This window comes from Sander vitreus, chromosome 4 (genome assembly GCF_031162955.1).
Source record: "Sander vitreus isolate 19-12246 chromosome 4, sanVit1, whole genome shotgun sequence".
Lineage (NCBI taxonomy): Eukaryota > Metazoa > Chordata > Actinopteri > Perciformes > Percidae > Sander > Sander vitreus.
The window spans coordinates 29,139,396-29,247,894 of NC_135858.1; the positions used below are offsets into that span (position 1 = coordinate 29,139,396).

At 41.2% G+C, this 108,499-nt stretch overlaps 5 protein-coding genes across 5 annotated transcripts; 1 reads left to right on the top strand and 4 right to left on the bottom strand.

The window, feature by feature from the left end:
* Nucleotides 1-2,987: 2,987 nt before the first annotated feature.
* podxl2 (podocalyxin-like 2) lies at nucleotides 2,988-31,696 on the bottom strand. The gene is made up of 13 exons (XM_078249269.1): nucleotides 31,633-31,696; nucleotides 20,311-20,654; nucleotides 18,886-19,234; nucleotides 17,542-17,633; nucleotides 14,327-14,537; nucleotides 13,608-13,781; nucleotides 11,810-12,060; nucleotides 11,656-11,730; nucleotides 9,996-10,152; nucleotides 7,506-7,567; nucleotides 6,252-6,431; nucleotides 5,213-5,374; nucleotides 2,988-4,286 (listed from the first exon to the last, which is right to left on the bottom strand). Exons 1-13 carry the CDS (start codon nucleotides 31,661-31,663, stop codon nucleotides 4,227-4,229), a joined length of 2,148 nt encoding a protein of 715 aa, XP_078105395.1. The 5' UTR covers nucleotides 31,664-31,696; the 3' UTR covers nucleotides 2,988-4,226.
* Nucleotides 31,697-33,030: 1,334 nt separating this feature from the next.
* mcm2 (minichromosome maintenance complex component 2) lies at nucleotides 33,031-47,435 on the bottom strand. The gene is made up of 20 exons (XM_078249270.1): nucleotides 47,349-47,435; nucleotides 45,112-45,305; nucleotides 44,812-44,984; nucleotides 43,670-43,800; nucleotides 43,394-43,532; nucleotides 41,579-41,676; nucleotides 41,156-41,277; nucleotides 40,227-40,434; nucleotides 39,310-39,444; nucleotides 38,879-39,070; nucleotides 37,979-38,072; nucleotides 37,793-37,871; nucleotides 37,264-37,435; nucleotides 37,030-37,156; nucleotides 36,200-36,312; nucleotides 35,794-35,958; nucleotides 35,338-35,412; nucleotides 34,947-35,129; nucleotides 34,674-34,829; nucleotides 33,031-34,140 (listed from the first exon to the last, which is right to left on the bottom strand). The coding sequence occupies exons 1-20, from the start codon at nucleotides 47,352-47,354 to the stop codon at nucleotides 34,030-34,032; spliced, it is 2,673 nt and encodes an 890-aa protein (XP_078105396.1). The 5' UTR covers nucleotides 47,355-47,435; the 3' UTR covers nucleotides 33,031-34,029.
* Nucleotides 47,436-49,057: 1,622 nt separating this feature from the next.
* pigu (phosphatidylinositol glycan anchor biosynthesis, class U) lies at nucleotides 49,058-65,778 on the bottom strand. Its single transcript, XM_078249272.1, has 12 exons — nucleotides 65,606-65,778; nucleotides 62,882-62,946; nucleotides 61,272-61,331; nucleotides 60,465-60,527; nucleotides 60,043-60,152; nucleotides 58,776-58,876; nucleotides 58,356-58,453; nucleotides 58,007-58,161; nucleotides 55,225-55,368; nucleotides 54,998-55,122; nucleotides 54,009-54,151; nucleotides 49,058-53,305 (listed from the first exon to the last, which is right to left on the bottom strand). Exons 1-12 carry the CDS (start codon nucleotides 65,733-65,735, stop codon nucleotides 53,192-53,194), a joined length of 1,308 nt encoding a protein of 435 aa, XP_078105398.1. The 5' UTR covers nucleotides 65,736-65,778; the 3' UTR covers nucleotides 49,058-53,191.
* Nucleotides 65,779-66,799: 1,021 nt separating this feature from the next.
* psmf1 (proteasome inhibitor subunit 1) lies at nucleotides 66,800-80,218 on the top strand. Its single transcript, XM_078249273.1, has 7 exons — nucleotides 66,800-67,029; nucleotides 68,455-68,607; nucleotides 70,066-70,148; nucleotides 70,537-70,725; nucleotides 76,024-76,080; nucleotides 76,854-77,015; nucleotides 79,647-80,218. The coding sequence occupies exons 1-7, from the start codon at nucleotides 66,901-66,903 to the stop codon at nucleotides 79,696-79,698; spliced, it is 825 nt and encodes a 274-aa protein (XP_078105399.1). The 5' UTR covers nucleotides 66,800-66,900; the 3' UTR covers nucleotides 79,699-80,218.
* A 13,841-nt stretch (nucleotides 80,219-94,059) lies between these two features.
* Nucleotides 94,060-99,205, bottom strand: tmem74b (transmembrane protein 74B). Its single transcript, XM_078247322.1, has 3 exons — nucleotides 99,098-99,205; nucleotides 97,136-97,369; nucleotides 94,060-94,716 (listed from the first exon to the last, which is right to left on the bottom strand). The coding sequence occupies exons 1-3, from the start codon at nucleotides 99,203-99,205 to the stop codon at nucleotides 94,060-94,062; spliced, it is 999 nt and encodes a 332-aa protein (XP_078103448.1).
* Between the last annotated feature and the right edge of the window lie 9,294 nt (nucleotides 99,206-108,499).

Sequence of the window (108,499 nt, forward strand, 5' to 3'; positions counted from 1 at the left end):
CTGACCTCTCAGGTCGGCAGTGTCTGGATTTCTGGCTGCTCCCAGAGTCCAAACTAAACATGGCCAAGCAGCCGTTAGCTTCTATGCTGCTCAAATGAAGATTTGAGACTTGACACAATGCTGACTACTTTCAAATCCAAGCTAAATACCTACTTGTTTACCATTGCGTTTTATTCATTTTCTTTTAAATCACATTTGTTAGTTTGTATTATTGTTTTTATTCTGTGTGCCTTTTTTTGTTTGTTGTACAATATTTCTCCTATTGTTTTATTCTGTGTACTTTTATTGCTTTTTATAATTTCTTTCTTGTGCGTTTACCCGTGTAATCTGTAAAGCACTTTGCGCTGCCTTTGGGTACGTACAGTATATGTATAAATACATTTGCCTTGCCTTGTAGAAGTTGATAACCTTGCACTAGGGACATGGTAAAATCGAGCACGTACCACAAAAAAGGTCAGTAAAAAATTAAAATAAAATTGACATATTTTAAAGAAAATATGAGAAAGTAATTCATAGGGATAGAAATGTTGCTGCATAACAGGAATGACTGACCTGGGATGAATGAATAAAAACTCAACAAAATGTTCGACAGAAACTGGTTAAAAATGTTGCCAGGAAACTAACTTTATTATCTTTATACAAACAAAGGGTCACTTGTTTGTTTTTTTTGCTAACCCTGACCCTAACCACAACTGAATTTGACTTGCACTAGTACGCTAACAAATTCAAACACACATGAGGCTACTGTCACATTCTGAAAAGAAGAAAGTGTTCAGTTGATTTCGGACAACAAAAAGCAACAAAATGAGTCTCCGTCAAACTCTCTAACTTGACCTTTCAGCAAATAAAAGCAACAGAAGCTGTATGTTTTCTTACATTGTCGCTCGCTGCAGTGCCATAAGCTACATGCTCACCTATTCTGTCTTCCAGTGGAGGACAAGAGGGCTAGTTGTGCTGCCTGTATCTTGTGCTGTTAGAAACACATACTCTACAATGCAGGGAGTCATTCAGGATGGACGGTTGTCAGTTCCTGCGTGTCCTGAACGCTCCATAAATCCTGCTTAGCTGACAAAGTGCATATCGATCAGCGCAGTTTATAGTGAAGCCATATACAGTATTGTTACATCGAAAAATTCAGAGTAAAAGAGCTGAAACACGGGCAACATCTTGATGAAACGCAGATGGGCAATACTACCTGTAACAGGAATGGAGAGACTGACAACTGCAGGAACAAAATCATCGTAAAAAAAACTAAATCACAATGTTGAACATCCGATAGCAATTGTCTATCTCCATTCCAGTTAACTGAAGAGTAACTTGAATCATCTTATTAAGAATCAGACAGAAACATCTCAAATGATTTCTGCCCATCTGATATTACAGTAGTCTATGTGCTGTTTGGTAACTAGCCAGTATTTTATTAATGGCGCCCTGAACTTTTCAAGTCCAGTACAAGTCCCACTTCTGACGACTTACGATTTAAATGTTGGTTAGTCAGTTATGACCACGGTGACTCTGACATGATATTAGTAACTCGGACATGATCGCAATGGCTCGTACGTGACCCGGACTGACCGTAGGCGGCATCATAGTAACTCGGACATGATCGCTATGACTATGACATGACTGAAGTGACTCGGACATGACTGTGTCGACATGACCGTAGTGATTTAAATGCGACTCGAACATGACTGCATTGATTCAGACATGAACGTAGTGACTCGGACATGACTGGATTGATCCAGACATGAACGTAGTGACTCGGACATGACTGACTTGGGTCTCAGAAATGATTGGGTGACTTGAATGTGATTCAGACATAATCATAGTGACTCGGACATGACCGTAGGGACTCTGGCATGATCATGGACATGACTGAAGTGACTCAGACATGATTGCAGTGACTTGAATGTGACTGGGACGTGATCGTAGTAAGGCTGACATGACCGTAGCGATTCAGACATGACCGTAGTGGTTTAGACTTCTAACATTTACCATTAAAACATTAAAGACTTGGGGCTCGACTTGGACTCGAGGTTCGACTCGACTTAAACACTGTAACTAGTTCTTTTTTTTAGACCTCTAAATGTTGCCCATGTGTCATCGCCTCAAGAGTTAGCCCAGAGCGTACAGCAGCCATTCCAATGCTATTCTAAAAAAAGAGCATATTAGGCTAAGTATAGCAATCATATGACTTGGTTGTAGAGTGAACAGTAAACATCAGTTACAACCATTCCTATAAGTAAAATAGAGAGATTTCAGTCACTGTATATGCAATACATTTAACATGATGCAGCATTTCAATGATGATAGTCGCCATTTCCTAGAGGAATCAATAAAGTGCCAAAACCTTCCTTTCAAAGTTGCTACAGGCTTTTTCTTCCTGTTGGGTGATTTGGAGGAGAAGCTAGGAGGAGTCGCTGTTGTCTCTGGAGTCAGACATCGGGGTGGAACCAATGAACATCTCTGAAGTTGTGGAACCTTTCAGTACAATCTTGCTTGCTGCTGTCAGCCATACTTGGCTGTGGCTTTTACCAACAAGGCTTACTTTATGTGTAATCAACAGTGGTGGAAGAAGTATTCACATCTTTTACTTAAGTACAATGAACAATACTACACTGTCAAAATACTCTATTAGAAGTAAAATCTAAAATTAGAAGTTTTTTTGGGGGGGCATTTTTAGGCCTTTATTGAAAGGACAGCAGAAGAAATGGAAGGGGAGAGAGAGGGGGGATGACATGCAGCAACGGGCCGCAGGGGGGGAGTCGAACCCAGGCCCACTGTGCCGAGGAGTAAACCTCTATATATGGGGGCCCGCTCTACCAACTGAGCTGTCTGGGTGCCCCATCAGAAGTAAAATCCTACATTCAAAATAGTGCTTAAGTGAAAGTAAAGGAGTATTGGTAGAAAAATGTACTTTCAAGTATCAAAAGTAATTGTAGTAACTTGTTATGCAAAAAAAAAAAACGGGCCAGTGAAAGTGTTATGTTATTAGATTATTCATTAAGATGCATTAATGTGTAAATAGTTTTTTAGATGGTGGAAATACTACTTTACATACTGTTGGGTAGTTTCATCAATAATACAGCATTATTTGTCATGTTTTGTTTGTAAAATATTAATTTGTACAGTAATTATAGCTTTCAGAGAAATGTAGTGAAAAATTAAAGTACCGCAAAGTTGTACCTAGGTAGAATATTTAAGTAAATGTACTAAGTTACATTCCATCACTGGTAATCAAAGTAAACAATGCCTTCTCAGGTATTACACCTCCTTTCAGCCTGGGGATTGTTTGCTATTATTTTAGTTTAGTTTTAGTTTCCTGCAACCAGTAGGAGCTATTTTGTCAAATAATTTGACTAAATGTGAAATAAAATGGCAACCGCTCCTAATGTTAAATTCAGACTTTAAAAAAATGTTTTACATTCAAATAGTGAAAGGTGGGAAAAAGTGCTTTACAGTATGATTTTGTTGCTAGTTACCTCTGACAAAGAGGTCATGTTTTTGGCTCCGTTTGTTCGTCGCTTTGTTGTACTGTATGCTGTTGTACTGGCCCGATTGTTGGGAAACTTGGTGGAAGAGTGTAGCATTGGCCGAGGAAGAAGCCATTACATTCTGGAGCGGATATGAATCACGGGTGGATACACAAATTATTTTTCTTACTCACGTTAACATTGCGAGCCTAGAGAGAGGTCTGTGCCTCTTCTAGTTTCATGTTTTATTTGTCTTGTGCAGGCACAGTGCAGGAAGCTAAACGTATAAGGCACACTTAACAGATTCGGACATTATCAAACATCAAGTCAGGATATGCAGCTCTATGAAATGCTCAACTCTTCCAATCAGAAGTCCAACTTTGTTCAAAGAGTGGACATATTATGAGATCAGCAAGATTATTGGGATTCCATGAATTCAAATTTGAAGCATACAGGCCCTGAAACATAAACCCCAGTGTCTGATATCCATGAAGATGTCAGGGACTCCTCCTGCTCACCTCCTCCGAGCCTCAATCCAACTCTGACCGGACAACACATCTATTACTCAGGCTTCATACCTTTTAACTCCCATCAACTATGTTTTCTTTTCTCTCCCTTCTGTCTTTGTTCTCTTCTTCCTCCTCTTCTGTTTTCTCTACCGTCATCTCCTTCTTCTTCTTCTTTCCTCTCAGTTTCACTTATCATCTGTCTATCAAAGACCTTCATGACCCGTCTCCTCTTTCTCTTCGTCCATCAGAGATGTGTGTCCTGCTCCTCTTCTTCCTCCTCAGTGGCTGCTTGATTGACAAACACCTGAAAAAAAAGGATGAGAGGCTTCATGCTGTTGCCGGGCAGAATATAATTAGTTTCCCAAAAGAACAAGACAGCTGACGGTGTAGCATTAAACATTCATTTATTTACTCATTCATACATCCACTTAAAGCTACATTGTGTAATAATTTCTCCCATCTAGCGGTGAAATTGTATATGACAACCAACTGAATATTACTTTCTAGCCCCTCCCATTCCAAGCGCGTTTTATCTCCTCCGGTGGCCGGAGTACAACTTTGTCCGTGAATGTTCCTTCCAGTGTAATAATGGTTTTACGTTTTAGTTATTTTGGTACCATTTCATTGCTAACATCAGCTATCAGGTTCCCAAACGAAAGCAAGCTGATGTTAGTAAAGTATCAGCGTTATCCTCCATCTTCAACAAGCTTTCAAATCTGCCGGCAGATCAAGTAATCTCTAGGGTTGGTTCCACCGGACCGGATTAGAACGCAAATTTCGGTTCCTCATTTCAGTTCGATTTAATGTGTCGACTGAAATATTTTCCCTCTGTCGCTCCGAAACAGACGCACTTTCTCTGTAGTCTACCGTTAGCTAGCTACCGGAAATGTAGGCTACTTTTAAAATGCCATATTTTAGTTTTTCAAGAATCGGTTTAGGAATCGGAATCGTTTTAAAAGTATCGGTTTGGCATCGGAATCGTAAAAATTCAAACGATACCCAACCCTAGTAATCTCCCCCTGGCATTCGGCACGGTGCCAGCGCGAAAGGCGGAGGTATGTTCTGAATGATTCTGAATGGCAGATTCTACACTTACGAGAATACTTTTGATTAGTTGGTGGAAGTAATTACACATGAATAAGCACATATTTGTGAAAGAACAAAGTTTTTTTTTGCTAGGAATCAACTCAAAACATTACACAATGGAGCTTTAATGAGTCATCCAATAACCTGCCAGCGACTGCCCTCCTCCCCGCCTCCTTCTCCTCCAGCCGCGAGCCCATTGGTGCTCGGCTTCTTGTCCTGCATCTCAGGCTGGTTGTCATTGGTCACGTCCAGCATGGGGTTATCGTGGCAACCGTTCTCCACAAAGTGAAGTTCTTCATTGCGGAACTGCGAGGTAAAAAAAAAAAAGAAGGCCTGAAGACTCACATAAAGGTGCACAAACGCTTTATGTGAGTGTTACATAACGGGGACGATGGGAGTGTGTATGTTTACCAGAGGTGGAAGAAGTATTCAGATGTTTTACTTAAGGAAAGTAGCAATACTAGAGTGAAAAAATACCAGTAAAAGTCCTACATTCAAACTATTACTTAAAGAGATATTTTGCTGATTTCAATCCAGCTCTGTGTCATGGCAGCGCAGGCAGTGTGTGCAGATGAACGCTGTGCGCCAGAATTCCTGTCTGCTGAATTCCGCCAGATGACGGTTGCTCTGAGCATGTGCACTGGCCCGCGGCCAAGTTTGGCCCATGATCCCTTTGTTTTGGCCCGCCATGGCATTTGACATGCTCATGCTTATTCTCCTCTTATTTTGAAAGTGCTGTAACATCCGAACCGTATGGACTACGAAACGTCCATTTTGTGCAGCTAACAAGTACAAAGTACTTAATCTGAGTTTTACGGCAATATAAAGCACAGTGCTGTTAAACTTCCCTATTAAATTACATTCGTAACTTGTATCTACAAAGAATTACAAGAATTATGGTATTCTTCAACATCAACGTTTATTTTTGGGCTGTGGCCTTCCATCCAGATACATTTGGGCTCTTCATATGAAAGAATTTGGGCACCACTGATCTAAACACACTGCCCACACTGCCTTGACACAGAGCTGGATTGAAATCAGCAAAATATCTTATCAAAATATAAGTACAAAAGTATCTTTTATCAGTTACTTTGCATATTCAGATTAATAACACAAATTGTACTTAAATTCAGTACTTGAGTAAATGTACTGCGTACTATTCCACCACCAGATGTTTACCAACCGTAGTCTTGGTTGCAGGCAGTCGTCTTTGCCAGCAGATGTATATTAATCCAGATGTGATGATGACCATGCAGACGGAGCCGATGATCACCAGAACCACAAACAGCTTGCCGTAGTCGCTGCGTGTTTGACTGGGACGAGACTGACAACTGCTGGCCGAACTGTAGTTCTGGATGCCCACCTGATGAAGCAAACACACACACGCAAACACACACACACACACACACAATCACACATTAGTTTGAACTCGATATGAACACAAACATATCTTTTTTAAATTGCGGTGAAAGCGATGGAAATGGATTGGACATGTAATACAGAGAGCAAGAAAACTTTCAACCCTTCACTGGACACCAGATGGCAAACGTAAAAGAGGCCGACCCAAGAATACCTGGCGCAGGACGGTGGAGGGAGAGATGAAGACCCTACATCACACCTGGGGCTCTATAAAGACACTGGCCCAAAACAGACAAGAGTGGAAATCCTTTGTTGCTGCCCTACATGCCAACAGGCATAATGGGCAGTAAGTAAGTAAGTAAGAAAGCACACGCCTGTACAAGTAGTACTTGATTTTCCATAAAATCAATAATGTTTAATATTACGTTTTTAGTCTTGGCTCTTGCAAATAGTGAAGTTCAATGATGTGAACACTGTCATCAACCAATAGATGCGCTCTCTCCAGCACCAAACAGGAAGCAGCAAACTGGGTAGATAGTAAACATGGAGAAGAATACAGGGAGGTACAAGAACATGAACTGGGCTCGGTTCTCTTGGACTGTGGAAAAGGAGGTCCTGTCCACATTCTGCGGTGTCCTCTCTTTTTGGCTTTTTTTTTTCAGAACAAATCACTGCACACACAGAAGGGCAGCTGTGGCCAAAAGCTGCTTCTGTTTCGAGCTCCTTTCTTGTAAATTTCTTGTAAAAAATTATTACAAACATTAATGTTTCTACTTTATATTTTCTGACATTTTTAATAGGCCTAGTTGGTTTTCCTTTCCCCTTACGTTTATTTGTATGCACCAAGATACGAAGGGAAATTCCTTGACGTGAAAATCTACTGTGCTTGGCAATATTCTCATTAAGCTGTAAATTCCACATTCCGCATTAACTGTTAGAAATCACAATGTGTTTATATGAGCAGAAATCTTTTAATCCCTACTTTCATTTGTTGTGACAATCGTTCAGGTTGTAACACCAACATCTGGATAAACGCATACAGTAATAAAGAATTTTGAGACGTTCTTGGAGAGTGTACCTTATTCAAACTTCTCCTGATCTCTCCCAGCATGTCCAGCACATCCTTGGCAGCAATCACTCCTGGAAGACACAACACATGTGGAACAACACAGTGCTAAAAGCCAACACCAATGTCTGTCTTTGTGTGTATTTGTAAGTGTTTGAGCGTGTGGTAAGAAGCCCTCAAAGCACTATTTAGGGTCAGAACCATTTCTTTATTATGTACTGAAGCAAAAATTCCCTTGATGTCTTGTTTTTGAGTCTCTAATTCTGTGAGTAAGTACACTTGCACTGTGTACACGATGTACTCACTTGTGTAGTGCTCAAATTTCGACAGGGTAGTGTTGTCTCAGATCGTGTACGGCCGTTACGCACTGACTCTTCTTCTTCTTCTGTTTATTGGTAAATTGCAGCAGGGCAGAACATTACCGCCACCTGTTGTCGTCCACCTGGCTTGTTTTCTCACTAACTGACAGCAGTATAGTGGTACTTATTGAAAATAAAACATGTATATAATACATTTGTGTAGTTCGCCTTTCAATAGTAACCGCTGCAGTATCCTCGCCTGCCACTTTCACAAGTTTGAAAATACATTGGTGGTCCCATAGCTTCCGCTAAGTAGCAAAGATGGCGACCGTTGAGGGCGAGTAGTGTCCGGCGTTCCCCACTCAGGGCCAGATGTACTAACGCTTTTGCGCCCACTTCAGGCGTATTTGTATCGCAACGTGCGCGTAAAAGCATGGCGAGGTGTGTACAAACAGGCCGCACTGAGGTAAAAGTGCAGACTGCCTGTCGCGGGAACTGAAACATGGCAAATTGCGCTTTTCCGTGTCATGCATATGCATTCACGGGAGGGTCAAGGGCAAAGTGGGAGTTTTCTAATTATGTATTCCGCGGTATGTACAAACACTATGAAAGCGTGCCTCTGTTTTGCGGTGAAAATTCTCCGCCTCTTAAAAGCAGGAGTAAACCAGCCGCAAGCGGGTTTCCTCTCATATGCCTCCTGGTGAAATGGCAGCAGTAATCTGAGCAAGACGAAGACATAGGCCAAGGAGACGAGCTGAAAGGATTTTTGCCACAAGGATCACACTTTTTCAGTTGAGTGAACACGAAATCATTAAGCGTTACAGATTAATGCAATATTACAGTTACTGGAAGAAATCAAAGATGACATAGAATCTTCGACTCAGCGTTCACATTCCATTCCAGCAGTTGTTAAACTCCTCGCTACATTACAAATATTGCCATCAGGATCATTTCAAACAGTCACAGCATCAGCAGTGGGAATATCGTAGTCTGCGCTCAGCCGTATCATAGCACAAGTACTTGACGCTTTGCTACAGCTCAATTTACGGTATAGTGGGCGGAGAAAGGCGCTGATTACCCGATGAACTGCAGGTTTGGTAAATACGACGTAGGCTGATGTATCACAGCGTGCGCTTTCTGCGGGTTGGCCGTGGCGCTGATAACGCTACATTCCCAAATGTACGTACATCTGGCCCTCAATGCTTTGACGGTTTTGAGTGCAGCATCTGGGTACTCGTAGTGCACTGCATTTGGCCACACTTCGTCAGTGTGAACGCACTATGTACTCAAAATAGCAAGTGTAAGTACAGAAGTTCAAGATTTGAGACACAGGAACAGAGTCAATGACTGTGCGTAACCTGTGGTCAAACTGTCAAACTGGACAGCATTGATCAAATATGAATCAGGGTTCTGTTACTGCTTTGCCTATTTCTCGCCTCAAATGCTTTCAGAAGCATATTTTAGTGTACAGATTAGCTGTAAAATGAGAAAGTTTGTGGTCAAGTCGGGCCAAAGCCAAGCCACGCCAACCGGCTGACCAGCCGGAGCAAACTCTAAACATGTTTCTGAAAACATTTGAGATGAAAATAAAAAAAGGTAATGCAGTAACAGAATCTTAATTCATATTTGATCAGCGCTTGACAGTTTGACTGTAAAAATAAGGTTTGATGGCATGTCAAAGAGGAGGAGGAGGAGGAGGAGGTGGAGATCTCTCCCATGGAGGTCCACGGCAGTGACTCCAGCGGTTACCTTAGTGACAAGCCAAGCAAAAAGAGGAGACATGAAACTGGTACAGATGTCACAAGATCCAGTTTTAGTGACGCTCCTGAACCACCAAAATCCAAGAAGAAGAGGAAAAGTGACATTGAGCAGTTTGCCTGCAGTTTGAAAAATGTATCATATCATCTGTGGTGATTGTCTTCCTAATGCCATTAGGAGCACCAGGAGGAGGAAATTGGTACGCAATTTTTCCCTTGTCGATCTGATTCATGTAGAACTGTCAGGGTATGTGTCTCTGTCTGTCTCTCTCTGTCTCTCTCTGTCTCTCTCTCTCTCTCTCTCTCTCTCTCTCTCTCTCATGAGGAGCTGCAGAAGTCTAGTGTTCTCTCAGACCACTTGAATTGCAATATGCTGAAAGAATACTATGGAATAAAGATATATGTATATATATATATATGGAATGCGTGTTTGTGCGTATGTGTACCGTGCTCAGAAGCCACGTTCATCAGCAGCTGGTGTTGGTGGTGTGTAGGCTTGCTCAGGTAGAGTACCCATGATCCCTCGGGGCTGTTCATTCTTCGAGCGAACACTCTCTCCATGACTTTCAACAACCGCACGCCCTGGTCCACACGAAACTCCTCCTGTCACACACGCACACACACACATTTTTCTACAAGTTACCACTTGATTTCTCTGCAAATATCAAAAAGTCTATTTCACACACACGCACGCACGCACGCACGCACACACACACACACACACAATTAATTCACAGACATAAAAGAACGATGTAAAGTCCACTTGTTTTAGTGAGGAGAGAAGAGGGGATACAGGAGAACAGTTCTGGCCCCATCCGTGTTGCCGTAGCAACCATCAGGTCACTGCGGTGGCGATGAGGATTTGTGTTGCTGCCATAGCGACAGACACCATGGTAAAGATCCAGAAAAACAGAGATGGCCTCCAGCAGCTCTGTCTCCAAAACTCCACTGAACCCCCTTCACTGTTTGTCTGACAGCGTGGGAGAAAGGTCTGGCTGCGCCGTCTTGTTGTCAAATATTTATTTTGCTTGATTCTTGATTTAGTTTAGACGTTTTTCAGATGATAATCTCAAGACGATGACGCAGTAGAAGAAGTAGAAGAAGTATTCAGATCCTTTACTTCAGTAAAAATACTAATACCACACTGTGAAAATACTCCACTACAAGTAAAAGGCATGTATTTAAAAAACTTACTGAAGTAAAAGTATGTAAGTATTATCAGTAAGACGTACTTAAAGTGTAACAAAGTAAAAGTACTGACTGTGCAGTAAAATGTTCCCTGTCAGAGTTTTCCTCTTCTATCTGATGTTTCTGGATTAATATTCCTGCTGCATTAATGTGTGTGTTCCATTTTACTGCTGTAGATGTTTATGGTTGTGCTCATTTTAACTCCTTTATATACAGTTGGCTAGTTTAATCTACAGCCATGCATCATATTCTATAAGATCATCATATGCTTGTAGCGTTGCTGTCCTGTGAGAACCACGTATCTCTACAGTCAACTTCTCATGGTGTCTGAAAAACAGCCCTGTTTTCAGCTTTTGGACGATGCATTTTCCAGCTGATCCAAGAGGCTTTTTAAAGACTTTGTTTAGCTTAAAGGTGCTCTAAGCGATGTTGGGTGACGGCACTTCTTGTTGACGTTCAAAGTATTTTCAAACAACATGAGGCTAGCTTGCCCCTCCCTCCTCCTCATCCCGTCCCCTCTCCCTCCCTTCTGTGCTTCGCTGCACTAATCCCCCCAACCCCCACCCCGAAATCCTTCTTGTCAGTTATTGGCTGGAACGCTGCAAGACTGTTTGTTATGTTTGGTGGTGCAGGTTGGCGCAGTTTGTTTTTGTTGCCGTGTGTGGAGCCCGGGCTGTCTACAGAGACTGCATTTTTTTACAGTGTGTTCAGGGGACAGGCAGCGCGCGCATAGTGGGGAGATGTTTGCCCTATGTGACAAAAAAATGCTGTAGCCTAAAAAACACGTGACATCCCTTAGAGCACCTTTAAGAAGGAGGAGAGTTTTCTCAACACATAAAGGAACCCTTCATCCTTCAGTTCATCACAAACATTCAACATCAACACATCTGGAGATCTAATTTGAAACCTTGTACTTACACAGTTCAAGTTTTCCGTCATGTTGAGGATGACATATCCACGTCCAGCCAGCTCGCTCCAGTCGACACACACCACCTGAAAGATTCAGAGTTAGTCAGGGTTAGAACAGTGATGTGAATATTGATCAAATAAGAAATGAAAGCTTTAAATGTACCTGCTGTGCCTCCTCCATCTCATCAAAATCCGGTAAGAAGACCTCTGTAACACCCCCTCCCCTGACTTCTGACCCCAGGGTCTGCAGGGGCCTGGTCTTCCCCAGCCAATCCCAGGACGGGTCGGTGAAGCCGATGGTGGGGGAGGGATCTGTGGTGAGCGGGACGATGTGTCGGACTCCTGTATCCTCTTCCTCCAGCTTTCGCCATTTCTCTTTCTCCACCTCTTCACTTCTGTCTTGCAGTCCACCCCCTTGAACCAATACAAAAACTATTTATGATGTATTCATTTAATTGAGTGCTTGTTAAGCGCCACCACCCTTAGTTAGTTACTGTTGCTACGCCTGTCAAGCTTTCCTATCTATCACAGCAGTTTAAAGGACAATTCCGGCGCAAAACGAACCTAGGGGTTAATAACAGATGTGTACCCACTCTGTCGTTCTCTGGGACATGTTTTCATGCTAATCGAATGTGTTTGTAGCTTGAAACAAGCTAGCGCGGACCGCTGATTAGCTTACAACGCTAGTATTTGGAGCACAGGGAAAGTAAAAACAAATAGCTATTTATACCACTAAAAAGGCTCAACATATCACCAAACTTCAACGGTAGCATAGTGAGGGTCCCTAAATGTTAACCGAAGCATTGAGAACATTTCCTTTAAAGGAATGTTGGTGGGAGATTTACCATAAAAATCCATAGTCATTTTTAAGACTTGATTTCCAAAAGACAAAATTGACACTGAAAACTCATTTCTACCAGGAGACAGGGGGATTCCAGGATTTTTTAAGTGGGGTGGAACAGGGGGGGACCAATAATCAGTTGGGGGGTGGTATAAGAACTATTGGATAGGATAGAACAACACAATGTTATTCTGCTAAATAAAACCTCACATTCATTATTAATTTCACTTGTTTTCATTTTTTTTTTTAAATTGTACATCCTAATACAATACACATTGTCTGCCACTTTTAAAAAAATGAATTCCACCTTGTCCATTTTATCAGAATTTTGGACAATCATCATGGAAACATTAATTGGTCATGTGACAAGGGCTTGGAAAATTGGCAGAATGGCCAGCCAAGTGACAGTACTCTGATCCAATGGAAATCACCGTTGTCAGGTTGACAGCACTCTAGCCCAATTGGTTGGGGGGGAGGGGAGGGGGGCACCAGTGAGGGGGCAATCATATTTGAGGGGGAGAAGGTGCCACCCCGTTTCCCCCATTTGCGCATTAATGTGTTCATCACTTTAATGTTGAATTACTTAATTTTTAACTACTTTTTATATTTTATCTGCTGGGTAGCTTGTGACTTTCCCTCCTGGAATCAATAAGGTTATATCTTAATTTATAATATTACATCTTCATTTATTTTTTGATCATATTTTGTATAATTAATCATAATCTGCAAAGTAACTTAAGTTATCAAATAAATGTAGTGGAGTAAAAAGAACAATATTTCCCTCTGAAATGTAGTGGAAAATGTCTTTTAATGCCACTCATTGTTTTGACATGCACGCTCGTTCTGTGATTTGGGCCTTGGCCCACTCCGTAGTTTGGGAAATCAGGAATCGATACAGCAGTAACGTTGGATCATAGAAATCCTCAAGTTAAGTTGAAATACCTCTGAACACCACTGAAAAAGACACCCCACAACACACACAACTTGATGAACTGAACCGAGTTACGTTTGCTAAGCTATAATTGGACAATCACTGTTTGGGGGAGGGGTTTATGAAGCAACAATCACAATTTGATTCTCTATCGTAATAGTTTAGTGTGAAAGAGTTTACACTTTTCACCTTTTAACTCCTGTTCTTCCTCTTCCTCCACACTGGGCTGCAGGGGCTCTCTGCTGGGAGCCACGCCGACCTCTGCTACAGTGGGATTCTGGGTAAACACGTCGCCTTTGTGTGCCAGGCCCGTTTCTTCCTCCTCTTCCTCCTCCCGCTCTGTCTCTTCATCCTCTGTCTCATCTGCAGAGGCAAACCAGAGGTAAAACAATAAGCAGCAGATGCTCTTCATCTCAGACATCCTCGGAACTATGCATGGCTGACAGCGTCACGCAGGAACAAGTCTCACATAGCCAGACCTTCCTCCACAGCGCTGCAGAGGACGGTCTGGCAAATCCACACAGCGTTCTGGGATGGAAGAAAAAATGAGCTCTGGTTTGTTGGCATTTCTTTAAGCGCCAGACTGAGCCACGGTGCCTCTGCAAAAAAGCCTCAGGAAGGAACTTGTTTTGGTGTAACGTGCTCGTTCAAAGGTTGTTTTAGTCGTGCGACAGAAAGCTCAGATTGGACAGATAGTCTAGCTAGCTGTCTGGATTTACCCTGCAGAGATCTGAGGAGCAGTCAACCATAGTCCTCATAAATCCACCGGAGTTTAGAACGCCAACACAAAGAAAGAGGAAGGTGACGGACATCCGGCAGAAATGAGGGACATCCGATGGAATTTCCGGCGGCACCTGAACAATCCCGGAAATGAAACGTTGTCGATATAGACTACAGAGGACACATACCTTTTGTGTAACTTCCCAGCAGCCCAAAGTCTGTGCCTGTGTCAGTCTCATGGGTGGTCGTTCCTGCAGCGTCTCCAACAGCAGCAGCAGCAGCAGTCGAAGCAGACGCAGCAGCAGATGTAGCACTAGTTGTAATGATGGAGGAGTGAAGGAGTCCATAGCCGCTGGAATGACCATTTTCCTCCCACAGCTCTCTCTCTAAAGGACCCACCTGTACGGCAGACATCAGGTTATAGGGAGACACCCGGGGTGGTGACAGTCAAAAATGTCATTTCCACTGAGGATTGGAGAAGGGGAAGTTTCCCTCACTTTCCAAAAAGCCTATTTTTGTCCACAACGTCTCGGTAAACAGTGTCCTCGGAGAGTCCAACCAACATAAATCATGAGAGAAGCTCTGAGTTGATTAGAAACATAGTTTTACTGACTAAAACTACAGTATACATCCGTCTTGAAGTGTTTGAATACTTTATTTTATTTTATTTAATTTACTTAATTTGATTTGATCAGATTTAAGGTTTCTTTTTTTGGGTAACACTTTACTTGAAGGTATCGACATAATCCTGACATGACACTGTCATAACTATGACATGACACTGTCATGAACGTGTCATAAACGTTATAAACAAGTCATAAACGTTTATGACTTCTGTCATTAAGTGTCATTCGGTTTTTGTCATGACAAGTTGACATTGTTTGGGTTGTCTTGATTATGACAACTTGACATTAATCAAAGTGACATTACCAGAAGTTGTCTTGGTCATGACAAGTTGACATTAAATTTGTTTGGGATGTCTTTGTAATGACAACTTGACATTAACAGAGGATGTCTTTATCATGACAGCTTGACGTAATGCCATCCTGTTTACAGTTTTTCACGATCGCTATGACAATCTTTTCAATACTTTTAACAACTTTCCTAAACTCTTAACGCACCAACACACGATTGGCAAAACAGCTAATTTCATACTCAAAATCACACATTGTAAACTAAACTCCAACACTGATTTTCAAAATACAATAATTCACTAACACAATACACTGTGTTTACCAAAACAATGCAATCATGTGTCTAAGTCAAATAATTCTTCTAAAACACTAACACATGTTCTCTCCCAACAGGAACATTTAGTCAATCATAGCACAATGTCATACAAAACACTAACATCCCATGGAATTACAGAAACTGCATTATTTTAAATGTGTCAGGTCTGCCCTTATATAATAGACAATAGTATATTGTATCGATCATAGATTGTGTTTTGGACTGCAGATTCTATTGAAGCCTCTCTATATTTTTGTTTTGTTGGGTTTAGTAAATGCATGCATATTTATTTTTCATTTTTATTTTTTTAAAGAGGCTTTTCCGCCTTTATTTGACAGGACAGCTAGTTGAGAAAGGGGAAAAAGAGGGGGGGGGAAGACATGCAGGAAATCGTCACAAGTCGGATTTGCGTCGAGGCATAAACCTCCAAGTATATGTGCACCTGCTCTACCCACTGAGCCAACCCAGCCACCGTTTTGTTTCTTTTGCTGCAGAGATTCAATACCAAAAATGAATGACATGACCCATCTCAGAGTAGTTTTATAGAATGTACGGTTTATGAAAAAAAGGAGACAGAGACAGAATTGTCCTGGTACTCCTCTTCCTCTCCCTCGTGAAGGCATTTTTCTTATTTTCTGTGTTCATCTACAGTATATTGTTCAAATAGGTCCTCTTTTACTGTACTACCATATGATCATGCGATTGAAAGAACCTCAACACCTGAGTGTGTTTCCTAGAAGGGAATCAGCTGTGATTGATCTATTCGCATAACTTCGATCAGCTGTTTCTCAATAAATGCATGTATAAAATGCAGGGGATATATTTGTGTTTCAATTTACAATATGATCAGCTGTTCACTTTGACTTTAGCCGTTAAGTTAGGTTAAGAACATGTTGTTATCTGTTCTGACATACAGTGTGAAAGCATTTGTAAATTGTAAAGATCAGTAAAGATCCGTTGTTTTGGTCTTGGTGGAGCTTGTGTGTAAAAGAAGTTCAAGCATTTCAAATTTGTGTTAACTGTATGCATTTTGTGTCAAAGCAACAAGAAATGTGTTAATTGTACAGTCTACACAGACAGATGTTGTGCTAACTGTGTTAAGAGTTTAGGAAAGTTGGTAAAAGTATTGAAAAAAGTGCCATAGCGATCGTAAAAAACTGTAATGTCAAGTTGTCTTAATAAGGACACTCCAAAGAAATGTAATGTCAAGTTGTCATGACAAATACATCCTCTGGTAATGTCACTTTGAGTCAATGTCAAGTTGTCATAATCAAGACAACCCAAACAATGTCAACTTGTCATGACAAAAACCGAATGACACTTAATGACAGAAGTCATAAACGTTTCTGACTTGTTCATAACGTTTATGGCACGTTCATGATAGTGTCATGTCATAGTTATGACAGTGTCATGTCAAGATTATGTCGATACCTTCAAGTAAAGTGTTACCCTTTTTTGTTTTCATTTGTAGCTTGTGGAAAGAGAGGTAATCTTATCTTTGAGTCTCAGTTCTACATCAATCAAAACAAAGTACATTTTCAGCGTTGAGTACATTAGAGATTGAGATATTTAGGCCACAATGACTCACATGTATGCTGCCATTAATATGTAGATAGGTTTAAAAAAAAAAACAGCATTTATCAACATGCTCTTTGCTGTGTCGCTTATCCCTGTTTGCCCAGTCGATAAGGGCTGACGAGACACCACTAATCCCATAAAGGAGTTGAGACTAATTAAATTATTCAGAGCAAGATTAGTAGGTGAGCCCTGGATTACATTGGATTGCCTGCGATCTAATTAAAGTCCGACTGCAGTTTTATGCTGCCTTCAAACTCAGCAGTGATCTACCTTGTAGAGAAAATATGAAAACGTCCTACTTTCTTACCGCAGGACAGAGACGCTTACATTAGCCTGAGATCTGCTAGCTTCCAGGTCACAGAGGGGAAATATTAAACAGTGGATGTTTTTTGTTTTTTCAACGTGTAACTCTACAAACTAATGTAAGTAGTTAATGATACACTTGGTACTTAACCGGACATGCTAACGGTCGTCAGACAAACACAGTTTAATTAACAAACTAATTGCTGTGGGAATTGGTTGTGTTCTGACATTTACAGTGATACATCAGAATCTCCAGAATATCCATATGAAGGAGTCTTTGATCTGTCCTCACCTCCAGGACCAGAGATGCACGATGCTCCTGTAACCCAGAACCATGCACCTCAGTTGGGGGGGAGCTAGAGGGGTGGGAAGATGGACTGTAGCCTGCGTGACACAAAAAGACATGTCAGAAACACGTGTGAGTGTGTGTGTGTGTGTGTGTGTGTGTGTGTGTGTGTGTGTGTGTGTGTGTGTGTGTGATCATAAATACACCTCTTGTCAGCTGTTCCTCTTTCTACAGGTTTTGACAGCGTGCTCGTATCAAAGACTCATAGGCGATATACAGTAGTTTACAGTAGTTGTCGAACGTTAACAAAATAATGAATGTATATCTTTGTTAAAATTACAAAATGATTATATTTTGTTAGTATAGTAGTAGATGCTCATTTAACTTTGAACACGAAAATGAAATAAAGAACTAGAATGAACCCGCCTCGCGGTTGTATGCCTCCGCCAACAAGTCAAGTTTCTATTTCATTTTGTCAACGTGCATCCATTAGCCACTGGCCTCTAACTAGCATTTACACTGAAACAGTGAAGGTTGCAAGGTAATATTATTCTGAAACATATTCAGTTTATCTTTTACCTGTTGTCCAGCATCTTCACAGGTATTTTGGTGTCTGACTGTGTCAGCCACTTCCACAGTCTGCTATATAATGTTTGTCCAGAAAAATGAAGAAGAGTAGCATAGTGTAGCATAGCATAGCATAGCACAGTCTGTAGAATTGTTGGATTTAAACTTTGGTTTTGTCCCGGGGCAAACATTTCATTACTTTGGGCAGACAGTAAACATCTGCGGCATCTCAAAGATGCTTTTGAAGATGAAACCTCCTGCTGGATACCAGCAGGTTTGTGACCGAGGCTAATACGTGGCTAATACGGCTGCCTGAGGGTGTATTATGTGATGTCAATGATGTCAGTAGGGCTGCAAAATATATATGTTTGTTTATCGTCATCGCGATATCAACTGCCGCAATAAACACATCGCGAAAGGCTGCGACATGTCTTAAAAGACACTCAGAGAATTTTTGTGTTAGTTGAAAGAAAATATCAGCAGAAAACTGCACTTTAAAATGTGACTGTGATTCTCTTTAGTGGTGCCTTTTATATCTAATTCAATGTTCAATTTGTTCAATAAAAGAATGTTGGGAAACATTTCCTTTCATTTGTTTTAAATTCAACAAGCAATTTGTTGTGTATTTTAGCAGAACTGAGTACACATTAATAGTTGTTTATTTATCGAAAGTAATATTGTTATCGCGATATTAAACATTATCGCATATTTTCCTCATATCGTTCTGCCCTAGTCAACAGCCTCTATCGGTTTGGCTCTGTAAGGAAGATCATTTCTACTAACCAATCAGAGCATCCAGATCTGGGCTTGTGTGGTTGGCATCCACTACATGGACATCTGCATCGTCTGTTCCTCCTCGCTCCTCTTCCTCTGCTCTGGCGTTTCCCCCTCTCCTCTCTCCATCCTCCCCTGTGCCTCTCTCCCACTCGTCCTCTCCCCCTCTCCTCTCTCGGTCTTCTCCTCCCTCCTCTCCCCTATCTCTGTCCTCCATGTCCGTTCCATAGAAGCCCGAGGCCTCCAGGGAGGCATCGCCAGCTCCTGGCCCCCCGAGGAGCTCCTTCTCTGGGTCGCTGGAGTCTGGGCGTCCCCTGTAGCTTTCAGCATCCTGAGGAACCACCAGATGAACCATACGCTGAAAATGGGAAACATTTGTTCAGACAGTCTGATTGATCACCAACGAGCTATAAAATAAATCATCATCTTATTACAACTGATTCAGAACTTACATATTTACAAGGAATTAAAAAAGAGAAATGTACAACATTGTGTCTTTCACATCATTCATATACTATTTATCCTCCAGACTCCAAAGTGCTCAAATGTGGGGTGTTATCAAGTGAGTGTTATCTGATTAATAGCTATGACTAGCATTTAAAAAGGAGAATAACTTTGTTCTAAAGCCGATCAAACAAATGACAGCATTATTTGATGTTAATGTTTCTGTGATCTCTGCTCGTTCATTTCAATCACTTAATGCCTCTAAAAAGTGCACAACACAAATGAAAAGGAGGAATTAGACTTTTGCACGTGCAAAATGGTCAGTTTGCAAGACATGGAGACAATAAACATGTTGCACTGAATAGATGAAGATTCCACAGCTTTGAAACATCCAGTCAGTTTTAAGGGATTTTCTTAGCAGATTAGTCAAGCTGCTCTTTCAGCCATTATCATGTCACCGTTACGTCATTTTGCCTCTATATTGCCCAGTTACCCAGAATGATGTATCAGTGACATCTTTATTTTTAAACATAATTGACTTTTAATCTACCAAATCACTTAATTGCAATTTTCAAATGTTCTGTGTGGACCAACTGGGGTCAAAGCGTCCCGTTTTCTCTGTAGTAAATTTAAATAATTGAAAACAATCTGGCCAATCTGGGGCCCCAGCACATGTGGGGCTGCTGCAGCCTTGGCCTAGTTTGGAAAAGCAGGTAGGAGTACTGACACAGAAGCTAAGCAGTGTACTGCTGTGGACAGGGACAGCAGCTAAACACATTTCAGATACCTAAAAAAAGGCCCACCTGAACAAATAGCTCATACAACCCCACCTACAAAAATCTGAACTATCAAGTTTTATTCAATAAAGTTTGGGGGTCTTTAGGCACACTGGGGACACATATTTATGTTGAAAAGACATGTTGCATAATATGTGACCTTTAAGTTTAACCCTGTACAGTTTATTACACATCACCTTGAACTCATCCTCACCTCCATCTCGTCTTCCACATCCAGGTTTTCATCCACAGCAGGGCGGGTCCTGGCTACATCCTGGCCGGCAGATGGCAGTGGGTTTAACTGAGAGGAGTTAGCAGAGTCCATCTTGGCCTGGGAACGGGATGTTTCCTGTATCTCTGGCCAGCCCATGTCGTGAACCAAATGAGGCTGGGCTCGCACTAACTCGTGGACTGAGTGCCGTTTGGTTCTGACTAATTCCTGGATGAAGTGTGGCTGGGCTGGGCCTTCATCCTGGAATAGACGGGCCACCGGAGGATTGAGGGGGATGACACGCTGGGACGAACCCAATCTGAAGGCATCGCAGCTGGCCAGGAGAGCTATGGGAAACAGAGAACACACAGAAGAAGAGGATATGTCGTATTACATAACAAAATATGTCAGTGTTTAGTCTGAAATGACATTTTACTGATCCCAGAGGAAATTAGATTGTCAGCAGAGGTTTCAGGATTCAACAGGGTAAACAAAAAAATAAGAGCAAACTCTTTAATTATTTTAATAAATAAAATCCAATATATGGTGGGAATCATAATAAATAAAGCAAAAACAATAAGATGAAAAAGACATTAATGTATGCTGCAAACACTGGAGAATAGGAAACATGAGAAAGACTACTGACAATGTTTAACCTTATTAATCTTAATTTTTTGCCTTCACATGAATTAATGGATTAATAATGAAGGAAAACACTGTAAATCTCAATACAATCCATTATATTGAAGGGATACTCCATATGTCTGAATGATCTTTGATGCCGTTAGGTTGTTGAAAGTCCTCGGTACAAATAGATTTCATTTTGTTTTGTATATGGACAACAAAACGAAGATCAAGGCAAAGATCCCTCTGAACAACAGTTGAATAAAAAGAGAATAAATCAGCAGTCATTGGTAAAACAAAATGGAAGCTTAGCATCAAAATGTGGGCAGATTTAAACAGGAACAGCTCCCTGTTTCAGTGTCGAGTGCACAATAATGCAGCCTAGAACAAGCTGGAATTAACATTTAGCAAAGCTCTTCTTTAAACTTTACAATAGAAACAGAAGGTTAGTCTAGAGTTAGCACTGTTGGAATGTCAGCTGAACATAGTCAAGACTACCTAAACTGAGACCAAGCCATCCCCAAGACCAGAGTGTATCCAAGACTTTGAGGGGTTGAGACCGAGTCAAGACCAGACCAGACCAATGTGAGTCCCACACTGCATGACATGATCAAATGTTAGAAAATGCTAACCATAGGCGCTCCTCAAATTGATCTGAAAGATCCACATTCCCATAAAAAAACCCACAGAAAACAAATTAAGATTCTTCTTGTGTATCTCTTTTATTGCCATAAGTGTATCACGAGTCACGAGCCAACCAACCCCAGCATACAAGGAGCAATGGTGAGTGAGTGCCTGAAGATTTATAATGAACCTAAATGCTCCATGCTATACAGTATCCAAGGAGTGAAGGCATTGAAAAGATGCATGTATAAAACATCAATGTAGTGGATCACAGACATTGAATAAGCAGCAACAAGTTGCCTATTTGCATCAAAGGAGAGCAAGACTTATTTCTAAAATAAAAACCAGCCTCAGTTTCAAAAACATACAGGTTTGTTACTGCTGCTTAGGAGTTTATAGTCAGGTCATTCACCCACTCATCCTTTTATCTGTTCATTCATTAGTTTACCCAACATCCATACATTTGTCTTGCCATTTAGTTGTTAATGTATCCATCAATGACAGCCAACATTCACACACTCACTCATCCATCTATGTGTCCATCCACCCATAACTAATCCCCCGTCACCACAGTCTCCCTCATGTATCCCATAGTGCTCTCTGTCTGGGACCACAGATGGCCGTCTGACCTCAGAGGCTGGCAGAGCAGATTACGATATCACAGCCAACACGTCTCCAACATGTTAAGCTCTCGGCCCGTCACCACAAAGCGTCCGGAAAGCCCCTCAGATCCACCATTTCCTTCTTTTCTCACTAGATGAATCCCAAAAAGAAGTAGCTGAGCTGACTGCTGTGTGAGAAGTTTTTTTCTCTTTCAAGTCAAGAAACTCCAAAGACGTTTTATAAGGAATAATTAATGAGCAAGACAGAGTCTACAGTAATGCTAGCTCTGTGAGGCTGCACTTAGAGCTAAATGCTAACGTCAGCCTGCTGACATGCTAACAATGACAATGGTAACATAGCATGTAAAATGCTAACCAGGTTTACTATCTTAGTTTAGCATGTTAGCATGCTAATATATGTTTAATGTTTAACACAAAGTAAAGCTGAGGCTGATGGGAATCTCTTTAGTTCTGCAGGTGTTAAGTATAGGACAAATTTAAATGTGACCTGATGATGGCGCTAGATGAAAAGTTATAGGCATTTATCCTCTGGGAACTATGAATATTATAAAGGTCTCTGCTACAACCCAGTGCACATTGTAGCTTGCTTGCAGTGTCGGTGACATTGGGATCATTGTATTTCTACATAATGTAGTTCAGCATGTACAATTAAAATGTCAAAATGTTGGATAGCGTCATGCTTGCAGCAGACACTCAAAATATCTCAACCGTCTATAAGACGGATTGCCATAAAAACAGGTCAATATTTTCACCTTTTAACACCTTGGTTCAACACAGATACCTCTAAATCCACAGTGGAAATGAATTCTAACATAACAATTTAACATTTTCATGTTTAGCTTGTTAAGCTTTTTTACGAATATCAAAGTTGTTTCCATTTTTCATCCATCTAACAATTTATTTTCCGGTTTGTGATGAACTTCACCGTCTCACCGTGACCACTGGACATGTAATAGACTTTTGTTCTCCTAATTACTTTGTGCCCCTGGTACTCTTGGGTACCTCTGTGCCCGAGACACTCGTTGGGAGGTCATTATTGCCTCTGGAACTTCCTCAAACTGCAATTATACAGCTGACGGAAAGCATGTTTAAATCAAGGCAGCAGTCATTACTTGTACTTGTACTTTGTACAGGAGCACTCAGGAGAAATATGAAGTCATAATTCTAAAGACTATGTATCATTAATATGCAGAGATTTTTGTAGCGGTGTGTGTAAACAATGTAAGCATGAACCTTTGGTCCAGGCTGAAATATCTTAACAATACTACAATATGGATTGCTATAACATTTTGTACAGACGTTCATGATCCCCAGATGATGAATCCTACTGACTTTGGTGACCCTCTGACTTTTCCTCTAGTGCCACCATGAGGTCAAAACATTTTAATTGTCCAATAAAAAAAAAAAAAACATTTATTTATATAGCACTTTACAGCAACCAGCAGGTATCCAAAGTGCTTTACATCAGGAATCAAGTATAAAACAACATACCTTACAATAAAAAGAATGAAACATATAACACAGTAAAATCAGAAAAGGTTACAAAGAAACAGGAGAGTGAAATTGTCACACCACTCCTACGTATTAAAAGCCAATCTAAACAAATTCTAAAAACAGCTGATTTGAAGAACGCATTGACCGGTTGTGCTCATTTGTCTGAAAATTTTTTTTCAGACAAATACTCCGGGGCCAGGCCATTTAAGGCCTTGAAAACAAACAATATGATCTTAAAATATATTCTAAAATGCACAGGGAGCCAATGTATGGTTTAGAGAACAGGAGTGATGTGTGCACGTCTAGATGTATTTGTTAAAAAGCGAGCAGCAGCATTTTGAACAAGTTGAAGGCGTGAGATGGAGGTCTGATTCAGACCAAAAGAGCATTACAGTAATCCAACCTTGAACTAATAAAGGCATGAATAGCCTTTTCTAGGTCGTGCCTGCTCAGGAAAGGCTTAACTTTAGCCAGGAGACGAATCTGTAAAAAAGCTCATTCTAACAACATTACTGATCTGCTTGTCAAATTTCATGCTGCAATCAAAAGTAACCCCCACATTTTTGACAGCTGACCTAGTGTATGATGCCAGAGCTCCCAAACTCAAAGTTGGACCATTTTGCGTGCCTGAAGTACTGAAAATACTACACTCAGTTTTATCTTTGTTCAAATTACACAACTTAATATCATTAATACAACTAAGCAGGGAGTTTAGTGCGACACTGTCATTTGCTTTCATAGGCAAATACATTTGCAAATCATCTGCATAACAATGAAATGACAGGTTGTGCTTGCTTATAATAGCCCCTAAAGGCAACATATATAAAGAAAACATGATTTGTTTATACCCATAAGTCTGCAAAACTAATGACATTCCAATCAGCCTCAGCTGTACCGTGCGTTGAGTGCCAATTAGCAAATGTTAGCATACTAACATGCTAAACTAACATGGTGAACGTGGTAAACATTATCCCTGCTAAACATTAACGCGACAGCATTATCATTGTACACGTGTACACGTCATTGTACAACATGTTAGCATGCTGATTTTAGCATTAACTTTTATTAGGCTTGGTGACACAGACGATGCTAGTTGGTTTGTGTCTTTTTATCCGATTGGTTGGCAATAAGAAAAATATAGAATATGCTTTAAGACACAACGAAAACTCCAGGTCACAAAAAAGCTGACCATATCTGAACGCTGATCTGAGAAGATTTTGTTCACCTTTGAAAAGTGCTTAGTATAAAGAACCAGTGGCCTATAAAATGTCCTGCGTGCCCCGCTGCTCTCTGTGGATGACTGGCCCAAGATGAAGAGATGGAGGAAACGGTGAAAGGATGGAGGAACGGAGCAAAGAATTGGAGAAGTGCTGTGGTTGTTCTAATTTCTCTCTCCTTCCCAAACCCCCGAAGTCAGCACTGTGCTGATGTAACTGCACGGTAATAAAGTCTGTTTTTCCGCATTTCCAACAATGCAAGGACCAAAAAAAAGCATTATTGTGCCACATACCCCAGAGATGTATTTTGGAAGAGCGTACAGTATAACTTATGCAGTGATTGTAAATGCCACAGTACACCTCTATATTCCTGTATGTCCAATGGGTAAAATGACTATATAATACGACACACAGATTTATCACTTTACTGTGCAGCTCTACGAAGCGGGTTAGCGTCTTTCAACTCTCACTGCTCTCATCAGTATTGTTTTTTGGTCACATACTGTATGGTAGCTGTTTTCAGCTACAAAGTTCTGATAAACCCAACTGTACACTACCTGATAAGCACCAAAAGACAGACGGACAAAGTTAGCGACTAGCTGGTGAACATTTGGCAGCTAAAGAGCCAGATATTTCCCTCAGACGTTGGTGGAGACCAAAACAGAGCTGCATCAACTGATACTGCTTTAACAAAACTACAAAAAGCAATTTATTATATGTTTCTATATACATTGTTTGAATTACACCATAGAGGAGCCCTATTGTTCCAGGGAGTACACACATGAATGCACCTGCCCACGTGCAAAAAATATACTATCAATACATTTCAAATTATGCGGAGAAACAATTAAAATGCCAACGCCCAGCGGACAGGCAACGGTTTGTGTGTGACTTTGCTAAACAGACCAGACTGAGGCTGCATCCCATGACAATTATCAACCACAACCTCACATGTTGGTGTTATAGCAAGATCATTTTTCCAACCGCTCCTCTAAACACAACACAATAAATCATTCTGTGCGTTGAGTGTACAACCTGTCACATGGATGTCCACAGCACTGTTTTATAGACACAAATTATTGGACATTGTTATGGGCGAATTGCCAAGTGCTTATTTCAGGAACCTAAATATACAGGGGAATATGAATGTATTCAGAAACAAAAACAGTGGCAACAAACATAACGATATTTTACAGCCCCCCCTCCAAATTTCTCAAATGAGGCTTTCTGGGAGCTTATGTCTCTTTCAGGGAAGCTAAACTCGTATTCAAACCCTTTGCTAACTATCAACATATCACATTAAAAACTAAGCCAACGATAAGTTTATTCTAAGTTTTGTCTGTATTGCAACCAACATGGAGCCTATGATGTTATCCAAAAACACACATAAAAGCACATCTCTCTCTGCACAAAGTCACCTTGAAATGTTTTGTCTGCAAAGGCAACTTTGCAGTGTAATTACTTTCGAAACATCTTCCACAGTCCATGCAGCAGGAGGGACCGAACAGCTGAGTTATCAGCTTCACACAGATAAACTTCATGCTGAGGTGCCACGGCGGGCCATATGAGCAGGTGCTGGAGGGGAGATACCCCCCTCATGTGGTTCATCAAACCACAGCGAACCTGAGATTACAGAGGCAGAAAGACAAAAAACCTTCCCTGATGGTAGCTGGGAACTGAAAGCCCACAGCCAAAAGGGACGGGACAACTGGTCGTAAATACTCAGAGAACTCAGTGGTTCATGTTAACCTGTGAGGCTTTACACCAACGCCCCCTGAGGGAAAACATTATTGAGGGGGGTTCTCTCGCTCAATAATGGTTTTCCTTACTTCTGTTTAGAAAACAGATTGAATTTCAGTCTTAAAGGTGCAATATGTAATACTGACAGCTAGTGTTTAAAATAGTTACTGCAGTACAAATTCAAAATACTGGAGAGAGTCGTCTCCCCCCGCCCCCTCCTCCCCAGACTCGAAGTTCACGGAGGTTGCCAGGCTGAGACCGCAGCATCCATAGTCTCGCTTTGCCAGACCGTCCTCCAAAGCGCACTGAAGGAGCATCCACAACAATGTTGCTAGACGCTTGTCTCACATAGCCAGACATTACTTCACAGCACAGCGGAGTAGCTAACGTTAGATGCTGGCTATATTGACAGTCATAAAAGCTCGTGCTCACGCGGAGCTCTGTACCCAACTGACAGGCACACTTTTCAAATTAGAATTACGGTAGGAACCGCTAAAAATAACACTACCTTGCCGTCCTCTCCACCCGACTGAACACACTTTATTGGCTTAGAATTACAACAACACACTGCAAACTCAAGGTCCTCTTTTCCCGATTTACAGCCTCCCTTTCTTGGCTTAAAATAACTCGTTGTCGGCTACGGCCGCTGAACAGGCTACACATTGTAAACAGCCATGGCACACTTGCCTGGTCCTCCGGTAACGTTAGCAGGGTTAGCATGACGGCGTTAACCAGGACCAGTTGGGATCACTTTACTGGCTGTCTCAATTGTTTTTGCGAGTAACCAACTTGGGTACTCTAGCTATATAATTCAATGTGAATATACGAATGTTGAAATGACATAAAATGCCCATCACTTGTAGTTGTGATAAATTAGCATGAAGCTAATGCTTACCTGTTCAGTAGGAAATTAGCCAACTCGGCGTCCTTTTGGGCTCTAAGCTGTCTCCATCTTTCAAATACATCTCCAATATTTACCCGGGGTTTGTAACGTCTCTGGTCGCGAATTTTTTCAGGTTGGGTATAATGTATCTCCACTGATCCCATTCGTTTGTTTGCTGCTTTTTACAGCTGTAGCGCGCTGGGTTTATGTTTTTACAGGTATATCTGGCTACCTGGCCTGGCTGACAAACTGGGCAGTTGCTACCAACACACAAACAGAAATTCCGTCACGGAACGGAAATTTCAAAAGGAGAAAGTACTGGCATTAGCATTGTTGTCAGAAAAGATAGATCAACTTAACATGTTTCCTTAATATCTGATGACGCATTGGAGTCATTTTTGGATTTATTACAGTAAATATATTACATATTGGACCAGTGTCAATAAATCACTTACTTTGTATGTTGAATCGTGCAGGGTATCATTTGTCCAAACGGGTACAACTACAATGTCTCAGTTAAAGTAGAGAAAAGTTGTGTTTGTCTTGAAAACACAAGACTTTCACCCAGGAAATGTGTGTTCCTGTCCTGGGAGTACTACTTATGGAAGAAAAAAAAAATTATAATCATAACTAGTCGTTTTGGTGCTTAAATGTAACTCTCGTCGCCACGACGGTCAGCTTAAACTCAACTGCAGCAGCCTCTGAAAGGACCGTGACGTCACGTTGCTCTGTACCTGGCTCACAGTCACCTTTTCTCAGCTAAATTTAATTGTAAAGACCGCTAAACTTAACAGTCACCTGACCGGTCGTCACCTGACCGGCCGGCGGTCGCTGTAATTTCGTAGGATATCATACGAATTGTTTTGCATCCGTTTTTGTACGATAGGAACCTGTTCATGAGAACGTGTTGAATCCTAATGACTTTGGTAACAAGAATCCCACTTAGGTTCTCCACAAGAGACCTTTTAAAGGTCCCATGACATGGTGCTCTTTGGATGCTTTTATATAGGCCTTAGTGGTCCCCTAATACTGTATCTGAAGTCTCTTTCCCGAAATTCAGCCTTGGTGCAGAATTACAGCCACTAGAGCCAGTCCCACAATGAGCTTTACTTAGGATGTGCCATTTCTGTCTGTAGCTTTAAATGCTATTGCGGAGGATATAGGGCGGGGGGGGGGCAAGGTGGAGAGTCGGGGTGTGGCCTTGACCAACTGCCACTTGAAACTGCTCGTTTGAAAGCCATGATGTCTCTCTCTCATGGGTGGGCCAAATTCTCTGGGTGGGCAAAGCAGAGAAATGGGAGGTAACCTTGCTCCTTATGAGCTCATAAGGAGCAAGATTCCAGATTGGCCCATCTGAGCTTTCATTTTCTCAAAGGCAGAGCAAGATACCCAGGGCTCGGATTACACCTATCGCCATTTCAAGCCACTGGGGGACCATAGGCAGGCTAGGGGAACGCATATTAATGTTAAAAAAACTCATAGTGTGAAATTTTCATGCCATGGGACCTTTAACTTGACTAGTGTCAATTCCCAACAGCCTCAATAGTAGCTACTTTCGGATGGAATACAAGTGAAATAAAGAGTATGTTTTAAGTTAAAAAGCCTTTTTTCTGTATCAAAATCTCTCTCTTTTTCTGTAGAACATTAAAATATTTTTGATGACTCATTCTGCACCACGCAAATACAGAAAAGTATTCAGTCAAATGTGATTTGTGGTGACAAACTGGCACTAGAATTCATTAGCTTGCACGTAGCAATACGGTAGCAATAAGGTGTTTGTTTGGGAAGCGTATGTTCCCAGGCTCCTATGTTCCTCAACACAATACCCTCTTAAAGCTATAGTGCGTAGTTTCTGTCTGCCCCATGAAGAATTCTAAGTAATGACAACAACACTGCCGTTGCATCCACATGATACAAGCCTTCCGTGATCGGAATATTTTGAAATCACCCAACGTTTATGGCCTACTGATGTTATAGCTTACTCCTCAAAATGCCCTCTAATTTTGCAGGCAAGACAGTTTTCTTGACTTTTTACTGAAATCTCTACAGCTGAACATACAGTATTGTTACCATTCAAACTGCATTTGAAACATCCATCTCCCTTCGTTCTTTTGCAATTCAAACTGCGAAGATCGTCCCTACCAGTCTCTTAACATTTTAGTTTGTATCAAGAGACACACATACCCTGGGAACATAGGGATGATCCCTTTGATGATGTTTATGAAAATATTGAAAGCAACTGTGTTGCAACGGATGTTTTATATGCTGTTGATAGTTTTTATGTTCTTATCTTTGTTTCTGCATGTCCATGTTTGATGTTGAACTGAATCTGTGTCTTTTTGTTTGTTTGTTTATTGAGGAATATTTGGGAGTGTGTTATTTTTGACTCCACCTGTTAAAAATATGGCCGCACAATTTCCATTCGTAGGCAGCATTTGCATTCTGCTGTATAATGAGCATCATAAGCCCTGTGGGTCTGTGGGCATATGGCTAATTAACAACAGTAGCATGGTGATTGTAAATGTCCATAAACACTGCAGAAAACAGTTCATATGGCCAATAAAATCCTTCCTCCTGTCGATTCTAGCTTTAATTCTGCGTTCAGTGCAGTATGTTGCCCCTAAAGCCCCCTCAGATCAGCTTATAGTTGGCCGGGACCCTCCCCCAAATCCCCCTCCACCCCGACAGAGACAGGAAGGGTAGAGAGGTTCAGCTCAGCGTCCTCTTCCTCACCCGGTTATCTTCTCTCTTTTCTAATCATGCCTCCATAAGGAGAAGCAGGAATACTTCTGCAAAATGTTTTATCATTAGGAGAAAAACAGATCATATGTTTTTATACTTCAAAGAGCCATAATGTTGAGTTTAGCCAGCATGGAAGCTGTTAAATACCAGCGTAGCTTCACAGATACAGGAGAACTGAACCTCCATATTTCTTCTTCAGAGAAAGCTGCACCATCAAACACAAAAACAACCACAGAAAGAGCTGGAGATCATATGGGGCAGATCTGTGCTGCTGCGACGACGACGACGACGACGACGATATGAATCCATTAGTCAATCCACAGATATTTTATCTGCATTTGTCGTTTTTTAAGTACAAAATGTCAAACAGTTCCTGCCTGGCTCTCAAATGTGATGATTTGATGATTTTCTTTCTCACATTAGATGGTCAATTAAAAAGTGATATGATTTTGGACCGATGGTCAAACAAAACAAGTACTTTGAGCTGTAGAAAATTATGACAGGGATTTAAATATATATATCTTCTCACAGAAAAAACGAGTCGATTAATTGAGAATGATTAGGAGTGTAGCTGCTGACCCTTCTTTAACTGACAAAGTTAAGTCATGTATCAGGGGAAAAAATCTGTTTACAGCTTCTCAAATGTGAGATTTTGTGAGATCTCTGTCTTAAATCGTTTTAAATGTAATATGTTTGTATTCTAAAGGCACAATCTTTTGATTTTTAGTTTATTTTATATCAAAGCCAATGCAAGCCAATAGGTTTGCAGGTAATCCAAACATAGAGCAATCTTTTGGTCCATCACACAATCAATAAATTCATATATATATATATATATATATATATATATATATATATATATATATATATATATATATATATATATATATATATATATATATTGTCCATGACTATGCAAAACTGCTGTTGATCATCCTGATAAAAACTAACCTGTGTGTTGGTTATGATGATGATTATTAGTGTGTGTGTGTGTGCGTGCGTGGGTGTCAGACACTGCAGTGTGTGTCTGCTGATTTAAGTGCACTGCGCGCCTCCCACACACTGCCAGCCTGTGCACCCACTTTGCAGAATTTAACCTGAACGCGTCATTAAAAACAGCCTGCGTTCATGCTCTGCTGGTTTACACCCTGATTCATAATAGTATTACTATTAATAACACTGCTATTAATACTGCAACATAATATTATTTTAGGGAAAACATGTATGTGGTGCTCAGCAGGGAGTTTACACTGATGTGATGTTTATTAAAGTCTCTGGTGTGGGGCTTTTTGTTGTGTGTGTGTGTATCCTATTGAAAACAAGCTGGTTATGTTCATATGAAATAGGCTAAATAGATGTTGAAAATAAGAAGACTCACCGGTCAGCGTGATGTGGAGCAGGCCCGGCATGTCTGCTGCAGTGCTTCCTCTCCTCTGCTCTGAATGGACAGATCACACAGATTGGAGATGCAGATGCTCTCTGGATGTGAGTGGAGAGCGTCAGGAAAACGCCGTGCTCATGGCCGTGCCGTGTCTGCTGACTGAGTGCGGGCTCACTGACTGTCTGCGGTGTCCGTGCAGACAGACAGGCAGGCAGGAAGGCAGACAGACAGACAGACGGGCTGTGTGTGCGGGCTCACTGACCAACTAACTGTCTGCGGTGTCCGTACAGACAGGTAGGCCGACAGACGGGCTGTGTGTGCGGGCTAACTGACTAACTAACTGTCTGCGGTGTCCGTACAGACAGACAGGCAGGCAGGCTGGGCTGTGTGTGCGGTGCGGGCAGACCTGCGGTCACACCGGGATCTGATCTGCTGCAGCATCGCCGCTGATTGCTAGCCGCTGGATGTCGCTGCCGCGGACTGACTCGGCTCGGGTTTACAGATGCGTTCAAGTGCTCCTCGTAAATTGTTGTTTCTTTGTGTTCCCAACTCTTATCACAAATAAACACACTGAAATGATCGAAAAAATAGGATTTACAAGTACAAACTAAACATAAATACACAAGAGATTAAAATAAAATATATTTATAACAGAATATTTACACTGGAATTACTGCATCTGCACTGGTCTGCATATTTGAAAGTAGTAATACCACAGTGTAGAATACTCCGTTACAAGTAAAAGTATTAACTTCAACATATATTTAGAGTATCACAAGTTAAAGTACTCATTATGCAGAATAATATTTATTATATTACTGGTTAGAACTGTTGATGCATTAATGTGTTCATCACTTTATAACATTGCAGCTGGTAAAAGGTGGAGCTCATTGTAACTACTTTATATACCGCTGGGTAGCATGTGAATTTACCGCCTGAGGATCCAAAAAAGTCTAATATGTCAAGTCAACCTATAACAATATATCATAATGTATTTGTTGATTGTATTTTGTATTCTGAATCTGTAAAGTAGCTAAAAGTTATAAAAAAAAAAGTAGTGCTGTACGAAGTACAATATCTCCCTCTGAGATGTAGTGCAGTAGAAGTTTAGCCCATAAAGTAGCAGAAAATGGAAATAAGTAATTAAAGTACAAGTACCTCAAAATTGTACTTAACACTTTGACATGTGGACAGGAGAAGACGGGATCAAAAGGTCCCTCATGTTCAAAAATAGCAGATAGAGTCAAAAACATCTAATTAACCGCAGGAGGTTTACACCACAGGCTGTCAGCAGACACACAGCAGAAATTAAATCCAACAATTAGATCAGTGTTCATTAATGAGATGTGGACAAAACTCTCTGTGGACGCAAAGGGGACAAAAGACATGTTTAACAAATAAAAAAGTTTAATATGGAAACAGACCTACAGTTTACTTTAACCTCTTTAAGCACTTGGTGTTTTTTGTTTTAATTATCTGTCCAACTGTGGACTTTTGTCACGTATGGAGGCGGAAACTCCCGCTACATTTACGTCACATGTGAACACACAAACCTCAAAACCCACCGAGCAGAAAAAGCTTGAAATGCATAAGACTGTGAAATGTCCTCCATCTTGACAGAAGCTAGTAACAGAGAGGAATCACAACAATAAATCCTGTTTCTTCAACAACACGGACATAGACATGTACATTTATTTACAACCAGCCCCAGCAGAGGGCGGATACACAGACGAACCCGGGAAGAGATGGAAAACACAGGAGGAGGAAGAGGAGGAGGAGCAACAGCGTGGAATGACCTGAAGAGTTTGATTCTGTTATTTTCATTCAATATTTCTGCAGTTAAATAACTTTCGAGGCCGTTTTACCAAACATTAGCTCTTATTTTGAAACCAAACTCTTCATTTCATGCGCGGCGACGCTTTCTGGATGTACCTAAACCGTTACTTCCAGTCACCATGGATACCCAAGCAATCCAGTGGAAACTCTGCGTGATCTGTGGCCATTTCACCATTTTGTGAAGTACGCACACCCACCATCTTTCTCACCGCTGCTTTAAGATTCAAAACGAGGTCAACGCAACATTAGAGCTCCGACAAACAAACAAAAACAGGCTTGTGGAGCGTTACTGCTGCATGTTTCCCCACTCTGATCATCTTCTATTGCCTGCTTCCTCCAGCGGAACCATTTCATGCAAAAATGTCCTTGCAGGCATCAGTTCAGACCTAAAAAGGTAACTACGCCTCACCCTGGAGTCTAAACATGATGAAACCAAAGTACTTTTTTTTTGATTTTTTTCTTCAAAATGATCCATTTTGGGCTAAGAAATCGAGTTCCTGAAGCTCTCTAATAATAGGGAGGAGGAGGAGGAAGAAGAGGAGTTGGTGGTGAGGGCTTTTAGAACTGCTGCAGGATCAGTTTCTTCTTCCCGTCGTGGCTGAACTTGTTGGAGCGGAAGATGTCGCTGTCGTAGAAGGACGTCAGGTTGTGGATGTTGATCTGTCTCGCCTGGAGGAGGAGGAGGAGGAGGAGGAGGTGGTGGTGGTGGTACAGGATGAGGGAGGAGACGGACAAAAGATTGATTAGAGCTTGGACGCATTTCTCAGTGTGGGATATGTTTTGGCTACATTCTAAATATAAACATTAAACTGATATAGATTTTAAGTCAAGTCCAAGTGAAGTCACAAGTGATTGGTGTTAAAAATCAAAGTTGAGTTAAAAATCTTTGTTGTTTGTCGTGTCAGAGTCTTGTGACTCGAGTCCACACCAGTGAAGACTTTTGCTCTGGAACATTTAGTCCTCTGCACTCCGAGCCTCTTTTATCTCCACTGACACATCAGTGTTTTTGTATAACTTAACATCAAAATGAATATTGTAAAAAACTAACACAGGACCTAAAAACAAAACGAAAAGGCCTGCAGCCAACGCTGCCCGAGAGGTTTGAAGTTTGGGCTGAAAGTGAACACCAGAGGAAAAAGACATTTGGACCTAAATGTACTATTTAACATGTTCATTATCTCCCCATCTTCATTTCTGGTTACCTTATCCTGCAGGTCTTTCTCTGCGACCTCGATGGAGTCGTTTTGGACTCCGTATCTGTTCCGCTGGTAGGAGACCTGCTCGGCCACCAGCTGTTTGAGGATGAAGAGCAGCAGCTCGTTGTTGTCCCTGCGGAAGGCCAGGTAACGGGAAAACGTCTGGACGGGAACACAGACGACAGCGAAGTTAGAAGGGAAAAAAAACATCACACCCCCATTCACTCTGATCGGGTTTGAAAACAGAAAACCTGCCGGCCGCCACACACACACACACACCTTCCTCATGCTCCTCATGACGCTGAACTTCTGCGTGTCGATGAAGCTCTCCAGCATCACCCTGATGGCCATGTTGACGTCGTCCTCCAGCACGTAGTCCCTCAGGTGCATCTTGGCGTGGGCCTCGGCCATGCGGATCATGGACTCGATGTGACGCACCGTGATGGGGATGCTGCCTGTCGCCTGTCAGCGAGACCAGACCAGCATGAACGCGTTCTCGGCAAACTACTTTTGACATGCTTTGAGGGTCAACAGATTATGACCAATAAGTGCTACTGTATACACTCCTGTTATTTCACCTACATGTCTTTTCGGAGAAATGACCTGCGAATGATATTTTCTAAAAGACGTTTAAGTGTCACTGAAAGGGGGAAAAGTTCAGACGACTCACCATCGACTCTTTGCGGAGGTCGCTGTAGATCTGAGCAACTTTGTCCTGGTCCATCTGGTTCAGTTTGGGATGAACCTGCAGACACAAGAAATGAATGACCTCGTCTTAATATTTTGTTGAACCAAAAGACACGTTGCCTCTTTGTTGCCTCTAAACTTTAAGCGGCTGACAAAAGCTTTAAAAAGACACAAGCGAATAAGAAGTGACTGCTTTTTGGGGGGCAGGCAGTGTCATGAAAACAGAAAAATATGTGCTGTATAGATACATAGAGTACACGACATTTCACCATTAGAGCAGCTTGTAGCACAAAGACAAAGAAATAGTTGAAAACTATTCAATTCTTATCAACAATAATGTAAAATAAGTGGGTTATTATTCTGCTGTACATATATACATGTGAAACGTTGTGCAGTGGTAGCCAGGTGAAGTCATTGAAGCTGGAGACCGTGCTCATACCCGCTCCTTGGAGTAGATGATGTACTTCCTTAGGAGGTCCTGGGGAATCGGCGGCACATCCGTCGTGTTGGGCAGAACAACTTCTTCTAAGGCCACGCCCCCTTCCTTGTTGCTAGGGTGATGCTTGATGTGGGAGCCAACCACAAAGCGCGCCAACATCTCGTCCTGGTTTGGAAAGGGAGCCAATCGCAAGCCAGAGGAGAGAGAGCAGTGAGCGTCTGACACCGGACTGAATTCAAAACTTCAAGATTGTTTCATTGTGGCAGACCACACACACACACACACGCCAGGATCAGGCATCTGCTGGGATGATTCATCGTAGGTTCTAGTTAAAGATGACTCCTGTCTTCTACCCCAGTCCAACAGAGGAGTTAAATTAAATCTATGCACGTGTGCGTGCGTCTACCTGCACAGGGTCGATGGTGTCTCGGACGACACACAGCACGTCAAATCGAGACACGATGGGCTCCGTCAGGTCCACGTTCTCGGAAAAGGTCAGGGAGGGGTCGTACCTGCCGCCTGCAGGGAGACAAGCACGAGATGTTCACTATGACGCACTGACTACCTCGAGCAGGTTTCAGTGTGTACTGAAAATAATGACAACTAATAGACTTTAATCTAACTTAAAAGGACAATTCCGGCGCAAAACGAACCTAGGGGTTAATAACAGACGTGTACCCACTCGGTCGTTATCTGGGACATGTTGTCATGCTAATCGAATGTGTTTGGAGCTTGAAACAAGCTAGCGCGGACCGCTGACTAAGAGATAGTTTAGGAAGACAGTAGCTCCCAAGACGGCGGCCGCCTGTATACGAGAACGCGACTGTCTTAATAACCCATCTTTTTAATAACCTGTCTGTACACTTACAAAGTTCTCAATGCTTCGGTTTACATTTAGGGACCCTCACTATGCTACCGTTGAAGTTTGGTGATATGTTGAGCCTTTTTAGTGGTATAAATAGCTATTTGTTTTTACTTTCCCTGTGCCCCGAATACTAGCGTTGTAAGCTAATCAGCGGTCCGCGCTGGCTTGTTTCAAGCTACAAACACATTCGATTAGCATGAAAACATGTCCCAGAGGACGACAGAGTGGGTACACATCCCCTATTAACCCCTAGGTTCGTTTTGCGCCAGAATTGTCCTTTAAATGGAACAACATGCAGAGACACTGATATGATCTAATAGTGAATGAATATCAGCCATTTTTTGCTTCCGATTTCACACTGTTTTATGTACCGATGGGGTTAGAGGCAGCGATGACGGTGCATCTGGCCTGCAGCGAGGTGACGATGCCGGCCTTGGAGATGGAGATGCTCTGCTGCTCCATGGCCTCGTGGATACTCGTCCTGTCGGCATCGTTCATCTGGAGGACAGCGTGAGGTTAGACCGGTATTATTCCGTCACCGGGCTGAGAGAACAGCACTGAACACAACGGTCATTTAGAGCTAGGACAGTAAAGTCTCGGCTCACCTTATCGAACTCATCGATCAGACAGACGCCGCGGTCGGCCAGCACCAGCGCTCCGGCCTCCAGCGTCCACTCGCGGCTGACCGGGTGCCTCTGGACGTACGCGGTCAGACCGACGGCAGAGGCCCCCTGACCCGTGGTGAACACCGCGCGGCTCGACACCTTCTCCACGTACCTGCAGAGAGAAATCCATCAGGGCTTCGGATTCAGACGCTTTCTAATCAAATACGCTTCTTTTTTTTCTTCTTTTTAAATCTCGCATTATGTCTGGTTCCTTCCACACTCTGGCACATCTTAAAATGAGAGATCGGTTTTTACTAAGAGATAAAATCCCAATGTTTTTAGGCGTTTTGCACTTTTTTCACTTTCATTAACATTGCGAAATGGGGCATTTGTGCTGAATCCGGAAGTCGGAATAATCTGACCAATGACTTTCCCCATCATATTTCATGGCTCACCTCTGCTCTATGTTGTAACACAAATACTGGTTTCTAAATGTTATTATAGGTGTATTTCGGGCATCGATACGTACTTGAGGAACTGAGACTTGGCGGTTCCCGGGTCTCCACACAGCAGCACGTTGATGTCTCCACGCACTTTGTGTTTACCACCTGGAAGACAGAGAGAGGGGGGAGAGAGGAGAGCGTTTATTGGTGAACAGAACCAGAAGGAGGGCACACACAGAGAAAAGCTGTTACTGCTTCAGGGTGGTAGTGACCTGGGTTTTTAGGCTCTCCTCCAAACAGCGACAGGGCCAGGGCTCGCTTGATGTCCTCGTGGCCGTAGATGGACGGAGCCATGCTGGCAAAGATCTACAGACACGACAGAGAGCGGGTTGAGAAACATCCGTACAGGAACTATCACAAACCAGCCGTCTTTATGCGTGGCTGGTAATACGGCTCAGGTGACAAATGACCACGTTTTAATTCAGTAATCCAGTAAAACGGTTTAAACCAGCTTCTGTGTTGACGCAGCTGATAAAGAAGAGATTAAATGGGTCTCTGGTGGCTGGGTTGATTCAGTGGGTAGAGCAGGCGCACACATACATAGCGCTCTATGCCTCGACGCAGAAGGTCCAGGGTTCGAGTCCGACCTGTGACGATTTCCTGCATGTCTCCCCCCCCCCTCCCCTTTCTCACCTAGCTGTCCAATTAATTAAAAAGGTGGAAAAGCCCAAAAAATAATGTAGAGTTTTGGTATTTTTCTTGCTTTCTATCCAAAGAAAAGCTTTAATTTAATAATTTTTTATTTTATTTTACAAAAAGTCAGAGAAATGTCTGCAGGACAGTCAGGCAAAAAACTTAAAATTTAAATCAGTTGTGCACAAAGAACTAAATTATACTAAAAATATGTTTTTACTCCATGCATAACGTGTGCATAGGTTTTAATAGCAAAGACAAATTCCCATCATCTTGTGACAGACAAACATATTTTACTGACTTGAAGTGTACCAACATATTTGATGAAGCAGACCTCGGTATCTATGACAACAAATCGTCTGGGGTTACAATCTTTCTTTACTTGAGGGACAAATAACGTCAGACTGACTGCAACGTTGGTCATTTTAAAAACGTATTCTACTTAGCCGCAGCAGTGCGAATGTGTGCGACTTCCTCACCCTCTCCCCGATGCGTTCGTCCTTGGACAGGGTGACGATGGCCTTGACGTCTTCGTCGGTCAGCTCGGCCACGGCGACGCCCTCGTCTCTGCGGGTGATGTGGTTGGCTAGGATCACCGTGGCAAACACGGGGAAGCCGTTGGCCATGTTCAGAGAGCCGTCGTAGTTGTTGTGGTAGATGCCCGTCAGTTCCTGAGAGGGAAAGTAAAATCGTCATGTCCGTTTCCTTTTTCATTGTGCTGAAGCAGTAAATCACCCGGTAGTCAGAAATGATGTTTCAGGCAAACCCATCTCATTCTTTCAACTTTTCGTTTGCGAGGATAGTTTGAGAAAAATGGATTTGCGATCTCCTTGTAACGCATCTCAAACGTTTTAGTCGTGTTTTCAGGGATGGAAAGGCGTTATCGATTCGTGTTTTTAACTCCACTCACGATCTCGTCTCCAGGCTTGCAGTTGTCCACCAGGTCGGCCAGCAGGATGGCGTCTTTGGAGCGCGGGAGGCGGCCGGCGGCTACTTTACCGGGGCTTTCCTGGATGGTGATTCTCTGGTAGTTCTGGTACACAGTCTGCCGGATGGAGAGGATTGGTTAATTTACTCAGACAAAAGTCGGCAGGTCATTGGATGAACCAGCATTTACTGTAAATGTAAAACTAGTCGCTAAATAAAATGCAGCGGAAAAGTTAAAGAACTCATATTATGCTCATTTTCAGGTTCATAATTGTATTTAGAGGTTGTACAAGAATAGGTTTACGTGGTTTAATTTTCAAAAAACACCATCTTTTTGTTGTACTGCACATTGCTGCAGCTCCTCTTTTCACCCTGTGTGTTGAGCTCTCTGTTTTAGCTACAGAGTGAGACATCTCACTTCTGTTCCATCTTTGTTGGGAGTCGCACATGCTCAGTAAGGACTACTAGCCAGTCAGAAGCAGAGTATGAGGGCGTGCCACGCTAGCAGCTAGGAGAGCATTATAACGTGTGTTCCAAAGTGACCACGTTTGTCTCTGAAGTAAAGGCTGGACTACAATAGAGCTGTTTGGAGCAGTTTGTGAACAGTGTTTTCTGTTGGAGATGGAGAGATGGTAAGTCCCTTTGGGGTGGACTTTGGGCTTTTTCACTTTGTAAACCTATAACATGCACAAGATATGCAACACAAAAAAAGGAAAGGGAAAAAGCATAATATGAGCACTTTAAGTCATAATGCCGAAACTGTTTTGATTACACACTGTGGTGGACATTTAATTAGGATAATGAGTGTGTGAAGGTTTTTTCCATCCTCAGGAAAGTTCACTTCATCAACACAACAAACACAATGTCCAACGTGTCCAGCACACACAGGGGGCCTCTCACCAACTCCATGTTGATCTCGAAGGGGCCCAGGGACTGACACTCGGGACAGGAGCCCGGCTTCACCTCCTGGTTCTGGGACTGGAAGAAGGGTCCCAGCACAAAGTTACACCTGTTACAGTTGTACTTGACCATGCCGAGCTGAGGCAGGACGCCGGTGCAGCTGCTCACCACGCCGCTGGTCCGGATCAGCTGGTTCAGGTGGAGCTGCCTGAAGAGGACAGAAGAAGAGACGATTTGATTTGTTGCCCGATTTCATTTGATCTTCCTTCGGTTCCCTGCTTTTTGTAAAACTCGGGATGGTGGACCTTGAAGTCTGCACATCATGCATTATTCACCATTCCATCTGCTCATTTGGATTCCGACGTCTGCACTGCGCTCGGTAGATAATGATTCATGCAGTGTTTGTGTATAAAGCACATAGTAAGTCCGTTTTATTTATGTAACCCCAAACTACTAATTTGCCCCAGAGGGCTTTACCATCTGCAGAACATACGGCACTCTGTCTTTAGATCCTCTGTTCGGGGACAAACATTTCAGGAAAAAAATAGAAACCGTATGTCGCTTTTTCACGTCATGTGGAAGTTACTGTGATTGCGGGTTGCAGACTTGTAAATAGCGTTGCTGTCAACATCCGAGTCATTATTAAGTCTGGGAAACTGGTATTTTTCTGAATACTCTGATAGAAATGACTTGGCACTTAATAATACGCAAGTGTTTGCAACCCAAGCAAACATGAAGGGTGTCTTTTAATGGAATTAAATCAAATTTGTAGGCATATATTATTCAAATCCTGACATGACCCACTCTAAAATCACATCCATCTTGGCAACATGAACGCAGCATTAGCAACAGAGGAAGGATCCCGTCTCCAGGAGAGGACGGATGCTGTTCATGTAAAGGAGACAGACGTGGCAAACGTTAAATATTACCTGAGCGAGCGGATCTCCTCGACCAACGGCAGGTTGCAGATGCGGACGTGGATCTCGTGGGCAATGCGGTCATATTTGGGGTACATGGCCAGCACCACTTCTTTAGCTGCTTCATCAAAAACCTGACGACAACACGCACACACACATAGTGTCGGTCAAAAACACATACAGGTTGGATTTAGAGACTAAGAAAAATAAAACCATCGTTGTTCTTTAGTTCTGTTTAGTCAGAGTTCATCGACAGCTTTCACACCAGTCTGTACCCCACCAGAAAGCAACCTGAATGATTTGTAGTCAGAGACAAGAGGCTCTCACAGGCCAGGCCTCAAAACAAAGGATTTTTTTCTTCTTCTTTGGGGCAGTGTCTTTGAATAAGATACAATAACATTTTAATATGACTAAAAACAACAGAACTGAACTCACTTTCAGCATCTCAGTTGGAGCCTCTGGTAGGAAGTAGGCCAAAACGTGCTCTCTGGCTGCGAGGTCTTCATAGTTCACAACCAGACTCTCCTTGTTCTCTGGAATGGCAGGTGAGGAGGTTAAGTTCATTCATTTTAAACCAGAATTCAGAACTATATCCACACACACCCCCACCCACCCACACACACACAGGTCAGACTCGAATCCTGGACCTTCTGCGTCGAGGTATACACCTCCATATACAGTTGTGTTCAAAATAATAGCAGTCCACCATCACTAACCTCATAAATCAATTTTTTTTGGTAGAAGTTATATTTCTACATGGCAAATAATTTACTAGTAAGTGTTGTAGAGTCATAGAAAACCAACAGACATGACATACATGCTGCTCATTCTGTGTAATTGAATCTGTAATTGAAAGGGCCATGTTCAAAATAATAGCAGTTTTGTGTTCAAGTAGTGAGGTGATTGATTCTGTGAAGAAACAAGTGTCAATTATGCCCATATTTAAGGAAGGAAGGAAGGAAGCAAATGGTGTGCATGCTGGTTATAGTGCATTTCACACTGAAATACTCAGCAAAATGGGTCGTTCCAGACATTGCTCTGAGGAACAGCGGATTATTATAGGCTGCTCAGCCAAAATGATTTCAAATGCCTTGAAATGGCATCCAAAGCCTGAACGACGTGGGAAAAACGGTCAACTACCATTCGAATGGATCGAAGAATAGCCAAAATGGCAAAGGTTCAACCAATGATCAGCTCCAGGAAAATCAAAGAAGACTTCAAGTTACCTGTGAGTACTGTTACGATCAGAAGAAGGCTATGTGAAGCAAAGCTATCAGCTAGAAGCCCCCTGCAAAGTCCCATTGCTGAAAAAAAGACATGTACTGAATAGGTTGAAATTTGCCAAAGGACACATTGACTGGCCAAAGGAGAAATGGGGCAACATTCAGTGGACTGATGAGAGCAAAATTGTTCTTTTTGGGTCTAGGGGCTGCAGACAGTTTGTCCGATGACCCCCGTGCACTGAATTCAAGCCACAGTACACTGTGAAGACAGTAAAGCATGGTGGTGCAAAAATCATGTTATGGGGATATTTCTCATACTGTGGTGTTGGGCCTATTTATCGCTTACCAGGGATCATGGATCAGTTTCAATACATCAAAATACCTGAAGAGGTCATGTTGCCTTATGCTGAAGAGGAAATGCCTTTGAAATGGGTCTTTCAACAAGACAATGACCCAAAACACACCAGTAAGCGAGCAAAGTCTTGGTTCCAGATGAACAAGATTGATGTTATGGAGTGGCCAGCCCAATCCCCAGACCTCAATCCCATAGAAAACTTGTGGGGTGACATCAAAAATGCTGTTTGAGGCAAAACCCAGTAATGCAGAGGAATTGTAGAATGTAGTTATCGTCCTGGGCTGGAATACCTGTTCACAGGTGCCAGAAGTTGGTCGACTCCATGCAACACAGATGTGAAGCAGTTCTCAGAAATGGTTATGCAACTAAATATTAGTGCAGTGATGCAAAAAATGCAAATACTGCTAAACAGCCTAATATTCCTTTTTCTTCACTTTCTGTAAAGGTATAACACAAACTTGATCACTTTTGGTCATGTTTTGATTTGGAATTGAATGTGCAGTGTTCCCAATGCATTGATATTATGGAATTAAAAGCTATTCTAAGGATTTTGAGCATTATTCACTTTTAAACACACTGCTATTATTCTGAACACAACTGTATGTGCGCCTGTTCTACCAACTGAGCTAACTGGGCCACACAAACACATATTTTATAAAACAGTTGGGCTACCTTTGCACATGTCGCTGATCTTCTCCTTGAAGACGTTGTGGCCGTTCGCGTCCACGTGGGTCCGCAGGAAGTTCTTGAAGCGGTTGTAGATCTCCAGCCTGGGAGCCGCCATGGACACCCACTCCCTCACAGTGTGGCCCTGCAGACGTGGGGGGGGGAACAGTCAGACCCGGTACCACCGCTGGAAAGTACCAGTCTGACAGAAAAAAAAAACAAAAAAAAAAAAAACAGTGCTGCATCTGAACTTTTGAACGATTGTAGCAGCAGTATTACAACCTTCATGTCCTCCAGGTTCTCGATGCTCTCGATCATTTCCTCTTCCTCTCCGTCTGCAACGCCCTCTGCCGCCCGCTCAGCCAATCGCCTTCTTCGAGCCGCCGGGCGCTCGTCGTCCTCGTCTTCGCTGTCTGGACACAGCAAAAATAAACAAGTTATTGACCCGATCCCCTCAGCCACCTCCTTTTCACCCTGGACCCTTTAAAAAAAGACACCTCTGCCTAACATCTGTCAGCTTCATTTAATGTAGGATTGGTTATCCACCCTTTTATCTGTCTATTATAATTCTGCTTGTATTATACACAGAGATCTGCTCTTTGTAAAAAGAAATTTAAAAAAAGTTATCAATGTATTTTGTAACTCCTCTTATTATTCTTTGTTATACTATATAATATATATGGGGGATGCTCATGCTCCAGGTTTTGGAACTACAGTTCTATAGATATGTATAATAGGTTTCCATGGGGACAGTGAGTCAGCTGTGGGCTACAACTTGAGCCCTGTTATTTTTAGCCTCCATTTGTCAAACTGTCTCCATGTGAAGTATGCTGTATTAGCAGCTCTCTGGCGAGTTCTGCAGTTATTTTGTCAATGATTTCTAAGTGAATTTATGGACGTTCATTTGCAATGGATAACAGAGGAATCATATCCTCTGAAACTGTAAAACACGTTTGATGCTTCTTGCGGTCAGCATGGTCAGGGCGGTGTGGATGGCGATATTGCACAATTGCATTCTGGGCGCCGAGGGTCTGAGTGCCGAGCACCTCCAAGATTTTGTGACAATGCGAGCGGGATTTTGTAACAACACAGGGACACAGACAATGATTGGCTTGCTACAGGACCTGAAAGTGCACATACGCTGATTCAAAGAGCTTTTAACAAAGGTAGACTAATCTACAGCCATAGAGCAAGACTAGGGGAGAGAGGAAGTGAGGATGTTCTTGGAGCGGCTTTGACCAAAAATAAGCATGAACAACTAGACAGTCGACAGTCAACCGAGGCATCGGTCACCCCGAAAACATGGGTCTGTGTTCAGATTTGACGGAGTTATGACTCAGCGAAGTTGTTGATAAACGGGCCAAATCAGCAGGCAAAACTACAATAGCCAACTTCCTGTTGCATTTGGAGTAACGGCTCCTCACCGTAGAGGAGTCCTCTCCTTAGCCGCCCGCTGACACCCTGCTCCCTGTCCCGCCTCCTCATAGCCTCCTCGGCGGCGGCTCGGGCTCCAGGCGACAGCTCCGACAGATCCTCGTCGTCCAGGTCCAAGCCCTCCGCCTCGTACTGGTCCAGCGCCGGGATGGCTCGGTAATCCCTGGGCGGAGGAGAGAGAGAGAAGAAAAAAAAAAAACGCTCGTCGGCAAGCCCCAAAACTTTCCCACACAAAGTAAACCTGCTGGTTGAGATTCAGACCAAAGCCAACCCCCCCCCCCCGTCCTCACCTCTCCATCCCGTCCCCGATCAGCTCCTCTCCGTCCCCGTCTTCCTCCTCCTCTCCGGGCAGGGGTCCGTCCCCCAGCAGCCCCTCAGACTCGTCCTCGAAGGGGGGCAGGTCTCGCCCGGGGCTGGAGGTCATGTCTCCTCTCCTGGAGGCTCGGCTGGGGCTGGTGGCCATGTGGTACGACTCGGAGGAATCCTGTCCACAACACACAGACACATTACTCCGACTGCTCTCGTCTCAACAGGCGGACATGACGTCATCTGATGACTTGAAGCACTAATGCACATACAGGCCTATATTTACATTTTGTTTAGTATTCATTTCTATCTATTGTATTTTGTTTACCGACCCCTCTTTTAGTGTTCTTGTCTCATTTGTTTGGTGATTTTATGCAACTTGACAGCTGCCACAACACGAGGATTGTTACCTACTCATCTGAATTTAAAATTCCATTAGCAGTAAGTTTATCGTTCAGCGGCTTCTGAACTCCAAATGATTTATATCGTCAAAGGGTTACGTTTTGTACATTAATAACCGAAAGTCACAATTTTTGTATTTTTAAATGCAGAAGATCCATTCTGAACATTGAAGCATTGTTATCAGTGGTGGAAACCACCTAAAGAACAGTTTTGAAATACTTACTTGCGTATTTCTATTTGCTGATGAATTTATAGTGCGAGTTCTCTACATTGTCAAGGAAAATAAGTTATTTTTACCCCACTACCCATATTTGATCGTTATTTTGCAGATTAAGACTTTATTTACATAAATATAAAACAAAATATAAAACAACCCAGTGTAAAAAGTAGTTCAAAAATAGCTCCACCTCAAGCGGCTTCGACATTAAAACCTTATTAGTGATCAAATAATATAATACTCTGAAACTCCGCATAAGGAGTACTTCTACTTTCTATGCTTTAAATTGTACTTCTGTTTTTTTATTTGAGCGATATTTTGAATACTGGACTTCTACTAGAGTACATTACAGTGTGGTATATATTCAAACATTCATTTTAGTATGTGCAATAAACTCATGAACTGTTATAATTTGCTCATTTTACCTATATATATATATATATATATATATATATATATATATATATATCTCGTATTAATTTTTTTTAATATGTGATGTGGAAGGATGAGTCTGCTTTGGTGTGCCTGTTTGTCCCATGCTGCAAGCTGAACGTACTATAATGGACAATAAAGACTGAGCTGAACTATTACTTTAGTAAAGGATGTACGTCTTCTAAATAGGTTTCTCTCACGGATGTATGGGCTAATATTGGTTTCTCTCCAATCAGAGATTAGGATACATCCTATAATGTAATCTGATACGAGAGCATCACAAACTGTAGTCTGAACTCACGTCACAGACGGTGTCAATAAAAGTTGCTACAGCGTCCAGCCCCTATGTCTTTTGACGTGTTAACATGTTATCATGGTAACATAGGTCACAAATGTTAAACCATGAGTAAAATGTGTCATAATAAAATAGACACGTAAGAAACAATATTACTGGCAGCCATGTGGTGAAAACCTCCGTCACAAAAAGTAGCTAACACGATTAAAAAAAAAGAAAAAAAAAAAAGTGGTAACGTTATAAAAATAACGTTAACGTACAGGATAGAGATTTAGATAGTCACCAACTAGCTAAATGCTCCTGATGCTCTTTACATGTGGAACTTATTTGTCTACGTTAAATACAATTTAGCTGGAAACCTGGTCAGTGGTTTTGAGTTTTCTGTAAGTAATGTCTGTTGTCATTTCTCACTTGACCTTAATCCACAGACATCTAGCTACATTTACACACTTCGTCTTCAACGTTAGTTAACGTTAACTGATCAAGCAACAAGAAGCTCAACGGCCACATGGCATGTCTGCTTTTTGCAGCAGGAGGACAAACACACAACAGATTATTGAGCATGTTAGCAACAGTGAAAACCCGACTGATCATAAAAAAAACACATTTCAAATTCAGAGCGGATTAACCTTTAAACACGTTTTCAATTCAGTCTCTTGATAGTTAGCTAACATTACAAGTAACTAAAGCTGTAACGTTAACCATCCCTGCCATTGTTGTGATGAGGATACAAGTACAAATGTCAAACGCATATACAGCGGAAAACTCAAGCTACAAACTTAAATCTGTTTAATGTAACTTCTTACTCCTTCGGTAAACACATGGAACCCGACAATTGGACGTTTTAGTCTGTTTTTTTAATCGTTTTAACTCACCGCCATTGTTTCGCGTCTGTCTGTCTCTTGCCTCTTTTAAGGAAACTTCTTCTTCCTGCCGGGAGTCGCTTTTCGCGCGAAAAGCCCACGTGACACTGAAAGCCCGCGAAAAGTGATGAATATTCAGATCCACCGCTGACGTTCGTCTCCTTATTGGTCGGTCCGTTTCAAAGAGGCGGGGTTTAAAATACAAAGCGTTTGGTTTCACATGCGGGTCGTTCTGCCGGTGAAAATGTGTCGTGCCTGATAGTGAAAGTGGGGCAGGCCGTGGAATAAAACAAACTCACCCTTCTCTAAGCGCCGGGGCCGATTAGAGATTGGGCGGGGTTTATGACGTTATTTTTTCCCGGGAATATTTGTGCCGCGTTCTGTTTCACTGCCTCCTGAAACGGCTGGCCACGTTCCAAAATGTTTAATTTCTCCTGTTTTTCTTTCTTAAAAAATACATAAATAACCAACAAACATTTTAAAAATAGGGGCTGTATAACATGTGGTGTATTATGTATGATAAATGCAACAACAAAAATGAAATAAATACATACAACAAAAATTGAAAAAAAAACAAGTTAATTGATATATATGAAATACACTACTATATTACTATCTAGTTTGATAGTCTGTCGATTACTATTGACGTTTTTAGCTTTCAATCTTTTTAAACTTTTAAAATTATTTTTTTGTACATTTTTAATTTATCAATTTACTTATTTTCCTTGTATTTTTTTTTCTTCATTATTATACAAATGTCATGCAGCACGTTTGTCGTTTTTGAAATGTTTGTTGCTCCTCATTAAGGATTCATCTTCAGGGAACCATGACTAGTTGTACTAAATGTTGTGCCAGGTATTTTACAGCATAGGTGAAGAATCACAAAAGTCATTTGGTTTTGTCCTATGGGGCCCATGACTCTCTGTACACAATTTCATTGCAATCCATCCAGCAGTTATTGAGATATTTCAGTCCGGACCAAAGTGGTGGACCACCATCCCTGTATGCCACTTTGGGCTAAAAACTGCTAAAAAGTTCCACGCTGAAGGTGACATTTCCCTTTGGGTTTATATTATAAGTGACACCTTTCACGTGTCTGTTAGGACATACAACTTTCAACAACAAGCTAAATTGGTATGGCGAGTTGCTCTAATAAGTCATGTTTAGTTGTCTATTGATATAATTGTAGGATGTCAATGGTCTGTCGGTCGGTCCGCCACTTTGGTCCAGACTGAAATACTTGAACAAACTTTACACGTATTAGATGGATGGGTACAACATTTTGTACAGACATTTGAGGATCCCAGGCGATGAATCCTATTAACTTTAGCGATCCCCTGACGTTTAGCTCTAGATGTTATCTCCGTGTAAATACATTTAAAGCTTCACTCAGTGATTTGCTCAGAGATGAAGTCACACAGAATTCCGTTCATCGCAAAACGAGGTTGATGAGAGCGCCGGCACGGATGTAGTCTGGCCATAATTACATTTTAATTTGTGTTATTGTTGTGGAAATCTTTATTTGGTATGCACTGTTGCTAGTCTTACATCTGACTTTACTTTTTAAATTATGCCTGAAAAAAACAAAAACTGAAAATTATGCCCCACACACACACACACACACACACACACACACACACACACACACACACACACACACACACACACACACACACACACACACACACACACACACACACACACACACACACACACACACGTAAAACCATCACCTCATGTTTAATAATCATTATTTTTTACATGTTCATTCATCAAATATAACATCACCCCTTTCAAACCTTGCATTTTAATATCTGTAACAAAACAAAACACATTCATATATATACAGTATCAAAACAACAGAACAGCTCCTCATTTTTCTGAAATAAAAAGAATCAAATAAAACAGAAAAAGTTTTTAGTGCAGCAAATAAATAAATATAACAAATGACATTATCAAAATGGCGACCTTCTGCTAGAATAGATGAGCAACTGAACAGGCTTGTTTCTGTGTTTTGGTTTCACAGTTAGTATTTATGTCATTGTACAGTAAGCAGAATTTTACTGTCATTGTACAGTAATGTGTCATTTCACATGAAAACCAGTTTACATATATAATAAAAAAAGTGTTTAGCCGCTGATGTAGAAATGATTTCAGTGGGTCTATTTTGCGTGAAATTTGTTGTTACTTCTATCATTCATTTAACAATCATTAAAGGTGCTGTAGGTAGGATTGGGAACTTCTCAGTCCCTCCCCCCTTTCTGCTAAAGCCCAAAATGGTCTCCTAAGCCCCTCCCCCCACAAGGGAGAATGAATGTGTGTGCACGATTTCTTTTTTAAATGACCTGCTTCATGTAGTTCTAGTCAAACATAGGGTCGGTTTCAGCAAATATGACAGAAAGTTAGTCTTACCTACTGCACCTTTAAACAAAAACATTCATCTGTGGACTCCAAAGTAAAACATTCAACTAAAATGTATCTTTACATCAGTGTCCCAACATTTCTGAGGCTGTTTAAGGCTTATTTTAAGGGTGTGAATTAAGTCCTTAAAAGAAAGATTTTAAGTAGGTGTATTAATAGCTTCTATTAAAAGGCAGAAATGTTTTGTTTGCATGAAAATCTTGATTACTGATTTTCTGTTTGGTTTCCAAGATTAAGGAGAAATGTTATCAAATGGAAAGAGGGGGAAAAATTGTGGTGGCGTATCCAAATTCTGCACTACACACAAACACAAAGCACTATGTCGTGTGTTCACACTGGAAAAGTGACAAAATTAAGCATAAACAAAAAGTCAGTATGCAGTTCGGTCGATCGACGCTATTCTCCCACAATGCAACGCAAAAAGGAAATGGAGCTCACTTGTACAAAAAAAATAAAATGGTCAAAATATACTGCAGAAAAGACCTTGGCGAACAATTCAATATTCAATCATTCTGTTTGTGAAGTTAAACTGGCAGTGAGACATTTGTATAAATCCCTGTTAGTATATAAACGTAAAGTCTGTTGATTTTGTGTGTACACTAAAAGGTAAAACAGTATACTTTGATGACTAGTAGCACATGCTGTAGAGTCAATGTGTATTAGGACGTAGGACACAGCATGAGTATAATGAGGCGTTTATGCTGCATTCGAGTCATGTTGGACAGGATGGTTGAGTTTCCTACTTGAAAATAACATTTGTGTCATTTTTTTTTTAAAGGTCCAATGTGTAGGAATTTGTCCCATCTGGCGTTGAGATCATATATCGCAATCAACTCTCTCACACCGCGCAGTTCAAAGTACGCATTACAGCTACGGTAGCCTTCACGCTTCAAAAAGCCGGTCTCTTGCTCTTGCTCTTTTCAATATCCTTTTTCTTTTTCTGGGCGAAGAAGACTCCTGTTCCTGAAATTTGGATTTTGAATACGTGTGGTCCTCCATGTTTCCTTCTTCAAACTTGCCTTGGCCGGGAAGTGACGATACCCATTAGCAGCATTAGCAGTACCTGTGAGTCTATCATGTGACAGCGAAAACGCGAAAGGTGGAGCAGTACGTCCTGTATGTCCCTTACCGGCTAACGTATTTCAAGATGGCGTCTACCCCAGTTCATGTGAATGCAAATGTAAAATTTCAAGCCAAAAGAATACTTGACGGTGGTGGTAAATATTCATAAAAAAGGACAAGTTTGTGAACGGACAACACCGATTTTGGTAATGAACAACTAAACACGTTACACACTGGACCTTTAAAGTCCTAAATTGAAGAAAAAGTTTGACAATTTGGGGAATACACTTATTCGCTTTCTGGTGGAGCGTTCGATGAGAAGATTAACACCACTCATGTCTGTACTGCAAATATTAAGCTCGAGTCAGCAGCGGTTGAGCTTAGTATAGCAGAAATGCTGAAAACAGGGGGAGACAGCTAGCCTGGCTCCGTCCACCTAGCACACATCTAAAGCTCACTGATTAACAAGCTACATCATGTTTGTTTAAGCTGTACAAAACACAAAGTGCATTAAACAAACATGATACAACATTCACACTGAGCCAGGCTAGCTGTTTCCCCCGTTTCCAGTCTTTATGCTAAGCTAAGTTAGCCAGTTGCTAGCTGTAGCTTCATCATCTAAAGGCCTTTTTATGCTTCTGCGTAGAATCAATGGCGTACCCCCGCAGACCCCTCTGCGTCTACGCTGGACCCTACGCCGTAGCCTGACGTGCACATCTCGAAAAATGTAACTACACGTCGCAGCGACGCATGTCGCTTGGCCGTGGCTTGGTAGCGTTGCATTTCCCCCGACTCATTTCCTGGTTCTCCTTCTCCGTAAACAACATGAAATCAAGGAGGGGGTTAACTTTTCCTGTTACACTTTTCCCACCGTGGTCAGAAAACACAGGGGAGACACTTTGTTTCTCTCACTATGACTCTGGAGTCAGTACTCACTCCAGAGCTAATCGCCGTCACTCTCTCACTTCTCCCTCGCTCTATCACCCCCCCCCCCCACACACACACACACACACACACACACACACACAAGCTCAACGCACACACCAGAGCACAAGTATAAACATCAGGCCACTTACGTAGGCTACGGCGAAAGCTCTGCGTGGAGCTTCCGAAGAACCGTAAAACAGCCTTAACTCTCAGCAAGAAGTTTTTTTTACAAAATGTTCTGAACTATTCCTTTAAATGAGAGTCTTGAGTTTGACGATTCATCGGGTACATGTTTAGGTAATGACTCCTAAACAATAACTTCTTTAAATAACCTTTATCATACATGCAGAAACAGAGTAAATTATGAAACTCGAGCCGTTCAGTGGCACACAATCGGTTCCTTTGTAGAAACTTACAAGGAGATTACAAGCAGAAAAACCCAAAGGGACAGCACTCTCTGGGGTTTGTGTGGAGTTTAGTGTTCCCAACGTTTTTAGACAAATATCTCTGTGTTCAGGGAGCTGAAGCTATCACAGTCCCAGAAAGTGTTTATGTACCATGACGAGGTTCATATTGGCTTGACTGGTTTTCACTTGAGATGAGATGCAACACTATACGGAATTTGTTCATTAAAGAGCAGGCTGTGTAAAAATAGGGTGACTGTAAGAAAGCAGTTAACAAAAGAGAGAGGCTTCCAGACGAACCCTTAAAGATAGCTTTCCCACCACAAAGGAAACCAGTTGGAACACAAATGTATTCACGTAAACATGAAAAACACAAATAAAATGTGTGTGGGAGAGCCGGATATCAGGATTTACCAAATCAGAGCGAGCTTCCCACATTTTCCAACAAGGCTTCAAAATAAAAGCCCCCCGCCCCCCAGAGCAGAGTGACGTTTCCTTCCAGAAAAAAAAAAAAAAAAGAAAAGCTGTGTGAGAGTTGGTGTTTCAAAATAAAAGCTGTCTAGGCAGAGCAGCAGAATAAACACAGCGGCAAAATAAAATTATCCTGGGAGGGACGGTCAGCAGGACAAAAAAACTTCAAAATAAAAGCCAACCTCACAGGTAGGGGGAGGCTTCAAAATAAGAGTTCTCCAGAGGACAAATAGAGATATTCAGTTGTTTGTTTGTCTCACATGGCAGGAGCAAGATTTCTACATCCCATGTCAGCATGTGTCTGTCATGTAGTATGTTGTGACTTCTTTGTATGTGAAGTAGTACCAGACACACGTACTGCATTGTGTGTTAATGTCCTGTCTGAGGACCAGTGTGGCTCTGAAAGTCCCTTTATCCTCCTCACTTTGTGTTTGTTCCCTTTGAGGTGAAGTGAGACCTCGAGCAGTCTCTCTTTTCCTCGTAGAGGCTGCCAGCCAGATGGTGATGTGCATATGAGTGTGTGTGTGTGTGTGTGTGTGCAGGTGTGTGTGTGTGTGTGTGTTTGTGTGTTTATTTAAGAACTAGTGTAGCCTCGGAGCCGTCTTTTCTCTTCAGATACAATCCGTAGGTGAGATGATGTTCTCTCCTCAAGAAGGCGTAGAAATAATCCGACACCAGCAGAATCTGAGGGGAAATAAGTATTAGTACACAGATACAGTCCTCAGCGTGCGATTGAGAAGTAATAACAATAATAGTAGTCATAATTGTTTGAAGTAATGGTATCAGCAAGCTGAAAAGACAAACAAATATATAATAACAACATCAGACAGACATCTCACTATTATAAGATCACTTATTGTAATAAAATATACATGGTTTATGTTTAACCATTGAGGCCTGAGCTAATTTCACTTGATGTATGACCAATAATAATGAATAAAAGAAAATAATTATACAATGTACATTCTCTCAATTCTAAAAAGGGAAGATTTTATTTTGGAAGTGACCAGGAAGGCTTCCTGTTCCAGTTAAAAGGAAAAGTTCAACATTTGTGGAAATCTGTGTTATTTGCTTTCTGGCAAGAGTTAAGCAAGAGTTAAATGATGCTTGTATGTCCTGTAGCTTGAGTCAGTAGCTGGTTAGCTTAGCTTAGCACAAAGACTGGAAACAGGGGGAAACAGCTAGCCTGGCTCTGTCCCAAGGTAACAAAAATCGACTTACCAGAACCTCTACAGCTCAAATAATTAACACGTAACATCTAGTTTGTTTAAAAATTAAAGTGTGAGGACAACAACTTGCTGTTTTACAGTGGGGTTATTTGTGGGTCTATTTCTTGACTGGGATCAGTAACTAATTCCCCCCTCGGCTCCCGTCCAGGACGTCCTACCTGCGCCACGTTGAACAGCAGTGTGATGGCGTAGTAGAAGTTGGAGTTGGCGCTGCCGGCGTAGATCCAGAGGTGCCAGAGAACCGGGAACAGAGCCGAGCAGGCGAGCAGGACGCAGGACACCAGGAAGATGTTCCTCAAGACTGAACAGGGGGAAAGAAACCAGGAGAGAGATTATTTTTGAATTAGCCAATCACATCAACATAGCATGTAGAGTCTGAAATTCACACATTTTCTTGAGTGCTTTATTGACCATTTATATTATTGCATGATGCTGCTGAAAGTTGAAAATGTCACAGATAATAATAAACAACCACCTTTGGATGATTGTCATTAAATGTGGGGCACACATTTCATAGTCCAATGAGGATAACATTTAAAGTCTTATTTGATCCCCTGTTGGTTAATCTACGGCCGCCAGCACGTCATAATTTCCATTTATGTTATATTCTTATTATCATTATAAGCTAAAGAATGAATGACTGAATTACTGACAACTTCAGCTTTACTTTGACATGTAACATCATGAATGGATCGATATTGGGGGATGATCCAGGCGTATTTTAATGGACGGTGGTGGATGAAATAAAGATCAAATGCCCTTTCTTTACTGTATTCTGTTGTGTTTGACTTAAACATTTTAAACCAGGACCTTCAGTATTTGAATTAAGTAGCTTGTGAAAAATACGATGTGTCAGATGTAGTATCTACAGCTGTTATTTCCATGTTTTAAATGCATTTTAATTCAACATATCAGCTGCTGCTATGTATATATTTAGTTTTACTATGTGTACATTTTTTTTTTTTTTTTTGTATTAACTAATTTGATCTCATTTTCAGGTTGTGGCTTGAGTGTGCTCTGGGCAGCTGTGTCGTTAAAGAAAAATAAGTATTGTATTGGACTCAAAATGACTACTAACTAAAGAAGTACTGCGCCACTTTGTGATATGTAATATACAACATCTTCTTTCTTTGTTTCCTACACTCACATCTGTGCAGGTGACTCCAGACAGGAAGGAAGGCCAGGTAGAGAGCGATGTCTCCCACAGTGGGGTAAGACTTAAAGATAGAGATCACAGCCAACTGCATGAAGATCAGAAACACTGGATGCTCTCTGGAACACAAGAAGCACCGATATTTGAAAGAATTTAGTCTTATTGGTTGCATTCATTTGGAAGGGCAGACGCTGTGCGAGTGAGGCTGAGAGAGGACTTACTTGAGTTTGATGGACAGGGGGATGGTGTAGAAGAATACGTTGATCTGGAAGACGCAGAGGAAGAAGAGGCGGAAGTGTTCAAACATCTCCGCGAAGAAATACCAGAAGAGGCCGATGTTCGGGGTCAGGTCTGGTACGGAGAGACTGCGGGGGGGGGGGGGGGGGGGGACACAGATGGTCAACGCTACGACTACTGCTGGATATTTGAGGAATTAAAAAAAAAGTGTAATGATATTTAAACAGCCGATGTGAAACGTGGAAGAACGAAAGAATTGTGACGTTACGTCTTGAGAGGGACATTTAACAGTAAAATATAAAACCTGTCAGCGCTCTAACTATGTAATGGTAAAACAGTTTCTTAATTTATTCATTTGTTTTGTCCCTCTCTCTTTTCTCTTCTTTCTTAATTTGCTTTCTATCTTTCTTGTATTCTTTTTTATTAATGTTATATGATGATGTGTTGACCTGCCAAGGGACTACAGATGAAATTTAGCTTTTTTGCTAACTCTGGCACGTTTACATTTTGAGTGTAAACAAAAAAAAATGTCAATTGATGTGCATTGTCCCTTTTAAACAAACAAATGAATAAACAAATAAATAAAAGATATCTGCAGATGTGAGTTGCGCATGCGTCACTTTGCAACTTCACACAGATCTGTTTTGCTGTTAGCCACAGAATAATGAGATAGGCATCACATTTTCACGGCACGATCCCTGATGTCAGTTCTAGATTAGAGGCTGAAGTAGCCTACAATGACCTGCTAACGAGAGACTTCTGTAATGTCAAAACAATAAAAAATGGACCTACATAACAAAGTTCGTTCACTGCTGGCTATAAGTTAGCAATCAAACACAACAAAGGCTGTCACTTGATAGGCGTTTTGAGCTAACGTTAGCAATCAAACAATCATAGATAGCTAAAACGTTTGCCGGATCCAGATCCCTTGGCGTTATGCCGTAAACCGTTTAAATCTGAGCATGCGCAACTCACATCTGCACTCGACTCACATCGGGTAGTGACACCGGTAGCCCACCGGGCCTAAGTTACCCCCCACCAGGCCTAAGCCACTCGGAATTATTGTAATGTATTTTTAAGACGTTTTTTAAACTACAGTTACAGTGGGGCTGCTCGGTTGGAATCGTAGACATGGTCATATTTTCAAATCTCCAGTTAGCTTTTAGCACTGACTTAATGTAGGGCCCTGATCTGTTTTATAGATTTTTTTTTAATTCTCAATTTCACGATTCCTTCCATTATTCTGTCTTTATCTCAGAAACTATCGGGCTCTACATTAATGCTGCCGTCAGACTGGCCCAAGCCAGACAGACGTCGTCGAAAAACCACACTTGCCAACGGGCTTAACAACGTTTCGGGGGGGGGGGGGAACCCTGATCTGTGACGTTTTTGTACTGCAACTTCTTGTTGTCAACTGAAATATACACTGCTAATGATATTACTTAGGTTCAAATTGAAAAATAATATCAGACCACCCAGACACATACACCACCGTCATAAAGACTACTCAAGCTAGATCAATTTCCCGTCCGAATTATTTGCTGCCGTGTTCAGTCGGAAACAGAGTATTCATTCAGTGTACCAAAACTTCCAGTAGCTCGACTGTGAGGATATTCATGACAGGACCAAAAAGAGTTTCAGTTTGTGTCGTCCGCTTAGTCATACAGCATACAAACTCCCTACAACGTAAGGCCCCATTTACAGCTGGTTTGGACTGGTAATCTATGTTTGGATACATTATCTGGATAATGACATCCGATCGACAGGCATTTGCATGTACAGCTGGTATTAATAAGCATTTTTGTTTTATCGATACTTTAAACAAGTCTTCTTCCTTGTCTTTGTTGGGGCATTGCTGCATTTCTTGGCATGTTACCGCTGCCTATAGATCCGTGGAATAGAATGGAACCACTGCCAAGATTGTGTATCACATCACGTGTTTGTGCATCTTCGTGCACAAGACAAACAAAATGGGAACCCACTGTTAAAAAAACAGAAAAAAAACAGCTCCACAGCGGTACGAGAGATCATATTCAGCAGCTAGCAAAAAGATTAAAACTTAAACTAGGGTTTAATTTCAGAATCAAATCCTGCCTTTCGTTCAAATCTAGAAAGAAGCCGGTCGCTGCCACTTTCATGTCTACACTTGACTATGGTGATGTTTTATACATTCGTCTCAAAGTTTACACGCACTGGACACTGTATACCACGGATCATCACTGGTATGAAAGCCCTCACTCACCACTGTGAACTGTATGAACGTGTTGGATGGCCTTCTCTATCAACACGGAGACTTCCTACCTTCTGACCTATATCGGTGTAAATAGTATGGGGACTTACAATCTTCGCTCCCAGGATCTTTTCCTTCTGTCTGTTCCAAAGGTTAGAACTGAGCTGGGGGAAAAGGTGTTTAAGTCTGCTGCTCCCTCTACCTGGAACAAGTTACAGAAATCCATGAAACTTAATGAGCTGCTCTCATTGGTCGCTTTTAAGAGGATGTTGATTGACTTGGAGGCAGCCACATCTGGCTGTAGATGTTTTGCCTGATGCGTTTAGGATTGTGGTTGACTTTGAGGGATTTGCTGTTTCAGTTGTTTGAATGTTTTTAGTGTTTTTGTGTATTTTGTGTTTGTATGTACTGTATGTGTGGTTGTACTGCTGCCGGTCTTGGCCAGGACACTGGCACATTTTTAATCTCAATGAGTCTCTTCCTGGTTTAATAAAAAAGGTAAAAAGCTTGGCTAAAATGGTCAGTTCAGCACTCACATGAAGCCGTAGACAGACGGCAGGTAGTCCCAGGAGCCCAGCAGGAAAAAGGAGAGGCATACGATGACAAACAGGCTGCCCAGGTACATGAAGGCATACTGAGCAATGAACCACCAGAAGCTGGCCCGCCGGTAGTTCACCGGGATGTACTGACGCTGGAGGAGGAGAATCAGAAACATGGAATGAGGAGAGTTTTGAAGCAGGAAAAAGAAAACCGGTGATGAAGGAGAAAAAGATCAGCAGGAGAAAATGGAGAGGAAGGGACAGAAAAAGTAATGGTGAAAGAGCAACAAAAAAGACGGAGCATTAGATTATTAAATATGCATGTGTCCATTCATACACACCATACCTGCATCAAATAGAGCAGCGCTGCGGCGCACAGAGTGAGAGGATAGATGGCCTGATATGTGGCCAAGGACAGAAATACGGCGCTCAGCAAAACATTTCCTGCAACAAGAACATGGAAACACTCCAATAAAATGATCAATTGACGTTTTCATTGTTGCCGTCATTTAAACTTTGACAGTCAAAGCATTCAAAGAGCTCCATGTATGAATAGAATTGCTAGAATACAATACTGTGATAGCTCCTGCAGTGAAATTACCTTCTTTTTTTTATTTATACATTTTATAATTGTATTACACAATAAGACCTACAGAAAACAGCTGTGTCTCACACAGGTAGACATTGTAGTTATGGATCCAGAAATGTGGACTGACTTTAGAAAAAGAAAAATCACGTCACGCTTGTTATTAAACTCGAACTTCACCTTTGATTGTAGAGAGGATGAAAAGGGCGATGACGGCGTTGTTCAGGCCACAGGTTGACTTGGCGACGCAGGACAGGATGGTGAACGGGTTCAATAGGTAACTGCCAGAGAAGAAACAGTGTGACGACAACACCATGGGAAGACTTGTCCGACACGACTGGCCGCTGAGATGATTTTACAACAAGAAACTTGGAAGGCTGCGCTATTTACTTCAGTGTTTAACAATAAGGGTTGCCCAGTGGCCCGGGGCAAGTAAAACGTCACGTCGGGCAGGTAAATATCACAACCCACTTGCCTAATTCCCTTGGCCCCTCTCCTTGCCTGGCCTCTACTTTCAGTATGGACTTTAACTCATGTATGACAATGTCCATGATATGTTTATACATTGTAAATAAAGATAAAATATACCATATTCACTTTAAAAGGTGCTGTAGGTAGGACTGGGAAGATCCAGGACTTAGCCAAAAAATGTGAACATCGACAACTTCTCAGTCCCCCCCCCCCTTTCTGCTAAACCCCAAACGGTCTCCTAAGCCCCTCCCCCCACAAGGGAGAATGAATGGGTGTGCATGAGCAGTGATTGACACGCAGTTAGACACCCCCCCCCCTGGTCCTGATTGGTGCATCTGAACAGGGAGCTGTGGATTTTTGCAAATCGCACTACAGGCTGTAGGTGGTGCCAGATTTTTTTTTCTTAAATGACCTGCTTCATGTAGTTCTAGTCGAACATAGGGTCAGTTTCAGTAAATATGACAGAAAGTTAGTTTTATAAGTCTTACCGACTGCACCTTTAAGCCTTTGTCGTTACTATTTTTGTATAGGGGCCAGTAAAAATCGACTTTGGGCAAGCCACGCTAGCTCTGTGAGGCTGTACTTTGGCACAGTGCTGCTTTGAGCTAAAATGCTAACATAGCAGGTATAATGGTCACCATGTTGGTTCAGCAGATGGGGTTAGCTAGCACTTGCTAGTGCTGCAGGTATTTGGTCATAAACACAATCACTTAATCAAATTTGAAACTTTGACCTCGTGGTGGCGGTAGAGGAAAAGTCAGGCTGCATTCACGTCAATCAGGTGTCGCGGCGACTACCGGGGAACAATAAATAAGTTCCTTATTTTTTCTTAAAGCCAGCGAGCTATGATTGGCCAGGGTTTAGTGAGTAGTCTGACATGTCTCTCAGCACGTCACAGCAAGAACTCTGACATGGTGACCATCTCTTACTGATAATTGGGGGTTTGCTGCGTGGAAACGTGCGTGCTTGTACTTACAACATGGCTACTTTCAGAGGGATGTAGTACATTTCTTTGGGGCTCCTGATGAGCTCCAGGCAGTCGAGGGGGTAGCGGTCTGCCTCCAGGGCATATTTCTGCTTTCTGAACTGAGACAGCATCAACAGCACATTAAACATGTTACAACACGGTAACTACAACGGCAGGAAAATACACAATGAACACCAAATAACACACTGGATACCACCATTTCAACTATATATATATATATATATATATATATATATATATATATATATATATATATATATATATATATATATATATAAACAACTCAGCCAAGTGGCAGTGAAACAAGAATACAGTTCCCGTATTTTTTAACCTGGAAAATCCCTGTCTCAATATTTGAATTTTTCATTCATCTTCTCAGTATTTTTTAAGGCCCATTTCTGTTTTCTTACCACTTGTTTGTTGTAGTCCTTCACTGTCATGTAGAGAGCCACAGCAGTGATCACATCTGCCAACTAAAGAGACAGAAGAACAGAGAATGAGCAGCCGAGCCTCTGAAACATAAAATACCCATATACTTTCTAGAGCTGGGCGATATGGCAAAAATCAAATATCACGACATTTCTGACAAAATACCTCAATGTCGATATTGTGGCGATATTGTAGTGCGACTATTGGTGCTTTTACAAAATATTAACAGTGAGTTTTGATAAATAATCACCAATAATGTGGATACGATGACTGAGTGGGTAAAGGCAAATAATATAAAAGCTAGAACATTCTGCTAAGTTCAGAAAAATGACAGCACTTTACTGTAATGCAGCCTCTAAAACCAGGAAAAGACCACTTGTGGTCATATCACAATATCCAAAATTTAAGACGATATCTAGTCTCATATATCGATGTCGATATAATATTGATATATTGCCCAGCCCTAATACTTTCTTTTCAAATCACTAGGGACAGACATGTCTTACCACAAGGGGAGCAGCACTTTAAATTAAAGTATTGTGCAGACTGCTGAGCTTTCCCGTCGGGGCTCACGTTACAGAAAATCCTCCTGTATATTTAATCTGATGCAAATCCCAAAGAATTAGCATCTTTCATTGGCGTATTTTCTCAAAAGTGAAATGCTTATTGGTATTCATACTTATTGTACATACTGTCACTTTTTGATTGACTTATAAAAACATGAAACTGCCTGAAAAAAGAAAAAAAAAAAGAAAAAGATTGATGTTTCTCTTCTTCTTCTTACTCACCATAAACGTTATCTCTGCATAGTCCACCAAAAAGTGAAAGAAGTAAATGATGAGAGGAGTCTGAAGAGGAAAGAAAAGGACGTCTGGGGTTAGAGCACAGACACAAAACATGCAGGTGGGACAGTAACACGTATGTAACGAGACATGAGTGTGTTTATGCGGCACGCGGTGGTCAACTGCGTGTTTTTTGATACTGTAGCTAAAATCATTTCTACTGATATATGATCCTACCTGTGCTGTCACTTCCTTTAAGTTTGACTTGTAAGCAAAAGTGTCTCTGCCACCTGCTTTGAATGGTGTTTTTTTTTAAGATTTTTTTGGGGCTTTTCCGCCTATATTTGACAGGACAGCTAGGTGAGAAAGTGGAGGGGGGGGAGACATGCAGGAAATCGTCACAGGTCGGATTCGAACCCTGGACCTCTGCGTCGAGGCATAAACCACTTAGTATATGTGCGCCTGCTCTACCCACTGAGCCAACCCGGCCACCTTTGAATGGTGTTTAAGTGTTTTCAGATGGATTTTCCAATCAGTAAATGTGCCCGTTTGTGCATATTGGCAGCATACCATCACATAAAAATGCAACGTAAACCTCTGCTAGTTAAAATGATGTTTGGTTGCCTTGATAGAGATGATCGATAATGTTTTATTTGCATCCTTGATACGAGAACGTCCCCGCTGCCTTGATTGACTTACGTTTGCCTCAAGAGTCTTTCTAGAAGAAAAATATTACACAATATTTTGCAAATTCAAAACACATTTCACACATTTTTTTTTACTGTAAAGTTTTCTTTTTTCCGTTTCTGATTCCCAACTTTTGCAGCATATTATTTTTTGTTTTCTCTTACTTTGTGTATTGGTATTGTTTACAACCCACTTTCCTGTTCGGCATCATCGCGTCATAAATGACACTAGTTGGATACTAGGTGGTACTTGACGCTTTCTTCGGGAAAAAATTCTTTCGACGTTTTTGACTTTGTTTGACATTGTTTTAACGTTTTTAAAAAGAAGACGTTTTTGACGTTCACTTTTCAAAGTTTTTTTTTTAAGTTTGTATTTTTTCGACATTTGCAGCTTTTTTTGGATGCTTTTTCCAGCTTTTTTTGGGGCATTCTTTGACGTTTTTTTTTTACTTTTGTTTTTGTTTTCAATTTTGTCCACTAAAAACCTTAAGGTTGAACCCTGTAATGCTTAGGATGGGTTAAATGCAGGGATTGTATTTCACATCATTGTACTGTACCGTTGTATGTGACAAATAATAATTATAAAGTTTCTTCCTTCTTCAGTATGCACCAAAACACCAAGGCAAATTTTGGATCTGATTCTGAAATACAGATGGATTTGTTTCTTTTTTTTTTTTAATTGAAAAAACATGCAGAGGATGTGAAGTACTTCCTCTGTCATGACTATTGTCTGCAGGTATTGCCTTCAGGCTCCACCCACGACCATCAACCTCCACCAACAAGGCAGGGCAAAAACAGCTCTTATTAAGCACAAAGTGAAGACCACTCAGATGAAGATTTTTACTAACTCAGGAAACAAATACATAAATCAGTATATGTGTGTGTGTGTGTGTGTGTGTGTGTGTGTGTGTGTGTGTGTGTATCTCTCACCTCATGGAAAACATCTCCAGAGTACGGTGAGACTCCCAAGTCAAGCAGAGCCAAGCCTTCAACAACTGCAAACAAAGAAACAAAACAACATGTCTCAGAAAGACAGTTTTATTCTCTCAGTACAATCAGCTGCAGAACCTTTTATGGTGATGCGACTTCCTGTTCCAACTCGTGAACAATTAATGAAGGGTGTGGTGTGTGTGTGTGTGTGTGTGTGTGTGTGTGTGTGTGAGATACAAAAACCAAAGGCAGAAAAACGCTTTATATTTCGCTGATAGATACAGAAATTAAACAATATTTCATTAAAGAATTGCGCATTACATTAGCTAAAAAAAAAAATCGGCATCTGTACTGAAAATTTTTTGTGTTTAATATGTTATGATTCAACAAGCAATTTGTTATATGTTAGCAGTATACTGAAAAGACCAGAAGGACTGTTTAGCTGTAAAACGAGAACGTTTGTGACCCGGCCGCCATGTTGAAAACAGTCCAGGAGCAAAGTTTCTCATTTTACAGCTAAACAGTCCACTGAAATATCTTGAAAATTTTTTTTTGAGGCAAAGCAGTAAGAGAATCTTGCATATTTGATCAGCGCTGCCTAGTTATTAACACTGCACTAGAGCCTCCTCGGCTCCGATTGGTTGTTTTCCTTCGGCCGTGGTGCAATCTTGCAGAAGTCATTAGGAGCACCAGGAGGGGGCAGAAGAACGAGATTTTTTCAGTAGATTATCCGTCTTATGTAGTACTGTCAGGATATAGTGAGTTCCAGCAAATATGACCAGGGCTGGGTATTGTTAAAAAATCTTTGATATCTTATTGGCTCACTGACACTGATGAGATTTACCCTTTATATATTAAAACCTGGTATTGAAAGACGACGAGGCATTTTTCGATACTCGATACTAAGGAGGCAATTCGGTCGGTGCCTAAAAAGTATTGAATTCTAGCCTAGAAATCTAGACGCACCCTAGCGGCAGCAAATGTAATTTGCAGCCAGGGTCAGTCTAGCGACTCTCCGTTGGCTTGCGAGCTGGAGAAACCAAACTCTGGTCAGGCCAATCACATCGTGTATAGAGTCGGTGGGCGGGCTTAACATAATGACGGCAGAGTTGCGACGGCTCCGCGTGAATTCCCTGCTACTTGAAAACAAAGAAGATGGCTGCTGCTGCTGGCGAACAGCGGTCTTTCGAATCGGCTTTGGCCGCGACTCTGGAAGACTTGGAGTTAAGATTTTCTTTGAGAAAAGAACAAAGAACGGCACTGAAGTCATTCTTAAAAAAGGAAGATGTGTTTGGAGTTTTGCCGACCGGATACGGCAAACGTTTAATCTATCAACTAGCGTTGCTCTTGGTTGGCTATGAGTGCAGAGGGAATTTGAAAGACAACCGTTTATCCCCCCTCCCCACCCCCCCTCGGATTGAGCCCTGCCAATGGTGAGTGTCAGGCTAATTGAATTTGGTATCCAGCCCTAAATATGACACAAACGTATGTTTATAAAAGTTACCAACTGTAGCTTTAATATCGGTTTATCGCAAGTAATATTGTTATTGCAATGTTCAACAACATTATCGCATTCCACATCCTCATATCGTGCAGCCCCATTACTGTTGCCACCCTGAACTCACGCTTCACTCTACTCCCATCACCGCAGATACACATCACTGATCGCTACAAAAGCACGAGCCTTCCAGCCTTCTGCCATCACTGCCCTCAACACACTGAAGCAATACTCAATGGACTCATGTTCTTGTGACTATATATTGTGTTATGTGCGGCTATGTTATTGTGATTAATTGTTCTTATGTTTGTACTGGCTGTGGAAACTAATTTTCCTGCTACAGAGGACAATACATCTATCTATCTATCTATCTATCTATCTTGATACCTTTTAATATTTTGAATTTAGGACCTTAACTTGTAGTGGAGTATTTTCACTTGTGGTATTAGTACTTTCACTGAAGTAAATGATCTGAATAATTATTCCACTACTGAATAATACCACAGTGAAAGGGTATTGTTTTTAACATTTGACTTGGATAAAAATAAAAGTGGTTGCATTGTAAGTAACTAAAACAAATGTATTTATAGAGCGCTTATTACAGATAAAATCAAAGTGCTTTACATAAAAACACATACAAGAGAACATAATGTATATTAAAAACACAATACACAATTAGAATTACATAATAATAAATAAAGTGCAGACAGGTTGAACCAAGTCAGTCTCTCAGTCAGTCAGTCAGTCAGTCAGTCTCTCTCTCTCTCTCTGTCAGTCAATCTCTCTCTCTCTCCCTCAGTCAGTCAGTCACTCTCTCTCTTTTTTTTTTCTCTCTCTCTGTGTGTGTGTGTGTGTGTGTGTGTGTGTGTGTGTGTGTGTGTGTGTCTGTCTGTCTGTCTCTCTCTCTCTCTCTCTCTCTCTGCAGCATCATCATCATCATCTTTGGACCAGAGAACATGATGGAAACCTCCATCAGAAACAAACACGGAAATACGAGTCAAAACTAACTTAAATCGTCAGCGACATGAATCACAAGAAAGCTGTTATATTCTCCTCAATAAAGCGCCAGAGGGCTTTTTAATGTGAACGGCAAATCTAGGTTCTTTGTAGATAAACCGGTTGCCGACTTCACTCATTACTGGGTGACAGCGCCGAGGAGAGGAAGCGACCCGGAGCGGCGTTTCAGCGAGAGAATTCGCCCCCAAAAGCCGCTAAACCCCGCTTACCTCTCTTCCAGGCGGTAAGCGGAGACACCACCTCCACTCTCTCCGATATTAAGTCCGCTAAACTGGATCTGTACAGCGCTGCACGGATCGTAACAGCCACAATCAAAAGTAGTGTCAAGGGAGCCGCCATCTTGACAAGGAAGCCCTTTCCTCCGCCCTGCGAGGTGCACGATGGGAAATTAAGTCTTTGTCTGTTGCAAAGGAAACTGAACGGAACTACAAACGGAACCAAACTAAATTAATTTACGATAAACAATATTGTATTTTATTATTATTACGATTATTTTGTGGATTAGTAGCCTCTACCTCAGATTTGTGACTGTGGTACTATAACACTAAATATAAAAGATTGGTCTTTTTTCCTGTCTTTCTAACTCTTTAATGTTAGTAAATGGCTCGCTCTACATTTAAACATTCTCACACAGTGAGTAGACCTATGAACAATACCTTTATATTTTTCAGCCACTGCCGGGAACACCGCTTTACAAAGCGGAACTATAACTTCTGAGCATTTTTTTTAACCCGGGACTCTTTATGCGTTGGATCAAAACACAACTGACATGTAAAGTTAGACACATTAGATATACATCACTGGTTTCCCGCTAAGGATACGTTCATTTCATTAAAACAAAATTAAGTCATTAAAAAAGAATTGTCTATCTTCAGCAGTTGGCACATTTAGGGGTCACCGTGATGTCAACACATTATTAAGCATATAGCATACTTAAAAATAAAAACATATAAAGAACAATAAACAATAATTATTTATAATAATAATTAAAAAATCACCTAAAGGCTTCTGTACTTTTAAAATCATTACAAAATGTAAATAATGTCTGTGTCATAAGATCAAGCTGGACTTACATACATACATATATATATATACACTTATGACTCATAATTACATATTATTATTATTATTATTATTATTATTATTGCTATTGTTGCTGTGAAGTTGAAAAAAAACCAGCTGTACAGAAATGGGCCTACCTGTAACCGAATTAAAAAAAACTTTTTTTTTTTTTTTTTACATTTATGTGGTTCGTGGTGTTTATATTTTATATTTAAGGGTCAGTGTTTGTTAGCTTTAACATATTTTATTTGCATAAAGTCGTTAGTTGTTGGTAGTCAAGCAAACTTTTCACTAGAGCTTTTACATTGAAAGGTGTAGACAGGAAGTGGCTGCTGTTGCTATGCTCCGAACTTGACGCCGTTAAGCTCCCGTGAAGACTTTCGTTTTCTTTTCTTCACTGGAAACTGAATTGATGTTGTTATAGTTGCCATATCACAGAAACATGGCAGGCTTGGAGGTGTTATATACGTGTGTCGGTGGCAGCATTACCTGTCCACAGGACGCCGTTGTGTGTTTCGTTCACTGGGAAATGATAAAAAATGGATACAGGTGCATCGGGTCTGGAGACGAGGTAATTTAAATAAACTGACATTAGCTAGATAACTAAAACAATGTAACGTTGTGTTAACGCTAACAGTATGTGATGTGATGTATTTTGCACCAACAACCCATTCAATGCCTAACGTTAGCCGTTTAACGCTATGATCGTTAGTGAGCAACGCAGTAGTAATTTATTTTTGGAAAATCTGTAACGTTATATTGATTATTTATTAACAATATAAATTGAACAACTTTGACAAACTGTTTGCACTGCTCGCTGTGTGATAAATAACAGTTTATATAAAGAGGGTCATGGGATTAACAGCAGTTGAACTAGATTTTATGAAAATACGTGCTGCTTTGTGGATTGCTTTTCCGCCGAATTCAAGAATGGCTCTCAAACTGTTGAGGTGTATATTTTGGTCTGTTTTTACCGAGGTTATTGACCTTGGCTTTACAGGAAGAAAATTAATTTGTCAGTTGTTCAATGGAATTCCGTCCTCGTTAGTTGGCCGGGGCTGCTCAATTTAGATTAGCGTTAGCTTCCTAAATTGCTGACGTTATTTAGCTAGCGAACTGTAATATTTTGGCAAACATATTTTAGCTTTGTTTTATGAGACGTTTTATTTGAAGCAGAATCAACCAGCAGCTTGTTTTAAAATAGAGATATAATGACGAGCTCTAAAAACTGTCATGTCATCTTTAGCTAGCTAACCCAGTGTTGTGCCACTTGGGGCAAGTCACACTAAAGCACTACATTACATTTCACTACTAGCAGTGATGGAAGAAGTATTCAGAAAATTTTCTAAAGGTAAAAGTACTACTACCACACATACTCCACTGCAAGTATTATCAGCAAAAGTATAAACAGTACTCATTGTCCTGTGATGTTCCTGGATTAATATTCCTGCTGCATTAATGTGTATGTTGCAATTTACTACTGTAGAGGTTTAAGGGTGTGCTCATTTTAACTCCTTTATATACTGTTGGCTAGTTTAATCTACAGCCATGCATCATATTCTATAAGATCATCATATGCTTGTAGCGTATTTGTAACTACATATCTCTGTTTTGCTTAAGAAGTAGGACAAATTTCCTAACACACAAATCAACACTTCATCCTTCAGTTCATCACAAACATTCAAAACTAGTAACTAAAGCTGAAAGACAAATGAAGTGCAGTAAAATGGTTTCCTCTGAGATGTAGTGGAGTGGAAGTATAAAGTTGCATAAAATGGAATACTCAAGTAAAGTACAAGTACCTCAAATTTGTACTTAAGTACAGTACTTGAGTAAATGTACTACCACCACCACCACTGACTACTAGAATCCTTCTGATGAGTTTGTCCTGACATTGTTATTCCGCACTCTCGCTGTCCTCTAACCCCCACCATTTTCCCTCTGTGTATCCCTGATGTGTTTGCTGTTTTTCCGTGTGTCTCTCTCCCACCTCCAGGCCCGCAGCAGTGATAAGAAGTCCGAGCTGCTGCCTGCTGACTGGAGCAGCAACAAGGAATTGTACAGTCTGCGATATAAAGCCAAAGACAGTGACGCCCAGCTGCTGTTCAAAGCCATCGCTGTCGACTCCACCTTGATCTTCAACCTGATGGTAAGAACAGCTGACAAACGTACCAACTTGTTGGTGTGTTTTTGGAAAGCCAAGCAGGTTGATGCTGTTGGTTTGCTTCATGATGGCGGAGACTCTGCAGACAGAAAAGTTTAAATGAATGAATGAATGATGAGACAAAACAGCAACAAACAGTAGATGCTTCCTCATTTTTGACATTATTCGTATAGGGTTCACCAAAATGTCAAATTATCAGGAGGCCCATGCACATCCATAAAAATGTTTTGCACAATTATCTGCACAAAACTACTATACTTTAGTAAGACCATTTGTGGTTGAAACATTGTCAATATGTCTATGTGGAAAAGAGGAATTGGGAACACAGAATTGACTTAAAGTGCTCATATTATGCTTTTTGGCTTTTTCCCTTTTCTTTATTGTGTTATCTATCTTTTGTTGTGCATGTTATATGTTTACAAAGTGAAAAAGCCCAAAGTCCACCCCAAAGGGACTTACCATCTCCAACAGAAAACACTGTTCACAAACTGCTCCAAACAGCTCTATTGTAGTCCAGCCTTTACTTCATAGACAAACGTGCGTCACTTTGTAACACACGTTATAATGCTCTCCTAGCTGCTAGCGTGGCACGCCCTCATGCTCTGCTTCTGACTGGCTAGTAGTCCTTACCTAGGTACTGCTCATGTGCGACTCCCAACAAAGATGGAACAGAAGTGAGATGTCTCACTCTGTAGCTAAAACAGAGAGCTCAACACACAGGGTGAAAAGAGGAGCTGCAGCAATGTGCAGTACAACAAAAATATGGTGTTTTTTGAAAATTAAACCATGTAAACCTATTCTGATATAACCTCTACATATAATTATGAACCTGAAAATGAGCATAATATGAGCACTTTAAGACCAGGCTGCTTTGTTCTCCACTGCACTGCAAGGAATTAGAACATGTCTCCTGCAGACACATCTACATCTGTTGAACTGTAATATAAAAAGAAAACCTACTGTTTTCTTGGTTCAACTTTTTAATTTTTTAGTTTTTTTTTTTATCAGTTGGGTCTGGCTGTAGAACTTTCTTTGTTGGCATTTTCTGATTTTGATGTTCCTGTACATTAAAGTTTTTCCAGAAATGGTACTCTACTTAGAAGTGCGAGTGTCTCAGTGCTGAAAACAAATCAAATGTAACTACCCGTATAAACCTGCATGTTTGCAATTTTCTGGTTGAAAGTTTGAAGGCTGTTGCACTTCTGACCGAACAGAGTACTCGCTTATATCACTGCACTGACCACTGGAGGTCAGCAAAAACAAGTTGTTTTTTTTGATAGTAAGCTGCTCTCTAATGTTATCATCTGTTCAGTTTTACCATTAGCCTGAAACGTTGGGATCCAATTTCTGTCAGCTTTGTTTTGAGAAATAATATAACAGGTATTGAGCTTTTCCCTGTGTATTTTCTGTGTTATTTCTGTGACCGTGTGTCTGTGTGTGAAGAACTCCGGCACACAGCAGGTGTCAGACTTGACGGTGAACATCAGCGATCACGTGGATGCTGATCATTTGCACACATTTGACAGGTTGGTGTCTAATTTTTTGCTTTTAGTTTGTTTTGCTCCATCATCAACTATCAAAAAGGACACTTGTGCCGTAGATCCAACTGTATAGACAATATTTTATATTACTTACATTATTTTATATACAAATTATTATAGTTATTATAATATTTCCTTTAACCAATCACAATCGTCTTGGGCGGAGCTAAGCTCCGGAGTCAGAGACGATGGCTCTGCGATATAGTCTCAGGAAGGAACTTGTTTTGGTGGAATATTTGCACTCCGCAAGAGAAAACGCCACATACAATATTACATGAAGTTAACTGTTCACACAATACAGTAACGTGAGCTATTTAAATTACATGTACTTCCGTTGATCCAGACTATGTTAAAAGCAACCTATTCTTTGCAGTGTGTTCAAGGATGTAGACAGTCTGTCAGAGAAGGTGAAGACTCAGCTGCTGCCCCCCCAGGACAGACCGACAGGACAGAGGATGAGTCGGAGGGACACGGAGGATGAGGAGCAGAGACGGAGAAGAGAGGACAGCGACCCCCTCCGCATCCCCAACAGACAGCCTCGTCAGGGACCCCCGCCACACTGGTCAGTCTCTGTCTAAACTGACCTGTACACACAAAGGATTCCCCTGTGGAAATATGTGCTTAAATATTTAATTACATCAATATTGTCCTATGAGAGAGAGTGAGAGAGAGAGAGAGAGAGAGAGATTATATCATCTTTGAAATCATGATGAGCATTTTTTTTTAATTTTTTTTTGGATTAAAAGATTAATCCAACAAATAGTCTGGAGATTTATCAATCATGAAAATATTCATTTGTTGAAGCACGACGAATCAAATTAGACTTGTTTGGGTAAAACAAAAATTATATTTTTGGGTGGAGTCTCCCTTTAAATGTTATGTGTGATAAAGTGTGACAAACAAGAACACCACAAGCACATGAAGGACGTGACACACACACACACACACACACACACTTAGAAAGTCTAGACAGGTCGACAACAGCAAAGAGTAAATAAGGGCAGTGTGTGTGTGTGTGTGTTTGTGTGTGTGGATTCAATCACTCTGCTTTTCACTCCTTGTCTCATCTGCCTCCCCTCCTCCCCCATCCTCTTAGCTGTGACCCGATCAGATGAGATGTGTGGTGATCTCAGCACTTTATCGACCTCACTGCTGTTGCCTCTCCGTCTCTGGGGGGGTGGGGGGTATGGGGTAGAGGATGAGATCAAAACAATTACAGATGAAGTAAACCAACATCTGAGGGAGAGAGAAAAGACGTAAAGGGAGAGAAAACAAGAAACACAGATAAGAGACAGAAAGATGGAGAAAGTAGTGAAATGGAGAGAGAAGTGAATGGGGATGCAGAGAGGTGAGGAATGATGAATGAGAAAGCAAAAACTGAGGCAGGGAGGAGGAGGAGGAAAATGGACAGAACGGAAGATGGAGAGATGGTGTGTTTCATCCAGAAAGCAGACTGTCTGTGTGATTCATTATGAATAATTAGAATTGCTAATGGGATAACTTGGGTTATAAATGGGATACGTAATGTATAATGTTAAGTTATAGGATTAGGTTTGTGATTCATTTAATTTTAGTGATATGTGCGTGGATTCAGGGTCGCTGCATCAGCAAAGAGTGTAAGAGCTGGTTATCTCCAGTAATTATTCATCGTTCCTCGATTAATCGTGTGGTCAATGAAATGTGGCGTTTTCAAATGTCTTGTTTTGCCCGACCATCAGTCCAAAACCCAAAGATCTTCAGTTTATCATCACATAAAGGAAAGGGAAGCAGCAGGTCCTCACATTTGAGAAGCAGGAGACTGAGAATGTTAAAGGGGTGATAGAATGATTATATAGGGTATTTTACACTGTTCCTTAAGGTCTCCTAATAGGGTATGTAACATTGGTTGGCCTGAAAATTGCCCGAATGTTATTTTATTAGGCTCTTAACTACCCTGTGAATATGGCTCTATTTGGAACAAGAGCTTTTCTTCCAAATATGGTATGCTCATGAATATTTAGATGAGCTGTGTGCTGATTGGTTTGAGTGAACCACATAGAAACACATTGGAGACGAGACAGCAGGTCTCATATTTCAGACACTGCAAAGGTATACATTGTTTGTCGGGCTATTTCGTTATTAAATTCACTTCTGAGACTTTTTTAAGCGAGAAATCAACTATATAAAGCTCAAATATGGGCCGTTTTACGAAAATTGATGGCTAATTGCAAATTTAGTAAGACGTGTCGGACTCTAGGAGCTCCACACAGTCTGACGAGAAAGCGGCAACCTCCATACCCAGTTAAAGTCACCGTTTCTCGGTTACTGGACGACCGGGGCTCCGCGGAGCTCCGGAGCTGCAAGCTAGGCTATGTGTCCCATTTAATCCTATGAAAAGATCGTTGCTATACTTTCGGCATAACTTTCGTATATTTACAGTTTGAATTTTGTCACGCCACTTACATAACATGTACCCCAAGGTCTTATAAAGCTAACTATGGTGTCCGATTTCAATTTAATGCATTTTTGTGAACATTAGGGATTTCGTTAGCTGCGACTGTCCCTCCAATCCTATGTTTATAGATCGCGGCTAGTTAGCTTCACTTTAGGCATAATTAAAGTATATTTACAGTTTGAATTTCGTCACGCCACTTACATAACATGTACCCCAAGGTCTTATAAAGCTAACTATGGTGTCTGATTTCAATTTAATGCATTTTTGTGAACATTAGGGATTTCGTTAGCTGCTACTGTCCCTTCAATCCTATGAATCGCGGCTAGCTGCAGGCCCTGGAGCTCCATCAGTGCCTCGGCATTTTGTAGTCCAGTAACCCAGAACCGGTGACTTTGCGCGGGTATGGAGCGCCGCGGGCTTCCCTTCGTGACGGAGGTCCAGCTAGCTCACAGCAAGCCGGAGTCTATGAAGTAGGACACGCCGGGCGGCGAGGCAGCACCGGCCGCTGTCATGTAGCCTGCTGAGCTCCTGCTGAACTGCGACACACAGTCGGACAAAATTTGCAATTAGACATCAATTTTCGTAAAACTGCCCATATTTGACCTCTACATAGTTGATTTCTCGCATAAAAAAGTCTCAGTAGTGAATTTAGTAATTAAATAGTGGACCTCTGGAGATCTGCATGACCTAGCTAGATTCAGAAGACTAAGATGACCTCAGGTCAGTGGTGTAGCCTATGCAAATGTTGGGGCGTGACAAAGACTAGGATTTGGGATGCTGACGTCAGCTACCAGCTTTGTTGAGATTCGCCCGTTTTCAGCGTCAGTTTCAAAATGTGAGATTTGCAGAGGATAGGGGTATCAATGGGATTTTGAGCTTCTATGTATGTCCTATTTACCCACCGAACTGTCGTTATTAACTGTCGTTATTCAACTATGACAAGGTAAAATCGGTTTTGCATTCTATCACCCCTTTTAAGCATTTTTTACTGAGACAATGAATCCATTAGCAAAATAGTAGCCAAATTATGTTTCTCCCTAATTATTAATCAACTAATCATTTTCAACACTACAAATAAATAAATTGTTCAGCATCGGTGCGTAGGGCTGGGCGATATGGAGAAAATCAAATATCATAATATTTTTGACCAAATACCTCGATATCGATACCGCAACGTTATTATAGTGTTGACTATTGGTGCTTTCACAAAATATTTACATAATGAGATTTTTGATAAATAATCAGGTGAAGGCAAATAATAAAACAGTTCTGTCTGATAAGTTCAGAAAATGACATCACTTAACTGTAATGCAGCCTTTAAAACCAGGAAAAGACAACACTCATCGCCATATCACGATATTCCGATATCCAAAATCGAAGACGATATCTAGTCTCATATCACGATATCGATATAATATCGATATATTGCCCAGCTTTATCGGTGCGATCACGGAAGGCTTGTATCATGTGGACACAACAATGTTGTCATTACTTAGAATTCCTCATGGGGGCGACAAACTACGCACTATAGCTTTAAGATAATGAAATTAATGAAATAAAGCCCTCCGTAATTTCCTGTATTTATCACCAACAACCCTCTGATACTATATATATTATATTTACCTAAAAATATTTCTAGTTTAACATTATGCTTCTAACAACCCAACAGTACATGCTTAACATTCACCAGTTTCTTTCTTGTTCATGTTATAATGTTGTTTTAAGTCCTGTATGTCTTGAAGATTATTATATCTTCCCAGATATACAGAGATTTGTGGACTCCATAGTGCCATAGTCCTTTATTATCTCTATCCCGTATTTCCTGCCAACATTTAGCATACAATTGATTTAGCTTTAGGTCTACCAAAGTCATTTTTAAGATATCACAGTCTCTTAGTATTAATGCTCTTTCTACCAACTGTCTTTTTCCCCCCTTAACTGCAACAAGATCCGAAATCCAACAAAAGTGTGCATCAAATGTTAGACTTTCATCGTATCTAAGATCGGTTATACAGTCCTGTTATTTTCAATTAAGAAATCATTAACAAACTTACACCCTTTCTAATCTTTTAAACAGCTACAACAAATCATTGTTTAGTGTTCTCACGTCTCGACTATTGCAATGCCCTGGATTCTTGTCTAGGCCAAAAAGCTGCTGCATGATTAACATTTGCTGACTAATGGCGTTTTTCCACTGCTAGTGCCAGCTCTACTCGGCTCGACCGCGGTGCCCCGTCCTTTTTCCATTGCAGATTTAGTACCGCCTCATGCGTGAGGCGAGCTTGGCTGGTCGTCATAGCGACGCCGCAGTAAACTGCCGTGACCTAACGCGACACACACACACAGAACGTCGAAGGTGTGTTGTTGTTGCCACAGCCAGAAGACACATTTAGTTTCAAATGAACCTGGAGGCAGCAAAAAAAAAACACAGCTGGCTAAACGATTTAAAAATGGCGGGTTTGTTCAGGACACCCCCCCTCTGTTGCTTTCACGTCACCTTTTGGTATCGCCTCAGCTCGCTTGGAACCTCGACGGAGGTGGTACTAAAAAAAGTACCTGTTAGCAGGTACCGGGGACTTTTTTTTGTAATGGAAAACCAAAAAAGGCGAGTAGAGTCGAGGCGAGTCGAGCAGGTACCATGTAATGGAAAAACGCCATAAGACTTCACTGCGTTCCTATAGGCTCTTATTTGTCTAAATAATAAAATTGTGAAAAATGCCCATAAATTATAGCCTGGTCCTACCAGACTCTGCTACATTTCATTTGTACAGAGAGTCTGGCCACTCTCCATTGACAAGTGTTAACTTCCTTGAAGGTAGGTACTCTGTTGAAGTTTAAAGCTATTGGATCTGCCCAGAGCCACTCTGGATCTGCCATAACCAATCGCTAACGTTTGGTCGTGACGTCGGCTTAGCATCGCTAGCGTTAACCTTAGCCTACTCCTTCACCACTAACGGAGCGAGCTGCAAAATCAAACTGTTCTCGAACCCCGTGGGGAGGAGGGCCACAACATCATGGCCACCAACACAACTCAGCAAAGATTGTTCTTGCTCGGGCTTTAACTTTAACACCATTACCCAACTACAACTCAAACTAGCGCACGACCTCAACGTCATCGTTCTCAGCCACTGCCTCTGTTCGCTGAATGGACCGGTAAAGATTTGGCCTGAGACAACCCGCGAATATACCGCAAACCCAGACGGAGTACTGAAGGAAAATGAAAATTGAGCGGAAGTACGTAGGAGGGCGGAGCCAGGCTACATAAATAACTCTTCAGTCTTTAAATTGCTTGTTTTGTTTGACCAACAATCCAAACACACAGATATTCCGTTTACAGTGATTCAAAATAAAGAAAAGCAGCAAATATATTTACATTTGATAAACTGCTACTGTAAATAATCCATGAAAGAACTATTTTCCTTCCAGGGCCGACCCCATGGTTCCTCCGTTTGCAGCTGGAGGAGCAGATCTGGATCCCTTCGGGTCAGTCTGTCTTTCTCTCTCTCTCTCTCTCTCTCTCTCTCTCTCTCTCTCTCTCCCTCCCTCATACTAAATCCTTACAAATGATTTGTTTTATGGAAGTCATTTTGCAGATATATAGCGTGGTTTTTGTTCTAAGCTGGGATTTGGGGGATGAACAGTCTGTCCACGCAGTACCAGACCGACAGCAGAGGATTACTGGCGCTCGGCCAGCTGAATGTGAAGCTCTAAACACAATTATCACAACGTCACGATGAAGAGAAAATACCAAACCAAAGCAATCGAGTAGCAGTCTGTGTTTAGTTTGAACATGATTTTTTTTTGTACTGCCCTTTAGTGCTCCTTCCCTATTGAAGTGTCCTGCACTACTTTTTAAATCACAGACAGTCAGGGTTGATTGTTTGCACGTGATTAAGTCAAAGATACTTCTTAACCTCATCACAATAAGTATTTTTTTTAAGTAAATGAAAGAATTATATTTTTCACTTCAACACAGCTTTTTGTTGGCAGTTGGCACCAGGTGGTTCTTGGCCCCCAGCGCCTTCCATTATAATCATGGGACATACAACTTTTTGCGTATTCAAGTCATTTTACATCCTTGAAAACAGGCGCAAACAACAGACAAATTAAAACGAATCTTCAATCCTCAATCCTTAGTCATGCCAAATAATAAAACACCCAATAACTGAAAGACTTTAAGAGGTAAAAGTGAGGGAGGGAAAAGATAAAATACACATTACCTTCTCACATACGGTCCCTCTCCGTCACTCTTTCAGGACCCGTGGCGGTGGCGGGATGATAGTTGACCCGCTGAGGTCGGGGTATCCTCGCTCTGGGTTGGATCCCTCCAGCGGGATACCGGACATTCTGCCTCCCGGAGCTGTTCCCCCGGGGGCTCGCTTCGATCCGTTTGGACCCCCCGGACGACGCAGGCCAGGGTGAGACGCACGCACGCACAGACACACACACACAGACAGACTTGTTTGGATAAAACTTAAAATTATGTTTTTGGGTGGATTCTCCCTTTAAATGTCGTGTGTGTTAAAGCGTGACAAACAAGAACACCACAAGCACATGAAGGACGTGACACACACACACACACACACACACACACACACACACACACACACACTTTGTGGGGACCCGTCATTGACATAATGCATTCCCTAGCCCCCTTACCCTAACCTTAACCATCACAACTAAATGCCTAACCTTAACCCTTACCCTAAAACCAAGTCTTAACCCTCAAACAGCCCTTTAAAGTTGTGGGCCCCACAAAGCTGTCCGGACCCCACAAGTATACTGTTTTCCGTTAGTTAAACAAGCGCACACACACACACACACACACACACACACACACACACACACAGAGTGAATCCAGGGGCAGCTCTGAAGGACTGTTTCCCTGAGAAGAACACACGTGGTCTGTCCTCTTAAAGAACTCTATACAAAATCTGTGGCCGTCCCATTGACTTCCTATGGGGAGAGCGGTGCTGCCCAACTAGGCGCTGCGCTACCCTTGGCGTTGCGCAACGCTCGGAATTGCCGCCGAGGTTAAAATTATTTCAACTTTGACCTCGTGGCTGCTGACCTTTTTCAAGACACAACCAATTCCAGAAGCGGTGATGACGTACTGCATACCCGCGCTAGTCTTTGCCTCTCTGCTCTGCCCCCTACCTCGCCGTTTTACAGCGGATCATGTGTAGGCGGCTTAAGAACCTCTTGAAGAACTAAAGAACATATTTTCTCAACAACACTTTTCTAGACTAAATAGTTATTCGATTAGAAAAAGAAAAAAAGGACAAGATACCTAGATATGTATGTAATATTGTTACTCTTATGTAGGGATGTCCCAAACAAAGTCCTTTAATGTTGGCTGTCTGCTGATACAAAGTCTGATCCGATGCTTGCATGTACTTAAACGTCGGTTATGTATCTGATACATAACGTGCACAGCTTTCTAAACCTGACGCGCATTATTTATCACAAGCTTCGTCATCCAAATACTTTTTGAGTTTGAGAAAGTTAAAAAGTGGAGTGGGAGAAAGTGGGAGAAATTGGCGTGAAGCAATCCCCGAGAGGGAAGATATCTCACTCTTTCTGTTCCAACAGTCTTTGGCAGCGCACAGACACACACAGACCTGCAGAGGCACACAAACCCAACGACAGCCATGTTTAACGTTGGCCTACCATCAAGTAACAATTAACATTAATCAGCGACTGCTGATGCTGACTTACGTATGTCATTTTAACCGACAAAAGCAACGGCCACTGCCGACTTACAGTTTTTCCTCAGTCGCTTTGGTACATTTCTCAGATCAGAATTGAACTTCTCAAAACTACCTGTTCAATCTTCACATCATTGTGTCATCAAAAAAGCAGTTTCTCATTTCTTTGAACACGTTGCAAAATGCTGTGGTACATCCATGCAAATGATTATGTACAATTCTCTGCTGTTTCCTACATCATCAACTGCTTAGGTCATGTTGATCAAAATGTATTATTAATGGGTCTCTGTTGAATAGTCTCACCCACAACAACATTTAGGCATTAGTTCATAGCATAAGTCTTTACATGCAAAATGGTTGAACAAGTTGTCATAATATGTCGAGCATATTTCTATACATTTCCATTAGACTTTTTTTCTAAATCTGTCCTGAATTGGTAAATTGCTCCCGGGTGAATCTCTCTCTCTCTCTCTCTCTCTCTCTCTCTCATACATACATACATATATATATATATATATATATATATATATATATATATATATATATATATAGCCGGAGCACAATGAACGTCAGGAGGTGTAGAAAGACTGCACTGTAATTCCTACAGCACTGCATGTACAGTTTTCCCTAAGGAGATGTCCTATGTTCACATTTCTTTGTGCTATGCAGTGCTGTCTTTTCCTTTCTGTATTGCAATGACATGGTCTGTCAACAAATTACAGTACGAACCGTAAATGTGAATCTTGTCCAGTCTCTTGAAATCAAACTCCCACGTAACACTAAGGTGTAACCTACAATTTACAATAATTGTCATCAAAACTTTAGCCATAGTTTACATCAGAACATCCAAGGACTTGTCATTCTGATGGCACTGACATGTTCATTGACACAGATATTTACTTTCGAGAGGTGAACTCAGGGTTTTGAGCAAGAGACTAGGCTTTTGCAGGTGTAATCCATGGTGTTTTGCTATTTGTACGAATTGCTTTGAGAAATGCACTTACCGTTTTGCAAATGTCGAGGATGACTCGAGAAGTGTAAAAACTGTAAGATGAGAAGCTACTGCTCTTACCAGTGTATCGCCCTGCGTGACGTCACTTCGTCCCAAGCGATCCTGCGGCGCCGGATGTTCCGACAATTACCCGGTAAATGAACTGTCGTTGATCCGGACTATATAGCAGCTAACTAGACTACTACTACTACTACTACAGTTGTACTGGAAGAGTTGCCTAAAAGAGAGAGAGAAGTAACTAAATGAAAATATGACAAAGAGTTTCCATGTGTGTGTGTGTGTGTGTGTGTGTGTGTGTGTGTGTGTGTGTGTGTGTGTGTGTTTTTCAGGCCAGACCCAGACCACATGCCCCCACCGGGCTATGACGACATGTTCATGTAGTACTTCCTGCTTTTCTACTTCCTGTTTGAAACTCACATCATCCTGTCCTCCAGCCAATAGGAGCCAGAAAGGAAGTTCTCACGTTCACCTCCTCGAGGGTTTGATCTGGTTTAATGGCCTGAAAATAAAAGAAATGTCTGCCTTTTGAATTTTCTCCTGTTTTTGGAAAAAAAAAAAAAAGGGTTTGTTTGCTTATTTCATATGTGTTTATTTCATATATGTATATAACTTATGTAGAAGTACCCCACTCTTGGTGTTAAATATACATCAGCAAAACGCATTAGCGTGTATTCCCTCTGCTTCCTAAATGATAAAAAGCCAGTAGATTATTATCTTCCCATCAAACTGAATCTATTAGTTATAATTTATTCATAAAAAGGACTTTAAATTCCTATTGTGGATACCTCCGAAAAGCTTGACATACGTTTGTTTTTTTATATTGGTTTCTGTTTGGATTGTTGTTGATTAAACGACACAGTTGATAAAATATCTCATGTCCAAAATAAAAAATCTGACTTGACATTCTGTTTGTGTATTTCTTGGAAAGGTGTTGTGCAGAAAATAAGCCAGTACTGAAATGATTTCAACAATGTATTTAATGCCAGGTACAGCAAAGCCAATACAATGTGGACCTTGGATGTAAAACATCAGCCTTGATATGATTTTATGAAAGTGTGTTCAGCAAAGCAAACATTTTCACATGTTAATGTGTTAATAATGCAAATTGGACTGCTATTTCTGCACTTTCTCCCACAATTTTGACAAGCAGCACTTTGTTTTTGTTTGTATCTTCAATAGAAAAAAAGAGGGATCCCAGAAAGTACAGTAATGATCTCCTCAGACATGCATACCTTCACACTGATGAATGAAACCCACACAGGGTGCAGTGTGAAATTTGATGTAAACAAGATCATTTGAATTTATATGACCACATAAACATTCTCAACAGGCAGAAGATGAAGGGGAAATGAGGCGAATGGGATGAGAATAATGCTCACAACTCACTCACAGATACACCTGGCATGTTTTCTTGCTACATTTCATTAGTGGTTCTGACAGATGCATGCTAATGTGGCTGTAGGAGCTAGAAGACAAAAACAAACAGCATTTTACTCACTTTCAGCAGGTGACTGCAACTAATTTATCTCAACGGAGACGTGAGGATCTCCTTTTGTCTTGTGGGGAACGTGAATCGTCATCCTGAATAGGGGGAATGATAAGACTCAAAAGGGAGAGACTCAAAAAGAGACAATGAACGACATGGAGGCAACTATTTTCAGTCCAAATCTAACAAAACGACTGACCCTGATAATAATGACAGAGGGAAATAGTTTTTAAAAATGAGGATTTAAATAAGAAGAAGAGAAAAAGGGGGGAAAGTGAGAACTGTGTCAGTTTTAATAAAAGATATTCAGTATAGTACATTGAAGTACAATTTTGAGGTACTTGGCTTCTGTTACTTTATACTTCTACTCCACTACATCTCAGAGGCACATATTGTACTTTTCACTGCACTACATTTACGTATATATTTATATTTGATATTCAATTGCAGATTCAGGTTATTATTACTTCATAATCAACAAATAAATGACGATACATTAGTATAAGTTGCCCCAGTATATAAAGTCATTAGAATGAGTTCCTCCTTTACCAGCTGAAACAATGTGAACACATTAATGCATCAATAATATAGTACAATAATATACATTTATCTGAAATGGGCCTTTCTGAATGAAGAGTTTTTTTGGGGCATTTTAGATATTTAATTCCACAGGACAGCTGAAGATATGAAAGGGGAGAGAGAGGGGGGATGACCTGCAGCAAAGGGCCGCAGGTCAGAGTCGAACCCGCGGCCGCTGCATCGAAGAGTAAACCTCTACATACCTGCGCCTGCTCTACCAACTGAACTAACCCGGCCACATGAGTTGTTTTACTTTTGGGACTTTAAGTACATATTTTGATGCTCATACTTTTATTTGAATGTCCTTCTTCCACCAGAGATCACAACCTACACAGCACGGACAAACAGACGTTTAAAGTCCTGCGGCTCAAAATAAAAACACACTACATAAAATAGTTTGTCCTGTCAAAGTATCATATGTGATATTTGTGAAACAGAAAGACTAAAACAAGTCGACAGAGTGACCAAAACTAAACTACTGACAGATGGGTTGAGGAGTAGGCTACCTGTAATATGTGTGGCTCGATGGTGTTTTACTCCCCCCCAACGTCTCCTTCCAGGCAGCACTGTGACCGTTGACTCCAAGGCACCTAACCCTAACCATAACCAGTGCCTACTCCTAGTGCCTTCCAAGCAGCGGTGCCTGGAAGGAGATGTTGGGGGCTTAAAACACAGATAAACATCTGTGCACGTCTGTGTTTGTGTGTGCGTCCCAGCTGGATTATTGTCCTCAAACACACTCTCACATGTTGTTATGGATTAGCGCCATAAACTATCTTTAAACACAGGGCTCTGTCTCTGGGGACTGCAGGCAGCTCCTTCCACCTCATGGCTGTGAGACCTTTATACGCAAGTGTGTGTCTGTTCCTAATCATGTCCAATCGAGTGAATTGACAACAGGTTGACTCCAATCAAGACGTAGAAACATTGGGGCGTCTGGGTAGCTCACCTGATTGAGTGTGCGCCCATCTACAGAGGTTAAGTCCTTGCTGCAGCGGCTGAGGGTTGGATTCTGACCTGCAGCCCTTTGCTGCATGTCATTCCCCCCCTCTCTCCCCTTTCAAGTCTTCAGCTGTCTAATCAAATAAAAGCCTAAAATGTCCCAAAAAAAATTTGGTGTAGGATCTGATCAAGACAACCCCACCATGCAGGTTCACATTTGTGGTTTTGAGTGAAATTAATTGTAATAACAGATCCTCTGGCGCCTCAGCTTTTGAGTTTAGTACTAATTATCATGTTAGCATGCTAACACACTAAAGATGGTGATATAGTAGGCTACCTGCTAAACATCAGCATGGCTGTAGACTCTTGTTAAACACTGGCTTTGTCTTTACTGCTGTGATAGAGGACAGAACTTTAAAAAAACAGAAACATGGTGCCAGTTTACTTACACTTGATCAACAAAGAGTTAGTCCAATCCAAGATTGGACAATATACATGTTTACACATATGATGTGATTTCTCATCCCAATATCAAGGTGACTTCTTCGGTCCCCCAAAGTCAATCCCCATTTTACAAAATACCTTGGCTCCCTTTCATTAACCTGGGTGTAATATTTGATACTGACCTTTAGGTGGAAAAAAAATACAAAATTGAATTCAATCATGTTTTTTTTATCAGCGGAGGAGCGTCTAAAAAATCCAGGCTTTTGTCTGTCGAACCTGATTACCAGAAGGTCATTCGTGCTTTTATTTCATCTCCGGTAGATTATTACGATTCATTGTAATCAGAGTTCAACCAAAACAACTCTTACACCTTCTAAAAAAAAATGCCTAAAAACGACTAGGCCTATCTGTATATGTTGTTGAGTTGTGCATTATCCCAAATATTTACAACAATGTTCAAACCCAGAGACATGTGTACTTTTATTCAAGGTAACGGTCCGTTACATTTGGTCTCCTGTCGATGGCGTCTGTGCATGCGTTAGCGTTGTGGTTGTCTGCCAGAAGCTGTCATACATTTCTTATCCAGTTTTAAGCCACATTTTTACGATACACTTTTTAGATATTGGGGGAATTGTTAGATCTCTATAAATTATAGTGTGGTCTTGACATTCTCTATATGTAAAGTGTCCTGAGATAACTTCTTTTATGAAACAAGCTGAGCAAACGTTAGCGGCAGCTCGGCTCACAGCCCCTCCGCATACGTCCTTTGTCTGCCGAAGAAACACTGACCGGCAGAAGCTGACACACCAATGACGACAATGGTGGCGAAGACACCAACTCCCATGATCCCACGCCACGTCACCAAACTGCGTCTGTTGTGATTGTTCTGACTGAGAGACCCCTAGAGGTAGAAAATGACATAACTTATTTTTAAGTAGGCTAAAGGATCTAAATACTTCTTCTGATGTTTAGAATGTATTTAAGTTCAGCTGGAGTTTAAGAGACAAACAACCAGTGAGACACGTGGGCACAAAAGGTTTGAAAACAACAAACAGGGATTTTATTGGTCACGTTCACAAAATCATACCTAAAAATCAGCATCATCGTCACTTACAGTATACAGCTCCTCAGTACAGGAGCAAGGCATCTTTACATCTTTAGAGCGTCACACATAATAACATGCAGATTCACTGCCTCCACACAAAGCAGCCCGTTTCTCTAAACCATGACATAAAAACGGTGTATTCAATGGACCAATTTCATTAGTGAGAATATATCATTACTTTTCTCGTTATTCTGTTATAGAACATTTAAAACTCTCTAGATTCATCTTTTATTTGATTCTTAATTTAGATGTTTTAAAAAGGAATTATAAGTAAGTTGAGTAGAATTTAAAAAAAATGTGATATTGTGAGTTGCCACAAATAAACACTGATGATATTGTAAGTGTTTATGATCTTAACAACATACGCTGCAGTGACACACTGTACACAAGTAACTGTGCTCTTCACAACACCAAAGAGCTAACCAGGGCTAAGTGCAGCTCAAAGCATTTCATTTCCACTTTGATTGTTTCTGTTATCAGGAGGGAAAACGTCTTCAAATGAACACACAAGTTCACTCTTCACTCTTTGTGGAGCTGATGTTGTAATAACATGCTGTGTGTCTAATTGAAGGTATTCAATCTGTGCCACAAAATGTTAGCATCTTATAAAGTCGTTCTTAAAACATGGATTATTTATCAATTTGATATAATAATTCCATAAGGAAAAGGATAAACTTGTGAAGAAGAAGCTTCACATTTTTTGTCTAAAAGTGCTGCCTTACAACGGTGTAAAGTTTCATACATCCAGTATACAAAGGGCTTCTGAATCAAGAAATATTTAAGGCTCATTATTTTACCAATTCACACAAAAAAAGGGATGCCTTTTAACCAATTTGTCTTCAACATTTGCATTTTAGGACAGAATGTGTTAAAAAAAAAATGGGAAGACAAAACCCTTTAACTAACTAATAAAACACTATTTCAAGACTAAAAAGTGAAAACACTGAGCCAAATTCTAAAACAACCCCCGTCTGCGTTTTAACAGACGAGACCCTGGTTTTCACTTAGGTTAAAAGGATATGTCACTTTTCTCAAGTACTATTAAAATGTTGTTTCTACATTTCATCAAATATCTACGTATACTAATTCATATTTTCTGTACAACTGAATGAAATCAGTTTCCTTCTAAGAACTATGTACTCTACAAACATTTCCAGCAGCTGACAGTAAAACTGCTGTAGAAAACCACTTTAAAATACAAGTGATATATCCCTTTAAAGTCCATTTTGCCACTAATTTTCTGTGCTAAATGTCACTTTCATTGTCATATATTGATTGAAAAAAGATTCACATCTTCACAAACACACAACTTCTTTCTCAGGCCACGTAATCCTTTTTTTCTCCATACATTTCAAAAGCTTTAATATGCATTTCATTTAATTCTAATTTCTAAAAAGCGATATTTTACTTGGATGGAATAGTTTCTTTTTTTATATTATAAATGTTACATTTAAATTCAGCTGCTGTAACACATGGTGCCTTTCTGTCACGCTTTTGTTCCTGCTTTTATTTTGAAGGCAAAAAAATGTTTAGTACTGCTCGAGTACCCAAAAATATATTCCACCTGAGTGAAATATCGCTTTATCTCATTAAATATACATCCAATAACTCGTTTAAGACAGAATAATAAAAGAAAGAGCAGGAATGTTTATACAATAGTGTTTCCAAGGCGACTGCACTGATATAATGTGACCGGCAGATATTGTGATATTGCGTGACGCTGCTGCGGCTGCGTCACAGCATTCATTTGTACATTCATTGAGTCTCTAAGTGAAATGCTACTGCTGTGTGTGTTCCTTTTGTGTATATTGCGTCTGTACATAAAGGGAAGCATCCGGCTCCAGCCTGTGAGGAAGGACCTTTCATTCTTTTTTTCTTCTTCAGTGTTTAAGCGGAACAAAACTGGAGGGCTTTTTGGGTGTAAACTGTCATTTTGCTTTCAGTAGCTTGTAGTTATTATTTTTTTTTTTTACCAGGAGCTTGTTTTCACAGCGCTGGCAACCTTCTGTGATTGTTTTTTTCTGCAGCAGCACGACGTGTATGATTAATGAGCCTGTGCTCGGGGTCAGAACCCTGCACGCGGCTGCTCAAAGTGTCCTTGAGTAAAGCACTGACTCCCAAGCAGCTGCGGGAACCCTGTTGCTGTGACTGACCTTTGACCTCTCGAACCCCCCAGTGTGGAGAAGGGGGAGGCGGGGATGCTTTTGCTCATGTGTGTGTAACTGCAAGAGGTTGCTCATCAGATGGATGGACGGATATGTAACTACACGTACATGTGTATGCGTTGTATTCCTTTGGAGCAGAGGTTTTCAATCTGTAAGGATTTGCACTAAAACTCAAAAGTCATAACTCAATTCTGAACACACATACCGAATATCGATATATCGGATATTCACAGTGGACATTATCTTCAATGTGCACTGCAAATAAACTCCACTAAAATCCACTTAAAAAACAGACCAAAATAGACACTCCTTATCCAACGTGGTATCATGACTTCGCGTAAACATACACGCCGACTTTCTTAAGCCAAGTGGCGTGTTATCTGTACGCTTTTTCAGCTATCCGCGTGTATGTCTACGCTGTATAGAGCGGGCGTACACATACACGACACTTGGCGTGTTATCCCGAGAAGAACGTAATATCGCGAGAACAACGTGTTACCGTGAGAAGAAAGCTACGGTTGACTTTAGGAAAAGACGAACCGGTTGGGTTTAGGAAAAGAAAAACGGGGTTTCCTTTAGGAAAAGAAGAAAGCGATGGTTGAGTTTAGCAAAAGTCACACGCGGGACAAGGAAACGTCACACGCGGGACGCGATCCCCGGTCTCCTGAGTGCAAGTCTTGTGTTTTACCCGTCCTCCCTACGCAGATTTTCGCCCTTTCAGACTACTCGCTACGGCGTAAATTCACACGCAATCGCAAGGTAATGTTAGTCAATGGAGGCCAAACGGCGTTGATAAACACGCTAAAAAGCGAGTATGCGTCTTTATAACACGCCAATAATGGTGTACGAATTGGCGTGTCATACATACTCCATTTCATGAGATCAGTCTGCCTTATCACTGAAGAACTTGCCTGAGAATCATCACATTTTCAATGTACCTCAGTATCAAAGTAATTCAGCGATAGTTGTCTGTACAACCATGGGTACACTGCAAACACCAACTGCTAATAGCTAATTCAGCTTACTTTCAATGGTGCCAGGGTTTTTTTTGTTGTCTGCTTTGTCTGATTCCCTGCAGCAAGTTCTCACAACCCAGCTAAATGTTGCCCATGGCTTGGTGTGAAATAAAGCTTTGGTTCTTGGAAATCTTCCACCTGTAAATGATTTCTACAAAAAATGTGCTATTTATTCCCACAAAGGACTTCTGTTTCCCCTCCCCACCAATCAGGTTTATGTATTTCCCTCAATTGGGAATCAAGAGGTTATAAAGGTGTCTAACATTGTCTCCTCTGCCGTGCCTTCACAAGGACTTTCCATGACATCCGAGAACTGCTCTACCAACAGTCCTTGATATAAATAGACTATTTCTATGGTAACAGAGTCATCGTGCTGCCGACAGAATAAAGATTGATTTTCTCTGTCTTTGGTCAAGGTGCTCGTGTTTGTGTCCTGACATTCAGATGCGTCACAGACGAACAGAAACATAGTTTAGTTTCTTTTCAGACGCTCCAGACTTCCACGTCCTTACTCTCCTCCTTACAAAACGAGCATTTTAATTATATTATTATATATATATTATTATATTATAACGTGGGCTTCTGGATTTTTCTTTTTACTATTTTACAACATTTTATGGACTAAACATTTCATCTACAAAGAAGACAATAAAAAAGCTGCACCCCTAGAGGAATCAATAATGAAAATAATTGTTAGCGACAGCCCTAATATGTCTACTGTATGTTCATAAAAACTAAATCAATGCTGCAGAACCAGAGATATCGTCTGTTTTCAACCTGCTGACATTTGTGTGTGAGATTCAGGTGTGTTACGCTAGTAGCAGCTAATGTAGCCTGCAGCATCTAGCCTGCAGCATAGAGGAGCAGCTACAGAGGTGTGGTAGGCTTACTGCTTTCTAACTCCAAGTGACGTCACTTGAGGACATTTATCACTCCACACAGCTCCCTCTGAAGCCCCTGAAGGCTTTTTACTACCTTTAAAATGTATGCAGTCTTACTCCCTAAAATCTCAACCCGGTCTCACGCCCGGTCTCACGCCAGTTCGTAAATAGTCACGTTATTTTGATTTATTAATTTGTGTACAGGTCACAATTTTCGAACGTTGCCATTTCACGAATTGCCATGACACTGGGCTGCGCTGGGGGACACAACAACGGGGAAATTAAATGCCACAACGGGGAAATGAAACGCCACACGCCGGCGACAACAATGGGACGGATTGCACACGGGGACGTGATCCCCGGGCGCAGGGACACGCGGTCTCTGTGGCACGCAACAACGGGGACATGAAACGCCACAACAACGGGACGGTTGAGGTTAGGAAAAGAAGAACTGGGAAACGTACCGTCACATGTAGGACACGCCGACAACAACGGGACGGTTGTGGTTAGGAAGAGAATAACGCGGAAAGGAACTGCAACACGGCGGACGCGATCCCCGGTCACTGGGGTGAAAGTCCTGTATTGTTTGACCGATCCACCACCCTGACCCACCTCCCTACGCGGATTTTGTGCTTTTCATACTACTCCCTACCGTCGTGCTGTGATTACGAAACATGCTTCCCATTTAAATACATTAAATTAAAATTCGTAATCACCACACAAAAAAACCCGACGTAATCGTGTCCTGTTCACGAATCAATAGATTCAATAACGTAACAATTTCACGAACTGCCATGAGACTGGGCTGAAAATCTGACTTTGATGTGTAAAATCGTCTTTCTTCCCCTTTAAGTTTTTCCACAAAGGCAATCAACAATCTTTCAGCTTCATCCTGACCTGATTCAATCCATCCGTCTCACTCAACTCAGTCTAAAACCCTTCCAGACATCTTTTCTTCCAGCCGGGTGTGCCCGACCTGCAGCAGCAATCATTCCCTCTATCATGTTGTGTTCCTGCTGCTGTGTTGTTCCCCCCCCCCCCCACTAATGAGGACCTGCAGGTTGAACCCGATCCCTCGACAAGAATCAGTGTAAAAGGGCTTTTTCATGCTCCTTAAAACCATAAGATGAGTTGTGCCTGTCTGTGTATGCCTATGGTAATTATTCTTGGAAACCCTGAATGTGTCGTAGAAAGTGTTTTAGTGTGATGCAGAGTCACTCCCTGTCTTCCCCCGCAAGCTGAAAATCCATCTTTTTAAGAATCCCCTCACGTCATGCAGCGTCTCTGCTGCATACTATCAGCTCTCCCACATATTTTTATCTCCTTCCCTCTTACACAGAAACGTCTTCTGCATGAGTTTACTTACTCATTCCTGTTTCTTTTCCTAAACAATACAAATGTATGAGAAGTGGAATTAAGAAGTGAAGCTCTACCAAATAATCATTTTTCTAAAGACAATTTCAACTCTGAAGGGTCAGTTTACCCAAACATCTTTCCACTCACTTCTAACGGTACATATTTATCTATCATGATGCCAGTTTTGGTTTCATTTGCAGAGATTTTAAGGCCACTGACAATTCTGCTGCTGCAGCAGCAGCCAATCCCAATGGGGGTAAATGTAATTTGGTTTGTCTGTCATGGATATTAACGACAACCTTAGTTTACTACTTCAGGTTGGCTTGTTTGGGCAGGTAAGAGTAACGCATCAGACACTTGAAAATAAACCTGCAGTTCATTACTACAGTGTAGTAGAAAACTAGGAAACAACTCCAGCACACAGGTAGTTGTGGGCATTAATGCCTAAACTGCTAGAAGTTACTAGCGTATGTTTTAGAAAGCATTATATAAGAAATATAAAGCTATTTCTAAAGTTCAGCGTGAGCTCACAGTTTTCATTATAGTTAGACATAAGTAGATGTGAAAGTGAGAAGGTGAGAAAACTGCTGGCTGGAGATTTAAAGGTAACGTTCAAACAGGCCAACAATCACCTCAAGTTCCTATAGCTAACAGAGCTTAAAGACTCGGCATCGTTCCTTCACTTATATACAGCAGGATTAACTTGACGGTACAAAAACTATTAAAAACATTTCAACATGTCCTTCAAATTTAAAGGACAAATCCGGCGCAACATGAACCTAGGGGTTAATAACGTGTACTGAGTCGACCGTTCTCTGGGATATGTTTACATGCTAATCAAATGTGACCAGTTTTGGCGCAAACCGCTAATTGGCTTTTAACGCTAGTCGTCGGGGCATGCGAAAGTAAAAAGAAATTGCTATTTCTATACCACTAACAAGGCTCAAAATAGCACCACACTTCCACTGTAGCATAATGAGGGTCCCTACATGGGTGTACAGACAGTTTATTAAAACGATAGTTTATAAAGACTGTAGTGTACCGTTCACTATACAGGCAGGCGCCATCTTGGGTCACGATCAGTCAAACGACGAACGCCGTGCTTGAGCTATGTTACCGGTTACTGGTTGCACCGGATTTCTCCTTTAAAGACAAAATGCATCGTTTGTAACTGCATTTCAGAACGACACGCGTTTTCAGATTTTACGCAGCTGTGGTTAAGGTTTGGTTAGGTTAAGGGAAAGATCATGAGTTGGGTTGAAATAAACTGTACTGCCTTACAGTTTTGGCGCGACCGCGGTTACGGTTAAAAGAAACCAACGTTGACTGTCGGTACGGTGAACATTTTCAAACATTTCCACCCCTTTCTCCAAAGGCCCAAACATAAGGCTGATGTTTCCTTTTGAAGATTTAGTCACAAAGCGGCCTCACATAAATGCACATGTTCCACCAGAAGCCTGTAGAATGAGTATTTTCTTACTCAAGGACACCTCAGCAGTAACGGGCCAAGTCATTGAAATCAACCAGAGATTATAGAACAGTACTGACCAATATGGATCATGTCATTATATTGTTTAACATCTTTAACAGACACTCCTATTGTTAGTTGCTTTTATCTCAAAATAAATGAATTTGAATTATTTCTTAATTACCTGCAGAACATTTTAGTGAAGCTTGGTGTGCTTTCTTTTTAATCGTCAGTCATCATATATTTTACAGTTAGCATTTGATCTATTGTATATCTACTAGAGCTGCAACGATTAGTCCATTAATTGATTAGTCAATCGAAAGAAAATGTATCGGCAACTAATTTATTTAGAAAATCCAGTATTTGTTTACGTCATTTTTTTAAGAAGAAAAGCCAAAAAATCACTGGTTCCAGCCACTAAAATAGGGATATTTGCTGGTTTTCTTTCATTTTGGATGGTTAGTCAGACAAAACAAGAGATTTAATTTATTTTTCTACTATTTTCTGACATATAAATCTACAACTAATAAAATCATTAGTTTCAGCCCTGATATGATCTAACTATTACATATACCTCTGAGTCGTTTGTTATTTAATTTATTTATCTGAATGTTAAATATTGAAGCCCAATTGTTCAGCTGTTCACGGCTCGGTTTCGTATGTATTCCATTAAACGGCTGCTGCTGACAGAAATAGATTTATCAAACTGTGACGAGGTTTTGCATACGTGGGTTGCGTATTTTGGTTTTTGAGCATTTTAGCTTTGCTGGTCCTCTACATCCGACACGTCTACATGTAGTATTTACAGTATATTTGTACTGTGAAATAAAAATGTGGTACATATTTTAATAAACAGCTTGAGATTAGTATGTTGGTTTGTGTTACACTTGAGATGTCCTTACAAGTACAGAGCCACAATCTCGCTTGTGAGGTCAGTTGACAAGTGAGGACATTCTGTGTGTGTGTGTGTGTGTGTGTGTGTGTGTGTGTGTGTGTGTGTGTGTTTGGCTACATTGCCCTTGGCTAATTGGCTCACTATACAGACCTTAATACATTAGCATAATAATATTTGCGTATACACAATTTACAGTGTGTGTGTGTGTTTACTCATTAAGGCATATAGTATCCTTACATGACATAAATAACATCTGATTACATATAATACAAAGGAGTAGGCGCTGTGTCATTAAAGGTTCATTCCACTCAAAACCAGCTTCTTCTCCGGGCTGCAGTCAGAAGAAGACACCTTGATGTTTGTTTTTCTTACTATTATTATTATTATTATTATGTTTTTTTTATAGAGTTCATGGACTGAGTACCTTAGGTGAAATTGTGAGGTTTCCTTATGACAGCAGCGACCAGCATGTAGCACGGTAGCTAGTTTTATTGTCCACTCAACACTCAGGACCTTTAAATGTCAGATAAATATAATCGTTCACACAATGGAGTGGAGAATAGTGGATATTTTCTTGCAACATGATACAAAGACTCCCTCTCTGATGCTGTTGGAAAGTGATGCGAGCATTAAAAAAAAAAATGCTGATTAGTAAACATGAGGCAACAGTTTTTGGGTGATGCAGCATGAGACATTGGAGATGTGACATGATACTTTCGAGATCTGGGTTGTAATTATTTGTTATTACAAATATAATTATTATATATAATTATTATATTTGTAAAAAATAAAATTGGTTATTACAATGTAATGTTTGACTAATTTACTGAAAGGAACATTCATTTATTCAGCCACCAGAAGTGAAAGTGTTGATCACTTGCAGAATGACATGTCCTTTCCAGCTGTTCCTTCAAACACATGTCCAATCCCTAAACTAAACTACCCAATAATCGATTTAGCCGGGTGGAGACATTGCTGTGATGAAAACACAATCTGTTTTTTTTTCCCACTGGGATAAGATTTGCAACAAAGACGCATTGATAAAATCTCTCATGTTGTTGTTGAGGAGGTCAAAACACACAAAGGTTTTAAAAAAAAAAAATAACTTAAAGTCAAGGAAGAAGATTATCACTGACTAACAAATCAGGTAAGAAGACCTTTTAGGCTGCTGATGCAATGCTTTCTTGGTAATGTGTGTCAGCCTCTCAACAGTGACTCATGTCAGTTCTCATTCTAACACCTCCTCCTATTCTGTATTTTATTGTATTTCCTTATGAAACATGTCTATTTTTTATTGTGCAGCTCTGTCCTTTTTGGTGAATTAAAGCCAATCAAAAATGTTGCACTCAGAATATTTTGAAAATGGAAATATTAAATCTGCATTAAGCTGCATTATTAACTGGGTAGAGAGTCTCAGAAAGCAGCAGTTTGTTCAGTCAACAGTAAACACTAAGAAGCAAGCTGTGTGCATGTGTTCAACTTATCACCTTTTTTGTGCAGTCTAGTTATGCTTAAGGGCAGACTGAATCTGCGTTTTTCTGAGGCCAATACTTGGCTTAGAAATGTAATAATGATATATCGACGGGTGTTGTTTTTTTTTTAACATAAAGCCATAACTTAAACTTAAACCAGGGATATCGATCAGTGGCTAATTTATCTGTCAGGCTCTAGTTGTCATAACGTTTATGTCCATTTATTGCAGATGTTGGTGGTGAGTGTAAATGAGTGAAATATTACTTAAAAAAATGTTGCCTCTGTTTATTTGTGCGAGAACTAGCATCACACTTCCATTCACACTTTATTTAGATTTATATATTTAGTCCAGTAACACTTTTCTATCAAATGACTAATGTATAATAGATTTCCAGTGATGTTCACAGCAGCATGATGAGTCAGATAGTATGTGTTGTGATTGGGGTTTTAAAATATGGCTAGGTTTAAACGTTGAACATCTTTTGGCCGCCTGATAGATGAGCATCAACACTGGACTTCATAAATAAAGTATTAATCTTGCTTTCTGCGGCGACGAGAAACCTCCAGGGTTGTCGGACACAATGTGCTTTCTCTTGTAAAACTCTGTAACTTGTAAAACTGTGATCTTTGATATACAACCATTCACCTCCAAATGTGCTCTTTCCACACTAACATAGGCTTACCTCTCTTCTTCTACCAGTCGAGCCCTCTTTTGTTTTTAATACATCCTTTATGATTGGTTGGAATAAATATCCCAGAAACGTATCTGTCCCAAAATGCTGGGCCAAAGCTGGGTCATTCCAGCAGAGAGCCTTGTGCTCAATATGTGCTTCTTCTGTTAGCACAAATGGGGGGACCTGCACCATTTTGCAAACCCACATTTTGCAACTCACTCAGAGGAAGGCGGATTGCAGAGTGAAAATCAAGGACAGCTAGTTCACTCCATGTACAGCAGGTGAAGAAGACGAAGAGGACGAAGCAGCAGCAGAAGCAGCTGCAGGAGGAGGATTTCTGCTTTGTCCTGGTTCTGATTTGGAGTCCCGGCTCGGACCCAGCTGTATGTTATTCCGTGTCTTTGCGTGTTCGGCCAAACACTCCTCCACTCCATCCCCGCCCTCGCCGCCTCCTTCTGCCTCTCCAGTCGCCAGCTGCTTCATCCTCAGGTTGATGGAGCCGTAAGTCCTCTTGGGTCGAACAAACGCTGCCCTGCGTCGGTACATCTCTCCCCGGCAGATGGACACCATGAGCAGCACGGACAGGAACATGCCCCCCAGTGTCAGCAGGCCAAGGCCCGCGATGATGCACTTGTCCAGGTGGGAGCCCAGCTGGGCGTAGTACATCTCCAGCTTCTCCATCTGGCGGGCCGACACCGAGTCCGGGTCGACTTTGGCCTCTCGCGGGATGGTGTAGGCGATGACCACCAGGACGATCCCGCTCACCAGGAACACCAGGGCGAAGATGAAGCCGTAGTCGGCAGTGTGGTCATCAGCGGGGTTGAACTCGGTAAAGTCCAGGCCGTCCTCCTGCCCGCCACCTCCTTCCTCCTCATCGTACGGCCGCGGAGAGAGCTCCTGATGCTGCTGCTCCCCCTGAAAGAAGAACACAAAGTAAAGAAGACAAAAAAGGATAAACGAAAGCAGCTTATGACCAAGAAGAAACCCAATATGATGAAGACATTAAAGTGGCCATATTATGCTCATTTTCAGGTTCATCATTGTAATTTGAGATTGTATCAGAATAGGTTTACATGGTTTAATTTTTAAAAAAACACCATATTTTTGTTTTACTGCACATTGCTGTAGCTCCTCTTTTCACCCTGTGTTCAAGTCTCTGTTTTAGCTACAGAGTGAGACCTCTCAACTTCTGTAACATCTTTGTTGTCAGTCGCACATGCGCAGTAGCTAGGTAAGGATCACATCAGCTAGCTAGCTGTTTCTCCAACTTCAGCCTGTACAAGGCAGGATTATCCCGGATACTTCTTCTAAACGAGGGCGCACTTCCAACTTTGCGTGGAATACCTGCAGAACAGGGACATGTAAGTAGTTCTATACAATTTATTTGTAGATTAGGGTGAATTTGTGTGTTGTAGCAGTGTTTTGCCATTGAAAACAAGCTAGCATGCTAGTGCTATGCTAACGGTGTTATATAGTTTTTTTGTGTGTATGTAACAGATGTATAAAGTACCAAAAAAACACATTTCAAGTGTAGCTTCTGTCTCCCCCATGAGGAATTCTAACTAATGACAACAAAACTGTTGGCGCATCCACATGATACAAGCTTTCTGTGATCGCGAGTCCTCCATTTGCCTCCCTTCCTCACATGGGAGAGACGCGAGGAAATCATGGGAGGAGAGAGGCAATGAGAAATCGTCTTGTAGAGGGATGAGATGTCCTGTCCTCTGAAGCGTCACATGAATTTGTCAGCTGTGTGGGCGGAGTTAGCAACTCCTTCAGTTGCACGGCTTACGGGAAGGCTGCTCTCGTGTATCCTCGCCTATAGCTCCTCAATGGTCCTTCCTCGATGCTCGCTCCTCGGGGCAGAAATAAGATCTTTGAGACGGCCTTCACCAAGGAGGAACAGAACAACTTCCGGTTCAGCTGAGGACCGAGGAGTCGAGGAGCTATTAAACTAGGGTTATGAGATGCAGCCAGAGTGTTTCAGGCAGAGTAGCTACAGCAATGGGCAGTATGAGAAACATAATATGTTTTTTAACATCAAGCATGTAAACCTATTCTAGTAGACCCCAAGAGTACAAATATGATGCTGAAAAGGAGTATAATAGGGGCTCTTTAAGTCACATTGTGGAGTAAGTAAATATCTCATTAGACCGCTGACATGAATACAAAACATGCAAATCCCTTACTTTAGAAAAAAAGGTTTCTTTGTAAATAATAATTGTTAGAATCATTAATGACAAAAGACAATTCAAATGTAAAAGTGCTACAGTACTATTTCAGAAAAGGTAAATATTGAGCCAAGGACCAGATATCAGATGGCTTTCCAAGCATATCATGTTTTCTGTTAATGTTTCTGCTTGAATCTTGTGTAACCAAACTCTTCAGTGTTTTTTTCCCCACTAAGTGAATTTCTGATATGTAATGACTTCCCTGTGTAACCTTCAATGTTGTCCTGTTTGGTTGTAAATCACTACTTTGGTAGGAGTATACACTTTGATCGATATGAGGCTTGAGAGCTTGAGGCTTTTCAGCGACACGTTGGCTCCACAATCAGCTGCTGTCCTGGTTCATCCTGTCCATGATGCTTTGTTTAACTTGGGATTCAGCGTTAGCTTGTATTTAGGATTCAGGTCTGCTTGCAGCAGTGTAGAGTCATGGAGAGAGAGCACTGTTTTGTATTTGCGGTCATGTTTTCTAAGTATGAAAGACTGCCGTTGCGTTGTGGCTTTTCCAGTGGTGGAAGAAGTACTCCGATATTTTAAGTAAAAGAAGCAATAGCACTGAGTATAAAAAAAGTACAGTGTTACAAGTAAAAGTCATGCATTCAAAAAGTTTACTAGCATTAAAGCAACACTAAAGCACTTTTCCCGCTTCAGTCCCCCTACAGGTTGGAAGTGGAATGTCCAAGTTAAACCACTCATTATGCAGAATAATATCACTGTTAAATAGTGAAGTAGGAAGCTACTGTACTAAAGCAGTAATACTGTTGTTGCTATGGTTACCAGCAGTTTAAAATGTGAAAATGGAGGTTAAATTGTTGACCAAGCTACGTTTGAGGCCAGTTTTTAAATTGTAAATGTGTAGCGAAAATAACTAGCTATTCACTTGTCAAAATTGTATTTCGACCGGCTCATTTTGAGGTTGCTACAGTTAGCTGCTAACGTTAGCTACTTTGCTAGCCCCTCCGCAGTCCACCCTGCTCTTCTTCTTCAATTTTTAACGTTTGTAGATGGGTTTGCCCGGGAAAACATTTTATAATGACAGAAGACATCTAAATCACAAAAATACATCTAAATATACAACCAACGGCTGGTAACAACACTAAACCTACCTTGCTGTTGTCTGAAGTTGAGGGCGGACAACCCTGCGGTTCAGTCACCCCCTGCTGGCAGTGCTCATGCTCCTCGTCCTGCTGGTAGGAGGCGTTCTCGAAGCCCCGGGCGGTGCAGCCCACTGTGGCCGCTGTCCAGGGCGCTGAGGCCGGCGTCGGAGACACACCTCGGCGGACTCCTCCGCCCCGCAGCTCCCGGAGCTCTACGGCGTTGAAAGAGGACTCCATCGAAATCTGTTGGATTTGCTCATGTCTTCACCATCCCTCCGTTCTGCATTATCCTCACTGAATAGAGACAAAATAATGACCGAAGGGACGAGAGAAATAAATGTAGGCTACTTTTAATTTTTAAAACTAAGTAAAAGCCTGATATAATAGGCTATAGGCTACCCGCAGGACATGATAGTGAGTTATTTGATGTCATTTTATGGTCTCACATCACTCTTCAAATATGAATATACTGGGGTATAAATCTATACAATAGTGATCAGCAGCCTGATATTTTATATGCACCCGTGAGTAATCTTATTATATTTATCGTTTGTAACTGAGGCCATATCTGTATTTTGTGTATGAAATGTGATGCCATACACAAAGTTATTAGTATTATTTGTAGCCTATTAATGGTAGTATTAGACTATCTTTGTATTTATCTATTTTACAATGGTTTACTTTAAAATATTGTACTTTATACTCCACTACATTTATTCTAAAGCTAGCCTATAGTTTTCATATCAAGATTTAATAGGCTAACATATCATTAGTCTATAAAATATTCATTGTACCATCTTGACAGCATTAATAGAACAGTAATATTCTTTTTTTTTTAAACCACTCTGAATGGGACACTTTTACATAGTGAGTACTTTTACTTTTGATAGCCTACTTTAAGTAGCCTGCACAAGTAGGCCTACACTCGGTTTCCAATTCCAACACACACACACACACACACACACACACACACACACACACACACACACACACACACACACACACACAGGTAACAGTGAGACAGATGGTACATCTCATCAACACTTTAAAAATTCCAATTCCAACACACACACACACACACACACACACACACACACACACACACACACACACACACACACACACACACACACACACACAGGTAACAGTGAGACAGATGTTACATCTCATCAACACTTTAAAAACATGCATGTAGTGATTTCCTTTAAAATGTTTACAACAAAATGAACTCAGTGTGTGAATGTTAACACCTGGGCTGGGTGTGAACCTCGTGCAAGCGATTTTCAGCCGCCTATGTGTTCACACAGCGGTTTCACACCCGGTTTTAACCTACAGTCAGAAGCCTGAGTGCATTTTAAAGCAGAATTAAAGCTGCATTACAAGACTATATCCTCCTGACACTGTTAGCCTTTACCATAGCAGCTATCATTTAATATACCCTGAGGTTTTATTTCATAAAAAAAAAAAAAATCTCTTTTGTATATATATATATATATATATATATATATATATATATATATATATATATATATATATATATATATATATATATATCTCCCGGAAAACATTTTTTGTTTCTACAGCCGGTTAATCTCCGAGGAACTCCAGGCGAAAGTAGCCCACTGACACAGTTACCATTTATCAGCACATCAAGCCCCGTGGCCCGCAGAGGAAGACAGCCTGAGTGCCCATGGGCAAGCTGTACGGCCGATACCACCGTGACCTTGTCATGCGCCACACAGCCCAAAACATGGACCTGTGTGTGTGTGTGTGTGTGTGTGTGTGTGTGAGAGAGATAGATATTATCAACCGGGACTGATAAGCACCACACCGACTGACACGTATCATTATCCCGATCTGATGGCAGACAACACGGCCCGAGAGGGGAGGGAGAGTCCGGGTCAAAGGGGGATCTAATTCTGACTGAAATTATGCAACCGAGCAACATAGCCTAAATGCCGATTAGCGTACTCTCCGGAGGGAAACACCGGGGATGGATTCGGTATCAAGGCTATAGGCAGCATCCAGCCCGCTCCCCTGAGCCGAATCCGAATAATCATTGCGGATAGCATCGATCATCTGCAGGGTGATCCATCAGAGGTGTTCGCGTAAAGTGATCGGGATGACAGCGCGGGGTCTTACCTGGTGCTGATGCCGCGAAGAGGCGGGAATCAAGACGCATCCGAAGAGATGGATGCTGCTGGATCATGTGTGAGGAGGAGGATGCAGTGAGAGGGAGAGAGCGGGAGGAAGGGAGGGAGGGAGGACCGAGGTGAGACTGACCATGCGCAAAAGCAGCCTGTGGTTCCCTGTGCTGGTGTCCGGGGAGCTGGTGGAGAGAGGTGTGGTGGGGAATATTAACAAATAAATACACTGTGCAATGCAAGTGTGACAATCAATTAATCAGAAGATAAAACTTAAAGTAATATCTATCTGGAACAGAGCCAGGGTTGTGGAAAGTGCATATAGGCTATAATAAACATGTCTTTACTACATTTCCTAATTTTGTTATGGCCCCAAATAATTATGAAGGTTTATGAATGTGGGATCTGAGAATGCTGGTGTGCGCTGCAACAAAACACAGGGTGCAAACCAAAGGCTCTCTATAGCCTAAATCATTTTACAAGTATATGTGTTTTTTTTTCTCATTTATTCTGTTTTTATCACTAATAGATTGATGTAAAAGTATATTAATGTTGTAGTTGGTCAATGTGGAGCCATGTTTTAGGTTCTTTGTAGATGAGCAGTATAATACTGCATTATATTATATTATAGTATATAAGCATAACAACATTTTTTTATGGAAAAAATAAAAAGTAACTTTGAGTCTCAGATAAATGTAGTGGAGTAAAAGGTACAGTATTCCGCTCTGAGATGTAGTAGAAGCATAAAATTGAATATTTACGTAAAGTATTTCAAAATTGTACTCATTCAAGTAGGCCTACTTGAGTAAATAACTAGGTACACTCCAACACTGCTAACTACCATGAGATAATAACTAGTTCAAATTACCACAAAGTGTGACATCTTCTTGTGTCTTGTCGAATCTATTTTGCAGGTAAAAGCAACGTTTAACTGTTCAGTTCAACATAGGAAACAGTTGGGATGAAGACAGTGGACGCCCCTCTGATTTGAACAGAAATAACATCTGTCCAAAGGTTTGAATGAAAATCCTGTGAAACACAGAGAAAGTGTCCCTTTAGAATAAACATATCAACATATAGAGTAGGCCTACTGCTTTGAACTCCGCATAATAAAATGAAGGGTAGTGGTTATGGTTGTTTAATCTCACAGCGAAAAAATGTAAGATTTTTTTTGGAAGATTCATAAAAAACCTTGGTGTGTGTAAAAGAAGAAACCATGCCGGTTACCATGGCAACACATACCTAGTGCAACAGCATGGACATGTTGTTATAGATACCAAATAATGCTTCACAATAGTCATACGGAGAGAAATCCATCATAGAAGAGACAGCTAGTCTCGGTGTAGGCCTAAACCATTTAAAGATGTAACTTTTCTGCATTCAAATGTCTAAAAACAACTAGACCTATGTGCTATATGCTGTTGAGTTGTGTACTTATACCTCCTCCCAAATGTTTCCAGAGAAATCTGTACTTTTATTCAAGGTAACGGGCCATTACATTTGGTCTCCTGTTAATGGCGTCATATCCCCTCTATGCATCATGCGTTGTGGTTGTCTGCCAGAAGCTGTCATAAATCGACTTTTTATCCAGTTTTAAGCCTCATTTTTAGTATACACTTTTGAGACCTTGGTTCCTTTTTAACTATATATTTTAACTGGATGAAGGATTAAAGTCATCAGATGTCTGGATCTAAAGTTATCAAGCTGAGCAAACGTAAGCGACAGCTCGGCTCATAAGCCCTATGACGCCGACGAGCTGGACCGAATCGGAAAAAAATAAATAAACTGAAACTGTTTTATTTTGTGTTTTACTGGTTTTAATCAGCAGGTCCGTTAGTTTTGTAGCCTGGTTGACACCAGACCCTTCTCAGTTGTAACTGAGAGTGGGTCTGGACAAGCTTCATTCGTAGGCCATTTCCAAAGGGGCGTCACCAACGGACGCCGCTCAAAATGCCTCTGGGCGCAACTGACAGTCCTTCAACCAATCAGACCAACGATCCGAGTGACGTAGCAGCGACAGCGACATCAACGGGTTGCTGCGCTTCGGTGGCCGTCATGTTGAATGTAAACAAAAAGCTGCTCGCCATCGCTGCGCTATCGTCATCGTGTAAAGCCCGCCTCAACAGTTGTGATTGGTGCCTCGATTTGGAAAAATTGGAAATGGGCTTGAATGGGCTCTTGGCCAGACTGACTTGAAGAGCAAATCTCAAATTTGCTGGAAGTTCGTCAGGGTTTTCACAGATTATTAGTTTTGGAGAGGAGGAAACCTCTTCGGATAATAACCTCTTGAAGTGTGAACACTAAAGGAATCCTAATCGGAAGAAAGCTGACTGCAATGACGACAATGGTGCTGAAGACAACAACTCCCATGATCCCACGCTACGTCACCACATCACTAGTCTTGCATTGCCAGACCTTCCTCCACAGCGCTGCGAAGGAGGGTCTGGCTAGTCCACACAGCATTCTGGGATGGGAGAAAAACCTGCTCTGGTTTATTGGCATTTCTTTAAACCAATCACAATCGTCCTGGGGCGGTGCTAAACGCTGGTCCGTGCAACGGTGCCGCTGCAAAATAGCCTCGGGAAGGAACTTGTTTTGGTGGAACATGTGTACGTTCAAAGGTTTTTAGTCGTGCAACAGAAAACTCAGATTGGACAGATAGTCTAGCTAGCTGTCTGGATTTACCCTGCAGAGATCTGAGGAGCAGTTAACCATAGTCCTCAGAAATCCACCGGAGTTTAGAACGCCAAGACAAAGAAAGAGGAAGGTGAGGAACATCTGGCCTAAAAAGAGTGACATCCGGAGGAATTTCCGACGGCACCTGAACAATCCTGGAAATGAAACGTCGTCGGTATAGACTACCATGTCACCCCGCGTCTTTTCTTATTGTTATTTCATTGAAATCGACAACGTTTTCAGTCAAAGTTTTGTACAAAACGTATAATAATGTGTACAGGATTAGACCAACACTGGGACACAAGGTTTTGCTGTTAGACGGATAGCTTGCGTGCATTGGAAAAACCTGGCAGCCCCGAACAAACATGTAGAGTGTGGAGCCACCAACAGGAGAGTTTAAATGAAAAAAAGGTTGAGTAGAAACTCAAAAAATGTAATCAGAAAACATTAAAAAGATGCCAGACTGGCAGGGTTTCTCTGTATCTAACAGATACTGATCTCACAGCTCTGTCTCTCTCTCTCTCAGAGAAGGAAACACCGGCTGTCGGCGAGAAGTCATCCTCCGTGTAAAAGGCGGTGGCGCGTGAAATGTTGAATAATCTCATGTCACGGCGGCTGGGATGGTTTTCTCCCCAGCCTCGGGCACATTATCAGCCTCTCAGCTTCTGGAGACGTAAGGTCAGAAGAAGTGTGGCGGCACAGAGAAACCACTGAGAGGCTTCTCTTCCACAGCTGGCCTCTATACTCAGCCGGGCTAATTTTAGACCTGGCCCTTGTATTCAGTTTAACAGGATGGAGAGGTGGTATTGTATTCATGAGGCATTTGGGGTTCTTTTCTTCCTCACAGTGTTCAATTACTAAGAACCTGCTGCAGGATTCTCCGAGTCTTCTTTGCTATTACAGTCGAGGATTCAGGGATCTGTATTACATGCACACCACAGGAAGTGACACGCATCATAAGACTGCAAAGACATAAAGGCATAAACACAAAGTACAAACACTGCCACAGATACAAACTATGCACTACACTACAACCCAAACCTTAGTAAAACTATGCTTATATTTAAAATTATGTTCAGTTTAAATCAGACTTCAGTTTTTCTGTGATGACGATAATGTAAAAGTGTTTATTCTCTAAACAGCTTCCCTCTAAAGTCACTCTGTCGATGGAAACTGATCCTGGTATTGGTATTCTATGGTACAGAGGCTATTCTGCAAGTACGTATAAAGTACTGTATCTGGAGTTGGTACTTACTACAAGTATTATGGACAAGAGCCCAAGAGCCAAGTTCAGGTGGAGTAACAGATTCATGTGTTTGAAGGTTTATCAGACGCCAAAATAATGCAACTATTTGATCTTTTGTTGCGACGATCCCAAGATGAACGGCAGAAATACAACGTTCACGTTAAAAGGTCATCTACTAGTAATACGTGCAATTGCATGTATTGGCCAACACATTGCCGTGCCTGACGACATCACGTTGCATTGCAGCACGGCCCTGCATCGTTTTCCGGGAGTCCTACGTGTTATGATCTCACTTAAACTAAAACCAATGCGCTCCTTACCATGTCTAATAAACTGAAGTTGATTTGTAAAATCTGCAGTGTGTCCCTTTAAATTAAAGGTCATGTGGATTTCAGAGGATCATTTCACCTGCAAATAACTCATAGTTCTCAGGGTAACACTTTACTTGAAGGTATCTACATAAGAGTGACGTAACACTGTCATGAACACATGACACTGTCATGACACATGAACCCTAACCCTACCTCTAACCCTAACTTGTCATGACAAAAACCAAATGACACTGAATGACAGAAGCGTTATGTCATAAACATTTATGACTTGTTTATAATGTTTATGACACGTTCATGAGAGTGTCATGTCACTCTTATGTAGATACCTTCAAGTAAAGTGTAACCATTTTCAGTCTAATAAATCACAGGTGAATGTATGTAAAGACTCTGACTGTCAAAGAAAAAGCCATTATGTCCTAATTCAACACATTGTCATGAACGGGTTCATATGATATTGTACAAAAATGTATTCACAACAATTCCTATGATACCCTACGGAATTACAGCTACCTCCGGTGTCAACGTGACGACATGACTAAGTTTAGCGGTCTTCACAGTTAAATCAGAGCACCGTGAGGTGGGTCGTTTCAGAGGCCGTTGCAGTTAGGTTCAGCCAACAAACGGTGACTGTCCTGTGGCGACGACAGTTAACGGGGAACTATGCCGTTTATTTTTAGCTTCATTTACCTTAACTGAACAGCTTCTGAGTCATTAGAATGGTTATTTGACTTTTTTCGGGTTGAATGGTGGTCGTCCCGCTCCCCCCTAGCGCCTGTGAGCGGAAAAACCACCCTTGCAACTTTGCTTCAGAATTGCTTCACGGCACTGCACACATACAGGAAGCGGCTAGCTATAAGAACAAGGTAGCGATGGAGTTTTTCACGCTATCGTCATGGCTGAGCCGGCAAAAAAGAAGCAGAAAGCTAGGAAAGCATTGTCGGAGGAACAGAGAAAGAGGAAGCGGCAGACTGACCGAGCAAGGAGTCAGACACAAGTAAACATAGGAGCTGACAAATATCTATTCCGAAGCTGTAGGGGGGGCTCTATAGAGAAACCTGCCAGCAAAAAGCGAGAAAACAGTGAAGAAATGGCCAAAACTGCATAGCGCCCCTTTAACTTTGTACACCAAAAGGACTAGTTAAGATTTTAAAAAAAAACAAAAAAAAAAGATTGTGGTGTGGATTAAAACAATTAAAGTAGTACTCCCAGGACAAGAACACCTGTTTACTGGGTGAAAGTCATATGTTTTAGGACCCACTCATCAACCCCTACCGCCTCACTACGCAGATCTTCATGGTCTTATATAGCAGCAGTCAATGTGATGCATAAATACGTGAAAAACATACTTTTCGTAGCAATACATACAGTCATGAGAACAGCCTAATTTTCACAATATGCCACGTTTCCTGAACTCATTCTTAATTAAATGGTTATTAAGTTTAAGTATTACATATTGTACTCCGTCATCCCTTAAGTCCCCGGACCTCACGTTGGGAACCACTGGGTTTCTTTTAAACAGCAGCATAATAACAAGGCCACTGGTGAAGTCTGATTATCTCTTTGGTATTCATTCAACGGCCTGAGAAGAAACACTTTGCACCTCCACGTGTCTCGTCCCTGAGTGAGTCATCTCAAAAAGGGACGCTTTACTTTTATTCACTGAATGTGTTGAAAGAGGTGTATCGCCATGGTAACGAGCAGGTAGAGGACCAATGGGAGCTCGACTGACGTCCCACTCACACAAAACAGGGAGGAAACATCACATTTACAATAGAAGTAGAGGTACTTTAGGTATTTTAGTAAGCAACTGAGATGCTAACAGTCCAGATGTTGTGTAAAGAGTCACAATCAGAGCTTCTGTAGCTCTGATTGTGACTCTCAAAATGGCCATACCTGTTTTACACTTGTTAACATGACCTGAAATTAGCTTTTGGGTCAAACACTAAGAATTAAATGTGAAATTTCATATTAACGTGTAACCCACGTTCTGTATTTGAAGGCCAGATTCATAAAAACTGTCCTGATTTTTTTTTTTTTTAGGACAAATAAAATGTCTAAAGAGAAATGAAGATTCAGGGGGATGGAAACTGACAGGATTGCCATGGTAACGCGGGCGACCAAGGCCCAGGAGGATGCCTAATGTATGGGACCTCTCACTCTCCCTCCCTCTGAGGCTCCTCAACAGGAGGAACACACCTTTCCTCTGAGCTCAGGTTCAACTTCAGTCAGACATTTACCTGGCAACAAGGTTTAAAGCTGCTAAAAATCACTATTTTTATAAACAATGGATGAGTTCTTGTGATGTGAACGTGTCGCTTGGGGCGCTATCTGACTCAGCTAGAGGGACAGATGTTTCCCTCTGGAGTTGGTCGAGATTAAAAACAGAGCTAAAGGAGAGAAAATATTTGCCAGGTCATCTTAAAATGAGGCGTATGTTATTCTAGTCTGAATGTGGACCAAATAAAATCAATGAATGCAGGTTTTTAACTACCAAAACAGTATATATGCTATATATTAAACATATTACAATACTTAAAACAAATAAATAAGCTATTAAGTGAGTGGAATACTTTAGTGGATGGAATTATTACTTTGGTATAACATCATCTTTAGAACTACAAGAAATAACCCCAAATAAATAATTCATATGTGCTAAGTAAAACATTTCTTCAGTCAGTGAGGACAATAACAATTTCATAATAAGCTCCACAGTTTTATCATAACACCTACTAACTACCTATCAAAGCCTACTTTGTTAAAGTTAATGTAAACTTCACGTTTTATAATGAAAGCGTACCCATGCTGGGTAGTTTATAATCAGACTGTAGTTTTTTTTTTGTTTTTTTTAAGACAAAGAGACTCACATTTTACTTATTTACACTTATTTCATTTAAATGAGTCGAGTTCATTGATAGCATGTGGTGCTGGTTTTATACATTTTGGGGCATAGACATGTATGCCATGAAAATGATTGGTCGTTAGTATCTGTTGGGTATTTTCAGGATTTGACATATCTGCACTTACTATGAATCACGTTATTATGCATTATTGTAGATTCACATTCTTTGGTAAGTAGGGTCCCATGCAAGGGTTTCAGCGCCCTCCAGTGGTTATGAACTAGACCCCACGAGTTGGATAGAAGCCACCCACGGATGGTGTGTCCTTCAGACTGATGAGGGGCCTTTCAGACCCCGATTGGTCAGTTCGATTAGATGCTCTATGAATACATTCATAAAACAATTTCATTTGAAACATGAGTAATTTTAGGCAACGAAAAAAGTTGAGAAAACAAGGTCCATTTAGTGTCTTCTCTGGAGCTTTCGATCACATCACGTTTCCAAGATTAGGAATAAACTTTGAAAACGGGGAGGGGTTTTGAAACATTCAACATTCAGAAAAAGAAAAAAAAAAGAAAAATTACAATTTAGAAATAAGTGTGCCGAAATGAGGAAGTCAAATGAAACGATAAGAAGTCAGAAGAATGAACACAAGTACATTTTATTGTACAAAACCTTTGACCGTCTGTAGAAAAATACAAATTTGTGTTTTGAACGGAAGTCAGAAAAGCACTAAAGTGACACAAATGTGTTCCCTGGTAACAGATTCATGTTCATAATTGTATTTTTTTAGGCTGATTAATAAGCATTTTTACAACAAGTGGTTAGTTTTTTTACCATGTTTTCCTTGTGTGCTTTTAGCGAACCAACAGAACAGTACATAATAAAGCATTTTTTTTTTTACAGCATTGTACAACATTAAAATGGTTTATAACCACAAACGGGGATGATTAAAGGAGACGGTAAAACTAAATGTTAAAAGAATCCTTTTCCCAGCAGTTAAAAGCTCGGAGACGTCTGCAGATACACTGGAAGACGGGTTTGATACTAGAGAATGTAAATAGAGCGTGATTTATCGCATCCTGTTTAAGAAAACTATTTACACAAGTTTAAGTTTGAAACCACTGACATTTCTTTAAATATATTTTTGAGCTGACGTGAAGAACGACGGGCTGCGGCTTCTGTATGCGAATGAGAATCCAACCGACAACTTCAGGATTTTCAGTCCCAATATCTGAAGATCAACCTCAGGTAAAAACGTTTTTTTCTTTTTCCACTACTAGTATATATTTATTCGTGTGAGCAGAAAACACCAAATACGGCCAGGGTGAGAGGTTTGATTTTCAGCCAGGCTAAAAAAAAACGCTCCACTGTTGTCACGGCGAGTAAAATGATTAGGAAAAATGAAACTTCCCGATGAAGGTTGTCTGACTCAAAGCTCACAATAAACTGACTGAAAGAGTGTTTACTTCTTTGTGTACCGCTGTGAAATACTTAATTCATGAAGAAGAAAAAAAACAACACATTTTATAAAAGTTGTATACCGTATTGGCCCGAATAAAAGACTGAAAATGACGTATGAAAAAGGGTTGTATTATATAAGAGGACTAAACATTGATGTAATTCACAGCAGCAGATATTCTCCTTACATCTACAGAGTAACACGACTACTGCAGAGTGTTGAATTATGGGTTGTTTGGAGCCTTAATGTTGCTCGACTAGATAGTTTCTTCAAGTTTGTCAGAGTCAGTCCTCAAAGTGTTCAACCTATGAAAGTTTCTGCGTTTTGCTGCAGCGGAGGAAATCCCTTCCCGCTGAGTGAAAACCAGTCACGAGCGTCTCCTGACGTCTTTACTGCGGAAACAGACGAGACCAAATAATCCGTCGGGCTGCCGAAACATCACTGCCGTCAATGGACGAGGAGCTCAAAAAGACTCAAGACTTCTAAACGCTAACTGCCGTGGAAAACAATTCAGACAGCACGGAGAGTCTGACAGCAGAGAGTGTGAGACGAGACCGATGGAAAAGAGTTGCAAAATGTGTGACTTACATCCTTTGAGTATTTCACATTTTACTTTCACAAGGAGAAAAAGACTTCAAAACGCAAGGACTCTCTTCTTCTTGGACCAACGTGAAAA

Bases quoted from the DNA above. Each gene is read 5' to 3' on its own strand.
- podxl2 (XM_078249269.1), bottom strand. From the start codon at position 31,663: ATGCCGGGCCTGCTCCACATCACGCTGACCG. The intron at 14,538-17,541 runs GTGAGGACAGAT...TCTGCCGTACAG, and splicing joins GTGCATCTCTGGTCCTGGAG to GTGGGTCCTTTAGAGAGAGA. The intron at 10,153-11,655 runs GTAAGTACAAGG...CGTGTGTGACAG, and splicing joins TGACGGAAAACTTGAACTGT to GAGGAGTTTCGTGTGGACCA.
- pigu (XM_078249272.1), bottom strand. From the start codon at position 65,735: ATGGCGGCTCCCTTGACACTACTTTTGATTGTGGCTGTTACGATCCGT. The intron at 60,528-61,271 runs GTGAGTAAGAAG...CTGTCTCTTTAG, and splicing joins ATGCAGAGATAACGTTTATG to TTGGCAGATGTGATCACTGC. The intron at 53,306-54,008 runs GTAGGACGTCCT...ATTTCCCCTCAG, and splicing joins TGCTGTTCAACGTGGCGCAG to ATTCTGCTGGTGTCGGATTA.
- tmem74b (XM_078247322.1), bottom strand. From the start codon at position 99,205: ATGATCGATGCTATCCGCAATGATTATTCGGATTCGGCTCAGGGGAGC. The intron at 97,370-99,097 runs GTACGCTAATCG...CAAATCCAACAG, and splicing joins CCGGTGTTTCCCTCCGGAGA to ATTTCGATGGAGTCCTCTTT. The intron at 94,717-97,135 runs GTAGGTTTAGTG...TTCTTCTTTCAG, and splicing joins CAACTTCAGACAACAGCAAG to GGGGAGCAGCAGCATCAGGA.
- mcm2 (XM_078249270.1), bottom strand. The intron at 37,872-37,978 runs GTCACTACCACC...TCTGTCTTCCAG, and splicing joins AGGAGAGCCTAAAAACCCAG to GTGGTAAACACAAAGTGCGT. The intron at 37,157-37,263 runs GTGAGCCGAGAC...GCTGTCCTCCAG, and splicing joins TGATCGATGAGTTCGATAAG to ATGAACGATGCCGACAGGAC.
- psmf1 (XM_078249273.1), top strand. From the start codon at position 66,901: ATGGCAGGCTTGGAGGTGTTATATACGTGTGTCGGTGGCAGCATTACC. The intron at 68,608-70,065 runs GTAAGAACAGCT...CTGTGTGTGAAG, and splicing joins CCTTGATCTTCAACCTGATG to AACTCCGGCACACAGCAGGT. The intron at 70,726-76,023 runs GTCAGTCTCTGT...TTTTCCTTCCAG, and splicing joins CAGGGACCCCCGCCACACTG to GGCCGACCCCATGGTTCCTC.